The sequence below is a fragment of the Aquarana catesbeiana genome, linkage group LG02, assembly GCF_042186555.1.
Source record: "Aquarana catesbeiana isolate 2022-GZ linkage group LG02, ASM4218655v1, whole genome shotgun sequence".
NCBI lineage: Eukaryota > Metazoa > Chordata > Amphibia > Anura > Ranidae > Aquarana > Aquarana catesbeiana.
In genome coordinates, this window is record NC_133325.1 from 194417940 (window position 1) to 194539835 (window position 121896).

The window sequence follows — 121896 nt, forward strand, 5'->3', positions numbered from 1 at the left end:
TACAGGGTTGCATGACTGAGTCATTGTCATTGAAAGTGTGAGAGCACTGAAAGATGAAAATTGGTCTGGGCAGGTAGGGGTGAGCATGCCCTGTATTGAAGTGGTTTTAATTGAACCCTATGACAGAATTAAGAAAGAAAACAGCGTGGGGTCCCCCCCAACCCATACCTGGCCGTTTGGGTCTGGAATAGATTTAAACGCCAAAAATGTTTAAAAAATTTCCATGGGGTCCCCCCAAAATCAATACCAGACCCTTATCCGAGCATACAGCCTGGCAGGCCAGAAAATGTAGGGGATGAGTGAGTGTCCCCCCCTCCTGAACCATACCAGGCTGCTTGCCATCAAAATGGGGAGGATGCTTTTGTGGTGCCCTCCAAAGCACCTTGTCCCCAAGGGCCTCCTCCCGACAACCCTGGCCGGTGGTTTTGGGGTCTGCAGGTGGGGGGCTTAACGGAATCTGGAAGCCCCCCGCCAACAGACCGCGACAACCACAGCCCAGGGTTATCGGGAAGAGGCCCTTGTCCCCATCCACATGGGGACAAGGTGCACACCCCCCCATGTTGAGGGCATGTGGCCTGGTATGGTACAGGAGGGCAGGCGCTCATTTGTCCCCCCCATCCTGACCTCCAGGCTACATGCTCAGATAAGGGTCTGGTATGGATTTTGGGGGGATCCCAAGCCAATTTTTTTTTTTAATTTTGACGTGGAGTTCCTCTTAAAATCCTTATCAGAACCGAAGGGCTTGGTATGGCCTGGGAGGGATGCCACGCAGTTTTTTTAAATTTATTTTTCATCTAAATTGCCAGGAGTTGGAAAATACATTACAGCTACAAGCAAGTTTAAGTGACATTTTTTCCTTTAGAAATGTAATTATTGCTGCAGCATGTTCTATACGTCACATAGATGCGCCATTTTACAGGCAGACTAAGAGGACCCCCCCAGTCACAATATTTAAAGGAATATTTCCTTTTTATTGTTTCACTTTAAGCATTATTAAAATCACTGCTCCTGAAAAAACGATCATTTTAAAAACTTATTTTTGCATTGATACAAGTTCCCTAGGACAGTACTTGGGTCCACATACACTTTTTATGGCAATAACATGCATTTAAGCCTTTAAAATGAGGACTTTTGATTTTTCACGTTCGTGTCCCATAGACTTTAATAGGGTTTGCATGTTCGCTAGAACTTATTGCCTGTTCGAGGTGTTTTGGTGCGAACCGAACCGGGGGGTGTAACAAATCTATCAAAGACACCAATGATAAAGACATTTGTTCATATTGTCCTGCTAGCTTTGTCTGATGGTTGTCTATCTCAGATTTTGCTTTAGATAGAATCTTGCAGATTGGAAGTTTTTGGGCTTGAGATTGAAGGAGTTAGCACAGTTGTAATAGTGAGATAATGGCATAATCATCTAACTACATTTTCTTTTCTTTCTGTTCTCAGAGTTTAGTGCCTGATTCAGTGACCAACTAGCACAAAAACAAAATATACAGTATGTACATAATAATCTCCAATATGTTCCTGTTATAAGTGAAAGTAGCACCAGTGGTTGTGTCACAAGTCTTTCCATCATATCTAAGTTTTAGCTGAAGGAAACAAAAGCTCCATGTTTCTGGAATATAGTTAGGAAATAAATACATACTTGCCAACAGTCCCGATTTTCCTGGGACAATCCCGATAATTGGACCCTTGTCCATATGAAAACCCCGGGGAAATATGGCTTCCCCGCAGCAAGATCTCTTTCCGGCTAGCAGGTCTCTTTCCCCATGTGTTCAGTGGAGAGGAGAGGGGCCTCAGATCTGTGCAGCCAATCGGCTTCTCTCTTCAGTGTACAAGTAGACAATTCTCTTGTACTCTGAAGCCAGTTAGCTGCACGGATCGGAGGCCCCTCCCCTCTCCACCTGCATATGGAGCTGCCGCCAACCCTCCACCCAGTGGCCTGCTGCAGACGGGAGGCAGAGCCAAGGGACTCTACTGGGGACACCTGATGTAAGGAGGGACTCTGCTGGGGACACCTCATGTAAGGAGGGACTCTGCTGGGGACACCTGATGTAAGGAGGGACTCCAATAGGGACACCTCATGTAAGGAGGGACTCGACTGGGGACACCTGATGTAAGGAGGGACTCTAATGGGAACCCCTGATGTAAGGAGGGACTCTGCTGGGGACACCTGATGTAAGGAGGGACTTCACTGGGGGCACCTGATGTAAGGAGGGACTCTACTGGGGACACCTAATGTATGCAGGGAGTCTGCTGGGGGCACCTGATGTAAGGAGGGGCCCTGCTGGGGGCACCTGATGTAAGGAGGAACTCGGATGGGGACACCTCATCTAAGGAGGGACTCCGTTGGGGACACATCATGTAAGGAGGGACTCTGCTGGGGACACCTGATGTAAGGAGGGACTCCGCTGGGGGGCACCTGATGTAAGAAGGGACTCTGCTGGGGGTACCTGCTATAAGGAGGGACTCATCTGGGGACACCTGATGTAAGAGGGACTCCGCTGGGGCACCTGATGTAAGGAGGGATTCCACTGGGGGCACCTGATGTAAGGAGGGTCTCCACTGGGGGCACCTGATGTAAGGAGGGACCTCACTAGGGGCACCTGATGTAAGGAGGGACTCTGCTGGGAGCACCTGATGTAAGGAGGGACACCGCTGGGGGCACCTGATGTAAGGTGGGACTCCGCTGGGGACACCTGATGTAAGGTGGCACTCTGCTGGGGGCAACTGATGTAGGGTGGAACTCTGCTGGGGACACCTGATGTAAGGTGGGACTCTGCTGGGGACACCAGATGTAAGGATGGACTCTGCTGGGGAATATTAGGTACCTAGAGACAATAAACGACACCTGAACATGCAGGCACAATCTGGCCATTAAACCTCTTACATATGACACATCTTCATGCACATATACACATTTAAATCATCCGAATATGCAAGTGTCAGATTATGCTGGGGTGGGAGGGAACGGTAAGCAGCAAGGGGAAAGAAGCCCAATCAACTATCTCTTTCTGCAGTTGCAGCACCAGACAAATTTACTGACAATATTGTGTTGGCAAAGCAGTACAGTTACAATACAATTCATAACAAGTGGGTTGGGGGAGGGTGGCGGCTTTTGAGAGTTTACAATCTACTTGGACTCAACAGCAGCTAGGTTAACTATTAAGGTTGCATTTGTAGAGTTACAGATTAAGTTACGGAATAGGGTGACATTTAAGAGTTATGGTCATTTGCTGGCTGTCCTTTATATTATAGGTGAAATAATGCCAGGCAACATACCCCATGAACTTAGTGGACAGAAACTATACAATAGTTGTGTTGACAGCATGTATCCACTAAAATATTGCCCTCTGAAACTGACCTGTAGGGGGGAGCAAATCTGCCCAGATTCAGTTTGCAGAGGAGTCAGAAAATGCCATTTGAAATTCCAAGAACCCGAATTTAGCAGCAAATCAATCCTATTACAGTCATGGGGCAGATCTGGTTAGTAAATTCTGGCCATTTCTAGGTTAATAAGCAAGCTTTTTTCAAAGAAAGGCATTGGAAGCAGGACTCTGACATGGAGGACATGTAGCAATGCCTAAATATTTTATTTAAGTACCACACAGCAGGTAATGGTACTTTTCATTTGGCTTTGAGGGTGATATTGTGAAAACATAAGTCCTTTAAATTACAGGTTTGGGAGATGCCTTAAGGCTGCACGTTGTGTTATGGAACATTACGATTTCCAGGGATAGCCTCAGTGACAATGTACTCTAGCAGCCCATACTTGTTTGTAGAATTTTTTTTGTTCTTTCTTTCTTTCTTTTCTTTCTTTCTTTCTTTCTTTCTTTCTTTCTTTCTTTCTTTCTTTCTTTCTTTCTTTCTTTCTTTCTTTCTTTCTTTCTTTCTTTCTTTCTTTTTCTTTCTTTCTTTCTTTCTATTATTTGAGATGTTTTAGGTTTTTTTTTGCAAACAAAAGACAGTTCAAGAACAGAAACTGCAGCATACAGGGGCTTCTGAAGATGCCCTGCACGAGGGGTAAAATGCATTAGCCAGAGATTACCAGTAACGTCACATCCAGCCAGTGGAGCGCACACTGAGAAGGTGCTTCTGGTCTGGTGTTTTTGGCTTTTTACACATCTGTTTTTAGTGAGTGTAATTTATTCTTTGAGCATGATTTTTTTTTTTTTTAAATGGAATTACGCTATGTGGATCTCTCTTGCTGTCTTTCTTATATGTGATGAGCATACCAGTTTCTGAATCCTGCCATCAGACTGGAGGACCAGTGGCTGATTGAGAAAAACAGAGCCCAAGTCACAGATGTTTATAACCTAAGCACTTTTTGACTCTTACTGCTTTGCATAAGGGTCAACAACTGCTGGTGATTGGGGGAACATTGGAGGGGAGCACAGCCCTGGGATTCCTGTACCAACTATTTCATGTTAAGCATTAGCACTGGAACTGGAAGCATACAGCCAAATATGATCAAATAAAGCTCTCATTTTCTGCATTTGTAATGGAAGTGATGACCTAAAGATGATGCATTATAGAATAAGCAGCATATAATTCACCTGTGTCTTTTATTTTCAGTGTTCTTAGTTAATCTTTAAGCCTCTAGCACAGGCTTATAGTCTTTATTATACCCGTAGACAAAAATAATTTGGATTTAGTACAGACAAATGTTCACATTTTCACTTAGGGGTGTACTCACTTTTGTTGCCACCGGTTTAGACATTAATGGCTGCGTGTTGAGTTATTTTGAAGGGACAGCAGATTTACACCGTTATACACTGTTATACACTGTTATACAAGCTGTACACTAACTACTTTACAATGTAGCAAATTGTAATTTCTTCAGTGTTGTCACATGAAAAGATATAATAAAATATTTACAAAAATGTGAGGGGTATACTCACTTTTGTGAGATACTGTATGTTTCATTTTATGTGTATGCAGGGGTACTGATATGGAAATAACAACTTAAATGTTTATTTTTTCTGCTGTGTATATATTAGATTGATGGGAAGTACATAACTTTTCAGTACACTTAATTAATGCCTTGTTATTGAATTGCTTTACACCAGGGATCTGTTTTGTTCCACTATGTAAGAATGACAGATCAAATACTATACACGAATGCAATATGTGAAGCATAGAAAATCATTACATGGGCTCTCCTGCACATCTGGGAACCCAGTTAAAAATGAGTTTTCCTGAGTATTCCTGTACAAATGAATAGGTTTCCGTTGTTATTATACATATTGATTTTGTGAAAAGGGTAGATTGAAGATATGGCAAGATGTGTGCAGAGCTATATTTAAATGTTTCTGCTGTCAGTAGAATTGATATGTTTGTTTAAATCATCTCCTTCGGTAACATTCAGTGTACAAGCATGTTATATAATAAAGATATATATATATATATATATATATATATATATATATATATATATATACAGTATCTCACAAAAGTGAGTACACCCCTCACATTTTTGTAAATATTTTATTATATCTTTTCATTTGACAACACTGCAGAAATTACAATTTGCTACATTGTAAAGTAGTTAGTGTACAGCTTGTATAACAGTGTACATTTGCTGTCCCCTCAAAATAACTCAACACACAGCCATTAATGTCTAAACCGCTGGCAACAAAAGTGAGTACAGCCCAAAGTATAAATGTCCAAACTGCGCCAAACGGGCAATATTTTGTGTGGCTACAATAATTTTCCAGCACTGCCTTAACCCTCTTGGGCATGGAGTTCACCAGAGCTTCACAAGTTGCCACTGGAGTCCTCTTCCACTCCTCCATGATGACATCACAGAGCTGGTGGATGTTAGAGACCTTGCGCTCCTCCACCTTTCGTTTGAGGATGCCCCACAGATGCTCAATAGGGTTTAGGTCTGACAACATGCTTGGCCAGTCCATCAACTTTACCCTCAGCTTCTTTAGCAAGGCAGTGGTCGTCTTGGAGGTGTGTTTGGGGTCGTTATCATGTTGGAATACTTCCCTTCATGGTTCCCTCAAGGAACTGTAGCTCCCCAGTGATGGCAGCACTCATGCAGCCCCAGACCATGACACTCCCACCACCATGCTTGACTGGAGGCAAGACACACTTGTCTTTGTACTCCTCTCCTGGTTGCCGCCACACACGATTGACACCATCTGAACCAAATAAGTTTATCTTGGTCTCATCAGACTACAGGACATGGTTCCAGTAATCTATGTCCTTAGTCTGCTTGTCTTCAGCAAACTGTTTGCAGGCTTTCTTGTGCATCATCTTTAGAAGAGGCTTCCTTCTGGGACGACAGCCATGCAGACCAATTTGATGCAGTGTGTGGCGTATGGTCTTAGCACTGACAGGCTGACCCCCCACCCCTCAACCTCTGCAGCAATGCTGTCGGCACTCATACGACATGATATCATATGTATTTCTAATAAAGGTTTACCCCCATAGATATTTTAAAAATTGTATACACATATACTGTACATACAAATATGCCCAATAAATTATCAATAGATGACCACCCAAAGAAATATACATAAAACATCCTTACAATATATCCCTCGGGAAAACAAATATAGGACAAGCCATTTCCTATAAAAATAGATGCAAATCAAATTACGAGTTTAAGCCCCTAGGCTGTAATGCATCAAGGCAATTTATTCATTGTACTTCCAATTTTCTTAATTTTAATTCTCGATTTCCCCCTTGTCTATTTATAGTGACCGCATCAATTACCATATATCGAAGTTATTAAACAGTGTGTTCCATTTCAACAAAATGTCTCGCAAAGGGGCAGTTTTGTTAATTTAACCCTTATTAAATATTTTTGCCTAGCTAATCTCTCCTCTACCTTCTGTGTTGTCTCTCCTACATACAAAAGGCCACATGGACATTTTATTACATAGATAACATATGACAATTGGCACGTATAATATTCCTTAATTTCTATATTATAACCTCGATCTGGATGTGAGAAATATTTTCCTTTTATCATAGAGATGCAATGCATGCAACTCAAGCATGGATATGATCCATGATTGTGTGTTCCTAAAAAAGTTTGTTTGTTTTTTTTTGTTGAAATTGGTCCGATCTAACCAATCTGTTGTGTATGGTCCTACCCTTACGATATAAGGGAAAAGGGGAATTAGTAAACTTGTGTCAATGTTTTTTAATAATATTCTGTAATCAAAATAAATGTGAATGATATTGGGACACAAAAGATAGTCTTCTATCCATCCTAATCCTTTTTCTTTTATTGGCCATTTCAGTCCTCTCTCCTCTTATAACCTGCAATGGATAACCCCTCTGACTTAGTTTACTCTCCATTTCATCAAGGTGTTTCTCTCCGTTTGCTTGATCACTGACAATTCTATTAACCCTTACTAGTTGACTTTTCCAGGGGGGGTGGAAACTTTTATAATGTAGAAGTCTATTACGATCGGTAGATTTGTGTACAAATTGCTAAAGAGCCTACCGTTTTTTGTTTGAATGCATGTATCTAAAAAAGGCATTTTTTTCCTGACTCACAGTCATATTAAATGGCAGACCAGGTATCAAACAAATAATATAAGTGTGGGATAACAATAATTTATTTAGGTCACTCTCCCATATAGCAAATACATTGTCCAAAAATAGATACCAACACTTACAGTTTTCTTTAAATAAAACATTATTATATATGAAAGCTTTTTCAATCATATCAATGAGGCATTTGCATGTGGGGGGGGGGCACATTTGAACCCATTGCCATACCCCTGAGTTGCCAATAATGTGTATTATTAAAAAGGAAGACATTCTCCTCTAAAACTATTTCCAATAACTGTATAAGAAAAATAAACTGTTTTGTGTTATATAATCCTGACTCAGTCAGAAGTCGACGGCAGGCTTCAATTCCCAACTCATGTGGGATCAATGTATATAAACTTGAAATATCCCATGTCACCAGAAATTAATCTGTGGTTACAGTCAAATCATTAATTTTCATCAAAAAAAAAATATGAGTCCTGTATATAGGAACTCATTTGTGTAATTAATGCGTAATCCAAATATATAGCCAAAGGTGCTGTAACAGATTCAGTGCTGGAAACAATAGGGCGACCTGGAGGATCATTTACAGCAAAATATATATGACAGGTATGATAGGGAATTCTGCCATTAGATATGATTGTGTATCACTATCTATAATTTGATCATTCACTGCTTGTTTTACAATATTCTTATTTCTATTTTGGATGAGAAAAATTGGATTGGTATTGGGTCGGGCATAAGTTTGACCATCAGATTCCCATTGATTGATCCCATTGTTTTCTCATTGATTCCCTTTCATACTTAACCGTGTCTATTACAACAATAGACCCTCCCTTGTCAGCTGGATTGATATTTACAGTCAGGACCATAAATATTGGGACATCGACACAATTCTAATCTTTTTGGCTCTATACACCACCACAATGGATTTGAAATTAAACGGACAAGATGTGCTTTAACTGCAGACTTTCAGCTTTAATTTGAGGGTATTTACATCCAAATCAGGTGAATGGTGTAGGAATTACAACAGTTTGTATATGTGCCTTCCACTTTTTAAGAGACCAAAATTAATGGGACAGATTAACAATCATCCATCAAACTTTAACTTTTTAATACTTGGTTGCAAATCCTTTGCAGTCAATTACAGCCTGAAGTCGCATAGACATCACCAGATGGGTTTCAGACTGGGTTTCATCCCTGGTGATGCTCTGCCGGTCCTCTACTGCAACTGTCTTCAGTTCCTGCTTGTTCTTGGGGCATTTTCCCTTCAGTTTTGTCTTCAGCAAGTGAAATGCATGCTCAATCGGATTCAGGTCAGGTGACTGACTTGGCCATTGCATAACATTCCACTTATTTCCCTTAAAAAACTCTTTGGTTGCTTTCACAGTATGCTTCGGGTCATTGTCCATCTGCACAGTGAAGCGCCGTCCAATGAGTTCTGAAGCATTTTGCTGAATATGAGCAGATAATATTGCCCAAAACACTTCAGAATACATCCTGCTACTTTTGTCAGCAGTCACATCATCAATAAATACAAGAGAACCAGTTCAATTGGCAGCCATACATGTCACACCATGACACTACCACCACCATGCTTCACTGATGAGGTGGTATGCTTTGGATCATGAGCAGTTCCTTTCCTTCTCCATACTCTTCTCTTCCCATCACTCTGGTACAAGTTGATCTTGGTCTCATCTGTCCATAGGATGTTGTTCCAGAACCGTGAAGGCTTTTTTAGATGTTGTTTGGCAAACTCTAATCTGGCCTTCCTGTTTTTGAGGCTCGCCAATGGTTTACATCATGTGGTGAACCCTCTGTATTCACTCTGGTGAAGTCTTCTCTTGATTGTTGACTTTGACACACATACACTTACCTCCTGGTGAGTGTTCTTGATCTGGCCAACTGTTGTGAAGGGTGTTTTCTTCACCAGGGAAAGAATTCTTCGGTCATCCACCACAGTTGTTTTCCATGGTCTTCCGGGTCTTTTGGTGTTGCTGAGCTCACCGGTGCGTTCTTTCTTTTTAAGGATGTTCCAAACAGTTGATTTGGCCACACCTATTGTTTTTGCTATCTCTCTGATGGGTTTGTTTGATTTTTTCAGCCTAATGATGGCTTGCTTCACTGATAGTGACAGCTCTTTGGATCTCATATTGAGAGTTGACAGCAACAGATTCCAAATGCAAAGAGCACACTTGAAATTAACTCTGGACCTTTTATCTGCTCCTTTTAAATGGGATAATGAGGGAATAACACACACCTGGCCATGGAACAGCTGAGCAGCCGATTACTTTTGGTCCCTTAAAAAGTGGGAGGCACATATACAAACTGTTGTAATTCCTACACCGTTCACCTGATTTGGATGTAAATACCCTCAAATTAAAACTGAAAGTCTACAGTTAAAGCACATCTTGTTCGTTTCATTTCAAATCCATTGTGGTGGTGTATAGTGCCAAAAAGATTAGAACTGTGTCGATGTCCCAATATTTATGGACCTGACTGTATATCTTGCCTAGCTGACTAGGAGGCTAATGCTTGTTTTTCAGTAAGATTAAGATTGTTAGGTGTCTGGTCCACTATAGGTTGGTCATGCAAAACAGCATTTATTTCTTGGTCCATTTTTTTTTATATACAGCTCCACTGCTGAAACAGAAGTGGGAGGTGTAATTTTACTCTTATTTCTTAATTTTTAATTGATAAAGGTAAAGTATTAGAGCTACCCACATTAGGAAGCATAGAAAAAAAGGCTTTTAATCGAATTTGCCGGTAAAACCTATACATGTCCTGTTTTAACAAAAAGTCATTCATATGTTCCTTTGGGCAAAATCCCAAACCCTTGTTAAGTAGTTGCAATTCAACATCAGTAAGTGAAAAGGAAGAAATATTATATACCACGTTTTCTAATTGAATATTTGTTTGTTCATTCTTCATGTGGTCACTCTTCCTTCCGAAGCCTCTCCTATTGCGCTTGCCTCCCCTCCTCCTCCGGAGGAATTTGCAGAAGTTGCCTCCAAAAAAATTGGGATTAGATCCATGCACCAAAGAACCACCGAGGATGTAGATGATATATATATATATATATATATATATATATATATATATATATATATATATATACCCAAAGTATATATACAAATTTGCAATGTAAATGCACAAGTCTCTGCCTAATCATGCCTTTTAAAACTGTTGAATATGAAGAAAATGAGTCCCAAACATAATTATAAATTAATTGATTTGTTTGTAAAAATCAAAGGTGTTATTATAAGTATTTTTTTGGTTTAGTATGCTTTCTTAAAGGGGTTGTAAACCCTACTGGTTTTTCACCCTAATGCATTCTATGCATTAAGGTGAAAAACCTTCTGTGGTGCTGCAGCCCCCCAGTGCCCCCATTTTACTTACCTGAACCCAGTTTTCTTCTCCTCAGGGACGAGCACACCAGCTCTAGCTGGTGTCTCGTGTACTGATTGGATAGATTGATAGCAGCGCAGCCATTGGCTCCCGCGGCTATCAATTAAATCCAATAATGCGGGCATCAGGGGTGGGGCCAAGTCCTACTTTCTGTGTGAATGGACGCAGAAGCAGGACTCGGGAGCGCGCCCGTACAGGTGTCCACCGAAGGAGAGCGATTCTCCGACGCAGGCACTCGATACAGGGAGGAGCTACTAGTGCCGCTGAGGGACCCCAGAAGAGGAGGATTGGGGCCACTCTGTGCAAAACGAACTGCACAGTGGAGGTAAGAATGACATGTTTGTTTTTTGTTTTTTAAACGCGAGGGTTTAGTAACCATTAAGGGGCAGTTCACACCAAAACGTTGAAGTGAATGCACTGCCTTTGCAAGAGTGTGCAGATGCCAACGAATTGTTAATGGCACACCAGACACATCTCACAAACGCAGCACATTTACAGGCACCAGATTTCATTGTACCGCAGTACCATGCAGTTTGGTGCAGTGAGTTCTAAAAAAGTAGTGCTTGCACTACTTTTTTTCATGTTCCAGTGCAGTTACAGCCCATACAAATGAATAAGCTGCAGAACCGGGGCAAAAGGGAATGAGCAGGAAATACACAGGAACATGCGCGCTCCAGTGTGAACTGATCCTTAAACACATTTTTAATGAAAAATTACATTCTAATTATATAATCTGCCCATTTAGAGAAATAACCAAAACTGTAAAATCTTTGCCTGTAATATGTTCTGGTGTAATAAGCCTAGAGTAGCCCACAGATTTCTTGTTGCATGAAAACAAATGCTTAACTGGGATTAAATAAAATATTATTTATTTACAGTCTTATCAAGTAACTATACTGAATGTCCATTGTGACTACTTCAAGACCAGACACTTTCACCCTCTTCTAGTCCAGTCCAGGCCATATATATATATATATATATATATATATATGTATACAGTGGCCGGATGGGAGATGGCTAAAGAAAATAATAGCTAGGCAACCCTTAGAGAAGATAAGGGGAGGATGATGGTGGAGTGCTCTCTAACTATCACACATCTTTGGAGTCCTTTGCCATTAGTCTACTGGTTTGAAATTCCTTGCCAATTTGCAGTTGTTCTCCAGTTTCTATTACTTGTGCTAAGGGCTACGAGTCTAATACATATAAAATACATTGGTGTTAACCTAGTAAAGGATATGTACTATGATCATGTATCAAACCTTTGGTGCACAAATGTATGTTCAAAGGCTACAGCATATCTACACAAAATTTAAAGGGTGGTTTGCTGTGGAATGTAAGCCCCAGTGTCTAACTAAGCCCTGCTGTGTCTCAAATTAAAAGTTGATTTTTCTAACGTTTTGGATATAACTAATCCTTATTAACATTTTAATTATGCATATCAAACAGGAAAATTACCTGTGAATTCATAAAAAGCTTTGTTAAATCATTTGAAAATAAGTATGTCCAGATCTTTGTGAGCGTGCACATAAGTTCAAGCTCTAGAAGGGGTATAGAATTCCATATGTTGGTGCTTGGAATAGAGATTCTAATAATAAATGCCAGTACATATGCTGACTTCCTGCTAGGTGTATAGGTTTTTTACTACATATTTATTTTTGGATTATTATTTGTCAATATAACATTACTTCCTATTAATAATATATATGTATATATATATATATATATATATATATATATATATATATATATATATATATATATATATATAAAATATAGTATTTATTTATTATTTATTTTATGATGATTATTATTATTACCTAGCTTTTTTTTTGGCATGTTGTTTAGCTTGGTGAATGCCTAGTTCCTTGCTTAGCAGGTTAGTCACTTTATTGCGTTATAATTTCAATTCAGTTTGGGTACTTCAGCTATCATATCTGTACACCCCTATGAACAACAGCAGTATATAGTATAAGTATATTTTTGTCCCATTTAATGAAATTTAGGTTAACAGTACACAGCAAAAGTTATTTACAAACAAAATAAAGGCTTTTTTTCAATTTTGTCCTTTTTAAACCCCCTGGCGGTATTATTATGTCAGATATTTGATGCTGAAAGTGGTACATTGTTTTGCATGGAAATTTGGCGTTTTATATTGTAGGCCTGTAATTCTTAGGAATAACTCACTTAAATCTGTCAAGAGCCTAGTAGACATCCCGGGTATGAAAAAGTTTGAAACACAAAATCATAAATTATAATATAATTATCAAAAATAATAATATAATAATAATAAAATGTATTCAATAATGTAATCAACTCAAAAACACTGAAATGTGCTCAGTTGCAGAATTGTTGCTGTCGTCACTTTCAGTGTCTGATGACGAATTTCCCCACAAATCACTATCGCTCAATTCTGCAAGTGTTTTAATTTATTATCGCTGTTTTCTAGCTGGTCTAAAACCGATTTTGACGTAAAGGGACACTTTTTGGTTGCTATGGACATTCTCCAGTTTCCAGGCAGAAAGAACAGTATATATAATATAAAAGTGCATGCAGGGCACTGGACAAAGCACTGGGGACAAAAGAGAGGTGAAATAATTTGATACAGTAATGTAATCTGTAAGATTACAGTGTACTGTATGTATTGTTTTTTGCACTTTTTGAATTTCCCGCCGGGCTTCATCCCCTTGCGTCGCGCTGCTCGCAGGTAACGGAGACCGGCATACAGTAAATCGGGTGGAAGACACAATTGCCGCACACAGCGGGGGGGGACATCGCAGGATCCTGGGGTCAAGGTAAGTAACTTTCCCTGGATACTGCGATGCAGCACTAAGTGTGGCTCAAGGTTACCACTCTTGGTATGGAAAATTCACCCCGAGCCACACTCGGGAATACCGCTAAGAAGGTTAATGCAAATCTACAAATAAAAAAAATTAAAAATAGAAGAAGAGGAAGAAGGAGTATTCATTAGGGCTGATTAGGGTAAACTAGGGGCTTATAAGGAGTTAAATAGAAACACATTTTATTTGAACAAAACTTTTTTATCAGGCTGCTTTAACTGACATATGCTGATTCAAACTCATCCATTTGATCTGCAGATGAATGACATAGTAGATACAAAAATAAAAATGATATTTTGTAATTCTCTGTCTCACTCTGAATATTGTTTACATTTATTACAATCACTGTATTGCCAGCAAGTGCAAGGGGGGAACAATAGCGGGGCAGAAGGACAAGGCAGACTACACAATGCCATATGTACTTGGGGGCATGTGTTGTATGCTCAGTGTCCACAACTGGTTAAAGAAAAAATATGGTATGCACATTTTATGATGCACAGATACAGAAGGTGCAAAGTCAGTATTATTTTGATGTTCCATGCACACTGAAAACTAGGACTGCATCGAACACTTGCAACATCAATGTGCAATCCCAGGTTCTGGGATCTTGGCTGCTCTGCATGAAAACATTTACAAACACATGAAGGCCTGCCATCCAATAATAATGATTTATGCTTGATCTTTTTTTTTATTTTATAAATTATCCCCATTGTGTATTATTGTAATGCGTAGAGCCCTTTCACACTGAGGGGTTTTTCAAAAAGCACCTGAAAAGCTCAAAATTATTCCCATTAAAATTTATGAATGCCAAATATCAGTTACAATCTCCACACAATCCTCTCCTTTCTTTTATCAGAAATCCGGCCTTTTATCCGGCATGGATCTACCCAAATTCTTTTAAAGCTTGGACAACATCAGGCATTCAGACACTAAATGACTTCATAGCATCTAAATCATTCCTTTCATTCCCATCGCTTAGAGAAAAATATGATCTACCAAACTCTGAGATATTTAGATATCTCCAAATCAAAAATTTCTATACACCATTCCTAAAGGGGGATACACCATTATCCCAATTATCCATTTTTGAATCAATCTGTACAAAAGATCCATTTGCTAAAGGTACAATTTCATCACTTTATAATCAATTATATGGAGTAGCAAATCTTAATAGACCCTCTTACGTTCAGAGGTGGGAGGAGGACCTGGGACGAACTTTAGAAGACACGGACTGGTCTAATATATGGCTCACATCTAAGTCATCTTCACCCAACATCTTGGCACTGGAGACAAATTATAAAGTCCTAACTCGCTGGTACCTTGTACCCGCTAGAGTGGCAAAATATTCACCTAATACCTCAACTCTTTGTTTTCGAGGATGCCCAGAAATAGGCACATATTTACACATATGGTGGACGTGCCCAGTAATCCAAACCTTCTGGAAGGAAGTCTTCGTGATTGCATCTAAAATATTTAAAAAAATAATACAACCAGATCCATATTTAACTTTACTTAATCTAAAACCGGAATGGTTAACACTCTCTCAATTCAAACTTATGATCCAACTAATAACGGCTGCAAAACAAACAGTGGCCAAGGCATGGAAATCTCCTACATTGGTACTAGCAGAAACAATTCACAGAATGAATAATACAATGTCCCATGCTAAGATGGTAGCCATCGATCAAAATCAAATTCCAAAATTTGAAAAACTTTGGCATCCTTGGATAAAACAACAGTTCCTGTCAAATTTCAATGACTCTGTCCTGTTGCCATGGTAACAGATTAAATGACTTACAGAGACACCCATTCTAAGGCTTCAAAGAGAACTAAAAGGAATAATAAACTGACGAGCGGGACAACCTTGTGGACCATGCCTCTACCTTTCAACCCTTTTTCTTCTTTCTCTTTCCTTTTCTCCACCTTACGATTAAAGCTCATTATCAGAATTTATTTGACCTATATACACTCTACTTGTAAACAATATGTATAGTAGGTATAAATCATTTAAATACCTACAAAAGTAACTAAGGAAATGATATATATCTTTAATTTAGGTTTACGTGAACCCAATGTTTAATATTTGAAATTTCATGATATTTACCTATATAAACCCTACTGTAAAACAATGAGCTTACTTTATAGATCCTTGTAAACTTACTTTATGTATCTTTATGTATCTTTATAACATTGTATACTCAATAAACTTCTTTTGACAAGGAAAATTTATGAATGCTTTCACACTGGGGCGGTGCACGAACAGTGCGGTGAAAAAAATCTTGCATGCAGCATCTTTGGAGCATATTTGAAGAGCTGAAAAATGCGTTCAAAAACACCTCAAAAAACGCCACATAGTGTTTTTAAGGCAGTTTTTGAGTCATGTGTCCTTTAAAAACTGCACCCCAAATGCCTCAAAAGCACCTCAATTGTGCTACAAAAACACTGCAAAAGCACTCAGCGTTTTACTGGTAGTTTTGAAGCAAACCAGTGTGAAAGGGGCCTAAGATTCATAATTGACTGGCATAGAATACAAAGCCAGTGGATTGCAGGGATGGAAACTAAGCAGTAATTGATATTGGACAAGTTCACTTCACTCTGCAGGACCACATTACCTTTTTTCTTTTTGTTTAAAAGAACATTAATATTTTTTATTTTTAGAATATTTGCAGAAACATGGAGTTTAGCTATGTAGCCATTTTTAGTAAAGTCTATTGTATATGTCAGTAGACATGCCACAATAAGAGAAGGCTGCTGTTGCTGTGATTAGAGTCTGTTGAGAAAGCAATGTCATGCAGTGGGTTATTGTGGTGGTGGGGAAAAAATGTTGGTTAGCAGGTCATCATGATACATTTATACATTGCTGGACATTCACTTTTTTTTTTGGGGGGGGGGGGGGTAATATGGGGGACTATTGCACCTCTGTACTCCTTCAAGAAGATATCCTGAGACCCCACTTACTATAGTGGAAGCTGCAAATATCAATATGCAATATCTATAAGTTGCCTCCACAAACTCCCATGTCATTTTATGGGGACCAAATGTGGGGAAGGGGCCCTTGTCCTTCAACACTTGGACAGGATACTTTGCAAGCGGGGGAAGGCTTGACCACTATTAGTGATGTAGTGGTTGGGAGAGAGTTCTTACACATATAGAAGTGTTGGATACTAAAAATTTGCTCTGAACAAAAGCAAAACTAGAAGTATTGTTGGTACGTTTCTATACTGTGTCTGCTTTCTTTTAGTTAGTGATGTAATGTTTCATTAAACCCTGTAATGAAGACAAAATACCAGTTGAAGTAAGCTGTGGGTGAACCAAATTAAAAAAAAAATCCTCTGCTAAAATACTAGTAAGTACAATATTGCCTTCTTAAAGCCTAAGATGTCATTACTTCCATCACAAATCTGAAAAGCAATGGTTTTATTCCTCATTATGGAAAGTGGATAGAGTAATGTCAAAAACATTTCTTATGTCCATGTAGACATACTGTATATTGATTGATAGCACAGATACTGGCCAAATTATAGCGCCAATTATGCAGATTGCATACTTCTGGGATGAATAAATTCAGTTTTTTTTTATTTGCAAGTGATGGCAACACTGTACATTACAATATTTTAGTGCTGCACTTCACTACTGTCAAGGCATGGCTTATTTTCAAGCAATTTCTGTTCAGTTAAATGGAACAGCACCTGAATGTTATCCAGCTCACACAGAAAAATCATCTGCCTGTGAATCTTCTGATAACAGAAAACTCTTTCTGTCCTCTGCTTGCTTTTCTGATTCATTGTCTTTTATACACTAATTGATTTTGTCTATAGCTCTATATATAGAGTGCTTTGATATTGGAATTATCATTGGAAAGAAGAAGAATATGTATATAGGTTATTACACAGTACATTCAGCTTTTCCTATCTCTTATTTCCAACCTCTTTGTAGATATTCTTATCATAATGGTTCATATTTTACAATTTATAATGGTTCATATTTTACAGCCTGATTCATCTTTTGTTAATTCTTTTATTATCATATTAACAAAGAATGTTAAATAAGCACCGTACAACCAATTGCTTTGTTAAAAATATAGCTGTATCCGAAAGGACTTATTTAAATTCTATTTTTACCGTGACCCTGTCCTCATTTTTGATGGCACTGTTAATCCCAAAAGGGCAACTGTTTTTTTTTTTAACAATCAGGATTGCTTTAATAAAGGATTAATAATACAGTATATATGAGAAAACAGAAAACATAAAAACTGTTTGAAATGGTGTGACATAGAATAGTCAGTACAAGGAAAAATGTAGACATAATCCAAAGAATTATCCATCAACAGCCCAACAGGACATATACTGTATGTTTAACAAAATACTACATTCTCATAGGACCAATCTTAGTATCCATAACATGTATTAACTAATAACTTCCCAAGAAAATGGGCAACTGTTTAGTATGGATTTTATCTGAGATGTGCGTTTCAGGGAAACAAAAGATCCACATATGGATATGTGCCTGTGTGTTTAGTAATTTAAGAGTTTATAAAAAGCTAAGGTGATTATAAATTGTGTAGCTGTAGCCTGGCTGAGTAGTGACATCTCTTGCTATATTGTGCAAGTACATATAGTGTACTTGCACATTATGGCAGACTTACCTTTAAATTAGCCCTCCTGCAGCAATGACAGCTCCTCTGTCCTCATCATTGGCTACAGTGCACTGCCACCTTCTCGCCACCTCTTCTAGCCCAGCCTTTTCTTTCTTCATCCATTGGGTGGCCGCTGATGATGTGACTACCGCTCATGCACAATTATATTGCACACAGCTATATTTCAGGCATATTGCTGATGTCACGAGTGGGCCAGGACTGTACAATTGCTAGGAGAAAGGGGAAAGATTTTTGGCAAAGGGTCTACCTCCTACCTCCTCCTAGGAACCTAGTTTTTTCTTGTGAGAGTAAGGGGGGGTTAGTTCCGCTTTAAATAGCTTTACTTGTACTTTTCTAATTTTCCACATACTCCCTTTTTTAAATATGACATAAATAAACGAATGAACCCGTAGTTATATCCCTGCCACACAGTTATTTGATATTTCGAATTTCTTGCTTGTAGGACAGTCTGTATTTCTCAATCTATATTGCTCTAGTAGAGGCTGCCTTGTGTAAAGTATTATGAATGAAGCCTTAAACAAAGGGTCCAGTATGCAATAGTATTGTGCATTAGAATGGGCAAGTACCTGTACTATTTAGTTTAGATAAAGCATTTCAGACATAAATTTTCTTATATTGGTAGAGTGTAAGAAAAAAGAGTCAAATCTTTATACAGTAAGTTCCCTACATACGAATGTTCACATTGCGAACTTTCAAAGAAGTGAACATGTTTTTGTATGTCCAGTCATGTAAAGCTGGGTACACAAACTCTGAAAAAAAGCTGAATGAAAAAAAAAACTGATAGATCGCCGGACCAACACAAGCAATGTTGGTGCAGAAATCTCCTATGCTGTGTTATTGTGTTCTGGCAGGGGGACTCCCCCCACCAAAACACATTGATCAGTGTTCGCAGCCATTGTCTGCTAGCGCTGATTTTTGTTGGACTTACGAACAAGTTGGATGTACAAACGAGCTCCCAGAACAGAACTTGTTTGCAACTAAGGGACTTACTGTATACTTAGAAAGTAAATGCTAGCTGATATCACTAACAGATAGTAACATATAGCCCAATTTGCTGAGACCAGTCCACCAAATGGTAAACGACAGTGAGGCTCAACCTGTGACTGGATACATAATTATAATGCTTTATTGCAGAAACAGAATACAGACTTTTTCAAATCACAATGAACAAGTATGGCTTTATTATATTATTCATTTATGTGCATCCTGTGCTGACAACAAAGTGATCTTGGTGTTTCCCTCTACAGGGAAGGTAAAGTTCAATGTGTGTGACCCTTTTAGGTTGCAGCCTTCAGACACTTTACATTTATGGCAGATGAAACACAGTTGGAATACAATTTCTGAAAACAACAGCACTGCTCACTAGAGTCTCTTAGTTTTATATCATTTATATCATGCCTGTGCATATATTCAATGTGAATCCATAAGTGAAAAAGTCCATATAACTTATAAAGTGCAATAGTGCAAGATTTCTCCTTTAGCCACTTCAGCCCCGGAAGGATTTGCCCCCTTCCTGACCAGGCCATTTTTTGTGTTTCGGCACTGCATCAATTTAACTGACAATTGCGCGGTCGTGCGACGCTGTACCCAAACAAAATTTTTGCGTTTTAAACAAAAAAAAAAAAAAAAAACGACAATTTTGAAAAAACAATATATTTTGTCTTTTTTGCTATAATAAATATCCCCAAATTTAAAAAAAAAAAAAGAAATTTCCTAAGTTTAGGCCGATATGTATTCTTCTACATATTTTTGGTAAAAAAAAATCGCAATGAGCGTGCTTGGTTACGCAATCTTCATCCTCATTCAGGTCCCTGTGGTTGTTGGCAGCTGTTGGTGAAGTGCACGCCAGCTACCACATGCGGAGCGGAGCTTTCAGACTTTACGAGCAGTATAGCCTCAGTGGCGGGCGAGGGCACTTGCAAATGTAAGCAGCCATTTGGCTTTCTGTTTTTAATCGGTTTATTAATAAATGGGATTAAACTATTTTAGTCCTTCTTGTATCCTTCTATATATTGCCTGACGTTCTACTGGGGGAGAGGAAGAGGTTACCCACAAGGCATATCCATACCATGGTAGCAAGCCATTTCTTGCTAAAGGCTATTACTGACCTCTTTTTAATTAAAAAGGTCAACATCTTCTGGTAAGCGGACATCCACTTACAGAGCACTTTGGGTGTGTTACACAGCTGGTGAAGGTGGTTTATCCACACAGAGGAAGATTCACCTATATTCATTTGTATATTTTGCAACAGCGGAAGATTTACATATATTGATCTGCACAATCTTCAATTGCATATGGACTCTTTTTTATTCATTCATTTTTTATTGGAATTTTCATATTGTTTTTCACAAAGACATTTTTTTGCTATATATGCAGGGATTGGATGGTTGTCATTCTCTTGTAATATGCACTTTTGGTATCTAGTTTTATACTTATATTTATTCTTTTTGTATGGTACACTGATGTGTTCACACTAAGTTTGTTTGAGCAAAATTATCTAGATGCTATTCAGCTCACCGTTTATATAGATTTAGCACCCCCCATCACATATATATTCTTCCACTTGCACTAGAATTCCTATCTAGTTTGGGGGTTAGCAGCTTACATTTTTATTTAGTCACACCTATATAAAAAAATTTGTTGGCGCGAGGTTACACATATTTTTATCACTTGCGCAAAAGTTATACTGTAGCGTCTACAAAATAGGGGTTAGATTTATTTATGTCATTTTTATTATTATTATTTTTTACTAGTAATGGCGGCGATCTGCAATTTTTATTGGGACTGCGATATTGCGGCAGTCAGATCGGACACTTTTGACTCTATTTTGGGACCACTGACATTTATACAGCGATCAGAGCTAAAAATAGCCATTGATTACTGTATAAATCTCATTGGCAGGGAAGGAGTTAACACTAGGGGGCGATCAAGGGGTTAACTGTGCTCCCTGGCTGTGTTCTAACTCTGGGGGGGTGGGACTGACTAGGGGAGGAGAGAGATCGGTGTTCATACTTAGTACGAACACACGATCTCTCTCCCCTGACAGATCCGGGATTTGTTCGTTTACACACACGGATCCCGGTTCTCGCTCTGTCGCGAGCGATCATGGGTGCCCGGCGGTAATCGCGATTACCATCGGGCACGCGCATCGGCTCCGGGGACACACGCTGGGCGTGTGCACGCTCTTGCTGTCACGTCTTAAAGGAGCGACGTACAGCTACGGCGATTTGCCCAACCGAGCCAATCTGCCGCAATATAACTGCAGCAGCTGGGCGGCTTGTGGTTAAGAGTGCTGGATCCACAATGCTACTCACTAAAGTCTTTAAACTCTGTATCGCTCCTGTGCATATATTCAATATGAATCCATAAGTGAAAAAGTCCTTATAACTTATAAAGTGCAATTTCAAAGTGCAATAGTGCAAGAATTCTCCTTAACAAGTGCTGGAGACTCAGTGCTGTGCTCCCCTCCTGTGTCCCCACTCACTGACAGTTGCTGACTCCCAGAGCCAAAAAAGCATTTGGACATCATCCCAGAATGTCCTGGTGTGGATGGCCCCTCTCCTTCTTTCCTCTTCCACTCCTCCACTATATTGGCTGGACCAATGCAATGCATTCATGCCATGAAAATCCTAGAAGAGATCTCCATTGTGTGATACCGTTTTTTTTTTTCATAAAAAAATTAAAGCAAATTACACTTACAACAAGTATAGTTGTACAATGAGCATGTATACTAAACCGGGAACGTCACCTTAGTGTGCACTCCAATGGCCGGACGTCACTGCTTGACGCGCTTTGCCCCTCCCGTATAAAAAGAAAATGCGATCAAGTTTCATTAGTCGCAGAACTCCCAGTACACTATTCAGTACAATACAATTCAATACAGGAGGAATCAGAGGGCCCTGCTAGTTAGAGCTTACAATCTAGGAGGGAGGGTCAAGTTATACAAAAGGGTAATAGCTGTGGGGGATGAGCAATGGAGAAAATAGTGCAGTTGTTAGATGGAGGCAGGATAGGCTTCTCTGAAGAGGAAAGTTTTCAGGGATCGCCTAAAAGTGGATAAATTTGGAGACAGTCTGACAGATTGGGGTAGGGCATTCGAGAGGATGGGCGAGGCTCGAGAGAAGTCCTGGAGGCGGATATGGGAGGAGGTGATGAGGGAGCTAGAGAGCAGGAGGTCTTGGGAGGAACGGAGATGGCGATAAGGTTGGTATTTTGAGACTAGGTTAGTGATGTAGCTGGGGGCAGAGTTGTGGATGGCTTTGTAACTTATTGTTAGTATTTTGAATTTAATTCGTTGGGCGAGTGGTAGCCAATGGAGGGATTTGCAGAGAGGGGTAGCAGACACTGAGCGGTTTGTAAGGTGGATGAGTTTGGCAGCCGCATTCATGATGGACTGAAGGGGGGATAGTCTATTTAAAGGTAAGCCAATGAGGAGTGAGTTGCAGTAGACAAGGCAAGAGATAACCAGGGAGTGAATCAGGAGCTTTGTGGTTTCACTGGTTAGAAAGGGACGTAGTTTAGAGATGTTGCGGAGGTTGAGGTGGCAAGCTTTGGAAAGTGATTGGATGTGGGGCTGAAAGGAGAGTTCAGAATCCAGGATAACACCTAGCACCCTGACATGTGGGGACGGGTGGATGGTTTTGCCATTGCTCTTGACAGAGAAGTCAGGGGAAGAGGCACGTGGGGGAGGAAATATTATAAGCTCGGTTTTGGGCAAGTTGAGTTTGAGGAAGTGGTGTGACATCCACACAGATATGTCGGTTAGTAAATTAGTGATGCGTGAGGAGACTGATGGAGTGAGTTGAGGGGTGGAGAGATAGATTTGTGTGTCATCAGCATAGAAATGATATTGAAAGCCATGAGAGGCTATCAGCTGACCCAGGGAAGAGGTGTAGATTGAAAATAAAAGAGGTCCAAGAACAGAACCTTGGGGGACCCCGACAGAGAAGGGAAGAGGAGTGGAGGAAGTAGAACTGTAAGTGACACTGAAGGTGCGTTGGGATAGGTAGGATGAGAGCCACTGAAGAGCATAGTCATGGAGACCAAGGGAGTAAAGTTTTTTGAGGAGGAGGGGGTGGTCAACCGTGTCAAAGGCAGCTGAAAGATCCAGAATTAGGAGTATAGAATAGTGTCCGTTGCTTTTTGCAGTTAGTAGGTCATTTGTGAGTTTTAAAAGAGCAGTTTCTGTGGAGTGTTGAGGGCAAAATCCAGATTGAAGGGGATCAAGAAGGTTGTTTCTAATGAGGTGGTCACTCAGTTGGTTGTAAATCAGGCGTTCAAGGAGTTTAGAGGAAAAGGGGAGCAAGGAGATAGGGCGTAGGTTGTTAAGATTTGTAGGCTCCAAGGAAGGCTTTTTGAGTATTGGGGTGACCAGTGCATGTTTTAGAACATCGGGGAAGATGCCAGAGGTGAGGGAGAGATTGAAGATGTGGGTTAGAGAGTGTAGGATGGGGTCAGAGGGTGACCGTAGCATTTGAAAGGGAATAGGGTCCAGGGGACAGGTGGTTAGGTGGGTGATAGAAAGGAGTTTAGCAACCTCGTCTGTAGTAGCAGATTTGAATAGGGGGAGTGTCAGTTGTACCTGTTGACATGGGGTCTTAGCTGGGGGAGATACCTGTAGAATGGAGATTTCATCACGGATTGTATCAATCTTGTTTTTGAAGTGATTAGCGATTTCCTGGGCAGTGAGTAAGTCAGTGGGTGGAGGCGGTGGAGGAAAAGTAGAGAGTTGAAGGTAGAGAAGAGTTTACGGGGATTGGATGAGAAGGTGTTAATACGAGTTGTACAATAGGTTTGCTTGACAGTGTGGAGGAAAGAATAGTATTTTTGGAGGGCAGATTTGTATTGGTTGAAGTCTTTGAGAGACTTAGTCTTGTGCCACAGACGCTCAAGAGCGCGACTACATTTTTTGAGAATTTTAGTGTCATCTGTTTGCCAGGGTTGTAGGGGTCGAGGCCTGATTCTGCGTGTAGTGAGGGGAGCAAGCTTGTCCAGGGCGGAGGACAGAGATTTATTGTAAATGGACGTGGCTTGGTTGGGGCAGGACAGGGGAGAAATTTTGTCATAGAGGTGGTCAGTAGCAGAATAGAAGAGAGAGGAATTGAAGTTGCGAAAGTTTCTACGGGTGATGGTTGGGCGATTGGAGGGAAAATTGGTGGAAGACAGGGGGAGAGAGAAACTAATAAGGTGGTGGTCGGAGAGAGGAAAAGGATTGTTTGAGAAGTTGAATGGAGTGCATAGGTAGGAGAATACAAGGTCAAGGGTGTTGCCATCAGAGTGAGTAGAAGCCTGTACCCATTGCTTCAGGTAAAAATGAAGAGATTAGACTGAGAAGTTTAGAAGTAGCAGGAGTGTTTGTATTAGCAGGGATGTTGAAATCACCAAGAAGGATTGTGGGAATATCCGAAGAGAGAAAGTAGGGTAGCCAGGCAGAAAACTCATCAAGGGGGCCGGTAGATCACAGCAATTCTTAGGGAAGTAGGAGAGAATAGACGTATACAGTGGGCTTCGAATGATGAGAGGGAAAAAGAGGGAGGAGGGTGAATAACCTAGAAGGTGCTCTGGGGGGATAGGAGGAATCCCACTCCACCTCCCTTGCATCCATTAGGCCTAGGGGAGTGAGTCCAGTGAAGGCCACCCTGGGAGAGGGAAGCAGGAGAAGGGGTGTCATATTCGTGGAGCCAGGTTTCAGTGAGAGCAAGTAGATTAAAGGAATTAGTGACAAAAAAGGTCATGAACAGCAGTGAGTTTGTTGCAGACAGAGCGGGCGTTCCAGAGAGCGCAGGAGAGAGGGACGCTGGTGTTGGGAAGAAGAGAAATGGAGACTAAATTGTGTAGATTGCGACTACTGCCAGAGGGTGTTGTCACGTACCTGAAGAGAGACTGAATTGACGAGGTCGGCCTCTCTTGTATCTCCAGTCCAGGTCCCGCTGAGAGTGAAACAGGAGGAGCCAATGAACAGGAGGCACACAAGTGCCTGCAGGTGGAAGCCAGGAACCCTGTTGCAGGAAGTCGCAGCTGGTTGCAGGACTGTAGTCGCAGGGCACGAAGTCGCAGCTGGTTGCAGGACTGTAATCGCAGGGCAGGAAGTCGCAGCTGGTTGCAGGACTGTAATTGCAGACACTCGGGTAGTTGTGCTGGGCCAAGCGGGGCACCAGGGCCAGGTCACAGGAATAGCCGGGTTCGTCAACAGGCGGGCAGCAGGGCACCGGAGCGTCAGGCAAAGACGGGTCAGATGGGAAGCCGGGTTCGTCAACAGGCAGGCAGCAGGGTACCAGAACATCAGGCAGAGGCGGGTCAGATGGGAAGCCGGAATCAGGAACCAGAGATCAGGTGTAACAGAGTTCGGAGTCGGGTAAACAAGAGCCAAAGTCAGCAACGGGAATCAGGCAGAATAGCACAGGTTCAGAGTAGCAGGGACACAGCTGAAGACCAGTCAGCACTGATCAGTAGCTGGGGCCTCCTTTAAATAGGTCCACTGGTGCCAACTGGCGCTAGGGCGCGCTCCTGCGCGTGCAAGCCGCGCGTCGCGTGCGTGCATGCGCACAAGCGCGCACGGGCATCTGTGGGCCCCCGTGCGCATGCGCACCAGCGCGCGCCAGACGACATTTGATGGTTTCAGTTATGATTATTTATTATTTTATAGGGTAGAACTATATTCCCATAGTGCGGGTACAATATCTCAATTTACAGATGGAATACAGTTATGACATAAAGCAATGAGAGTCTCCTTAAATAATAAGGTAATTGCAAGTGGACAACCAACAGGAACCAAGGGGCAAGCCAAGTATTAACCATGGGCATTCAGAAAGCAATAGTTAGGAGGAAAGCCAAATCTTAGGCAAAGGAACTTAAGAAGCAGGAGCTTAGGTGTACAATAAAATGTAGGTGCAGGTTTAACCAAATCAGGAGAAATTTTATCATGTTTTGATTCAAATGAATATTTGTATGTAGCTCCATCAGATTTTTACAGAATATCACAAAATAGGAATCCAGGCAATTAATTCAGGAATTGATTGATTTTCTGAAAACTGGGCATATCTGTACTCATATATTCAGGAAAACCAAGAAAATCACTACTTGTAGATTCAGAAGATTTTCAAAGCTGATTTCTTCATCACTCTCCAGAAGAACAAGCAGGCTACTAAACAGAAACTTTTTCTCAGGCATCGTGCCCTTGCACATTGGCGGAAAGTATTCAGACCCCCTTAAACTTTTCACTCTATGTTATATTGCAGCCATTTGCTAAAATCATTTAAGTTCATTTTTTTTTCTCATTAATGTACACACAGCACCCCATATTGACAGAAAAACACAGAATTGTTGACATTTTTGCAGATTTATTAAAAAAGATAAACTGAAATATCAAATGGTCCTAAGTATTCATACTCTTTGCTCAGTATTTAGTAGAAGCACCCTTTTGATCTAATACAGCCATGAGTCTTTTTGGGAAACATGCAACAAGTTTTTCACACCTGGATTTGGGGATCCTCTGCAATTCCTCCTTGCAGATTCTCTCCAGTTCTGTCAGGTTGGATGGTAAACGTTGGCGGACAGCCATTTTTAGGTCTCTCCAGCGATGCTCAATTGGGTTTAAGTCAGGGCTCTGGCTGGGTCATTCAAGAACAGTCACGGAGTTGTTGTGAAGCCACTCCTAAGTTATTTTAGCTATGTGCTTAGGGTCATTGTCTTGTTGGAAGGTAAACCTTCAGCCCAGTCTGAGGTCCTGAGCACTCTGGAGAAGGTTTTCATCCAGTATATCCCTGTACTTGGCCGCATTCATCTTTCCCTCGATGCTGCCACCACCATGCTTCACTGTTGGGACTGTATTGGTCAGGTGATGAGCAGTGCCTGGTTTTCTCCACACATACCGCTTAGAATTAAGGCCAAAAAGTTCTATCTTGGTCTCAACAGACCAGAGAATCTTATTTCTCAAAATCTTGGAGTCCTTTAGGTGTTTTTTAGCAAACTCCATGCGGGCTTTCATGTATCTTGCACTGAGGAGAGGCTTCCGTTGGGCCACTCTGCCATAAAGCGCCGACTGGTGGAGGGCTGCAGTGATGGTTGACTTTCTACAACTTTCTCCCATCTCCCGACTGCATCTCTGGAGCTCAGCCACAGTGATCTTTGGGTTCTTCTTTACCTCTCTCACCAAGGGTCTTCTCCCCCGATAGCTCAGTTTGGCCGGACGGCCAGCTCTAGGAAGGGTTCTGGTCATCCCAAACGTCTTCCATTTAAGGATTATGGAGACCACTGTGGTCTTAGGAACCTAAAGTGCAGCAGAATTTTTTTTGTAACCTTGCCAGACCTGTCCCTTGCCACAATTCTGTCTCTGAGCTCTTCAGGCAGTTCCTTTGACCTCATGATTCTCATTTTCTCTGACATGCACTGTGAGCTGTAAGGTCTTATATAGACAAGTGTGTGGCTTTCCTAATCAAGTCCAATCATTATAATCAAACACAGCTGGACTCAAATGAAGGTGTAGAATCGTCTCAAGGATGATCAGAAGAAATGGACAGCACCTGAGTTAAATATATGAGTGTCACAGCAAAGGGTCCGAATACTTAGGACCGTGTGATATTTCAGTTTTTCTTTTTTAATAAATCTGCAAAAATGTCAACAATTCTGTGTTTTTCTGTCAATATGGGGTGATGTGTGTACATTAATGAGGAAAAAAAATGAACTTAAATGATTTTAGCAAATGGCTTCAATATAACAAAGAGTGAAAAATTTAAGGGGTTCTGAATACTTTCCGTCCCCACTGTATATACATACATTTTTGTAAATATTTTATTATATCTTTTCATGTGACAACACTGAAGAAATTACACTTTGCTATAATGTAAAGTAGTGAGTGTACCACTTGTATAACAGTGTAAATTTGCTGTCCCCTCAAAATAACTCAACACACAGCCATTAATGTCTAAACCACTGGCAACAAAAGTGAGTACACCCCTAAGTGAAAATGTTCAAATTGGGCCCAATAAGCCATTTTCCCTCCCCAATGTCATGTGACTCATTCGTGTTACAAGGTCTCAGGTGTGAATGGGGAGCAGGTGTGTTAAATTTGCTGTTATCGCTCTCACTCTCTCATACTGGTCTCTGGAAGTTCAACATGGCACCTCATGGCAAAGAACTCTCTGAGGGTCTGAAAAAAAGAATAGTTGCTCTACATAAAGATGGCCTAGGCTATTAGAAAATTGCCAAGACCCTGAAACTGAGCTGCAGCACAGTGGCCAAGACAATACAGCGGTTTAACAGGACAGGTTCCACTCAGAATAGGACTCACCATGGTCTCGCCATGATCGACCAAAAAAGTTGAGTGCACGTGCTCAGCGTCATATCCAGAGGTTGTCTTTGGGAAATATATGTATGAGTGATGCCAGTATTGCTTCAGAGGTTGAAGGGGTGAGGGGTCAGTCTATCAGAGCTCAGACCATACGCCGCACACTGCATCAAATTGGCCTGCATGGCTCCTGTCACAGAAGGAAGCCTCTTCTAAAGATGATGCACAAGAAAGCCCGCAAACAGTTTGCTGAAGACAAGCAGACTTGGATTACTGGAACCATGTCCTGTGGTCTGATAAGACCAAGATAAACTTATTTGGTTCAGATGGTGTCAAGCGTGTGTGGCGGCAACCAGGTGAGGAGTACAAAGACAAATGTGCTTTGCCTACAGTCAAGTATGGTGGTGGGAGTGTCATGGTCTGGGGTTGCATGAGTGCTGCTGGAACTGGGGAGCTACAGTTCATTGAGGAAACCATGAATGCCAACATGTACTGTGACATACTGAAGCAGAGCCTGATCCTGTCCCTTCGGAGACTGGACCGCGGGGCAGTATTCCAACATGATAACGACCCCAAAGATACCTCCAAGACGACCACTGGCGTGCTAAAGAAGCTGAGGGTAAAGGTGATGGACTGACCAAGCATGTCTCCAGACCTAAACCCTACTGAGCATGAAAAGATATAATAAAATAATTAAATAAAAATGTGTGGGATGTACTCACTTTTGTGAGATACTATATATATATATATATATATATATATATATATATATATATATATATATATATATATATATATTCCACAATATTTTGTACTCTGCTATTTTAGCTTTCATCTGTTAATACTTCTGACAATGTCATTGTGCATTAAAGTGGTTGTACACCCTGTACAACCACTTTTCCCTACAGGTAAGTCTATTTTAAGGCTTACCTGTAGGTGCTGGAAATATCTCCTAAACCTCCACGGTTTAGGAGATATTTACTAAAAAGACGAGCACCAAAGACTACGCACATTGTGCCGTTTCTAATAGGGGTCATGTCGTGACTGGCGGCTCCCGCGTGAATGCGCAGGAGTGACATCACGCTGATGGAGGCTCCCTGCTCGTGGGGACAACGGTGACATTGTGGGCTTCGGTGTCAGGTAAGTGGCACATATGCGATGCATAGTAGCCCATTATGCTTTACCTTTGCAGGGAAATAAAGAGGAAGTAAAACCCACCAGGGTTTATTTCCTCTTTAAATACTTGCATTGTAATATTTTTGTTTGTTATTAAAAGGTATCAATTTTGGAATATTTGGGAAAAGCCAGGCAGATCCATCTGATTAACCCATGCATGGCAAAGCAGGTGAACTTCAATGGCCACTTCCTCTGTGTATAATAGTTTCAATGGCTTCAATGGCCACTTGCTGTGTATAATAGTTTCTTATCTCTCCCTAGCCACTCAGTTTACTTATTCAAAGTAAAAAGAAATGGCCATTATTTCCAGCTGTGGGAAAAGCAATAAGGTCATCATATGGGTAGGTGAGGATTAGCCATGTGTAAGCTCTGACCATAGTGACATGGAGCTTACACAGGGCTTTTCATCTTCATCCCCATGGGTGAATAAAACAGCAGAAGGGAGAAGAGAAGGTAAGCACAAGTAGTGTGGGAGGGCAAGCATTTATGTAAACTTGTCAGTTTGTGCTACATGAGTAAGACACAAGTTCACCAAGGGCGGATTGACCATTCGGGCACTCGGGCACTGCCCAAAGGCCGGGAGTCAGTAGGGGGCCCCATTCCTAGTGGCCTAGTGGTGGAACAAGTTCTGGCACTTGGCTTTGCTAATTCACCTACCAGGGGCTCGCTACTCTGTGCACCCGTCCAGCATCTCCTCTGGGGATCAGCGCCGCATTCACCTGCTCTAGTGACTTGTGACAGGCAGGGAGAGCTACAGTCAGTGGCGTCTCCAGCTTTCATGTTTAGGGGGGGCACATGGGGGGCCAGGGACAAAAATAGGGGGGCAATATAAAATGCAAATATATAGATAGATAGATAGATAGATAGATAGATAGATAGATAGATAGATAGATAGATAGATAGATAGATAGATCTATATATATTTTATCTATCCTGGGCCCTTTACCCCTTTACTACAATCCCACAACGGCCCTTTCACATGTTCTGCAGTGAGCTCCCTTCCTACTGTATTGGGCCCCCCCAGTGTGGCAGAAAACAAGAGATATATGTCACCAGCATACCAAGAAAATATAAGGGTCCAAAGCAGTGGGAGAACTATCAGGGTTGCAAAGGTTGTCTTGCCACCCGGCCCTGGTGTTCTGTCACTGTGGGGTTTCCCAGCCTCCTCTTGCTGTCTTGCCCCTGCTATTGACAGCGCTGGTCTGGCATTTCTTGGAATTTACAGGCTCGTTCTCCTGTCCTAAGGATGGGAGAAATCAGTCTGTTTTTTCAGTAACTGAGAGTCCTGGTGGAGTCCTTCCTGCAACTCGCTCTTCTCCCTGCCAATGAGGATGCAGGTGAAGGAGCAGATCGGGCGGCCGTGGTTGTGTGAGCGCTTGCATTATGCAGTGTCAGCGAGCAGAGGGAGGGGGGAGGAATCACCTGCAGGAGCTGACTGGGGACGTTCTCCCTCTCAATAGAGACTGTGTTACCCCAGCGGTGGCCCGAGTAAGATGCGGCACATCCGATATGAATACAAACAAAAAGAAATTGCCTTTTTGTTAAAAAAAAAACAAAAAAAACATTTTTTTGGGGGGGGCACATGGTGGGGCCCAGCATAATGTTGGGGGGGTCAGGGCCCCCTCTGGCCCCCCCTAGGGTCGCCATTGGCTACAGTGTGCCGAGAGAGCCTAGGCTCCTCCACTATGACGTTACATCCACATCAGGAGGAGGGGCCTAGGAGGAGGGCCATCTGTCTGGAAAGAGTCACACTGATGTGAGGTCTGTATTGGGAGGTTTACTTTGAGTAGATTTACACTTGGGGGGATTTAATGGAGGGATTATATTGGGGAAATGACAGTGGGGGATGTATGCTGGAAGTATATTTAAACTGGGGCAAGTACACTGCAGAAGATTTACATGGGGGGTGTTATGGTTGGGGATTTACACTAAAGGGATTACACTGGGGGATTACACTGCGGGGGTACCCCGGGGGGGTTACACTGTGGGGAGCACACTGGGGGACTACACTGCGGGGAGTACACCGCAGGCAGTGCACTGGGGGATATACACTAGGGGGATTACACTGCAGGGAGTACACTGGAGGATTTAAACTAGAGAGATTACACTGCGGGGAGTACACTTGGGGATTACACTGCGGGGAGAACACTGGAGAGCTGTACACTGCAGAAAGTACACTGGGGGGGATTTCACTGCAGCGAGTACACTGAGGGGATTTGCAATTGTATTGCATTTTGTACTCTCCTGCTCCCTAAACTGTGTGTTACACTACTCTGACTCCTACACTGTTTTTGTTGAGTACTCTCAACCCCAACTGTGCATTACATACTCCTGACCTTGCACTCTGTGCATTGAACACCCCAGTCCCCTGCACTCTGACTTACAGGCTCCTGTACTACACATACTATATTGTACGTTGCATGCTTCTCACCAAAGTGTTCATTGCCTTAACAGCTGCTGGTTGCTAAGCAGTCCCTGGCTATTTTAATGAAGTTCTTCTTTAAGGTAGGCTCAAATAAGTGTTAGCTCTCTCATATGAAATGGAAGAGTCAATTTTTTTTTTACTGATTGTGCTGAGGTTTATATGTGTCTGTGGGACTCTTGCTTATGGCACAGAAATCAAAGCACATTATATAGGTACATGTAAGCCTGGGTTTTGTTTAACTAGGCCCCATAAGCCCCTCCTATCTGTTAACACAATTTGGCCACACCCACTGCTCGCTGCTGCACGTGTAGTGTGCTGCATTACTGCTCTTCTTGGGGCACTCAAAGGTGTCCCAGCTCTTTTACAATCCTTTTAGTGTATAGCACAAAACAAAATTGCAGTGCACCGCTAAGAAAAGGTGGCAACCCCAGCCCCATGATAGGCTCCTGATACCTTTATTGGGTCACCAGTTATAAGTCTCCTGCCAATGCATATTACTGAGTTCAGCACCTCTCCCGCATGGCCCTGCCACATTAATGCTGAGTCATAAAAATGGCTGCCGCACAGCAGCCTTCTTTAAACCTGGTGGCATCATGATCTCCTATTCCCCAGGGGCCCCATGAGTTGTCAGTCCACCCCTGAAGTTCACATCAAATACATGAATGAATACAGGGATCTGTCATGAGATTCACACAAAGGGCAACTTCAACCCTATGGTTTTGAATGGGCTACCAATGCACCCCAACACACAAGAAACCCGGAGCGCATTACATGACACTGGATTGCTGCTCCCTAGCCACTGCAGGTCTTAAACATGTCCAGATGTGTTACATACATACTATCCAAGCCACATGATCTAGTTTCCTATGCTGGCTCATATGTCCTGTAGTGACGTACAAGCTGGCAGGAAGAATCAGAGCATACATACCACTGAAGCTGGTATCTGAGACACACCAGAAAGGTTAAATACTTGCAGTAGTCAGAGAGCAGAAAACAGGCAGTTTAACCAAAAAAAATAAGTATACATGCTCTCGTTTACAGCATCAATTTTGTTTACAAGTAACCCTGTGGTGATGATAACCTTTTAGTTAAATGTTCCTTCTGAGTTGCATAGACACTTGGTATTTTCACTTTCAGAAACACTCTGCATGAAGGGAATGTGCACCTTCTGTTCTCACCTTAAAGTGGCTGTAAACCCTCTCATATACCCTGTGAAGTGAATAGCTGCAGGTGGTGCAAAGAGATGAAACACATTCTCCTACATAAGTGTAGCACTAACCCCCGAAGGAGCTGCTGATTTATATCGGGCTGTTACCGTCACCTCCTTACCCATAGTTTCACCAATACTAGAACTTAGAGTCCATGTTGAGCTTTGTATCTGACAATGTAGGCACCAGTCACTTTAGTATTTTTCAATGCTTTAATAGGAAATAACTGGAAAAAGTAGCAAGAAAGAGGTAGAAGAAGAATTGAAGGAAAGTTCAAATACCTTTTCTTTAGATCATTGAGGGATTGGAGACCTTAGAGACGATTAAACCTTCAGTCCAAAGATCTTTTGCGCACCCGGATAGGTCTCTCTCACTAACCTAGCAGCCGGAATGGCGCATGAACGAAAGTCTCTGCCACAGACTTTAAATGAGCAAATTTGCTGCACGATCCTCTGCCACAGGATGTAGTGTTAGATGAACAGTGACACAGTACCAGAACCTTTAAGCTGACCCAGCAGTACTTGTGTGGTAAATTAGATTAACATGCGTCCTCCAATTGAGTCACCAGGCCCCTCTCGAGATACCAGCCTTCCGCACGGTCCTCTCCAAAGACGGGTCTTTCCCTGGGTCTTCTCAATTGTCCGGCTTCTTCCCGCAGGACAGACAGCACAGGACCATCTCCGCAGCAGTAGGCCTCAGACAGGCTTCTGGGTCTACTTGCACGGCTGCAGCATCGCAGCCCTCCGGCCTGGAGGGCCACGAGGTAGAACTCTCCGTCACATACCTTTAGGCCAGGAGGACCAGCAGGTGAAAGACCCAGAAAAATGGCGTCTGTCCCTAAGTACCCTCTCCCAGAATGCACGGCAGCGGACCACCTCTGCCGAGTTGCCTCCGAGAAAGAAGAGCACTCAATATACCTCAGCTTGTTGCTTTTCCAACACTGACCTATGGTGACAACGACACCTACAGGTGACAGTATGGAACTGCATGCAAAACAGCCAATGCTGGAACAGAGGCTAATTTAGCCATAGATTAAATTTGAACTATGTACAGAACCAATGACCCACTAAATTTACATATAAGCGGTAGATTAAAAATCTACCAGCGCTACATAAGTTTTCCATGTTTATCTGCAGTCTTCTTCTGTGCTGACCTCCCTCCCCATCACAAGTGTATCTCATGTGTCAGGAAAACTTCTCAGAAGTGACTCATGCTGATAATAGAGGAACGAAGCGCCAGAGAGAAACGACACTTATGCCCCGTACACACGCTCGGATTTTCCGATGGAAAATGTCCGATCGGAGCGTGTTGTCGGAAATTCCGACCATGTGTGGGCTCCATCGGACATTTTCCATCGGATTTTCCGACACACAAAGTTGGAGAGCAGGAGATAAAATTTTCCGACAACAAAATCCGTTGTCGGAAATTCCGATCGTGTGTACACAAATCCGATGGACAAAGTGCCACGCATGCTCAGAATAAATAAAGAGATGAAAGCTATTGGCCACTGCCCCGTTTATAGTCCCGACGTACGTGTTTTACGGCACCGCTTTTAGAACGATCGGATTTTCCGACAACTTTGTGCAACCGTGTGTAGACAAAACAAGTTTGAGCCAACATCCGTCAGAAAAAATCCTAGGATTTTGTTGTCGGAATGTCCGAACAAAGTCCGACCGTGTGTACGCCCTATTAGAGCTTTGGAGATAGACAAGTAAGAACAACAGATATACAGTATCTCACAAAAGTGAGTACACCCCTCACATTTTTGTAAATATTTTATTATACCTTTTCATGTGACAACACTGAAGAAATGACACTTTGCTACAATGTATAGTAGTGAGTGTACAGCTTGTATAACAGTGTAAATTTGCTGTCCCCTCAAAATAGCTCAACACACAGCCATTAATGTCTAAACCGCTGGCAACAAAAGTGAGTACACCCCTACGTGTCCAAATTTGGCCCAAAGTGTCAATATTTTGTGTGGCCACCATTTTTTTACAGCACTGCCTTAACCCTCTTGGGCATGGAGTTCACCAGAGCTTCACAGGTTGCCACTGGAGTCCTCGTCCATTCCTCCATGACGACATCACAGAGCTGGTGGATGTTAGAGACCTTGCGCTCCTACATCTTCCATTTGAGGATGACCCACAGATGCTCAATGGGGTTTAGGTCTGAAGACATGCTTGGCCAGTCCATCACCTTTACCCTTAGCTTATTTAGCAAGGCAGTGGTCATCTTGGAGATGTTTTTGGAGTTGTTATCATGTTGGAATACTGCCCTGTGGCCCAGTCTCCAAAGTGAGGGGATCATGCTCTGCTTCAGTATTTCACTGTACATGTTGGCATTCATGGTTCCCTCAATTAACTGTAGCTCCCCAGTGTCGGGAGCACTCATGCAGCCCCAGACCATGACACTCCCACCACCATGCTTGACTGTAGGCAAGACACACTTGTCTTTGTACTCCTGACCTAGTTGCCGCCACACACGCTTGACACCAACTGAACCAAATAAGTTTATCTTAGTCTCATCAGACCATAGGACATGGTTCCAGTAATCCATGTCCTTAGTCTGCTTGTCTTCAGCAAACTGCGGGCTTGCTTATGCATCATCTTTAGAAGAGGCTTCCTTCTGGGATGACAGCCATGCAGACCAATTTGATGCAGTGTGTGGCGTATGGTCTGAGCACTGACAGGCTGACCCCCCCACCCCTTCAACCTCTACAGCAATGCTGGCAGCACTCATATGTCTATTTCCCAAAGACAGCCTCTTGACACTGAGCACGTGCACTCAACTTCTTTGGTTGACCATGGCGAGGCCTGTTCTGAGTGGAACCTGTCCTGTTAAACCGCTGTATGGTCTTGGCCACCGTGCTGCAGCTCAGTTTCAGGATCTTGGCAATCTTCTTATAGCCTAGGCCATCTTTATGTAGAGCAACAATTCTTTTTTTCAGATTCTCAGAGAGTTCTTTGCCATGAGGTGCCATGTTGAACTTCCAGTGACCAGTATGAGAGAGTGAGAGCGATAACACCAAATTTAACACACCTGCTCTCCAATCAGACCTAAGACCTTGTAACACTAATGAGTTACATGACACCAGTGAGGGAAAATCCCTATTTGGGCCCAATTTGGACATTTTCACTTAGAGGTCTACTCACTTTTGTTGCCAGCAGTTTAGACAATAATGGCTGTGTGTTGAGTTATTTTGAGGGGACAGCAAATTTACACTGTAATACACTCACTACTTTACATTGTAGCAAAGTGTAATTTCTTCAGTGTTGTCACATGAAAAGATATGATAAAATATTTACAAAACTGTGAGGGGTGTACTCACTTTTGTGAGATACTGTATGTGCTTTGTTCAGATTTCATGACTGAGGTTTACAACCACTTTAACTAGGAAGAAGAGGCACACTTGGCAACCCCTGGGGAGCATAGTCACCAGTGCCATACTCTCCTAAGATGAGAGGGAAAACTGAGAAGTAAACACACAAAAATGATTTTTTGAAGATTATCGTAAGAGATCAAAAGAGTGACCTCTCATGCTGGAGCCTCTGTTCAACTGCGTAACACTACCCAAGCTTGCTTGCTGAAACATATTTTATTTGAAGAAATTCACCAGTCAGAGCATGAAAGCAGTCAATTATGTGCACTTTTTAACAACCCACTTACATATACAGTACAAACTGCATTTTTTTTTCTTCAAATTCTTTATTCAACAAGAAAGTGTTCGACAAACCATATCCAAAAATGTGCTACAGTAATAACACAATACAGAAAATGATCAAGCAGAAAAGTCACGATACAGCATAACAAAAAAGATTGTGCATAAGGGGAATAATATACACTGATAAAATATATGGAACTAGGTGTGAGCGGCATTTTTACTTTAAATAGAAAGTGAGAAGAGATCAGGGATATTACGTGTATTACGTGCAAGTGGAAACAGAGAAGAAGCTAAGGAGAGGTGGGGGGGGGGAAATAAAAGAGGGGGAGGGGGCGCTATGCATTTTTCTTACTGTAACTGCATCAGTCAGATCCAAAATTTGCAAGCTAGTCTAGTTTTCAGGAACTCGCAAGGTTAAATAATACTGTGGCACCTTTTATTAAACCAGTAATAGCAGATGCAAGAACATTTGTTTTTTATTAAATCAAGTGATTAGTTCAAGTTTAATGTACATTTAAATGTTAATTTCTCCCTCCAGGCATTATTGTAGACTGTCTATCTGTTTAGAAGTTAATGAGTAAAGATCTGATACAGTGCATCCGGAAAGTATTCACAGCGCTTCACTTTTTTTTCCACAGTTTGTTATGTTACAGCCTTATTCCAAAATTTTCCTTAAAATTCTACAAACAATACCCCATAATGACAACCTGAAAGAAGTTGTTTGAAATCTTTGCAAATGTATTAAAAATAAAAAATGAAAAAAATGTACATAAGTATTCACAGCCTTTGCTCAATACTTTTTGGAAGCACCTTTGGCACCAATTACAGCCTCAAGTGTTTTTGAGTATGATGCTACACGTTACAATCATTCTTCTTTACAAGACCTCTCACACTCCATCAGGTTGGATGGGGAGTTGTCGGTGCACAGCCATTTTATATTACAATATAAAAAGGGAGAAAATACAGTTATAATACAATAAAATACAAGAGGATTAAGAGGGCCCTGCTCAGAAGAGCTCACAATCTAATAGGGTGGTACAAAAGGTTGTAACTGTGGGGAATGAGCTGATGGAAGTGTTAAAAGATTAGTTAAAGACGTTATAGGCTTTCCTGAAGAGATACGTTTTCAGGGACCGCCTGAAGGTAGCAAGAGTAGGGGATAGCCGGACAAGTGGAGGTAGCGAGTTCCAGAGGATGGGAGAGGCTCTGGAGAAATCCTGGAGACGAGCATGAGAGGAGGAGACGAGAGAGCTTGAGAGTAGGAGGTCTTGAGAACAGCGGAGAGGACGATTTGGGTGATATTTGGAGACAAGATTGGTGATGTAGCTCAGGGCAGAGTTGCGAATGGCTTTGTATGTTGTGGTTAGTATTTTGAATTTAATTCGCTGGGTGATTGGGAGCCAGTGTAGGAATTGGAGGACAGGGTTGGCAGACACTGAGCGGTTGGTAAGGTGGATAAGTCTGGCAGCAGCATTCATGATAGACTGAAGAGGGGATAGCCTATGGAGAGACAGGCCAATGAGAAGGGGGTTGCAATAGTCAAGGCGAGAGATAACAACGGAGTGAATAAGAGCTTGGTAGTTTCATTTGTTAAAAAGGGGCGAATTTTAGAGATGTTACGAAGGTGAATTCTACAAACTTTTGACAACAATTGGATTTGAGGCTGAAATGACAAGTCAGAGTCTAGGATTACACCGAGTACCGTGGCGTAGGGGAGAGACTGATGGTTGCATTGTTGATTTTGATGGAAAAGTTGTGGAGGGGGGCACGGGTGCGGGGGGAATATTAATATCTCAGTTTTAGAGAGATTTAGTTTAAGGAAGTGGTGCAACATCCATGCTGATATGTCAGTTAGTAAGTTAGTAATGCGAGAGGAGACTGAAGGAGTGAGGTAAGGAGTAGACAGATTGATTTGGTGTCATCAGCACATAAGTGGTATTGGAAGCCATGGGCGGTTATCAAGTGACCAAGGGAGGAGGTGTAGATAGAGAAGGGGTCCAAGAACAGAGCCTTGGGGGACCCCCACAGAAAGGGGCAATGGAGAGGAGGAGACAGAGTTGTAGGTGACACTGAAGGAGCGCTGTGATAAATAGGCAGAGAAACAGGATAGAGAAGAATCTCGGAGGCCAAGGGAATGTAGTTTATTGAGAAGGAGTGGGTGGTCAGCAGCATCAAAGGCCGCAGAGAGGTCACGTAGTAGGAGTATGGAGTACTGGCTGTTGGTTTTAGCAGTTAGTAAATTGTTAGTGAGTTTTAGTAAGGCAGTTTCTGTGGAGTGCTGTGAGCGAAAGCCAGACTGTAAAGGGTCAAGAAGGTTATTTTCACTGAGGTAGGAGCTAAGACGGTTGTAGACTAAGCATTCTAGAAGTTTAGAGGTGAATGGGAGCAATGAGATGGGTCTTAAGTTGTTCAGGTTGGTGGGGTCCAGTGAGGGCTTTTTAAGTATGGGAGTGATCTATGCATGTTTTAGAGGGGAGGGGAAGGTGCCACTAGAGAGGGAGAGATTGAAGATGTGAGTGAGGGAGCATAGGATAGAAGAAGAGGGTGACCATAGTAGTTGTGAGGGAACAGGATCCAGGGGACAATTGGTTAAGTAGGCATCTGATAAAAGTTTTCTAACCTCTTCAGTAGTAGCCAATTTAAAAGAGGAGAGTGTTGAATGTGCTGTTAGAAAAGTCTCCTCATGAATAGCATCAGTCTTGTCTTTGAAGTGATTGGCAATCTGTTGGGCAGTGAGTGAGTTAGTGGGTAGAGGGGGTGGGGGACGAAGCAGAGAGTTAAAGGTTGAGAAGAGCCGACGGGGACTGGATGACAATGAATTAAAAAGAGAGACAAAGTAGGCTTGTTTGGCAGCATGGAGGCATGAATTGTATTTTAGAAGGGCAGATTTATATAGGGTGAAGTCTTGCAGGCATTTGGTTTTACGCCACAGTCGTTCAAGAGCATGGCAATGTCTCTTGAGATTTCTAGTGTTGTCAGTTTGCCAGGGTTGTAACGGTCCGGGCCTGATTCTGCGTGTGGTTAAAGGAGCAAGTGCATCTAGTGATGATGAGAGTGAACTGTTGTAGACAGAGGTGGCCAGGTCAGGACAGGACAGGGGAGAGATTATGTCATATAGGTGGTCAGTAGCAGAATAGAGAAGAGAAGGGTTAAAGTGGCGAAGGTTTCTACAAGTAATTGTTCGCTGCTTGGAGGGAAGGGTAGTTGGAGGCAAGGATACAGTGAAAGTAATGAGGCTGTGATCAGTGAGAGGAAAGGGGGTGTTGGTGAGGTTGCCAGGGTTGCAGAGATGGGAGAATACAAGGTCAAGGGTATTACCATTGGAGCGAGTGGAAGTATGTGTCCATTGGGTTAGGTCAAAAGATGAGGTTAAGTCGAGAAGTTTAGCTGTAGTTGGGCTGTTAACATTAACAAGAATGTTGAAGTCACCAAGAATGATAGTGGGTATTTCAGAGGAGAGAAAGTAGGGTAGCCAGGCAGCAAAGTCATCAAGAAAGCGTGATACTGGCCCAGGAGGCCGATAAATTGCTGCAATCCTCAGCGAAATGGGAGAAAACAGACGAATACAGTGCATCTCGAAAGAAGAGAGGGATAGAGAGGAAGGGACAGGAAGGACTTGGAAGGTGCTTTGTGGGGATAGAAGGAAGCCAACTCCACCTCCTTTCTGTCTGTTGGGTCTGGGGGAGTGAGTCCAATTGAGACCACCATGGGAGAGGGCAGCAGGAGAAGCTGAGTCAAAATTTTGAAGCCAGGTTTCTGTTATGGCGAGTATGTTAAAGCCATGAGAGATGAAGAGGTCATGTACAGATGTTAGCTTGTTACAGATGGAGCGGGCGTTCCAAAGGGCACATGAGATTGGTGGGCTGCTTTGAGGAAGCAGGGGGATAGAAATTAAACTGAGTGGATTGTGGTGGTTGCCAGTGGGGAGGGATCTTTCCAGAGATGTTTAAGCGGGTTCAAGTCTGGGCTCTGGCTGGGCCACTCCAGGACATTGTGAAAAAAGAAGCCCAAAGGCTCACGCTGCGCTAGAAACAATTTAACTAAGGAAAAAGACTATATGTAAGTATAGTGGATAGACTAAGCTGCCAGCACCATAAAGTCTAATACAAAAACTTAAAATAGGTGAATATATACAAAATAAGTGCAGCGCTAATGGAATAACAACATTACAAAAATTTTCAAATATTTAAATGAAAAAGAAAACAAAAAAGAAAAAGAAAAACTAAAGCAAATGAAATGAAATGAAATGAAAATTTCAGTCCATGAATAAAAAGTGTTAAACAACATCCATCCGTGTGAAATATCAGTGGCAGATTGCAGAGATGGAAACCGTGAAAGATCCTTCAAAGAATGTTTCTCCGGCTCCACACCCAAGTGAGTAAGTAGCCTGCTTACCAGCTATCCAGGACCACTAAATCAGTAGTCTCACCCAGCACAGGGAAAACGGTCTCCCCAGGACCCTAATGGTGTCTGGAACCACAGCTAGTCCGATAACACTATTGTATCCAGCCTGCTTTGAAGCAGCTGGTAAGCAGGCTACTTACTCACTTGGGTGTGGAGCCGGATGCACATTCTTTGAAGGATCTTTCACGGTTTCCATCTCTGCAATCTGCCACTGATATTTCACACGGATGGATGTTGTTTAACACTTTTTATTCATGGACTGAAATTTTCACTGGGACTTTGCTTTAGTCTTTCTTTTTCATTTAAATATTTGAAACTTCTTGTAATGTTGTTATTCCATTAGCGCTGCACTTATTTTGTATATATTCACTCCAGGACATTCACAGAGTTGTCCCATAGCCATTCCTTTGTTATCTTGGCTGTGTGCTTAGGGTCGTTGTCCTGTTGGAAGATGAACTTTCTCCTCAGTCTGACGTCCAGAGCACTTTGGAGCAGGTTTTCATCAAGGATGTCTCTGTACATTGCTGCATTCTTCTTTCCTTCGATCCTGAATAATCTCCCAGTTCCTGCTGCTGAAAAACATCCCCACAGCATGATGCTGCCACCATCATACTTCATGGTATTGGCCAGGTGATAAGCAGTGCCTGGTTACCTCCAGACATGATGCTTGCCATTTACGTCAAGTTCGATCTTTGTTTCATCAGACCAGAGAATTTTCTTTCTCATGGTCTGAGAGTCCTTCAGGTGCCTTTTGGCAAACTCCAGGTGGGTTGTCATGTGCCTTTTACTAAGGAGTGGCTTCCATTTGGCCACTCTACAATACAGGCCTGATTGGTGGAGTGCTGCAGAGATTGTTGTTCTCCCTTGATCACTCAGTTTGGCCAGTGGCAAGCTCTAGGAAGAGTCCTGGTGGTCCCAAACTTCTTCCATTCATGGATGATGGAGGCCACTGTGCTCACTGGGACCTGCTGCAGAATGTTTTCTTAACCCTTTCCCAGATTTGTGCCTCAATACAATCTTATTTCGGAGGTCTACAGACAATTCCTTGGACTTCATGGCTTGGTTTGTGCTCAAAAATGCACTGTTAACTGTGGAACCTCATATAGACAGGTGTGTGCCTTTCCAAATCATGTCCAATTAACTGAATTTACCACAGGTGGACTCCAATCAAGTTGTAGAAACATCTCAAGGATGGTCAGTGGAAACAGGATGCATCTGAGCTCAATTTTGAGTGTCATGGCAAAGGCTATGAATACTTATGTACATTTTTTTTTTTTTTTAAACAATTTCCAAGGATTTCAAACAAACTTCTTTCTCGTTGTCTTTATGGGGCATTGTTTGTAGTATTTTGAGGAAAATAATGAATTTTAATCCATTTTGGAATCAGGCTGTAGCATATCAATATGTGGAAGCTATGTGAATTTATTTATTTATTTATTTATTTATTTATTTCAGGTTACTTATATAGCGCCGTCAATTTACGCAGCGCTTTATATATACATTGTACATTCACATCAGTCCCTACCCTCAAGGAGCTTACAATCTAAGGTCCCTAACTCACATTAATACATACTAGGGACAATTTAGACAGGATCCAATTAACCTACCAGCATGCTTTCCATATGCACTGTTCGTTGACTGAAAATGAGTGGGTCATCTAACAATTGGGATCTGCAACACAGAAAAAGCTGTTACCCTCTGTTTACCAACTGTGCAAATGTAGTGTCACAAAAAATTCCAAATCAAATAAAGTTATTATTGCTACTACTGTGTGTCTCTTATTCCATTACAAGATGTCCAAGACACAAAACTTCTGTGCAAACTTGCAGTACATATAACCACAACTAAATAAAGTGCTCTGTGCTATCAATAAAAGTTCAGAGTGCATTAAAAGTGTGATAAGTCCATTTAAAAAGGTGCTCCAATTAGAGTGCTTGCAGGGAAAAAACTGTGGGAGTATTGGAAGGGAGATATCCCTTCCCTTGATAGGGAAGGTTGGGAGGATTGCATGGAACAGGGCCATAAACTAATGATTTCCTCTAAAGATAAATTAATCCAGTTTTCAAATTCCTTCATTGAGTGTACTATACACCTTTACGGCTTCAAAGGATGTTACCTGAGCAAGACCCCCTATGTCCCGCAGTAAACTCCATCCGGGTTCTGGGACTGCCCGAGTGTTATGTCCTGGGGCAGTCCCCTAAACTAGTCCCCTTTTCTTCGTGCAGCTGCTCCAGAGCTTAGTAAATGAGCAAAAGCTCTGCTGACTTCCATCATCCAGTCATGTGCAAGCAAAAATGTTGTTTTTTTTTTTTATATTCCATGCATGTGATTGAGTACTTTTTGAAAAGTGAAGTTTTACCCCATAACAGGCATTGCCTGAACAAGGATCCTAGAGGCAGGATCACCAGGCGTTATTTTAATGAAATGCCAGGCTTATAAATACTGAAGACAATTTTGGAAATGACATAAACATGTTAAAGCTTATCTGAGATTTTAGTGATTAGATTTAGATCTACTTTAATGCCACTAACACCGCAAAAGATTATGTATGGAAGTCATGAGTGTCTTCAATATTCAAAACCACAGACAGAGTCATTTTAAACTAGTATGTGGCAGACATCCCTCCTTAGTATAAAAGTAGCTTATGTGGATTGCATTGATGAAAGTCATGTTACTATACTACAAGTGAGCTGATTGCTGAAGACAGATAAATAACTCATCAATCCACTGCCTGAGGGCAATACAAGATCGCTTACCCATTTCATTATATTTGATAAATGGATATATATTTAAATAATAATAATAAACTTCAATGCAATGTTGAACTTACCCATAGTATTTGATATGCAATGACATAGTATTTGCCACGTCATTACACTCCATGGGGTTATTTTTAGCTATTTTTTCCAGCTACTACACAAGCCATTCTTGCATTGTGCTGTGTAAATGATGAGAGGAGAGCACAGATTGCAAAAGGCTCGTAGCCCATTATTTCCAGTTTTCTGCATGCTGTTGCTACCTTGCAGTTTATGACATGGCTTGTAGTGGGAGGTCTGATAGACTGAACCAGGCACTCTGTAAGACATGACATTCCTGGTAAACTCACAGTGTAATCTCATTGCACACACAGACTGTTCTTTCTGTTTAAGAGAGCTGCTGCCAATTGAGTTTTAATTAAAACCAAAACTGCATATTTATTTTTTCTAGACTTTTGGATCCTCTGGAGCATTTCTCTACAATGTATAGTTGGAAAGCCAACAAGCTGAACAGATCAGTAAGGGGTAAACAAGCCCCCCATTGCAAGAACTGCTTTCAGTCTGAAAGGAACATGTGAAGCCCATAAATTGTGTTGGATGAAGCACACAGAGAATACTCAGAGGATAGAAAAACATAAAGAAACAATAGACTGACATGGAATTCTCATCCTGCAACTACTGTAAGTGAGTTTTTATCGTATGCTCCTTGTTCTTTTCTGTTTTTTGTTTTTTTTTGGAGCAATACTATTTAGTATTTATATGTTATGCTAACATATTGTTCTGACTTAATGTGACTCATTACAAATGTTTAAATGTTTAAAACTAAATCAATATGAAAAACACAATAGAGTTTTTCAAGTGAGTTAACGAGCTGATGAACAATATATTAACCTGCCAGGCTGTAATGACTTTTCTTATTGATCATGTGTCAGATATAGAGTTTCACATTAAGAAAATCATATTGGAATTGAAATGCTGTCACTGACGTAACATTTTCATTCTCTACTCATTTTTTACTGAAGGTGTTACTATGTCTCCTTTTATTCTTAGATACTTCCGGAGGTGCAAGACCAAAACAAAGGAAGAAGGATTACAGTTTGTGATGACTGGGACTGGCTGAAAAGTTCATGGTCACACCATATAACCTCAAATCAACTTTTTGAAAAATCTGGATTGAATTAAACTGCAATCTGATGACTGAGTTTAAAAGGAGTCGGAGAAAATTGTGTTAAACCCTCTGATCATGGGACGGAACCTATGGATCTTTTAGCACAATTCCCTAAGGAAGATGGACAGGGGGGTTCATCAGTAAAACTCAGGATCAGCTATTATGAATCACTCCTTTGTGGATTAAAATCAGACCAATGCTGGAGAAAAGATACCCCGTTCTGTTCTTTCAGATCATTTCTCCACAGAACTCGGGTTTAAGCATGGATATTCTTGACAAAGAGAAGTTTTTGAATGTCACCAAAAGCTCCCTGTTCCAATTGAACCATGAAAGGAAATTGTATAACAGTGATCTTGGAACAGGAGGAGCTAACATATCTGACAATTTCAACTGGACCCAGGGTTCGGAAAACTTGACAGAGGTTTCTCCAGAAAGAAGTTCCTTTTCTTTAGAAAGAAGCTGGCCAGCCCTGCTTACAGTCACAGTTATTGTGGTAACCATTGCTGGAAATATATTAGTGATCATGGCTGTCTCTCTGGAGAAGAAGCTTCAGAATGCCACTAATTATTTTCTCATGTCCCTTGCCATAGCTGATATGCTTATAGGCTTCCTTGTGATGCCAATCTCCATGTTAAACATACTCTATGGTAAGTAGTGGAACCCATTAAACTAATGAATGCAGCAGGTTCCCAGCTCTAAACACATTAGCTCTAAATACAATTTATTAGGAAGTTTAGGCGATAAAACAGTTAATTAGATTAAAACATGTTTTCCATTTAAAAGAAACTAAACAGGGAAGTAGATAGATAGATAGATAGATAGATAGATAGATAGATAGATAGATAGATAGATAGATAGATAGATAGATAGATTATTATAGAAAGTGATTAGCTTTTTCATTGCCTGGAAAAAAACAGAAAGTGCATGCTTCAGATGATATACGTGCGCCATGGCTGGCTTTATGTACAACCCAGATTAAACAGTACTAAATGTTCAATTGTAGTTATAAATTCTTAAAATAATGAATATATGGAGAAAAAATTTAACAATAATGCACTGTAAACATCATAGTATGTAGTTTTGAAAAAAAAAATGAACTACACATAACTGTGCAACAGTTTATGGCTTATTGTGTTATCCATTTATTGTATGAAACTCAGTACAGTATACAGTTAAAAGATGTACTTTTCTAATGCTTATATCTATCTATACTTTGATTATCTATCTATCTATCTATCTATCTATCTATCTATCTATCTATCTATCTATCTATCTATCTATCTATCTATCTATCTATCTATCTATCTATCTATCTATCTATCTATCTATATTTATGGGCACTTAGCCACTTAGTAGGCAGCTGTATATTCACAAATGCAATATTGCTATGTTGTTCAGTAATACCAGAGCGCCCCTTACTGGTGAATATTTATCTACTGCTACTATAAGAATAAGAAAGAAACTTCAGTGTAGCTAACAATGATCCTGACGATTATGAAATCCAAAGAATAAATAGAGTAAGCAGTTTAAATCAACTTTCTATCTAAATCTAAAATAGAAGAACCTTTCATCTTAAAGAAATGTTCTCAAAACTGGAAAAAAGTACATGTTGTTTTGTTATTTTAAGATTCGCAATATTGGACATCAGTTACTATAGATCAGTAAGGTATTTTTCTGTTTATCTGGTCTAACCCTTTTGTCACATCTGTCTCCTCCTCTTGCCATGAAGGTTACCTCTTCTCCATTTATTATGGAGTTCTTATTACAAAGTGTAAGGATAGTTAATACATTGATAATATCACACTATTATTCCTTAAAGGACCAATAAACCTCAGATTGTTTATACACCAGCACATCTAGATGTTCTGTCTGAGCTAAGCTCAGACTGCTGAGCTGCTGAGCCAAAACAATGTGACCAATGATTTAAACCCCCTCCCAAACCCCCAAGTCAAAACTTTTGATAATGGGAAGGCAACAGAAGCTGCCAAATCATAACTATAAGCATAATGATTTTGTATTTGAACATCTTAAATGGGATATTAATTGGCAAGGAGCTCTATTTTTTCTCCAGCTGTTATGAGCAGATTAGGTATAAAGTGCTTAAGACACCTTTTTTATAAATAAATATACTGTAGGCAGCAATCGTCTGTTTACCTGGCTATGCTGGCAATAATTTCAATAAATTTACAGTACATGTGTGGCCAATTTGGACTATGATTGTGCCGTTCCAAGCAGGGTTAGCCCCTTTGTATGCCCTATACAAACATTGCAGCATCCAGAACTAAAATTTAGATTTAGATATCTACTAAAGCTTTATGCCATCCAGGTGGAACATATGCTTGCACTACATACTTAAGGGACATACAGTATCTTACAAGAATGAGTACACCCCTCACATTTTTGTAAATATTTTATTATATCTTTTCATGTGACAACACTGAAGAAATGACACTTTGCTACAATGTAAAGTAGTGAGTGTACAGCTTGTATAACAGTGTAAATATGCTGTCCCCTCAAAATAACTCAATACACAGCATTAATGTCTAAACCGCTGGCAACAAAAGTGAGTACACCCCTAAATGAAAATGTCCAAATTGGTCCAAAGTGTCAATATTTTGTGTGGCCACCATTATTTTCCAGCACTACCTTAACCCTATTGGGCATGGATTTCACCAGAGTTTCACAAGTTGCCACTGGAGTCCTCTTCCACTCCTCCATGACGACATCATAGAGCTGGAGACCTTGCGCTCCTCCACCTTCCATTTGAGGAGGCCCCACAGATGCTCAATAGGGTTTATGTCTGGAGACATGCTTGGTCAGTCCATCACCTTTACCCTCAGCTTCTTTAGCAAGGCAGTGATTCGTCTTGGAGGTGTGTTTTGGTCATTATCATGTTGGAATACTGCTTGCGGCCCAGTCTTCGAACGGAGGGGATCATGCTCTGCTTCAGCATTTCACAGTACATGTTGGCATTCATGGTTCCCCCAATGAACTGTAGCTCCCCAGTGCCGACACTCCCACCTCCATGCTTGACTGTAGGCAAGACACACTTGTCTTTGTACTCCTCACCTGGTTACCACCACACACGCTTGACACCATCTGAACCAAATAAGTTTATCTTGGTCTAATCAGACCACAGGACATGGTTCCAGTAATCTATGTCCTTAGTCTGCTTTCTTGTGCATCATCTTTAGAAGAGGCTTCCTTCTGGGACGACAGCCATGCAGACCAATTTGATGCAGTGTGCGGCGTATGGTCTGGGCACTGACAGGCTGGCCACCCCCACCACTCCAACCTCTGCAGCAATGCTGGCAGCACTCATACGTCTATTTCCCAAAGACAACCTCTGGATATGACGCTGAGCACATACACTCAATTTCTTTAGTTGACCATGGCGAGGCCTGTTCTGAGTGGAACCTGTCCACACCTGAGAAATTGTAATCCTAATGATTGGGCCCAATTTGGACTTTTTTTAACTTAGAGGTGTACTCACTTTTGTTGCCAGAGGATTCAACATTAATGGCTGTGTGTTGCGTTACTTTGAGGGGACAACAAATTTACACTTTTATACAAGCTGTGCACTCACTACTTTACATTGTAGCAAGTGTCATTTCTTCAGTGGTGTCACATGAAAAGATATAATAAAATATTTACAAAAATGTGAAGGGTGTACTCACTTTTGCGAGAAACTGTATAGTAAACATACTTTAACATTTTAGGAAATTGTCAGAATGGTTAAGTTGGTTGAAACTCGCGATTGGCTTCAGCACACACTTTTATGACACTATTCACACTGATTTTATGATAAATAAAGGTAGTTATTTATATTGTAAGGAAAATATATTGGCAAACAATTTGCATTGCCATGATGTCTATACATTGTATTTGTACTAAAAATATAAATACAAAAAAATGACATTTTACGCTATTGGTTATAAATAAGCACAAATAAATATCAGCTTCCTTAGGCATTCCTTAGTGTCCTTAGTTCATTGGAGTTTTCTTAAAGTGTAACTTTAAACTAAAATATTTTAAAATAAAATATTTTGCTTTGTGGAGAAGATTAGAACCTTTGCCAAGTCTTCATTACTGTCTGTGTAAGCTGGATATACACTATACAACTTTTGTTGTTCAATTTCCTTTAGTTTCAACTATGTAGTGCAAGGGCCTGCCTGATTGCATACAAAATGAAAGTGTTTAGGTGTGACCTCAAATTATATGGTTTTGGTAAATCTAATGGAAAAATTCTAAAGAAAATTGTATAGTGCGTATCCAGCTTAAGATATCCCCTGCTTCCTCCTCCTGGCACAGTAGTCACCAAGGAAGGAATCAGGAACACATACTGTATAGCAATAGAAATCCTTTGTAGCAGAGTGGAGAAGGATTATATCCTGACGTTTTTAATGTTGACTCTGCCACCTTTGGTGAAATTTCCATCACAGAGGCAGTTGTCACCCAGAGAGAAAGTAAGTGCAATGCAAAAGAGGTTCAAACTGTTATATCTATTGCTGAAAGAAAAAAGTTTGCTCTGTTATACTTTAAACATTTTCCCAACTTTTCTCTAACTTTAGTGTTTACAATTAGAAAACCTTAAGGTAATGTGATCATATCATTTGTGACGTTACCTGTAAGAGGTCTTACTTTATATGCCCCATCCAGTTTTAAGTTTTTAGTTATTATGGAAGTTATAAAAAGGTGAACAATGATACTACTACCACTTCAGTTATGAACTTCCAATCAAGATAAAAAAAACAATTCATTTGAGATACTAGTATCTCACTGCTTACCATTTAGCTATAGCTTATTTGTTACTGCAAATTTAATAGTGATAGCAAATGTCTAACCGGTCTGTTGTTAAAAAGAACAGTAATTATCAGTTGTACTAATATTTTTGTGCTTGATTTAGTAAATTAGTTGCTTTAATTATGTTATTAATCTTATCAGAAAAAATATGAAGGAAACAGAGAAAAGAAGAAATATAAGCCACAGTCCAAACCGTTACATATTAGGACATGCTTACAAACCCTTGTTTTCTTTCTTCTTTCCTATGTAGGAAAAGAATATGTTAGGAAATTATTGTTTCAGCAACTGTAAAGTAAAAAATGTGCAGATTTCTTGTTTCATTTTACGAATGTCTAATAATTTTTTAGTGCCTAATGTTTTGATTTTATAGTGCTATACTTGTCTCTGTGATCATAGATACTATTACGGCCAAAATTTCATTCCCCTTACTACTGAAACATAAACTGTCAGAAGGTGTGAATTTTCCCAATCTTAAACATTACTACTATGCGGCCCTTCTAGACCAAACCAAAGCTTGAGTCGACCCACACTCAGATAAACTATGGCTCCAAATTGAAAGACACCTGGTAGCTAATAGACATTTACCATCCCTGTTACTTGCGCATCTGACAAATGTAAGATTAAATTATAAACCATTTCCCTCTATAGACGCCACATTACAGGCATGGAGTAAACTACACTCCATAGTACCCCAGGATACATTGGATAAACGCACTGACATGCCACTACAAATTTACGAGTATGTAATACCCAACATCAAAATCTGATCCTGGCTACACAAACAGATTATGACAGATTATGACATACAAAGAATTACTATCCAAGCAACCTAGTCCAGATTCATTCTCTCGTGTACAAATTACCCACTTTCACAAGTGCAACCTCAATATACACTATAAAGCACATACCAAAACTTGGACATACCTATTGTCTAACCGGGATGGTCCGAAAGGTCTATCGTGGTTCTACAACCTACTTCAATGTGAAGGAGTTTTTCGCAAGTCTTCCAATATGCTGAACTGGGAAAGGGAATTAGAATCCACGTACACACAGGGAGAGTGGCAAAGAGCGATTTAATCTCAATTGCGCTACTCTCACTGCGTAAACCACTGGGAATTGATGTTTAAAATAATGTATAGAACCTACCTAACGCCAGTTAGACTGGCCCTGATCTACCCAACATCCTCTCCCGCATGCTGGAGGGAATGCGGGGAGAAAGGAGGTATTTTGCACATATTGTGGAGGTGTAAAGGAGTGCGAAGCTTCTGGAAAGAAGTATTTTCTCTTATAATGAAAACCACAGGTATTATCATCCCCCAAACACCACAGATGGCTTTACTCAACATAGGCATTCACTCTACTCCCACACAGTTCAGACTCCTATATACATATATTTTTATTGCAGCAAAACTAACTATTTAGTCCAAATGGAAATCCACAAAAGCCCCCAACATTTCTGAGGTGATACAAAGAGTACAAACACAACACACCTACAAAAAACATTTCACTATGAAATCATACAATCTACCTAAATTTAACCTAGCATGGAACTCATGGGTAGCACTCTAACCGGTTGATGATTGAAATATCCCTGAAGGAAAAAATGCAACATCAAAATTCCGATCACTCATATAACATTATGGTACATGTTATTAAGGTTTCTTTTTACTTTTTATTCTCTATTTTTCTATTTCTGCTATGTTCACTAGCTTTATTGTTCAGCTATCTCACAGAATTAACAATATTTGAGCAGTATTATTGCTAATCTTATTAAGAGTCATGGGTACAAGCCCTAATAACATGGGAGCTGGCTTACTTCCCAGGGCACAGTTGGTTCCCAATGGGGGTGCTAGGGAAACTGGGGCAGCACCTTTCCCTGGAAGAAACCTAAGACTCAAAACCATTACTAGAACAGATAAAAGAATATATACACCATGATATATAACTGCTCAACCATGATAGTTTTCTACTAATAAGTGTTCTTCATTGTTTATTATATTTATGCTATGAAACATTTTTTGTTATATGTTAAACCAAATAAAAATGAAAAGATCATAGATACTATTAGCTTGGAAGGATAGGCCTCAGGTCGAAAACATAGTGAGGATCATGGTTAAAGATAAAAGGGATAAGATGGGGTAGTGGGTGGTGAGAGAGTAGCTCTCATGTGTACTTCTGCACTGCTAAGAGCACTAGAAAACATACAGTAGAATGCAATAACACAGCCTACATCTACAGTAGTGGATTGATACAACTTAACTGCTGCTACTACTATAAGAACAGATGGTGGTGCTGAAGTCAGATGTATGTTTTCAAAGGCCATCAATTCAATTTTTATTTTGAATATAATCTCATGTCAGTGTTTTTATGTGTGGATAGTATTTATTTTTTTACTATAAACAAATTGCATCTTATTCTTATTTCCTTACTATTATGGTGGCATGTAACTGTATGAGGAGCCAGAGGTGATGAGGGTTGCCTCTTGCACCATTCCCATCTGAGCAAACCTGAAAGCTAAAACAGGGATTTTCAAGGCTGATAGAACTGTACAAGTGCCTAAGAGCAGGAACTAGTCACTGGAACTTGTAAGATGTAGGATCAGATGTGCAGAAGTATAGCTGTTAATGCACCAAGGATTCACCAGGTGCAGGTAGAGTCAGGTCACGGACAAATTTTGATAACAGACAAGTAGCAAAGCACCAAATCCTAAGCAGTATCAAGGCTGGGAACAAGTAGAGGTCAACAATATGCAAGCAGCAAGGGTCTAGGCTAAAGTTGGTAAATGAGGTAATCAGGAACCATTGGCAGATACAGGAAATCCAAGAGCAGGTCAGACAGAGCAGAATCAGCAACAAACACAAGGTTAAGTGCCAGTTCACACAGGGGCGACTTGTCATGTACTATGGAACCGTTCTAATAGGAGCGACTCAAGCCGCTCAGTTGGAGAAAAAGGTTCCTATACTACTTTGGGATGACTTCAGGGCAACTTGCATTGACTTCTATACAGAAGTAATTTTGCAAGCCACCACTGAAGCCGTGTGCAGATCGCCTTGCATAGTCACGCTGTAAGTTGGGTTGCACCTGTGTGAACCGGCACTTAAGATCAGAGATCACAGGAATACAGCTGAAAGACCATTTAGCAATGAGCTAATGTATGTCTCAGGTTTAAATTGCCCACTTGGTGCCAATGAACAAAGTGGACATGAATGTACATTCACACATACACTGTGATGTGTGTGCGCACAGTTGTCTGCCTTGCTAGGTTTTTATTCATAAACGTATGCACATGTGTACAAGTCCAATGATTGGTGCACATTACACATGTTTTTTCCATCCTACACTTAAAACAGCCTGATGCACAGCCCATATACTATATGTTTTATATATATATATATATATATATATATATATATATATATATATATATATATATATATATTGTTGTCAAAAGTATTGGGACACCTGCCTTTACACGCACATGAACTTTAACCTCCCTGACATTATTCCCGAGTGTGGCTCAGGGTGGATTTTCAGCACCAAAAGCGGTAACACGAGCCACATTCGGGATTGCATCGCAGGATACAGGAACAGCAAACTTACCTTGTCCCCAGTAATGATGTGCAGGTGTGGGGTTAGTGGCGCTGCCTACTGGCTATCATATAAAGATAAATATAGTGGCAATGTGCATGCCAGTGGTGAATGCGTGTACGAGAGGGTTAATTACCCTAATAATGCAGGCTCTATGCATCCATCCCAATGTGCAAAAAAGGAAAAATAGAAAAAATTGTACAATACACAAATAAAAATAAATATTAAGTGAATCCCAATAAACCTCACATATATATATGTGTACATAAGAATAACATTGAAAAATAAGCCTCGTGGGGTCCATGTACCATCAAAAAACCTAATGTCCAAAAAATAAAAATAAAAAATATATATACATTATGTGAAAAAATATATATGTATAAAACCCAAAACCAGCAAAGTCCAGTGGCACATATGTGTAGTCATAAACTGTAATAAAAAATCAGCATAAAAATATAAAGTATATATAAGAAAAAATATATATAATATATTAGTGAAGCTCCAAATTGACCAGCAAAAATCAAAAAAGTCCAAAGTGCTCAAGTGACTCTTGTGTTCAGAGAATCTAGTGACTTCTGTGCTCTCCCTGATGGGTCCCTACTCACCAGCTCCCTGCACCCCTGCAGGGGTAATGGGCATGTATAGATAGCCTGGGATGGTTCCTGGTATCTCTCCTCGTAGTCCACATGTGGTATCTGTGGTCTGTAAGGCCTCAGCAGCTCACTCCACCCAGTAAGGGTATCCAAAGGAATCTTCCTGGTAACTTTTCCCAAAGTTGATTCGACAGCTGTTCATAGTTAGATCCTCAGAAAGAGATAGGGCTTCCATTGTGTAGTGTTTTTAAAAAGTATTTATTAAAAGTTGTAAGCAAAAACAAAAAGTGTCCCTGTACAGGGAGCCTATAAACACAATGAAACAGGCAATCTGTAAGGGCACTGGTTCACAGCTTGCGCTCCACCTGCGTTCCAGCCCCCTACTTCCGTACCGGAAATGATGTAGTAGCGTAGCCACACCTTACGCATTTCGTCATTGGACGTTATCAAAGGTGGTGCCACCATACTAGTTGTCACGTCTAATAAGGCGAGCGGACATGCGGGGCTCCTCCCCCTCCCATAAAAAATAACCAATAGCAGCAATTATTAACAGATGGAAAAAAGGTGTGTGAGAAACCTCTATGGAGAAGCATAATGCGCACGCACACACTGGCGCCATCGTCCCTCCAATCAAAAAGGACAAATTCTATAGAAAAAAACGCCCCTATGCATCTGCGCTCATCTTATATTAAGTATAACAGACAAAGTTACAAAAGGAGGTATGCAATCATGAATAACACATATAAAGCATGCATATACCCGGATAACATCCAAGGGTAAACATAAGAGCCTAGTGAACAAAAAAGGGGATCATAAACAGGTCCATTCTGGTCGTCCTAGGTACTACATACTACAGTTCATGAACAAACACAGATATTACAAAGTAAACCTTTGGAAAACAGTTTCATCAGGAAAACCCATTAAGGTCAGATTATATACCAGTACTTATAATTAAGTCGCACTACTTGTGTTAAAAAGGGGGGGGGGTCTTTGATCTAGAAACAGCCCCCTCCAATAAAACAAGAGATGTACATATAAAGTGGAATTAATAAAGGGATTGATATAAGCCTCAAATCTTAAGCACATGTTGATGTGCATAATAAAACAGGAAGTAATGAACACTGTGGGTCTGGGAGCCACAGAGATATTCTCATATGAATGCCTGGATAATAGCCCAGTATAGGAACCGAGTATCTCCATTATAAGGAGATTGTAATGTGTAGGTCCCCAGTGGTTACCTATGGTACTGCAACCCACATCTCCTAACCAAACCCATATACTACCTTGTAAACTTGGTATGAAGGTCATGGGTAGGGAGAGAAAACAAATATGGTCACAGGCATGATAGAACTGGGGTAGCTACCACTGGAAACCAATGGATTGACATTAGTGTCGATATGAAAATCTAAACCCATACTTGTATGTATAATATTAATCATAAATATCACACATATAGGCATGCATATGCCCGGATACACATCCAAGGGTGAACATAAGTGCAATAGTGGACAAAGAAGATCATGAACAGGTCCCATGTGGTCTTCCTAGGTACTACATACTGCAACTCGTGGACAAACCCAGATATTGCCCAGTAAACCTTTAAAAACAGTTCATCAGTAAAACCCATTCTAGTCAGATTTAGATACCAGTACTTATAATTGAGTCACAGCACTTGTATTAAAGGGGGGGTTATGGTCTGAAGTCAGCCCCCTCCAATCAAACAAGAGATGTACATAAAGAGGGGAGTTAATAAAACGGATTGAGATAAACCTCAAATCTTAGAAAAAATGTTGATGTACATAGTAGATCGGGGAGTGATGAGCGCTATGGGTCTGAGGACCACAAGGGGTATACTCATATGTATGCCTGGATATTAGCCCAGTATGAAAACTGAGTATCTTCATTTTTGGAGAGATTATAGTATGTAGGTCTCCAGTGGTTACCTATGGTACTGCAACCCACACCTCCTGACCAAACCCAGATACTACCTGGTTGGGCTGTTGAAAATAATCGTAGCATCGATGCATCACGATTCGACCATACACGATGCAGCACCGATGCTACAACTGGCATAATCGATTTTTGGATGACGTCATCCTCACGCCGCATTATGCCCGACCTTCGCGACTGAGCGGAGCCGAAAGCATCCGAAGAGCCGCGGGAGTAAGCCGGCTTTTCCCGCTTCCTGCCTCCCACTGACATCATCCCCTGCTGCCCTGCGTCGCTCCTCGACGCTGTGTGCACTTTGGCGGGGACATGGAGCGCCGGTGTTTGGAACTGCTGCGAGTGGCGGCCGGCTTGTGGAGCACGGAGCTCCAAGGGGGAGAGTGGAGCAATTTCTGGTGAATGATTTGAACACAGCAGAGTACACTCAGCACTGGAATTACTTTCAATACACAAAAGATTTCTTTCAATCAGATCACAAATTTATATATTTCAGGACTATATTTATTCACTAATTAATAACACTCTTTTGTATATCACCACAAAGCACTGCACACCATTTTTTGTTTTTTATTGCCCTATCTGCATGCTTACTGTGCAGAGGTGGGGAGGGGAGGGGAGAGCAGAGGACTGTGTGGATGCTGGTCGAGAAGGATGAGAATTGGTCCATGGTGACACTGGGCAGGGGAGCGCTATGGTAATGAAACAGTATGGTGACAGGTTAGTGGTGAGGAGGGCAGGGTATTGGTCAGCTTGGATAGGACAGTCTGGCACCTCCCTTACCACGTCCAGCAGGTCTGCAGTCTCTGACCATCTCTTGTATCATGTCTGCAGTCTCTGACCATCTCCTGTACTATGTCTGCAGTCTCTGATCATCTCCTGTACTATGTCTGCAGTCTCTGACCATCTCTTGTATCATGCCTGCAGTCTCTAATCATCTCCTGTATCATGTCTGCAGTCTCTGATCATCTCCTGTATCACGTCCACAGTCTCTGATCATCTCCTGTACTATGTCTGCAGTCTCTGACTATCTCCTGTATCATGTCTGCAGTCTCTGATCATCTCCTGTATCATGTCTGCAGTCTCTGACAATCTCCTGTATCATGTCTGCAGTCTCTTACCATCTTCTGTAGTCATTTGGGGGCAGTCTGGAGCTCCTCTTTAAGTTGTCTGCTCTGTTTACACTTTGCTACATGCAGGGAGTGTTGTGTTTTTTTTTTTAAGAACAGATAAAATTTAGAAAATGGAGTTCTTCTGACTGCTTGAATTTTTTGGATGAAAACCGTGCACAGTAATCCTGATGCATCGAGATGCATCGCGGAATCGAATCGAATCGTGGACCGAATAATCGTAATCGAATCGAATTGTGAGGCCAGTGAAGATGCACACCCCTACTACCTGGTAAAACTTAGGGTGAAGATGCCCCCTATTATAGAAGGTTAAGGGTTAACCTTCTATAATAGGGGAAATTTGTACCCCCCGATTTGCTCTCTTTCCCTACCTATGATCTTCACATATCTGGGTTTGTTCATGAGCTGTAGTATGCAGTACCTAGGACGACCAGACGGGACCTGTTTATGATCCCCTTTTTTGTTCACTACGCACTTATGTTTACCCTTGGATGTTATCCGGGTATATGCATGCTATATATGTGTTATTCATGATTGTATACCTCCTTTTGTAACTTTGTCTGTTATATTGAATATAAGATGAGCGCAGATGCATAGGGGTGGTTTCTTCTATAGAATTTGTACTTTTTGATTGGAGGGACGATGGCGCCAGTATGTGCGCGCGCATTATGCTTCCCCATAGAGGTTTCTCACACACCTTTTTTCCATCTGTTAATGATTGCTGCTATTGGTTATTTTTTATGGGAGGGGGAGGAGCCCCACATTTCCACTCGCCTTATTAGACATGACAACTTGTATGGTGGCACCGCCTTTGATAACGTCCAATGATGAAACGCGTAAGGTGTGGCTACGCTACCACGTCATTTCCGGTATGGAAGTAGGGGGGCTGGAACGCAGGTGGAGCGCAAGCTGTGAACCAGTGCCCTTACACATTGCCTGTTTCATTTTGTTTATAGGTTCCCTGTACAGGGACACTTTTTGTTTTTGTTTACAACTTTTAATAAATACTTTTTTAAAATACTACACAATGGAAGCCCTATCTCTTACTATGAGGATCTAACTATGAACAGCTGACGAATCAATTTTTGGAAACGTGACCAGGAAGACTCCCTTGGATACCCTTACTGGATGGAGTGAGCTGCTGAGGCCTTACAGACCACAGATACCTCATGGGGACTACGAGGACAGATGCCAGGAACCATCCCAGGCTATCTATACATGCCCATTACCCCTGCAGGGGTGCAGGGAGCTGGTGAGTAGGGACCCATCAGGGGGAGCAGAGAAGTCACTTGATTCTCTGAACACAAGAGTTACTTGAGCACTTTGGACGTTTTTGATTTTTGCTGGTCAATTTGGAGCTTCACTTATATATTATATATATTTTTTCTTATATATACTTTATATTTTTATGCTGATTTTTTATTACGGTTTATGACTACACATATGTGCCACTGGACTTTGCTGGTTTTGGGTTTTATACATATATATTTTTTCACATAATGTATATATATTTTTTATTTTTATTTTTTGAACATTAGATTTTTTGATGGTACATGGACCCCATGAGGCTTATTTTTCAATGTTATTCTTATGTACACATATATATGTGAGGTTTATTGGGATTCACTTAATATTTATTTTTATTTGTGTATTGTACAATTTTTTTATTTTTCCTTTTTTGCACATTGGGATGGATGCATAGAGCCTGCATTATTAGGGTAATTAACCCTCTCGTACACGCATTCACCACTGGCATGCACATTGCCACTATATTTATCCTTATATGATAGCCAGTAGGTAATATTGTTATAATATTATTGCTATCCTGAGCGCGGAGTTTCTCTCTATATTTTTACCTTGTCCCCAGGATCCTGTGAAGTCCTCCCCGCTCTGTGTGCGAGCCGTCCTCCGTTCGATTTATCAAAGCGCTGAGCTCCGTTCCCTGCGAGCGTTGCGACGCACAGGGACGGAGAACGGCGCCAAATTCAAAAAGTAAAAAACACAATACATATACAGTACACTGTAATCTTACAGATTACATTACTGTATCAATTTATTTCACATCCCTAGTGGTTTGTCCAGTGCCCTGCAGGCAGTTTTATATTATAAATACTGTTCTTTCTGCCTGGAAACTGGAGATTGTCCATAGCAACCAAAACCGTCCTTTTACATCAAAAGTGGTTTTAGACCAGCTAGAAAACAGCGATAGTAAATTAGAATCACTTGCAGAATTGAGTGATAGTGATTTGTGGGGAAATCCGTCACCAAACACTGAAAGTAATGACAGTGACAATTCTGCAACTGAGCAAATTTCAGTGTTTTTGATTTGATTACATTATTGAATAATTTTTATTATTATTATATTATTATTTGTTATAATTATTTATTATATTATAATTTATGATTTTGTTTTTCAAACTTTATCATACCCGGGATGTCTACTAGACCAGTGGTCATCAAACCTGTCCTCAGGGCCGACTAACAGGTCAGGTTTTATATATTACCTTGGGGAGAAGCAGACTAGAATACTGCAATCACTGAACAGCAACTGAGATCACTTGTGATGTATTTCAGTTATCTTGCAAACCTGGCCTGTTAGTGGGCCCTGAGGACAGGGTTGATGACCACTGTACTAGACTCTTGTTTGGACAAAAAATTTTCATTCAAAATAATTGTACCGCTTTCAGCATCAAAAATCTGAAATAATCATACCGCAAGGGAAGTTAATGGCATTCCAGTCTTATGCCCTGTACACACGGTCGGATTTTCCGACGGAAAATGTGTGATAGGACCTTGTTGTCGGAAATTCCGACCGTGTGTAGGCTCCATCACACATTTTCCATCGGATTTTCCGACACACAAAGTTTGAGAGCAGGATATAAAATTTTCCGACAACAATATCCGTTGTCGGAAATTCTGATCGTGTGTACACAAATCCGATGGACAAAGTGCCAAGCATGCTTAGAATAAATAAAGCGATGAAAGCTATTGGCCACTGCCCCGTTTATAGTCCCAACGTACGTGTTTTACGTCACCGCGTTTAGAACGATCGGATTTTCCGACAACTTTGTGTGACCGTGTGTATGCAAGACAAGTTTGAGCCAACATCCGTCGGAAAAAATCCTAGGATTTTGTTGTTGGAATGTCCGAACAAAGTCCGACCGTATGTACGAGGCATATGTCTGTAGGGTTCAATATTGAGTTGGCCCAATCTTTGCAGCTATAACAGCTTCAACTCTTCTGGGAAGGCACCACACAGTTTAGGATTGTGTCTATGGGAATGTTTGACCATTCTTCCAAAAGCGCATTTGTGAGGTCAGACACTGATACTGGATGAAAAGGCCTGGCTCGCAGTCTCCGCTCGAATTCATCTCAAAGGTGTTCTATCGGGTTGAGGTCAGGACTCTGTGCAAGCCAGTCAAGTTCCTCCACCCCAAACTTGCTCATCCATGTCTTTATGGACCTTGCTTTGTGCACTGGTCCAAATCATTTGGTGGAGGGGGGATTATGGTGTGGGGTTGTTTTTCAGGGGTTGGGCTTGGCCCCTTAGTTCCAGTGAAGGGAACTCTTAGGGTGTCAGCATACCAAGACATTTTGGACAATTTCATGCTCCCAACTGTGTGGGAACAGTTTGGAGATGGCCCCTTCCTGTTCCAACATGACTGTGCACCAGTGCACAAAGCAAGGTCCAGCCAGTCCTAATGGACATCACAGTCGGGTGGGTCTGGTCTCTTCTCTCTTCTGCAGTTACATACAGTAATTTTGCTTAAACATATCTCTTCATCCACCATGTGACTGAAAATGAAAGAAACAGCTTTAAATGAACACAAGACTGCATCAAATAGGTTTTTGTTAATAGATCATTATGCTATATGATTGTATGCATCTCCAAACGTAGCCCTTTTATCTTTTAAGGTTTTTATTTTTAGGTTTTAAAGATGCTTTGAAATAGAACACAGTACAATTACAACAGCTCCAGACAAACAGGTGGAGTAATAACATAGAAAACAGGCAAACAACCAAACATACTACACATTTACCCTGCAGGAGTCTCCCTCCCACCCTAAACTTGGCTAAATAGCCTACATGAACTCAAAGCAGCACTGTACATTCAGAGTTCTTACATAAATACTTAGTTGATATTGCCTTTATGGAATCGTTCCAGCCACAGTTGCTAAATCTTTGTAAATTTTGCACGACATGCCCCATCAATACAAAATAAACCTAAATCTAGGTAAAGAACCATTAATCTACTTAAAACAACTTGTTAACAGGAGGGTGAGTGTCCTTCCAATGGAATATAATTGGCTTGCAAGCATAAAAACAAACCAATCAAAACAATATCCTAGCAAAAGAGCTGTAAGTAAAGGCACTGATGTTGCCAAGAAGCATCACATCATATGCAAAAGGAGCAGTGAAGCCCAAGCTTCATGTAAGGAAGTAATAAACAGACTCTTAGTAGGTCTGGATCTATAAGTTATGAGTACTTAGTCTCACCTTTATAAATCAAGCTGGAGTGTAATATAATCTATTAATACATTTAAACTGCATTAATCTGCCCATGGTGCTTATAATGCCAGCAAACATTTTTTGTTGTACTTTGTCCCATGCATCATCTGCAAGAAATGATATGTATTGAGACCACATGTGCTGAACTTTGTTGGAGGGTTGAGGGCTGTCAGTTTGGAGCAGAGAATACAGGTTTTTGATCACCCACCATTGGGAGGGATCTTTTTAGCGAAGTATGTTGAATGGTCACTGACAGAGATTTAAATTGCCTGAAAACAGTGTGTCACAATAAAAGGTATTTATAGAGCACCTTATTGGAGATATAGTGTCTTTAAAGAACTAAAAAATTATGAATGATCCATTAAGAAGGAGAAGCAACAAATATTTAATACCCACCAGTAAGTGTCTGGATGTCCGTACACTTTTTGAAGTTTGGGACTAAACCACAAGGCATATGCAGTGAGGGACAATTTTGACCATAAAATATTAGTGCAACAGCTCTATGCCAGGTAAGGATAGAAGTTTCAGAAGGAAACATACACTGTATTGCGGTGGCTGTCATGCTATGTACCAAATTACAAAATTGTTTGAGTGACCTAAATATGGTTGCCACAGTAGCAACGGTAGTAATTGTCGCTGGAGGAAGTCAACCATTCCTCAACTTTTTGGGAATAAGAACTGGAGACACCTCACATATATATATAAAGATACATCAATTTTAAGAAGTTGATCCTACTTATTAAGTTCAATAGAAGAGTGGACCAGATTTGCAATTTGGCTTCCACAACAGTGACCGGTGGAAGGAAACTGAGGGCAATTATTTCTGAAATGTCATTATGAAAGAGTATACCAAGGTATCTAAAACTCTCCACTGTGGCAAGTTTACAATGCTGAAGAAAAGGGTAGAGACTGGGGGGGGTTCAATGAGAAGGGTGCTCAACTTCCCCCAGTGCACCCATAAACAAGACCCCAAGCCACAATTTTCTATTACATTTAACAGTATGCTGAAATAATATTTGGTAGGTTCCAAGCAAATATATTCACATTTATCTGGAGTTTTACCTGGTTTGGCCAGAAGAATAATTAGTGCTTCTATCATAGAGTGAGGTAATTGACCTCATTCAAAGACATCATTATAATTTGAAAGTAAATTTTTTTTCCAAGCTTTCAGCATGTGCTTTTTTATGACTCCAGCGGTAAGCCATTCCTCCTGGAGTCTTTTTGATCATAAAGCAGTGAATGGCATTCAATATTTCTTGTTTTGCCAATAGAATTCAAAAAAGTGCAATCCTTTGCTGTCATCTGGGGATAGGAATAGCATGTAAAAAGGCAGTAATATAGTCATCAGAGGCTAGTATAAATCTGGAAAGGAAGAGCTCTTTTAAATGTATGTTACACATTCTGAGGAATATAAAAAAATAAATAAAGTTTTTGCATAGTGACTAATTTAATCCATTTCAGAAAATACCAAATTAAATATGACTAGTCTCTATGGGCGATAACAACATACTTCTTTTCCTCTTTTCCATTTTCTTTTGTTTTTTTATGTTAATAAAAAATACCTTCTTTATTTTTTAACCAAGTCAAAATGTTAAGTAAGAATTGGTAAGACTGTGCCAAGAGTAAAGCCCTGTACACACAGGCAAAATATCGGGCGGTATCGGCCGGTTCAATAGAAATTGGCTGACAATCGGCCCATATGTACTGAAGTTGCTCCCACAGAAGCCAGCCAAACATCTGGCTTCTGTCGAAGGGCATGACCAAAAAAGGTTTGCCGATCAGCATTTGATCAGCACTCTTAGCCAATGGCTGAGAGCCCTGACTGGTGTGTTCTGGTGGGGGGCAGTTCCCCTGTAAGCACACAATAGCTCAGTGAGGGCAGATCAATGTACCAACATCGGTTAGTTAATACAGCGGCTCCTCCTAAGCTCTTCAGTTTTTTTTTCGTTCAGCCCGCTGAGTTGAAAAAAAAAAAAAGCTCTAGTGCATAGTGTGCTCTTCCTTTCCAGATTTATACTAGCCTCTGATGACTATATTACTGCCTTTTTACATACTATTCCTATCCCCAGATGACAGCAAAGGATTGCACTTTTTTGAATGGCAATAAGAAGAACACAAATATTGCACTTCAGTACAACAGAAATCATTATTAGTCTCAGTCTCAAAATGTAACATTGGCCTTACAGTTAGATTTTTGGGAAGATTATTTATGGGAGGAAAAGTGCAGAGCATATAGCTGGAAGAAAATTATACTATAAATAAATAGAAGAAACATAAACAAGGAATGCACTAATGTATCTACACTATATTACCAAAAGTATTGGGACGCCTGTCTTTACAGGCACATGAATTTTAATGGCATCTGAGTCTTAGTCGGTGCTGTTCAACATTGGGTTGGCCCACCCTTTGCAGCTATAACAGCTTCAACTCTTCTGGGAAGGCTGTCCACAAGGTTTAGGAGTGTGTCTATGAGAATGTTTGACCATTCTTCCAGAAGTGCATTTCTGAGGTCAGGCACTGATTTTGATGGATGAAGGTCTGGCTCGCAGTCTCCGCTCTAATTCACCCCAAAGGTGTTCTATCAAGTTCAGGTCAGGACTCTGTGCAGGCCAGTCATCTTCCTCCACCCCAAACTCGCTCATCCATGTCTTTATGAACACACTCCTAAACCTTGTGGACAGCCTTCCCAGAAGAGTTGAAGCTGTTATAGCTGCATAGGGTGGGCCAACTCAATATTGAACCCTATGGGTTAGGACTGGAATGCCATTAAAGTTCATATGCGTGTAAAGGTAGGCGTTACAATACTTTTGGTAATATAGTATATGTATGTATGCATCTATTTAAAATGGAAAATTAGTAAAAAGAAAAGAGCTTGGGCTGGAGGATGAACTTATAACAATTTAGCCTACTCATCATATCTTCTGAAACCAATTAATTTGTGATCAAACAGCAAAGGTGTCAGATAATTGTTACACTCATCCATATATACAGTAGGTTATTGGACAATATAACTTCTTTTATGGTGAGTACAATTAAGGAGCGTTGGGCAAGTTGCAAACAGCAGATCTGGAAGTTTCAGACTGGCCACACTTACAGTATCAGCTGTATAAGGAGTGCATTGTTTGCAATGAGTAAGCCAACCTATATGTAGACTTAAGCTGGCACAGATGGTTCGAATCTCGGCCGTTTCAGCAGGCTGATTGTACCAAAGTCTATCCATCGATAAACTTGGGTACAACTAGCAAGTCAGATTTCTAGCATGCAATTATTGCCAGCAGCTACTGCTAACAATAATCACTGTGTTCTCCCAGTGCCCCCCCCCCCCCCCCCCCCGCTGGGAAAACACAATAGTTCAGTGGGAGGGATTCCCCCATCAACACTGACTGTGGTTGCAGGAAAGCAAATCGCATCATCTATGGCCTGCCTTACATTGTGGGAAGGAATAGTAAAGCACAACCAATATATTGCAGTGCACAGCAGGGAGCAGAATCTCACCACACAAAAAACAAGGTCTGATCAAACTGATATTTTTTACATGTATAGCTAATAAAATTTAAAATCTATACAATCCCTTTTAAAATGTTTGTATAGAAATTGCACCCCATGCTTTCTCTATTGCCTGAATAATCAAGTTAAGTAGCATTGTATAAGGACATTTCATCTCTAGCTGATCTCTGATAAATTTTAGGAAGTGTAGCACCCATTACTTTATGTATAACATATTATAGAACTATCATTTTATAGAACTATAATATCCACCTTTTAATTCTTGTAAGCCTCAGGCAGAGTATTGAGTTCCTACATCATTCTTTTTCTTATGAATTAAGCATAAAATGAGCAGTGCAAATGATAACTGCATGAGAACATTCTAATAATGTAAATCTATTTCTTTTACTTCTCAGATTATGAATGGCCTTTACATAGAAAACTGTGTCCTATCTGGATTTATTTGGATGTACTGTTCTCCACTGCTTCTATCATGCACCTCTGCGCAATTTCTCTGGATCGGTACATTGCAATAAGAAACCCTATCCATCACAGCCGCTTCAACTCAAGAGCCAAGGCTTTTGCTAAAATAATTGCTGTATGGACGATATCTGTGGGTAAGTACCATCATATTTCAGGCATAGAAGCCTAATTATGAAGACAAACTGTGACAGAATAACAGCCACTAAACACATATTGGAGAGACATAGCAGAATGCTGTGTCTATAACTTTTTCTTTCAGCAACTTGTTTAATACGTTTGTTTTATTTTGCTGATAGGGAAAGTAAAGTCCTGTTCAGTTTGTAATGGGAGAACAATTACTCATTAGTAAGAGTGTCCTTTTAATCTTAGGGATAAACGTTACTGTATTGGACTTGTGTCTACACAAAAATATTCCCAAGAAAACAGATTTATGCTTTTGTTAAATAGTGCCTTGTTAAATCATCCCTAAACTTATATCTTTTGGGAACTCTTGGAAGGAACTTTCTGAATTTGTAATTGCTTTTGCTGGGTTTTTAGGATGAAACTATCCTCTTTTAAGTGACTAATTGAGTACCCAGTTGGACCAACTTGTTATAATTCTATGATGAAGTAACTGAGAAATTGGATGGTGGATGTCCATTAGTTTATGTTGATTTTGTGAAAGCATTTGATACTATACCTCATAAATATTTAATCTATAAAATTAGGTCTGTTGGAGTTGATGAAATTGTATGTACAAGGATAGGAAACATGAACGGGTCCAGAGAGTAGTCATAAATGACTCAATGGTCTAAATTTGTGAATTATGTGCCCCAGGGTTCTGTCTTGGGGCAAGTGTTGTTCAAATTGTTTATTATTGATATAGAGTTGGGAATTAAAAGCTCAAAATCTGTGCTGACTGATGATACTAAATTATGCACAGAAATACATCTGGCACAAGATGTAGCATCAATACAGGAAGACCTTGATAATATAGGGGGTCGTGCAGGTACATGGCAGATGAGGTTCAGTATGGGAAATGTAAAATGATGCCCTTGGGTACCAAATATTCACATGCAAAATGCACATTAAGAGGAATACCTGTGTTGGAAAAGGATCTGGTGGTGGCTGTAGATCACAGACTTAGCTTAGCATGCAATGTAAAGTGGAAGCTAACAAAGCTAGAAAAATACTCTAATTCAATAGAGAAATCAATAAATCTACACATTATAAAACACTGGTTTAGCATCATCTTCCAAATGTATCAAAAAGACTCTAATAACTGTGATAAACTGTTATGCCGCGTACACACGAGGGGACTTTTCGACCGGACTGGTCCAACGGACTGAATCCGGCGGACAATCCGACCGTGTGTGGGCTCCATCGGACCTGCAGCAGACTTTTTCGGTCGAAAATCTGATGGCCTTTAGATTTGGAACATGTTTCAAATTTGTCCGACGGACTCATCTGTATGCTAGTCCGACGGATGAAAACCAACGCTAGGGCAGCTATTGGCTACTGGCTATCAACTTCCTTATTTTAGTCCGGTCGTACGTCATCACGTACGAATCCGTCGGACTTTGGTGTGATCGTGTGTAGGCAAGTCCATTCGTTAGAAAGTTGGAAGTCCGCCCGTGTGTACAGGGCATTAGAGAAGTAAAAGTGTGGAACTCCCTCTCCCAGGAAGTGTTACTAGCTAAGAGTGTCGACAAATTCAAAAAATATTTACAATGTAGATTCCTTCCTCAGGTAGCAAAATATACAGGGCTATAAGAATAGTTAGAGGATAAAATCCACACACACATAAGTTGAACTGGATGGACCTGTGTATTTTTTATAAACACAAAAGAGAGGAGAAACAAAAAGCAAATCCTGCTAAACCAAAAAAACCCATAAAGGGTATCATAAAAATCTCGAATATAGAACACCTATTTAGGGTGCTGCTGCTGTAGCTAAAAGAACTAGACTAGCATATACATGAAACCAGGTAATCCTACCCGGATTCCGAAGGTGGCTACTTTTGCAACAGAAAATCTGAATCAAATTGGTTCCATAAAAATTATTTAAAGTTTATTAAATACACTTATACTTACAGAGGCCAAGCCTCCCAAATTTACCTAAGTGCAAAAATTGACAACAGTGCACACAACACTACACATAATTTTTTCCGGATTCCATCCATAGGAGGGATAGCCCGTACAAAAGTTGATGTATTGATTACATAGAAAATGTGTATTTCTGTGTCTGTCTGTGTATTTTTTAACCTTATAAATTATGTAACTAAACTATGTAACTATTCCCCATTTGATATAGTGTTTTACTAAACTGTCATATTGAGCCACAATGTGGAAAGCAGTGTAAGAAGTTGTGAAGAAATTCTGTTTTGTTGCCAAGTTCCTGAACAAGTAAAGTTTCTAAACTGCCAATCTGAACCTGACTGGACATTTGTGGGCTCTCTCTCTGCAGTGGGCTTTCTCTAGGAAAGGGGTAGTTAGCCTACCAGTGGGCCACCATTGCTGCTGTGTGGAGTATATGGGTTCCCCTTCTCCTGAAATGTGCCATAAGTCTTATGTCATGTTGTCTCAAGGGCCTCAGTTTTGCATTGAGACCCTGGGGACAGATGCCTGGAGCTACCAGCATGAAGGGAGACTTCTCAAGAATTAAGTTCTAGAGACAGCACTGACACTGTGAAGAAGTGAGCCCTGAGTTAGGATACTAAGTTTCTGACTTGCCATAACTGCCTTTCCAGGCAAATAACTATTTTTCTGAATATAGCTTATCCAATCTGCAGTTAGAGCATGATACAAGAACAAGAGAGGTGTTTGGTATCTTTGCAGGTCCCATCTGTACAGCAAGGGCTGGATTGTTGATGTTAGTTTTGTGTCCTCACTGAGGTAATTGAGTACTGAATAGTGTACTCCTGGCCTGGTCTTTTAACACCATGTGACAAATAAAAAACTACTGAAACCAGTGGCGGAACTACTGAAAAGGTTGGACTTGAGATGGGGCCCTGACATTTTACCACCATGGGGGTGGGGTGACAGCAGGAAGCAGCAAGAAGAGGGTTCGCTGCAGAACATATGAAAGAGTCCTGCTACGGGACCATAATAAAGGGCCCCCGGGGTCAGTTGGAGGGTCCCTGGGCTTGGAGGGAAGGGCCCCCGGCCAGGGGTAAGGGGGGCCCTTCATGGTTTCTTGCACCAGGGCCCTGAAGGTTCTAGTTAAGCCTCTGCCTTGAATGGTGTCATCTTAGCCTCTATTTAGATCTGCAGTTGAAATAGTGTTGCACACATGACCAACTATGGGCTTGAAAGATTGGTTGAGTGCTGACATAATCACACTGGCACCTGTACCAGTTATCGCTTAGACCCCTTTTACACTGAGGTGCTCAAAAACGAAAACGTTGAGCGTTTTTGCGGCGCTTTTGCGGCGTTAGAGGTGCACAAGGTCACATGTCTTATGGTAAAAAAAAAAAAGTGAGGTCACATGTCTAATGGTAAAAAAAAAAAAAATGGTTTAAAAAAAAAAACATTTTGCGGCACTTTTGAAGCACTTTTCGTGTGCTTTTCAGGCGCTATTGAAGTGCTTCCTATTCATTTCAAGTGAAGTGCTTCCTATTCATTTCAATGGAGAGGGGCATTTTGAGGCGCTTTTGTAAGCACTCCAAACATGCTCCAAAGATGCTGCTTGCAGGACTTTTTTCACCGCCCGCCAGCGCACCGCCCCAGTGTGAAAGCATCCATTGAAATGAATAGGAAGCAGTTTTCAGGAGCTTTTCAGGTGCTATTTTTAGCGCAAAAGTGTCTGAAAAGCACCTCAAAGGGATCTTCAAGGAATGCCAGAACATATGCTCATAAGCAGAATGTAAATAAAAACATTGCTGAAAACAACATTGGTGTTTTTAATTAAAGATTTATTAACCTTTTTTGAAAATGTTTACCTGTTTTGATAAACAGTTAAATAAAAGGGTTTGGTTCCACTTTAGGATCTGTAAATTATGTCTGCAGTTAGTATATTTGTTGGAATAGCCAGTACTTCTAGATGTTTGGTTTAGCACTGAAGCAATAGTGGAGGACCTTTGCAGCCTACATAGGTTAAATAGTTTATCGAAAATGCATTCAAGATATGAGATTACATGCACCATAACATCCATACATTAGATACAAATTAAGGGCAAGAATGGCCAAAAATGTAGGTCAATCCAAAAATTATACAATCTAGTCTGTAAATGTTCTCATATATCCAGGTCATCATGGTATAACTTGTAGTAGTTAGTCACAATTAACTGCACTTGTTCTGTAAAGCTGAAGACATTTTTAGCTTATCCAAGCCATGTCTTTAGCTCTAATGAGTGCCAAGAAGCATACAACAGCATTTATATCTATGCTGGTAGATACCCTAATCCATTCACCATGGAATATGTCAGGCAGATTTTGATTGACCAAAGAAAAGATGAGAGGTGTGAAAGTTGTGGAACCACACTAATCTACTTACCTAATCACATCTTTGATGTAAAAGTCTGTGTAGGTGCGAGTTCTTCTAGTTCCATGGCTGAACATATGAATAGTTGTCAAATCACTGAAGTAGAAATATTAAAATGACATTATATAGGTGCACTACAGAAGTATGTTAAAGGCCCTGAATGTTGTCCAGAGATGGTTGTTCCAGTTTTATGTAGATGGCCTCTTTCACACTACTTGCGAACCATTTGTCTTCTCTGCCCAAAAATGTGCACCTCACTATCCTAGAAAGAGTGCCTCTTTTCCCTATAGCGTTTTTCCCAATGTATAGGTTTTTGCAAAGTCACTTCACTTGTGTTTGGGTTTTGGGTCTTTGAAATATACAAGCTTCTGTCTCAGTGTATTGCTGAGCTGGAAAAATATAGGGAATGTGATGTTTGTTAAAGATTTACTAAGTTACTAAGTTTTTCTGACATACAAGCTAAATTTGGACTAATCAAGCAAAAACAAACAAAAAAAATGGCACTAACAATTTGCCTTTAAAACCAAGGTTTTAGTTGCACACATTTGCAAACTACATGTGGAAGCTGAAGTGCCTCATCAAGGCACCTCTGCAAGGTGCAGTTCTAACTCCTATATTTGAGAGTCTCGAAATTGGAGCATTTATAGCAATGGCTAAATTAAGGGCCTAGAGGAAGCCCTAAAGGCGCAAGGACACATTAGAAGCCCAGCAAGAGTACAATTGCAGCTGAAGGCATTCATTGTGTCTCCACACCAAATCCAGCAAGCAGGGTATACAAAAATGGTAACTGCCCCGATTTATAACTATCTTTTGAAGTAAGGTGCTCATGGATGGGCTTTGCACAGTACAAACCAACAGCAAATAAATAAAAATAACAATAAAATATCAAAATATTTATATTTTATATTATAATTACATTTGTGACGAAACGCATAGGGTGGAGCCAGAACACATGCCAACCATGCACGCGCAATTGATCATGGCCATCTTTGTATCTGGTGGATGGACGTTTTACTAGTTAGAAGTGCACTCATGTAAGTACATTTGTCCGAATAAATTTCATATTTCATCTCTGGTCTTCACTATGGAGCATATTTTTTCCTTTTTTTTGCGGTGTGATATGCAAATGGTCTTGAGACCCATATGTATGAACATTGGTGTTTCTGTGGAGTGACAGACTGATTTTGATGACATCTCATCCCATTCTGATGACAGTGTTACTGTGATAATCTCTCGGAGTGTTACAAGTGTTTTTGACCGTTATGCTAGTGATCCTATAGCTCTGGTAAGCCTCATCTGCTTTCACTGAGGTGGTGTGATGTGCCTTCTATATGGGATCAGGAGGCTTTCCCCTAATTAAACTGAATGTTTTTTTATCTTGCTCTATAAGCTCTTCCATTGACTTTTATTTATTTATTTTGTTTATATAGTCATTAAAATATTTATTTATTGCACATACTGTATAAATGTGAAATATATATATATATATATATATATATATATATATATATATATATATATAAAATATATATATATATATATATATATATATATATATATATATATATATATATAGTTTTTCTTGTTTTTTTTTATTTTTTGCAATTTAAATTTATTTATTGTATTATTTTTCACCATATACTGTAATATATATCTTTTTTTATATAGAGTGTTTGTATACTTTGTATCTGAATATAGTGTTAGCTGCTTATTTTGGTCTTATTTGGGCCCTAGCGCAAAATCCTTTTCTCCTTTAAAAAAAAGTTTTGATTGTAGATATACTTTTTTCTTTTAAATGAATGATTTTTTTTATTTTTTTTTAATGATGAATTGTGTGTTTTTGATACATTTTGAAAATAGAAGTGCCTTGTTATTTGAGCACAATTGCAGCTTACTGTATATGCAGGTTAATACAATGCTATCATTGATACAAATTCCTTTGCATCCTTGATACAGAAGATGATTCTACAACATCTGCAGAATATTTTCAATATTTTCAGAGCTTTCATCTCTATTTATAGCTGGGATGTGTGTGCCAGTTGCTGTTCCTTTCCATTTTATTAAGATGTTTACCTTGGCTGAATTAATTAAACACTAAAACTAATGATTCATAATATCTTCAATTCCCCAGTGATCAATAATTCTTTGAAAATGCTTATTTTGTCTTGTACATAACTAAATATTTTAGGTTTTAATGTTTCCATTGCCAATGAATTTGACAAGCAGACCGCAATGATAAAACACTGTGTTTATTACATAAATTATTGCAGAATTTTCTTCAATAGCATTAAAACTTGAAAGAGATACTATAATAAACAGTATAGTTTATATTACATAGATAGCTTTGAAATGTGCAAACATAATGGGGTAAGAAGTACATTTCATTATGCAATGTAAGATTACATTACATAAATATATTTATACATATAGTGATGAGTAAAGCCTTGTTCTGACAGCGTAATAGTAAATATTTAAATTTGGTTGTCGTTTGTAAAAAAAAAAAAAAAAAATAGTATACTAAGGTGTTGATTTACTAAAACTGAAATGTGCAAAATCTGGTGCAGCTCTGCATAGAAACCATGATTTACTAAAACTGAATTGTGCAAAATCTGGTGCAGCTCTGCATAGAAACCAATCAGCTTCGATTTTTTTTTTTGTCAAAGCTTAATTGAACAAGCTGAATTTAAAAGCTGAATGGCTACCATGTACAGCTGCGCCAGCTTTTGCACACTTCCGTTGTAGTAAATCAACCCCTAAGGGGCTGGAAAGTAAAGGGTAAACATAAAACTCTATTTATATATATTTATATCTGTACAGATTCTCATTCATCCAGGTCACAGTCAAGGCCAGTGCTTCCACTAGGCAAACTAGGCAGCTTCCTAGGGCACACTGCCACCGAGGGCGCAGCCACAGGCTGGCACTCTCTCTTTGGTAGTGTGAAACGTCATGAATGATTCTTGCGAGCTGAGGGAAGGAGTGGCAGTGGGGGAGGAAGAAGGGACAGAGGAAGATGCCGGTGTCTGGGAGGGGGGGGGGGGTTCCAGCTTTAAAAAGGCAAGGCACATGTCAGTGACAGATTATCAGGTGATTATCAGGTGAGGTGGGAGATCTAAGCATTAATCGGATCGCTTAGTGGACACCACACAGTAGTGTAGCAGCTGCCATTCCTTCCAGTCTTCCTCTCAGTCCATTACTGCAAGCTGGTTGAGGGCTGCTCAGAGACACTGGGGAGTTCGAGTCCAGCATTTTTTCCCATTCGGAGCTGCAGAGGAAGGTCTGTCTAATGCCACGTGTGTGAGGGTGACCCAGCCATCACATGTCCAATGTCAGTGATTACATAGTTACATAGTAGGTGAGGTTGAAAAAAAGACACGAGTCCATCAAGTCCAACCTATGTGTGATTATGTGTCAGTATTACATTGTATATCCCTGTATGTTGTGGTCGTTCAGGTGCTTATCTAATAGTTTTTTGAAACTATCGTTGCTCCCCGCTGAGACCACCGCCTGTGAAAGAGAATTCCACATCCTTGCCGCTCTTACAGTAAAGAACCCTCTACGTAGTTTAAGGTTAAACCTCTTTTCTTCTAGTTTTAATGAGTGACCACGTGTCTTATTAAACTCCCTATTGTGGGGTCACCAGTATGGTATTTGTAAATTGAATTACAATTTAACCACTTCAATACAGGGCATTTTCACCCCCTCCTCCACAGGCCAATTTTCAGTTTTCAACGCTGTCTCACTTTGAATGACAATTGCGCGATCATGCAACACTGTACCCAAATGAAATTTTTTTATCATTTTTTTCCCCACAAATAGAGCTTTCTTTGGGTGGTATTTGATCACCTCTGTGGTTTTATTTTTTGCGCTATAAACAAAAGAAGAGCGACAAGTTTGAAAAAAAAACGCAGTGGGGGTTATTTACGAAAGGCAAATCTACTTTGCACTGCAAGTGCACTTGGAAGTGCAGTCGCTCTAAATCTAAGGGGCAGATCTGAAATGAGAGGAAGCTCTGCTGATTTTATCATCCAATCAGGTGCAAGCTAAAATGCTGTTTTTTATTTTCCTTGCATGTCCCCCTCGGATCTACAGTGACGTTACTTCCAAGTGCACCTGCAGCGCAAAGTGGATTTTCCTTTAGTAAATAACCCCGAACATTTGTTACTTTTGGCTATAATAAATATCCCAATTTAAAAAACAAAAAAAAAATTTCCTCAGTTTAGGTCAATATGTATTCTTCTACATATTTTTGATAAAAAAAAATTGCATTAAGCGTATATTTATTATTTTGCGCAAAAATTATAGCGTCTACAAAATAGGGGATAGTTTTATGGCATTTTTATTTATTTATTTATTTATTTTTTACTAGTAATGGCAGCGATCTGCGATTTTTATCGTGACTGTGACATTGCAGCAGATCGGACACTTTTGACACCATTTTGGGATCATTGGCTATTATACAGCGATCAGTGCTATACAAATGCATTGATTACTGTATAAATGTCACTGGCAGGGAAAGGGGTTAACACTAGGGGGCGATCAAAGGGTTAACTGTGTGTCCTAGGGAGTGATTCTAACTGTAGAGGGCGGGGACTCACAAGGGGAGGAGACCGATTGGTGTTCCTCTGTACTGGGAACACATGATCGGTCTCTTCTCACCTGACAGGACGTGGATCTGTGTGTTTTATACACACAGATCCACGGTCCTGCTTGGTTAATGGGCAATTGCGGGTGCCCGGCGGGCATCGCGGCTGCCGGGCACACAGACGGAAGCCCAGGATGTTATATGATGCCCGCCCAAGATGGGAGATCCCTCCTGCGGACATCAAATGACTATATACGGGATGTGAAGTGGTTAATTACATCACGATCCCACAGCCTGCTCAAGTTCTAGTGCATACAGGCGTTGCTGATCTGTCAGTGTTGCTGGTAGTGGTGTCAGAATGATCAGTGAAAGGAACTGATGACATCCTCTGAGCAGTGGATCTATTACTATGCGATCGCTCAGTTTGGGTGTCCTCTGTGTGTGTGGGTTGCCTGCTGTCACGTTGTTTTATCTCCCCCCATTGCCTCGGGAATTCAAGCCTGGGATCTGTCAGAGTATGGATCCTCCACTCACTGCAACTGCCACCCTGCCAGCCATGGATGCAGTTTGTGACACTGATTAGCAGAGCTTGGGAGGGAGGCAGACTTTGCCAGGGGACATACCTAAGTCCCACACTGACAGCTGAATTAAAGTGCCCGCGTATATGGGCTGATAGTGTGATCACAGGGTTTGATTACTTGATACTGACTCCTGACAGTGACACCATTATTCTCATTTGCAAATTGTGCTGGATTATTTTGGTAACCTTTATATCATTGACCTAAATCAGGGGTATGGGTTGAATTATGTACCTGTGTGTTTTAGATAGTACTATCAGTACCTGGGACTTACAGATAGTACATTGTAAAGCTGGATCAGTATGGCTGTTAAAAATGACCTTTTGGAGCCCAAACAAAATACAGGCATACCCCACTTTTAAGTACACAATGGGGTTTAATTACTAAAGCTGGAAAGTGCAAAATCAGGCTCACTTCTGCAGAGAAACCAATGAGCTTCCAGGTTTTATTACCAAAGCTTAATTGAACAAGCTGGGGTTAGAAGCTTATTGGTTTCTATGCAGAAGTGAGCCTGATTTTGCACTTTCTAGCTTTAGTAAATAAACCCCATTGTGTACTTAAAAGTGGGGTATGCCTGTATTGGTACTGGTGGCATCTTATGGCACTTTTTTTTTGCAAATTAAAAGAAATTTAGCATTTTCATGTTGTTTTAATATTTTCTACTGTTTTTAAAATTGATATAGTTTTATTTATTTTTTTGAGGGGGAGCAGGTAGCTGGTCTTGCCCAGGGCAAAAAATAGTCTAGCACCAGCCCTAGTCATAGTATGGCTTTTAGTAGTTAGTTGCATTCAACTGAAGTTATTCTGTAATGTTGAAGATGCTTCAGCACTCATCCAAGTCTCTTCCTCAGTTCTAATGAGCATCAGTAATGTACCCTTGCGTTTATAACCACACAGGTAACTCACCTTAATCCAGTCACAATGGAATGTGTCAAGGTAGATGTTGATTATCCAATAACGTGACCGGAGGTGTGAAACCACCCAGTTCTTTTACAATATTTTAATTTAATAAAGACAAACTCACAAAACAGTGAACGGACGCCAATGCCAGTGGCTGAGAGTGGTTGGAGAATGACCACATATAAACCACAGACTAATATGCCTCTTATATGGTATAACCAGTAACAACAAAGAAAGACGAAAGGTAACCAGGTGAGGGTGCCTCGGTACTATTACTGTCTATTAGGGTAACAGTGAACAATGCAGCTCTCAATGGTAAAAGCCTAAAAAATACGCTAAGCAAACAGTATTTCAGAAATCATAAAGTAAAAAATACCACCCAGGACCTGTGATTAACTTATGTTTGTTTATAAAGATAAAGTCTGAGGGGGGGATTATGGAGTGGGCCAACTCAATATTGAACCCTACAGACTAAGACTGGGATGCTGTTAAAGTTCATGTATGTGTAAAGGCAGGCGTAATGAAATTCCACCAAGGCTGCCTCTGTGATCAGTGAAAGAAAGTCAACAACAACAATAATGACACTAGATTCACAGCTAGGAGTTTTTGTGTGTTTTGCAGTTTGCAGAAACGCACTAGAGTCCATTTAACATGGTTTTCTAAGGTACACATTCACATATGTGTTTTTCAGCTGGTGCGTTTTTGTAAAGGGTCATGGATTTTTTTTTTCCACAGCAGATTGCGTTTTGCGTGTAATAGACTTCAATGGTCCTGGACCAAAAGTGTTGCATTTTTTATGTCTTGACCGCTGACCGCCGCGTCCTTAACAACCGATGAGTCATCAACTGTCAGTGGGGTTCCCCGCTGACAGCTGAATGTAAAAAAAAAATTGCCGCAATAGAAAAATCGGGAAAAGAACGGAGTGGGGTCCCCCCCCGATCCATACCAGGCTCTTTGGATCTGGTGTGGATTTTGAGGGGGAACCCCATGCCAAAATGTAAAAAAAATGGTGTAGGGTCCCCCCCAAAATCCATATCAGACTCTTATCCAAGCATGCAGCCCAGCGGGTCACGAAAGGGAGGGGACAAGCGAGCACCGCCCACCCGAACCATACCAGGCCACATGCCCTCAAGATGGGAAGTGCAATGGCGGAGGGGGAGCTTTTCCCCCCTCCCCCAAAGCACCTTGCGGTTTTGGTGTGGGTCCATTGAAGTCCCTGACCCTTTCCAAAACATCCTGGCTGAAAAATGCATAAGATGTGAACTGGTACCATAAGAAACCATGTTAAATGGACTGTAATGCATTTCTGCTAACTGCAAATTGCACTAAAAAATGCAAAGGTGTGAGCCTAGTATAAAAGACAACTTCACTGCCAAGGCTAGGTTTGAAAAAGTCAAAACCTAATATAATGGAAAAAAAACAAAACAAGTCTGTTAGTCCCTGAGAACATGAGCTGGTAAACACTAATCAGAGCAGTGGCGGAATTATCAGGGTCGCACCAGTCGCATTTGCGACTGGGCCCTTGAGTTCTGCCACTGTGGGGGGGCCCGCCGCCGCCCAGGAGATAGTCATTCACGTGGAGTCCCGGAGTCCCGGTCCGCTCCGCCCATCCTCTCCTGCTGCTCCGCCCATCCTCCCCGCCCATCCTCTGCTCCCTCACTCGCGGGGACAGTCCCTGCCGGCTTCGCCCATCCTCTCCGCCCGCACAGTCCCCGCCCATCGTCTCTATCCCCGCCCGCTCCGCCCATCTTCTCCGGCTCCGCCCATCTTCTCTGGCTCAGCCTTCACTTACAGCCTCCGTCACACCTGCACTCACGGGCACAGGCCCCGCCCATCCTCTCTGCTCGCCCAAGCAAGACGGAGCAAGGAGGGGGAACCAAGTGATCGGCAAGTGAGTGGCACCCATCCCTCAATATCAACACTGCCACTGATCCCCCCACCACCACCACTGCTGCCACTGATCCCCCCCACACCACCACTACTGCCACTGATACCCCCTCTCCACACCACCACTACTGCCACTGATACCCCCCTCCACACCACCACTACTGCCACTGATACCCCTCCTCCACACCACCACTACTGCCCCTGATACGCCCCTCCACACCACCACCACTGCCACTGATACCCCCCCACACCACCACTACTGCCACTGATACCCCCCTCCACACCACCACTACTGCCACTGATACCCCCCACACCACCACTACTGCCACTGATACCCCCCCTCCACACCACCACTACTGCCACTAATACCCCCCCCCACACCACCACTACTGCCACTGATACCCCCCTCCACACCACCACTACTGCCACTAATACCCTCCTCCACACAACCACTACTGCCACTGATACCCCCCTCCACACCACCACTACTGCCACTGATCCCCCCCACACCACCACTACTGCCACTGATCCCCCCACACCACTGCTGCCACCGATCCCCCCCACACCACTGCTGCCACTGATCCCCCCACAGCCCATTCTTCTACGAGGCTGAGCTCACAGATCTCTATGTGACACCAGCACTATTTTATAACTTCAGGAGAGGATTTTCTTCACTTTCATTGTCTGTTTAGAAGCTAATGATTTATTTACCAAAATATTTAAAAGTTTTTAAAAATGCAATTTTTAGTATTGTGCACTAAAGACAAATTGCAAGTTGTATGATTTTAGCACGTGTGGGACTGGGGGCACTTCCCAATATTTTAAAGCAGTGAGAGTGATTCAAGCACTATCGGAAATAATCAAATGGCACAACTGTGAGAAATATGCACCCAACTCACTCAAAAATGTGTTCTTTTTTTATTGTTCCATATCAAAGGGGGGAACAATTCTTGTGGCTCATCTAGCATATTCAGTAATGATTTTATCTCAATAATACTTCTGAAAATTTGCCTATGGATAACTTAATGGTCATCCACTGAAAATCCACCCATTCTGACCCTGAAATATTTGGTTTAGTTGTGTAATGCCATGGTTTGTCTTCCTCATGTGGCATTATTCCCTTCAGAATTCTTCTATGAGCCCAGGGCAGCTTTAAAAGAGAAGTAAAGGAATTTTTTTCCACTATTCATATTTACCTACGTGGATGCACCATGGGTCCGATGCTGCATCTGTCCCCCGGTGCCTCTACACTGAGAACTGAGCGATCAAACATCGCCGATCACTCGGTTTTCAGAGCTCTGTGTGCAGAGGGCTGTAGACTGTCAGTCAGCGGCGCTCTGCTCTGATGACAATTGTGTTCAATTTATGGTATAAACCAAAAGGTGTATATAATTCACACATGCCACATAGGGCCAGGTGCATTCAGCTAGTAATGCTTAGTGCAGGTTCAGGAGACACAGGTTGATGAGGACTGGAGCCATCTGTCCCAGATTTTATTGTGTTTGCCTGGGCACCCTCTATTGATGTAGATTATCTTTTTGTATGTAAGGGTATTATTAATTTCAGCAATCCAGGCAGCCATTGTAGGAGCTGTAGCCTGGATCCAATTTCGGGCTATAGTCTTTCTAGCTATAAACAAGGTTTCATGTAGAAATCTGAGAGTGTGTTTGTCTATATCAATGTCAGGGAAGATTCCCAACAGGCATTGCTTAGGATCGAGGGACACCGGTGAGCCCATCTGATCATGAAGGAACTGGACAATCTGCGACCAGTATCCTCGAATACGAGTGCCAGAGGAGATGGCCAAAGGTGCCAACTGATATCAAGCATCTGGGGCACCTTGAGTTATGTGAAGGACAGAATTTTGGCTAAACGGTGTGGAGTTAAGTATGCCCTGTGTTTTATGTAGACTTGTTTAAGCCTGTCCGACATTTTGGAGGAGACCAGTGTGCAGGTCTCCAGATCCTTGCCCCAGTCCTCATCATCCAACTCCCCAGCATCTTCAACCCATTTGGTCTTAGCATTGTAGGCAAGTTTAGTGGCAGCTGGAGTAATGAGCATGTTATAAAAAAATGGATATCAGTTGACGTGGCTCATTGTTACAGATTATAGCAAGTGCATCCAGGGATGGTAGGTCGGAGTAGGAGCCCGTGAACTGGGTATATAGGGCATGGCGCACCTGGATATAACAAAAGAACATATGGTTGGGGAGGTTAAATTCTGCCTTTAATTGATCAAATGTTTTGAGTGTTCCATTTGTGAGAACGTGGGCCAACAGATAAAATCCCCTGGATATCCATATAGTAGGATCGGGTATCTGAAGGAGTTCTGGGAGAAGTCTGTTGTACCACAAGGGAGTATTAATGTGAAACCCATTTGTTCCCATCCTGGACATTGACAGATCCCATATCCACTTGTGCTGGAATATAAGGCCCGAGCGGCTTGGGAGCTCCAATGAGCCATGCAGACCATGCAGCAGGTCGCAGAATGGATGTGGAGCCCGGGATTCCAGCATGCCAAGGCAAGGTATCTACATTTGTCGGTCTTGTCAATATGATAAAAATATTAGAGCTGTGCCGCCAAATAATATGATCCAAAGTCCGGGACTGCCAGGCCCCCTAGGGAAGTTGGGATCTGGAAAACCTTCCAGGATAACTTATGTCTACTGGGCCCCCATACGAAAGACTGGAGCAAAGTGTCCATAATTTTGAAGTATCTAAGTGGAATATAGACCGGCGAGTGCCATAGTACATAAAGAGTTTTGGGCAATAATATCATTTTGACTAGTCCTACGCAGCCCATAACTTCCAGTGGCAAAAAACAGAAGAGGAAGGGTTCTCTTAACCACTTGAGCCCCGGACCATTATGCTGCCTAAGGACCAGAGGTCTTTTTCCAATTTGGCACTGCATCGCTTTAACTGCTAATTGCGCGGTCATGCAATGCTGTACCCAAACGAAATTTGCGTCCTTTTCTTCCCACAAATAGAGCTTTCTTTTGATGGTATTTGATCACCTCTGCAGTTTTTATTTTTTGCGCTATAAACGGAAAAAGACCGAAAATTTTGAAAAAAAATGATGTTTTCTACTTTTTGTTATAAAAAAAATCCAATAAACTAAATTTTAGTCATACATTTAGGCCAAAATTTATTCGGCCACATGTCTTTGGTAAAAAAAATGTCAATAAGCATATATTTATTGGTTTGCGCAAAAGTTATAGCGTCTACAAACTAGGGTACATTTTCTGTAATTTACACAGCTTTTAGTTTATGACTGCCTATGTCATTTCTTGAGGTGCTAAAATGGCAGGGCAGTACAAACCCCCCCCAAATGACCCCATTTTGGAAAGTAGACACCCCAAGGAAATTGCTGAGAGGCATGTTGAACCCATTGAATATTTTTTTTTTTTGTCCCAAGTGATTGAATAATGACAAAAAAAAAAAAAAAATATTTACAAAAAGTTGTCACTAAATGATATATTGCTCACACAGGCCATGGGCCTATGTGGAATTGCACCCCAAAATACATTCAGCTGCTTCTCCTGAGTATGGGGATACCACATGTGTGGGACTTTTTGGGAGCTTAGCCGCGTACGGGGCCCCGAAAACCAAGCACCGCCTTCAGGATTTCTAATGCCGCGTACACACGGTCGGACTTTCTATCCTACTTGGTCCGGCACACTTTCCGATGGACTTTGTCCGCCAGGTGCGCCGGACTTTAAAACGGACGGACTTGCCCACACACGACCGGACTTTCCGGCGGGCTAAGTCCGCCCGTCTTTCCGACGGACTTTCGCCGGAGTTACGGCGGACTTTCAGAATGAACGGACTTGCCCACACACGGACAAGTCCGTTCATTTTGAACGTGACTCAGGTGTGACGGGACTAGAAAAGGATGTCAATCTTGCCGCTTTTATCGGCGAGATTGACACCTTGCGAGCCCCGTCGCGGGGCATACCAGGCCCTTAGGTCTGGTATGGATTATAAAGGGAACCCCCTACGCCGAAAAAAACGGCGTGGGGTCCCCCCTAAAATCCATACCAGACCCCGATCCGAGCACGCAGCCTGGCCGGTCAGGAAAGGGGGTGGGGACGAGCGAGCGCCGCCCCCCCCTGAACCGTACCAGGCCGCATGCCCTCAACATGTGGGGTGGGTGCTTTGGGGGAGGGGGGCGCCCTGCGGGGCCCCCCACCCCAAAGCACCTTGTCCCCATGTTGATGAGGACAAGGGCCTCTTCCCGACAACCCTGGCCGTTGGTTGTCGGGGTCTGCGGGCGGGGGCTTATCGGAATCTGGGAGCCCCTTTAATAAGGGGGTCCCCAGATCCCGGCCCCCCACCCTATGTGAATGAGTATGGGGTACATGGTACCCCTACCCATTCACCTAGGGAAAAAGTGTAAGTAATAAAACACACTACACAGGTTTTTAAAATATTTTATTAAACAGCTCCGGGGGGGGATCTTCCTCCGGCTTCGGGGGTCCCTCCGCTTCATCTTCTCCCGGCGTCCGGTTGGTTCTTCTCCCGGTGTTCCAGTTCTTCGGCCGGCTCCTCTGCTGTCTTCAGGTAGCTCTCTTGCCAGCAGAGGTCCGGACTCCTGGGCTTCTGGGCTTCTGGGCTTCTGGGCTTCTTCTCTTCTCTTCTCTTCTCCAGATGTTGACACGACGCTCTCTCCGGCTGGACTGCTCTCCGAGGGCTGCGTTGTGACTTATATAGGCGGAGACCCCGCCCCCTTTTGATGTCACAGTCCCTGGGCATGCTGGGACTGTGACGTTTTAGGGGGCGTGGTCACTGGGTGATGTTGACCACGCCCCCTAAAACGTCACAGTCCCAGCATGCCCAGGGACTGTGACATCAAAAGGGGGCGGGGTCTCCGCCTATATAAGTCACAACGCAGCCCTCGGAGAGCAGTCCAGCCGGAGAGAGCGTCGTGTCAACATCTGGAGAAGAGAAGAGAAGAGAAGAGAAGAGAAGAAGCCCAGAAGCCCAGGAGTCCGGACCTCTGCTGGCAAGAGAGCTACCTGAAGACAGCAGAGGAGCCGGCCGAAGAACTGGAACACCGGGAGAAGAACCAACCGGACGCCGGGAGAAGATGAAGCGGAGGGACCCCCGAAGCCGGAGGAAGATCCCCCCCCCGGAGCTGTTTAATAAAATATTTTAAAAACCTGTGTAGTGTGTTTTATTACTTACACTTTTTCCCTAGGTGAATGGGTAGGGGTACCATGTATCCCATACTCATTCACATAGGGTGGGGGGCCGGGATCTGGGGGCCCCCTTATTAAAGGGGCTCCCAGATTCCGATAAGCCCCCGCCCGCAGACCCCGACAACCAACGGCCAGGGTTGTCGGGAAGAGGCCCTTGTCCTCATCAACATGGGGACAAGGTGCTTTGGGGTGGGGGGCCCCGCAGGGCGCCCCCCTCCCCCAAAGCACCTTGTCCCCATGTTGAGGGCATGCGGCCTGGTACGGTTCAGGAGGGGGGGGCGCTCGCTCGTCCCCACCCCCTTTCCTGACCGGCCAGGCTGCGTGCTCGGATCGGGGTCTGGTATGGATTTTAGGGGGGACCCCACGCCGTTTTTTCGGCGTAGGGGGTTCCCTTTATAATCCATACCAGACCTAAGGGCCTGGTATGCCCCGCGCTCGCCGCAATAGGAAAATGTGTTTTTCCTATTGCAGCGAGCGCGAGATGCAATACCCTGCCCTCGTGTCGTATCTGGTCCGTCGGACCAGCATACACACGAGCGGGCTTTCCGTCGGACCAGCACACACACGAGCGGACTTTCCGCCCGAAACTGAGTCTGGCGGAAAGATTTAAAACTTTCTTCAAATCTAGGTCCAGCGGGCTTTTGGGAAAAAGTCCGCCGGAAAAGTCCGCCGGCGCCTACACACGGGCGGATTGTCCGGCACACTCTGGTCCGCCGGACCAAGTATGCCGGAAAGTCCGACCGTGTGTACGCGGCATAAGGGTGTAAATTTTTGATTTCACTCTTCACTGCCTATCACAGTTTCAGAGGCCATGGAGTGCCCAGGTGGCACAAAACCCCCCCAAATGACCCCATTTTGGAAAGTAGACACCCCAAGCTATTTGCTGAGAGGCATGTTGAGTCCATGGAATATTTTATATTTTGACACAAGTTGCGGGAAAGTGACACTTTTTTTTTTTTTTGCACAAAGTTGTCACTAAATGATATATTGCTCACACAGGGCATGGGCATATGTGGAATTGCACCCCAAAATACATTTAGCTGCTTCTCCTGAGTATGGGGATACCACATGTGTGGGACTTTTTGGGAGCCTAGCTGCGTAAGGGGCCCCGAAAACCAAGCACCGCCTTCAGGATTTCCAAGGGTGAAAATTTTTGATTTCACTCTTCACTGCCTATCACAGTTTCGGAGGCCATGGAATGCCCAGGTGGCACAAAACCCCCCCAAATGACCCCATTTTGGAAAGTAGACACCCCAAGCTATTTGCTGAGAGGCATGTTGAGTCCATGGAATATTTTATATTTTGACACAAGTTGCGGGAAAGTGACACTTTTTTTTTTTTTTCTTTTTTTTTTGCACAAAGTTGTCACTAAATGATATATTGTTCACACAGGGCATGGGCATATGTGGAATTGCACCCCAAAATACATTTAGCTGCTTCTCCTGAGTATGGGGATACCACATGTGTGGGACTTTTTGGGAGCCTAGCCGCGTACGGGGCCCCGAAAACCAAGCACCGCCTTCAGGATTTCCAAGGGTGAAAATTTTTGATTTCACTCTTCACTGCCTATCACAGTTTCGGAGGCCATGGAATGCCCAGGTGGCACAAAACCCCCCCAAATGACCCCATTTTGGAAAGTAGACACCCCAAGCTATTTGCTGAGAGGCATGGTGAGTATTTTGCAGCTCTCATTTGTTTTTGAAAATGAAGAAAGACAAGAAAAAACTTTTTTTTTTTCTTTTCTCAATTTTCAAAACTTTGTGACAAAAAGTGAGGTCTGCAAAATACTCACTATACCACTCAGAAAATAGCTTGGGGTCTCTACTTTCCAAAATGGGGTCATTTGGGGGGGGTTTTGTGCCACCTGGGCTTTCCATGGCCTCCGAAACTGTGATAGGCAGTGAAGAGTGAAATCAAAAATTCACGCCCTTAGAAAGCCTGAAGGCGGTGCTTGGTTTTCGGGGTCCCGTACGCGGCTAGGCTCCCAAAAAGTCTCACACATGTGGTATCCCCGTACTCAGGAGAAGCAGCAGAATGTATTTTGGGGTGTAATTTCACATATTCCCATGGCATGTTTGAGCAATATATCATTTAGTGACAACTTTGTGCAAAAAAAAAAAAAAAAAAAAAATGTGTCTCTTTCCCGCAACTTGTGTCGCAATATAAAATATTCCATGGACTCGACATGCCTCTCAGCAAATAGCTTGGGGTGTCTACTTTCCAAAATGGGGTCATTTGGGGGGGTTTTGAACTGTCCTGGCATTTTATGCACAACATTTAGAAGCTTATGTCACACATCACCAACTCTTCTAACCACTTGAAGACAAAGCCCTTTCTGACACTCATTGTTTACATGAAAAAGTTATTTTTTTTTGCAAAAAAATTACTTTGAACCCCCAAACATTATATATTTTTTTAAAGCAAATGCCCTACAGATTAAAATGGTGGGTGTTTCATTTTTTTTTTCACACAGTATTTGCGCAGCGATTTTTCAAACGCATTTTTTGGGGAAAAAACACACTTTTTTAAATTTTAATGCACTAAAACACACTATATTGCCCAAATGTTTGATGAAATAAAAAAGATGATCTTAGGCCGAGTACATGGATACCAAACATGACATGCTTTAACCACTAGGTGTCCGCGCTATAGCCGAAAGACGGCTACAGCGCGGACTTCAATTGCCGGGAGGGCGTCCCTGGACGTCCTCCTGTTTACTTCCGCATTGCACGCTCCCGCGGGCGCGCATCGCAGAAGTTTTGTGCTGGCCGTGTCCCTCGGACACAGCCAGTCACAGATCACCGTAAACGGCCAATGACAGCGGCCGTTTACAGTGCGATCGGCGGTGCCAATGAGAGAGGATCTCATATGTAAACATATGAGATCATCTCTCATCGCCGGCTCTCCCTCCTCACACAGAGACAGCGTGTGAGGAGGGAGAGCGGAACCGCTGCGGCGGTGAGTGTAAAAGAAAAAAAAAAAAGGAAAAAAAGGTGTCCCGCTGTTAACGGTCCCTGCCATCTGCCCTGCCATCTGCCCTGCTATCTGCCCCTGCCATCTGCCCTGCCATCTGCCCCTGCCATCTGCCCTGCTATCTGCCCCTGCCATCTGCCCTGCCATCTGCCCTGCCATCTGCCCCTGCCATCTGCCCTGCCATCTGCCCTGCCATTTGCCCTGCCATCTGCCCTGCTATCTGCCCCTGCCATCTGCCCTGCTATCTGCCCCTGCCATCTGCCCTGCCATCTGCCCCTGCCATCTGCCCTGCTATCTGCCCCTGCCATCTGCCCTGCCATCTGCCCCTGCCATCTGCCCCTGCCATCTGCCCTGCTATCTGCCCCTGCCATCTGCCCTGCCATCTGCCCTGCCATCTGCCCCTGCCATCTGCCCCTGCCATCTGCCCTGCTATCTGCCCCTGCCATCTGCCCTGCTATCTGCCCCTGCCATCTGCCCTGCCATCTGCCCTGCCATCTGCCCCTGCTATCTGCCCCTGCCATCTGCCCTGCCATCTGCCCCTGCCATCTGCCCTGCTATCTGCCCCTGCCATCTGCCCCTGCCATCTGCCCTGCTATCTGCCCCTGCCATCTGCCCTGCCATCTGCCCCTGCCATCTGCCCCTGCCATCTGCCCTGCTATCTGCCCCTGCCATCTGCCCTGCTATCTGCCCTGCTATCTGCCCCTGCCATCTGCCCTGCCATCTGCCCTGCCATCTGCCCCTGCCATCTGCCCTGCCATCTGCCCCTGCCATCTGCCCTGCCATCTGCCCCTGCCATCTGCCCCTGCCATCTGCCCTGCTATCTGCCCCTGCCATCTGCCCTGCCATCTGCCCCTGCCATCTGCCCCTGCCATCTGCCCTACCATCTGCCCCTGCCATCTGTCCCTGCCATCTGCCCTGCCCTGCCATCTGCCCCTGCCATCTGCCCTGCCATCTGCCCCTGCCATCTGTCCCTGCCATCTGTCCCTGCCATCTGCCCTGCCCTGCCATCTGCCCCTGCCATCTGCCCTGCCATCTGTCCCCAGTGCCATCTGTCCCCACTGCCACGTATAAGTGCCATCTGTCATCAGTGCCACATAGTGCCATCTGTCATCAGTGCCATCTGTCATCAGTGCCACATAGTGCCATCTGTCATCAGTGCCATCTGTCATCAGTGCCATCTGTCAGTGTCACGTGCCATCTGTCATCAGTGTCACGTGTCATCAGTGTCACGTGTCATCAGTGCCACGTATCAGTGCCACCTGTCATCAGTGTCATCAGTGCCACGTATCAGTGCCATCTGTCATCAGTGTCATCAGTGCCATGTATTAGTGCCATCTGTCATCAGGGCCACGTATTAGTGCCATCTTTCATCAGTGCCACGTGTCATCAGTGCCACATATAAGTGCCATTTGTCATGAGCGCCACGTGTCATCAGTGCCACATATTAGTGCCATCTGTCAGTGCCACGTATTAGTGCCATCTGTCAGTGCCACGTATTAGTGCCATCTGTCATCAGTGCCATGTATTAGTGCCATCTGTCATTAGTGCCATCTGTCATCAGTGCCACATCAGTGTCAGTGCCAGGTATCAGTGCCATCTGTCATCAGTGCCACGTATCAGTGCCATTTGTCATCAGTGCCACGTCAGTGTCACATGTCATTGTCCTGGTTCTCCAGGGCCTTCAAAAGTGTAAGAGGTAGTCAACAAATTAGATGTGTAATTTATGCTCCTAGAACACCTGATGGTGCTCCCTGCATGTTGGGCCTCTCTATGTGGCCAGGCTGTGAAAAAGTCCCACACATGTGGTATCGTAATACTCAGGAGGAGTAGCAGAATGTATTTTGGGGCGTCATTTGTGGTATATACATGGCATGTGAGAGAAATAACCATTACAATGACAATTTTGTGGGGGTAAAAAAAAAAAAAAAAAAAAATCTTCATTTTGCAAAGAATTGTGGGAAAAAATGACAACATCAAAAACCTCAACATGCATCTTACTAAATACCTTGGATTGTCTACTTTCAAAAAAGGGGTCATTTGGGGGGTATTTGTACTTTCCTGACTTGTTCGGGTCGCAAGAAATGAGATAGGCCGTCAGTACATCAGGTGTGATCAATTTTTTATGATTTGCACCATAACTTGTAGACTCTCTAACTTTCACAAAGACCAAATAATATCCACTAATTTGGGTTATTTTTACCAAAGATATGTAGCAGTATAAATTGTGGCCAAAATTTATGAAGCAAAATTAATAATTTGCAAAATTTTATCACAGAAACTAAGAAAAATGCGTTTTTTTTCAAAATTTGCGGTCTTTTTTCATTTATAGCGCAAAAAATAAAAAACCCAGAGGTGATCAAATACCACCAAAAGAAAGCTCTATTTGTATGAAAAAAAGGACAAAAAATTCATTTGGGTACAGTATTACATGACTGAGTAATTGTCATTCAAAGTGTGAGAGCGTTGAAAGCTGAAAATTGGTCTGGTCACGAGGGGGGTTTAAGTGCCCAGTTGTCAAGTGGTTAAAATTGCGCACAAACGTGCAGTGGCAACAAAATCAATGCATTTTTAAAAGCCTTTAAAAGCCTTTACAGGTTACCACTTTAGATTTACAGAGGAGGTCTACTGCAAAAATGACTGCCCTCGATCTGACCTGCGCGGCGATACCTCACATGCATGGTGCAATTGCTGTTTACGTTTGACGACAGACCGCCGTTTGCGTTCGCCTTAGCGCGAGAGCAGGGGGCGACAGGGGTGCTTTTTTTTTTTTTTTTTTTTTTCTTTATTATTTTTTTGCTTTTTTATCTTATTTTTAAACTGTTCCTTTCATTTTTTTTTTTTTTTAATCATTTTTATTGTTATCTCGGGGAATGCAAATATCCCCTATGATAGCAATAGGTAGTGACAGGTACTCTTTTTTGAAAAAATTGGGGTCTATTAGACCCTAGATCTCTCCTCTGCCCTCAAAGCATCTGATGACACCAAGATCGGTGTGATAAAATGCTTCCCCAATTTCCCAATGGCGCTATTTACATCCGGCGAAATCTAAGTCATAAAATGATCGTAGCTTCCGGTTTCTTAGGCCATAGAGATGTTTGGAGCCACTCTGGTCTCTGATCAGCTCTATGGTCAGCTGGCTGAATCACCGGCTGCATTCTCAGGTTCCCTGTTGAGACAGGAGAGCCAGAGAAAAACACGGAAGACGGTGGGGGGGGGGCATTCCCTCCCACGGCTTGTAAAAGCAGTCTAGAGGCTAATTAGCCACTAGGATTGCTTTTACATGAAAGCCGCCGCTGGCTGAAAAGAATGATACCAAGATGATACCTAAACCTGCAGGCATCATTCTGGTATAACCATTCAAAGTCATGAATGGTGTACCTGAAGACAAAAAAATGGTTAACAATAAAGCACATTAAACGGTAAAGTATAAAAAATTGCATACCTGAAAAGCAAACATGATAAAACATAATAACAATAAAACATTGCAGAATAGAATACAGTAAAAAAGAGCAGAACAAGAGAGAGAGAATAGAGAGAGAGAGAACAATAAAACGACAACTATTTTTTTTATTTTATATATATTTTTTTTTTTTTACACTTTTTTTGTAACTGTAACTTTTATAACGGTAACCGGTTCCAGGTTCGGGTCTCTCAAAATGTGATGGCATCTTGGGAGACCCTGTGAAAGTGTGCCTAGTCTGTGCAGTGCTGTACCCTACGCTAATACTCAACTAGTGTATGGTAGCGTTCAAAACATTCACCAATGCAAAGACCAGGATTGTCAGGACAGGAGGGACAATAATAGCGGGTGTCACGCCTATATCCGCGCTTGCTGCAGACACGACATCTTTTTTGGGGGGGTTCGTTGGGTAGGGGTACTCGGGAGGACATAAAGAAAATGCCTCTCATGCAGCCGACTGCATTTGGTTGGGGATGTGAATGGGGGAAGTACGGGCGCTGCAGAAGCGGTGGGTTCCCAATTAGGATTGGCGAATGCAGCAGGAAGGGCACTATGGGCACGACGGGCCTGTGTTTGTCTTCTTGGTGGCAGCGGGACACTACTTGTGCTTGCCATCTCACCAGCTTGAACTGCACTTATAGGACTCTCCACGTCACCAAGTGTTACTGCAGTGCTGGTTTGACTACGACCGGGGTGTACTAGGCCGCTGGCGCTTTCCAGTTCAATAAAAAGCTACCAAAAAAACTGTTAGCGATCGCAGGGATCAGGCCTGACTCTGCGAACGCTGCAGTTATGCGTTAAGTGTTTTGTAAGTGACAGTGATCGATCGATACTGCACTTGGGTGGGCTGGGCTGGGCGGAGGGGCAAAATGCAGGTGCTAGCAGGTATCTGGGCTGATCCCGCTAACACTGCGTTTTTGGGAACCCTAAACTGCTGGGGACGCCAGTATAGATCTGATCGGATCAGATATTGATCCGTTCAGATACTATACCACTAAGGGAGGTGTACGGTGCGTGCGTGGGTGTTAGCGGTACTGGCGCTAATCTGACGCTGCTTGGGGCTGGTGCTTGCCAGTTCACCAAAATACTACCAAAAAAACTGTTAGCGATCGCGGGGATCAGGCCTGTCTCAGCGAACGCTGCAGTTATGCGTTTAGTGTTTTGTAAGTGTCAGTGATCGATCGATACTGCACTTGGGTGGGCCGGGCCGGGGCAGAGGGGCAAAACGCAGGTGCTAGCAGGTATCTGGGCTGATCCCGCTAACACTGTGTTTTTGGGAACCCTAAACTGCTGGGGACGCTAGTATAGATCTGATCGGATCAGATATTGATCCGTTCAGATACTATACCACTAAGGGAGGCGTATGCTGCGTGCGTGGGTGTTAGCGGTACTGGCGCTAATCTGACGCTGCCTGGGGCGACGCATATCACCGCCGGGCGATCAGGGGGCTAAATCTTTATTCGGTAATAAACGGCGGGTGCCCTGACACTATAAAAAATAAACAAACTAACCAGCGTCACCCGTAACAGTTATACGGTGATCAGTGGTGAAAGGGTTAACTAGGGGGCAATCAAGGGGTTAAAACATTTATTAGATAGTATATGGGGGTCCCTGTCGCTATAAAACGCTGACGGTGAACCTAAATATTTACCTCACTAACTAGCGTCACCAGCGACACTAATACAGCGATCAGAAAAATGATCGCTTAGTGACACTGGTGACAGGGGGTGATCAAGGGGTTAAAACTTTATTAGGGGGGGTTAGGGGGGTATCCTAGACCTACAGGGGGGTAATACTAACTGTCCCAACACTGTAATTGTCACAAACTGACACCAATGCAGTAATCAGAAAAAAAAAAAAAACTGCTGGTGTCAGTTTGTGACAGGGGGGGGGGTGATTGGGGGGGATCGGGGGGCGATCGGGGGGGGGGATCAGGGTGTTTTGTGTGCCTGGCATGTTCTACTGTGTGTGTGTGTTGTGCACTTACATACCTGTCTTCTCTCCTCGGGCCGGAACGGAAATTACCGAGCCGAGGAGAGATGACATAATTTCCTTTGCTGCTGTATAGCATACAGCAGCAAAGGAATGTTCTCATTGGCCGGCGGCGATCGCGAGGGGGGGGCCACGAACGGATGGCCTCCCCCTCATCTCCGATCGCCGTGGGAGAAAAGACGACCGCCTCGGGCACCGGGGGGGGTCCGATCGGACCCCCCACCCGCGGAAGGCAAATCACGTATATGTACGTGATTTTGCCTGTCCGTGCCACCTTGCCGACGTAAATCGGCGTGAGGCGGTCGTCAAGTGGTTAAAGAGGATCAGCAAAGAACACTAATGTTGATACAAAAACCAGCTTTATTGATTACTTAATAAAAAACCAAATTGAAATACAAAAACAAGAGTGAAAAATCAGCAATAGAGACTGACGGTTACCACAAACCAATTAAAATTGGACAACGTTGTCACAGGGAGTGATTTAAAAGCACGTCACCGGGAGCCGCGCGTAATTCGATCTGGCAATTCGACCTGACAATTCAATCTGGCCTATGCCTGCACAACTCAACAGCTGATGCTTGTCTCCTCGACTAACATCTCTTTATACCGAGGCATCCGCCCCACAGTGGCTTCACCAACAAGCAACGGTTCCTACCTTGGAATTCACTTGTACCATCACAGCGGCATCTATCCATATAGAGACTCAGGAATTAAGGACTTACTGCAAATCTGACGACGGAGTTACTGCGACTGGTGAGATCTTTCCATCTCATTCAGCGCCTTCAAAACGTATGTCAGTTTTCCCTGCACCTTTCTTATTTTGTCTCCATGGACATATATCTTGCAATTTGGGCTGTGTAACCTATACCCTCTCCTGCTGGAACCGGGAGATGGTTTGAGTTGCAACCTATCTAACAGCTGTTATGCATACAGTATTTGTGCAATATTTGGATAAGGCCAACTCTCCATGAGATCGATCCACTTGCATCAATAGCCAGATCGTCCATCCACCCACATCTCAGATATTTGTTTATGATCCGCCCCTACCATACTGGACTTTGCTTTTTTACTAAATTGCTGCTTACTATTGATACTCCAACAGGGCAGGACTATTTACATTTGCCATTATCTATTATACTTTAGCATATTAGAGGTGTGTATGATGTACATGAGTGGATGTGTAACCGCGGCTCCCCCATGTTTTTAAATCACTCCCTGTGACAACGTTGTCCAATTTTAATTGGTTTGTGGTAACCGTCAGTCTCTATTGCTGATTTTTCACTCTTGTTTTTGTATTTCAATTTGGTTTTTTATTAAGTAATCAATAAAGCTGGTTTTTGTATCAACATTAGTGTTCTTTGCTGACCCTCTTTAAGAGAACCCTTTCTCTTCTGTTTTTTGCTATTTGATACATAGGGCAACTGGAACTGCATGCAGACTTATGCCTGCATGATTGTTGGATACTTACCCGTTACCATAACTTATACAATTAATTAATTGGTTGATCCAGGCAACACCCATTTTTCTCTTGCATAACTTCCAGTGGCAATTTGGCCCACTTCTGTGTTTTGGCTTTAATCAGCGGGAGAAGAGGTTCCACATTTAGCGAGATATAGTGAGCTACATCCCTAGAAACCAGGACCCCCAGGTATTTAAAAGTGCTAACTCTCAGCAAGGGCATATTGGCCTGGTCTTCAGGTGGGGGAAACATATCCAAGGGGTGGATCTGAGACTCATCCCAGTTTATTTTAAGGCCTGAGAATCTACCGGGAATGATAAGCTTTACTGAATTATTTTCTTGTTTTGTACCTTGTGTTTTTTTCAATAAACATATTTTGGTTAAAAAAAAATGTTGGTCTGGTTGAAAAAAGATTCATCCAGTTTCACCTACAGAAAAAACACACACAAATCGAAAAGCTTCATATGGACAATCCTATTTTTGATCCAGAGAAAGGCAGAAAAAAAAACCCTAATAAAGGATGATCCAATGTGTTCCAGCAGGGCAGAAAAAATCCTTCCTGACTCCCCAAGAGGCAAGCAGATATTTCCTGAATCAACTTTACCTATAAATATTAGTATCCAGTTATATTATCTTCCTGTTAGGTAAGAATATATTCTTTTTTTAAAAACAATCTACTGATCTGGCCAGAACCAGCTCTTGAGGGAGTCTATACTATACTGTATTTTTACAGCTCTTACTGTGAAGAAGCCTTTTCATATTTGAAGGTTAAATCTATTTTCCTCCAAACATAAAGAATGCCCCCTTGCCCTCTGTGATGACCTTAAAGTGAATAACTCTATACCAAGTTCACTATATGGATCACATGTTGACCATATGAGCGGGTAAATGGAACAACAGGTAAAGGTACGATAGAATGATGAGCTTGCAGGGGACAGAGCCAGGGAGAGGGTACGTATTGCAGTATTGCATTCTTTTCTGAAGTAAGAGCCAAGAAAAAAGAAAAAACTGGAATTGGCATTTCACTATTTTTGGTGGTCTGACAAGGTCACTATTTAAATAAGCCACAGCAAAACATTTCTGATCTCACAATAAGCTATAAAACATGATCATGAATTATTCATGAAAAAAAAATAATATAAAGTTTTAAACCCTTTAATGCTCCATCAAAATTGCTTATATGTTTATCAAGGACAATACTTCAGCTTAAAATGTAAGTGCTTAGTGACAAGTGAGATTTATACTCCCTGGTGCTAACATTCATTGGTGGCTCAGTTTTTGAAGAAGCCGAAACAAAAATGTTGACATTCTAAGTAGGACTCACAAAGCACTAATGCTCTAAGGTGCAAAGGGATTTCACATTGCTACTTACACTAGATGACCTAAATCTTGTGCTTCCGTATCCCTCCTCCCCCGTGCTTCGTGACTCACGCCTTAGTGTGTTTTCGCATGAAAGAGAAAACTGATAAAGATAGCAAAGGAAAAAAAAATGACGATTTTGGAAAGATAACAAGACAGAGAAAGATCTTTTGAGGACTGTTATGCGATGCTGAGCTTAAAAGCAGCACGAAGGAACAAGAAAATATGAAAGTGTAATTCAGAACAAAAAGCCACCGCTGAAGCAGAATGTTAACATTGCTTGGGGAAAAAAAATATAACTTCTTAAAGTCTGAAGAGATGGAGCTTAAAGCTTAAAGAGGAGTTTTTTTGGTTTTTTAATAGGTTTTTTTACATACAGTGGGTATAAAAAAGAATCAGCCCCTTTAAAATAATTACATTATTGCTTTGCAGCCTGAAATAACGACAGACACAGTCTTTGTTTTATACAGCTGTATACATATAACATATAAGTAAAAGATATAAATGTCAGAAAATAATAAAATAAATTCAAAAACAGAATCACTGAGTTGAAAAAAGGATCACCCTCTTGCGTCAGTGTTTTGTTGAATCACCTTTTGCTTTAATTACAGCCTTTAGTCTGTTGGGATATGTCTATACTAACTTTGCACAGCTAGACTTTGCAATATTTGCCCACTCTTCTTTGCAGAACTGCTCAAGTTCAATTAAATATAATGGTGACCGTTTGTGGACTGCAGAGTTTCCACAGGTTTTCAATGGGGTTTAAGTCTGGGCTCTGACCAGGCCAAGCAATGGCATTCACCTTTTTCTCCTTCAACCACTGTGTGGTCATTTTTGCTGTCCTTTGGGCCATTGTCATGTTGGAAGGTAAACCTTCTTCTCATTGACAACTTTCTGGCAGAGGGCAGCAATTTTCCTCAAGAAGTATTTTGCTTCATCCATTTTTCCTTCTATATTGATAAGTGCTCCAGCCCCTGCTGCAGAGAAACACCTCCATAACAGGATATTACCACCTCCATGCTTTACTGTAGGAATGCTGTTTTTTGGATGGCGATCGATTGGTGTTGAGGACAAATAATGACATTTTAGTCTCATGTGACCATAATACCTTTTTCCGTGTATAGATGTGTGTGAACACCGCTCTAGGTCAGTCTCCCATCTCCACTTCCACTAACACACAGACCAGGTGCTGGTCCTGTCCATGAGCAAAAAAGAATTCCGGTTGGCCGCAAGTTCACTATTTGCCAAATTGCCAGTGAAAAAGTTAACAGACTTACAATTTAACACTGCCAAAAATTTGTGGCAAGTTATCCTCGCTATCTGGGTATCCAGTTTGGAGCAACGTCCTGATCCAGGGAGGGTCTGTGTTGTACCAAATAACTTCCACTTCTTGATAAAGCCTTTAAATTTTTTTTGTATCCATCTTATGACTTGTGCCGGTCCACAGCTCTATCCCGGAGATTGCCTTGCCACCCAAGAAGTGAGATTATTGTCGCAAAAACGTGTTGAGCTAAAAGATGTACCCATCATTATGTTTTGTTAAAAACTTGTGTAGCGCACTACCCCCGTAGGAGCTGCTAGGTAGTTCATTCCTTTTCACTGGTGTGGTTCCGTTACCCCCTTCCCCCCACAGATTGACACAACAGACAGTCCAGAACGATTAAACATTGAACTTTATTCTTCTCTGGCACTTATTGCAGTACTGTGATACAGAGTCACTCTGAATAACTCTTACAGATTCAGCATTAAGTGAAGTGAGTCCTGAGAATACATAGTCCAGATCATATAGAGCCACTCTGAATAACTCTTAACCTGCACTTGCTTCCAGTTACAATTTGCAGCTTACCTTCCTCCTGTTTGTTGCTACTTACAGTGCTTCCAAGTATGCCCAAAGAACGATACTCTGAATAAAGTCATTTGGGCTGACTGGTTGGATTTCTCCAGGGTGTTAATTCTCTAAGGCCCAACTCCCTGCACAGACTTATTTATTGACCCGCACTCCAATGCTCTTTGCGAGATATTGGTTCTCTAAGGCCGAACTCCCTTTGTACAGACTTCTCCATGACCCGCACATCAATGCTCTCTGCGAGGTATTGATTCTCTAAGGCCGAAGATCTGCACCTCCTCCTCCATGACCCGCACTTTAACACCCTTTAAGTCTCTTGAAAGCACTGTTTCCCTGGGTTTCCACTCACTTGTACTCCTGATCAATCGTCCATGCTTGCCATAGAGGGTCGATCACCCAGTTTTCCTCCTGTCAGTAATAGCAACTTCCTCCTGTTAGTAATAGCAACTTCCTGAGGGGAGAGCGTCTGAGCTGCACCAGCCCCTACATGCTGTCTTCTTCTTCTCCAAATCTAAAACAGAACCCCCTCGAAGCATGTGACCTTCACTTTTATAGTAGTCCCGCCTCTGCCCAAGAAAAAACAATGATTGGTTCAGAGGGGTCTGCAAAACTACCTGCCACTCTTCTCCTTCAGTCCACCCACTTTCCAGAACATGTCATGGAAAGTGATGGAAATCTTACAGGGCAGAGTGTAGGTGGTCACAGCTTCCTCTACTCTAACAAACCTCCCAACCACATTAATCAACCAGCTTACACCAACAGGGCAATTTTACCTAGCATTAATCCTAACTGCCTATTCTAGCACACACCTAAGTAGGTGGGCGCTACACTTGGAAGAGTGTAACTTGTAAATGTATCATTATATAAATATTATGTTGATTCTATGCCAATAAACGGTAATGTTTACAAATCAGCTTGCTGTTTTAAAATGTTCTTATTCATGTAAAGATTTTTATATATTGCTTAAAAATATTTTCATGCAAATGTACCTCATTTAAAGTCCCATGAATAATGTTTTTAGTTTTTTGTATACCCATAGTTGATTGTTTGCTTCAGTTGCACTACCAGAAACTGCTCCAGGAAAGCTCTGTTCATGCTGAGCTAATCAAAATGACCACAGTTGATCACAGTTGAAAGTCAAATGGCTTTGTATGAGTTTACAAGTCATTTTAGGAGGGGGTGATCCTTTTTCCAACTCAGTGATTCTGTTTTTGAATGTTTTTTATTTTTCTGACATGTTGGTGTTATATCTTTCACTTGGATGCGATAAGTTGCACTGAATAAATACAGCTGGATAAAACAAAAACCGGGCCTGTCTTCAGTTCAGAATGCAAAGCAACAAAATGTAATTATTTAAAAGAGGGTCGTTCTTTTCTATGCATGTAAATGTGATCAGTTAAATTAAATCAACAATATCAGAGTCTGTTAAAATTTTATAAAATGTGTTTATATGCAAAAGTAGTAACCATATAAACACATGGGGCATTCATATTGGTTTATTAACTAAGCAAGTTCTGATTCACACTAATCCTGTTATATCAGTAAATCAAAGCAAATTATCTAATGTATGTGGATATTACTTACATAGAGCTATTTACTCAGTAACAGCATACCATAGATAAAATGTACCACAAAGTAAGGCTAGATAAAGGGAATGTAATGGTACTAATGCATTGTTAATCAAAGTTGCAAAGGTGGCAAAGAATGCCTGGAAATATACAAATATGAGTGTTATTATTAGTATATAATATATAGTATTAGTTTAGCATCAAATATAAATTAACATACACAAATATAGCTAAAAATGTATAATACTTGCAAATTGTCAATCTGTGAATCTACTGGGTGGGCACAGGGCCATGCTTGGAAATATATAAACATACCATATTAGTATAGCATCAAATATAAATAACATACACAAATATAGCTAAATATGCAAACAGTCAATAATTAACAATTGTCTTTACACGTATCTGTTAAAACTGCTCCTAAAAAATGTGGATAAGGGAGGCTGTGGGGGGCCCAGGTGACAACAGACCTCTAACTCCAGGTCTGTCATTATTATGAGATCATATTTGAAAGCCCAATATATTAATTATGTCTTATGTATAAGCAATTCTATTCATTAAATGGTGTATATATACGTTTGTTTTACCACCACTACAAGAAGTATGAAGGCTCATATTTGTCAGCCCTATGTAACATAGCATCCTACCTCAACTCATTTTATGCATCATCGTCTCCTCTATGTATCAGCCACCTTAGCAAAAGGCCCCATGAAGATCTGTTCCTCCCACCTACACTAAACAATGCCCCATGCTGGGTGCAATCACATCATAACACGTCAGACATCATGATCTCACACCACATGTCCATAATGCATATCAGCACTACCAGACCATACAGTGCTGTATGTGCCAGGGAAACCACATAAGCTTTCAGCCTACACAGAAGGGGGATCACCTACCAGCACCAGACATGGCAGGTTAAGGGAGAACCCCATCTAAGAGAGCCTGGAAGAGAGGCAAGCTGAAAAACATTAAAGCAGTTTGAAAGGAACATCTAGCCAATCCTAATGATCCACTTATAGCCCTAGAATGGGAATAAGGTTCTGGCAAAACCGTAGACCCCCCTCCTCATAAAGTACCAGGCGTCTAACAGATCAGCCTGTGGCAATCCAGGATCCACAAGAACAGACAAGCTTGTACAATGTAGCAAGCTTTTAATAAATAAAAAAACAGTGGTATTTATTCATAACTGTGCAAAACATAAATCAGCAATTGTATAATCCAAAACATACATATTAAAACTGTCTCATAGAAATGGTTTACAGCTTATTACTTCATTCAAACCAAGTGGTTATGTGGCTTTCAATTTTTCAATTTTTTTTTTTTGTCATGTTACCCAGCACCTACCCTCCAAAGTGTCCGCAAGATTCTGCTGAGTTACCTGGGGGTAGCTAACTAAGGCCCAAACTTCAGTTAGGGGAGTCCTGACAGAACACGATCTCTTCCTTAAACTCCACTCTCAGAGGAAGCAGCCGTGCAAAGAAGCAGGGTCCACTTCCTGCCTTGCGACATTTTGTGGATCTTTTCTGTCAAAACACTCACCATGACTCCTAAAAAATTCCTATGATTGTTTACTGTCCAAAATGTTGCCAGGTCCTCCAAAAACGTGATAGGTAGTCAGGGAGTTAGATGCGTAATTTATGCCCTCTGAAAGACTGAAGGTGCTTCTTGGATTTTGGGACCCTTTAAGTGGCTATCCCCATACTCGGAAGGAATATTTATGTATTTGTTTCATGTATTTATATAGCACCAACAATTTATGCAGGATAGCAGAATGTATTTTGGGATGTAAATCCAAGGATGCCCATGCATGTGTGAAAAATACATTATTTAACGCAATAATTCATTCAATAAATTCACAAATTTGTGTAAAACAATGTTCATGTTCCTTCAGCATTTTTCAAAAACTCGTGTCAGAAATCTTCAAAAGACTCACTATGCTTTATAAAAATACACGTTTGCTTTCCAAAATGTGGCCATTTTGTCAGTGTTTCTACTGTACTGGAACTCCAAGGTTTTCAAAAAGTGATTGATAGTCAGGAAATTAGATACGTAATTTATACTCCTTGCAAGCCTGACCATGTGGTATCCTTATACTCGGAAGTAGTAGCAAAATGTGTTTTGGGGTGTAATTCTAAGTATGCCCATGCTGTGTGCTAAAAATATTTTATTCATTAATTACTTTGTATAAAAAAGACATTTTCATTTTCTTTCAGCATTTTCCAAAAACTACACACCTCACAGACATCTCTCTTCTTTTGGTGTCTTTGTCTGAAACCTGGATAGGAAGTGAAAAAGGAAAACCTCTCTCTTGTGGGCACATAGACAAGTGTCCTAAACTTTTAATATATACTGTATCTAAAACACACACACATACAGTATACATACACTCAACCGCCACATTATTAGGTACACCTGTTCAATTGCTCGGTAACACAAATTGATAATCAGCCAATCACATGGCAGCAACTCAATGCATTTAGGCATCTAGACGTGGTGAAGACAACTTGCTGAAGTTCAAATCGAGCATCAGAATGGGAAGAAAGGGGATTTTAAGTGACTTTGAATGTGGGATGGTTGTTGGTGCCAGACGGGTTGGTCTGAGTATTTAAAAAAATACTGATATACTGGGATTTTCATGCACAACCATCTCTAGGGTTTACAGAGAATGGTCCAAAAAAGAGAAAATATTCAGTGAGCAGTTGTGTGGACGGAAATGCCTTGTTGATGTCAGAGGTCAGAGGAGAATGGACAGACTGGTTCAAGATGATAGAGAAGCAACAGTAACTCAAATAACCACTCGTTATAACCAAGGTTTGCAGAATACCATCTCTGAACATACAACACATGAAACCTTGAAGCAGATGGACTACAGCAGCAGAAGATCACACAGAGTGACACTCCGATCAGCTAAGAACACGAAACTGAGGCTACAATTTGTACAGGTTCACCAAAATTGGACAATAGAAGATTGGAAAAATGTTGCCTGGTCTGAGTCTTGATTTTATCAGCCATCTTTAGATGGTAGCGTCAGAATTTGGCGTAAACAACGTGAAAGCATGGATCCATCCTGCCTTGTATCAAAGGTTCAGGCTGGTGGTGTAATGGTGTGGGGGGTATTTTCTTGGCACACCATGGGCCCCTTAGTACCAACTAAGCATTGTTTAAATGCCACAGCCAACCTGAGTATTGTTGCTGACCATGTCCATCCCTTTATGACTACAGTGTACCCATCTTCTGATGGCTACTTCCAGCAGGATAATGTACCACGTCACAAAGCTCAAATCATCTCAAACTGTTTTCTTGAACATGACAATGAGTTCACTGTACTCAAATGGCCTCCACAGTCACCAGATCTCAATCCAATAGAGCACCTTTGGGATGTGGTGGAATGGGACATTCGCATCATGGAATGTTTCCAACACCTTGTTGAATCTATGCCACAAAGAATTAAGGCAGTTCTGAAGGCAAAAGGGGGCCCAACCTGACACTAGCAAGGTGTGCCTAATAAAATGGCCGGTGAAGTGAGTGTATAACAGGGATATGCAATTAGTGGACCTCCAGCTGTTGCAGAACTACAAGTCCCATGAGGCATAGCAAGACTCTGACTGCCACAAGCATGACACCCAGAAGCAGAGGCATGATGGGACTTGTAGTTTTGCAACAGCTGGAGGTCCGCTAATTGCATATCCCTGGTGTATAAGTATACAGTTTATTGCCTTCAGGGATCTTTATTTTTACCTCAAGATGTGTAAATCACACTCTATATAATTAATTCTGCAATAATGTATCACAATTTTTATTTTCTCCCATTATTACTTTGGTCCCAAATGTCAGACCTCCCCCTAATCTCTTCTCTTATTCTTGTGTCCACATTAAAAAAAATGTCCACCTCCTAAGTAAAAGGACACAGGGACTTTTGCAATATTTGACTTGGCAACCACAGCAGCTGGGAAGGACCAGAACTTTAATAAAGTGAAGCGTCAGGCAGCCTTCAGTTTCTTGACTGGGGAGGGGTCGGTCTGAACACATCTTCTCCCTGGTCTCTCCCTCTTAAATTGAAGCCTAATAAAGCAGCTTATGTATAGTGTATTGACTGACCAATATTATTGGCCAATGTTTGTAAAATAATACACTTTCATTTTTATTTCATTATAAAACCTGCTTCTGAAATTAGATCACAATAAAACTATTTGCACACTATACATAATGTGTACAACATTTCTAGCTATTTTCTGTAAATATTTTATTTTAATTCAATACTGAATACACACTTTTTATTTGATTACTCTTCATTCACCTGCTCTGCAACTATGTTGTATGTGTTAATTATTATTTCCTGTTCTCTTTCATTGGGTTCCTTGAATGACACGTCCAACTCCTTTGAAACAACAGCGTGCACCTTTTCATTATGTTAGCAATATTCTCACTCCACATTGTCAGAAGAGCCCTGGGATGCAGTTGAATTAGAAAAACTCTCTTACATCAGAGAACCAGGGCTTTTTTTTTCTCGGAGAATAGGTGCAGGAACTCCCACCGTCTGAGTCACCCCTTGTCTCTGCTCCCTACCCACCTCTGACCATCGTCCCTTGACTCCACCCCCTACCCACCTACCAGTACTGCCCCTTTTAGAGAATACAGAACCAAGTATCATTTTGTGGTGCTAAATCATTTGTATGGAACATGTTAATGATAAAAAGAAAAGCAGTAAAATAGATCCCCTGCAACCAGCAACAATAAAATCCCACCAATAGATTCCCACACAACAATAGACTCCCCAGCAACAATGGACTCCACCCCAACAACAATAGATTCCCTGCAGCAACAGTGAACCACCCACAACAAAATATCCACCTAAGCAACATCAGACGCCCCCCCCCAGCAGCAACAACAGATCTCCCAGCAGCCAGCATCAATGGATCCTCCAGCAGCCAGTAAAAATAGACCTCTCCCTCAACAGTAGATCCCTTCCAGCAACATAAGACCCCCCCAGCAACAATAGATTCCTCATCAGCAACAATAGACCCTCACACAAAATCAGATCCCTACAAGTGACAATAGATCCCCCAGCAGCCAATATCAATAGACCCTCCAGCACACCCCACCCCCCATGCTATTACATACATTTAATGCTGGAGGTGATGGAACCATGTGCAGATAACTCCAAGAGAATGCCTTGTTGGCATCATCACCTCTGCAAAGCCACTGTCTAAGCTGGCAACCTTATCTTATAAGAAACTCATTGTTTAAAATCTTGCATAGGGACAAGGTAATGCTTAAAGTGATTGTAAAGACAGAATTTTTTTTCATCTTAATGATCTTAATGCATCGTATGCATTAAGATAAAAAAGCCTTCCAGGACTCCCTTCCTTATTGGCTGAGACAGCAGCACAGCGCCATTGGCTCCTGCTGCTGTCAATCAAAGTCAGTCAGCCAATGAGGAGAGAAAGGGGCGAGGGCAGGTCTCGCCTCCGTGTCTGAATGGACACAGGGAGCTGTGGCTCAGCTTGGGTGCCCCCATAGCAAGCTGCTTGCTGTGGGGGCACTTAACAGAAGAAAAAACAGAAAAAGATACTGTTTAAAACATATAAAAATAACATACTGCCTCTACATGTGGAAGAAATAGGTGGTGATTTGGTGCACACCACTGTTGCACACAAGTATGTGGTGACCTGCTGCCCCAAAAAGGGCAGCTTTATCTGCATCAGAAACAGGCCTCAAACCAAAGCCAACTTGTGCTAGGGCAGCCACACTATGCCCTTTGGTTTTCCCCCAGCAGCAATGCTTTCAATGCGGTGGATTCAGACACAGATTTACATAGTTACATAGTTACATAGTCGGTAAGGCTTAAAAAAGACAATAGTCCATCCAGTTCAACCTGTGTAGGTGCATGTATTGTACTACTGTACTGTCTATGCTGATTTCCCATATCCCTGTATGTTGTGTCCTTTAGGATGTATATCTAAGAGTCTTTTAAAGATATCCATACTCCCTGCATCCACCACCAATTGTGGGAGAGAGTTCCACATCCTAATTGCCTTAACAGTGAAGAACCTCCTACGCAGTTTAAGGTTAAACCTCTTATCCTCCAGTCTCATTGTGTGGCCCCGTGTCCTTTTATACTCCCTAGGACTGAATAGTTTATTTCCTTTGCTGGAAACCCCATTGAGATATTTGTAGATCGCTACCATGTCCCCTCTCAAGCATCTTTTCTCCAGAGAGAATAAATTTAGTGTTTGCATCCATTCCTCGTAATTAAGGTCCTCCAGTCCCTTTATAAGTTTTGTTGCCCTTCTTTGGACTCTCCCTAGCTCCAGCACATCCCTTACGGAGGACTGGTGACCAGAACTGAAGGGAAAACTCCAGATGAGGTCTGACCAGAGCTTTATAGACTGGCAGACGTATAGTTTTGTCCCTGGAGTATAACCCCTTTTTTATGCATGCTAATATTCTGCCTGTATTTGTAGCTGCAGCTTGGTACTGAATGCTGTTGCTCAATCTGTCATTAGATCACCTAGATCCTTCTCCATCCTTGATTCTCCCAGCTGTTCTCCACCTAGTGAATAATTTTCATTAATGTTTTTTGGCCCCAAGTGCATTACTTTAAATTTATCCACATTAAACCTCATTTGCCATTTGTCTGCCCCCTCTTTTATTACGTTCAGGTCTTTCTGCAAAATTTCTATGTCCTGATGCGAGTTTATTACTCTGCTTATCTTTGTGTCATCCACAAAGACTGAGACTGAACAAGTTATCCCATACTCTATATCATTTATAAATATGTTGAATAGAATTGGTCCCAAGACAGAACCTTGGGGTGCCTCACTTACTACTCCAGACCAGTCTGAGTACATGTTATTTACCACAACCCTTTGGACCCGTCCATTTTACCAGTTTTGTAAGCACAAACCGTATGGTCCAAGCCTGTGGACCTCAGCTTGTAAATTAAGCGTTTATGTGGGACTGTACCAGATGCTTTTGTAAAGTCCAGATACACCACATCCACAGGCCTCCCCATATCTAGATGGCTGCTCACTACCTCGTAGAATGTTAGCAGATTGGTCTGGCAGGAACTTCCTCTCATAAACCCATGCTGATTACCACTAATGATATTCTTCTCTTCAGTAAAGCTTTGGATATATTCCCTAATCATCCCCTCCAATAATTTACCCACTATTGATGTTAGGCTGACTGGCCTATAATTCCCAGGAATATGTCTCTGCCCTTTTTTGAATATTGGTACCACGTTGGCTTTTTCTCCAATCAGCTGGTACCAATCCGGTCAGTATGCTGTCCACAAAGATTAGGAACAATGGCCTGGCTATAACTTGACTGAGTTCTCTGAGGACTCGTGGGTGTAAGCCATCTGGTCCTGGTGATTTATTTGTGTTAAGTTTTTATGGAGTCTTTCGTTGACTCCAGCTTCTGTTAGCCATGTGGATATGTCACGTGTTGTGTCACTAACACTACAGTCGCTGTCGGTAAACCCTTATTTTTCCTGTGTAAAAACTATGGAGAAGAAGGCATTTAGTACAGTTGCCTTCTTTGTGTCATCTGTAATCATCCTCCCATCCTCATTTTTTAAGTGTGCAATGTGCTCCGATTTTGTCTTTTTACAGTTAATATATCTAAAGAAAATTTTTGGGTTATTTTTACTTTCTTCTGCTATGTGTCTCTTGTAATCTTTTTTAGCCTCCCTGATTGCGATTTTACATTTCTTATTGTATTCCTTGTAGTGCAGGAATGCTGGTGGTGACCCATTCCCTTTATATTTTTTAATTAATAAATGTAATGACAGATAAGGAAAATGAGCAGACAAAATAGGGGAGCTTTGGGACTTACCACTACACAAAACAAAAAAAAAACATAAATGGGGTGCTAGGCAAAGCTATCATAAAGATGTTGGGCATGGGGGTGATTTGATGAAATTTTTGTCTTCTACTTCCATAGTAGTGGAGCAGAGGTCTGTGAACGATTGGCCCTGGGCATAGGAGCTGCAAAAAATTTCCAGTGACTCTTCCTCATAGCTAATTGACAATGATTTGACAAGATTAGATTCTATAATAGGGGAATTGGCGCTGTTCAGCCGCGTATGCAATGGGTATTAATCATAAATATAAAGATAAATAAGAAGAAATGAATGAATATAATAAAAATCATATATAAGTGAGAATACCCCAAAACAATACACTATACTATAAAGTGCAAAGTGCAAAAAACATATATGTGACCTGACATACAGTGCCTTGCAAAAGTATTCACCCCCTTGGCATTTTTCATGTTTTGTTGCCTCACAACCTGGAATTAACATAGATTGTTTGATGATTTGCATCATTTAATTTACAGAACATGCCCACAACTTGGAAGATGTTTTTTTTTATTATTATTGTGAATCAAACAACAAATAGGACAAAATAACAGAAAAAGTCAATGTGCATAACTATTCACCCCCCTAAAGTCAATACTTTGTAGAGCCACCTTTTGCGGCTATCACAGCTCCAAGTCACTTTGGATAAGTCTCTGTGATCTTGCCACATCTTACCACTGGGATTTTTTCCCATTCCTCCTTGCAAAACTGCTCCAGCTCCTTCAAGTTGGATGGTTTGCGCTTGTGAACAGCAATCTTTAAGTCTGACCACAGATTTTCTATTGGATTGAGGTCTGGGCTTTGACTAGGCCATTCCAACGCATTTACATGTTTCCCCTTAAACCACTCAAGTGTTGCTTTAGCAGTGTGTTTGGGGTCATTGCCCTGCTAGAAGGTGAACCTCCGTCCTAGCCTCAAATCACACACAGAGTGGTACAGGTTTTGCTTAACAATATCCCTGTATTTAGCACCATCCATCTTTCCCTTAACTCTGACCAGTTTACCAGTCCCGACTGCTGAAAAACATCCCCACAGCATGATGATGCCACCACCATGTTTCATGGGATGGTTTTCTTTGGGTGATGTGATGTGTTGGGTTTGCACCAGACATAGCGTTTTCTTTAATGGCCAAAAAGTTCAATTTTAGTCTCATCAGACCAGGGCACCTTCCTCCATACATTTTGGGAGTCTCACACATGCCTTTTCCCAAACTCAAAACGTGCCATTTAGTTTTTTGCTGAAAGTAATGGCTTTCTTCTGGCCACTCTGCCATAAAGCCCAACTCTATGGAGCGTACGGCTTATTGTTGTCCTATGTGCAGATACTCCAGTCTCTGCTGTGAAACTCTGCAGCTCCTCCAGGGTTACCTTAGGTCTCTGTGCTGCCTCTCTGACTAATGCCCTCCTTGCCCGGTCCGTGAGTTTTGGTGTGCGGCCGTCTCTTGGCAGGTTTGCTGTTGTGCCATGTTCTTTCCATTTGGTTATGATAGAGTTGATGGTGCTCCTAGGGATCATCAAAGATTTGGATATTTTTTTATAATCTAACCCTGACTTGTACTTCTCAACAACATTGTCCCTTACTTGTTTGGAGAGATCCTTGGTCTTCATGGCAGTGTTTGGTTAGCAGTGCCTCTTGCTTAGGTGTTGCAGCCTCTGGGGCCTTTCAAAAAGGTGTGTATATGTAATGACAGATCATATGACACTTAGATTGCGCACAGGTGGACATCATTTCACTAATTATGTGACTTCTGAAGGTAATTGGTTGCACCAGAGCTTTTTATGGGCTTCATAACAAAGGGCTGAATACATACGCACATGCCAATTATCAGTTTTTTATTTCTGAAAAATAGTTTTATGTATATATTTTTCTAATTTTACTTCACCAATTTAGACAATTGTGTTCTGATCCATCACATATAATTCAGATTAAAAAAACATTGAACTAAAGGCTGTAATGTAACAAAATAGGTAAAAAGCTAAGGGGGGTGAATACTTTTGCAAGGCATTGTATATCAAATAAATGGTAATCCATAAAAAGTCTATAACAGTGATATAAAATACCAAGCAACATGTAACAAAAAATCATCTAAAACCACTCTAAATCATTTTGATAAAGTGTCCAACAGGTGGTATTGGTGTGCAAAGTGATAATAAAAAATCCAGTGTATAGTGTATCCAAGCTTGCTGCAGAGCTGAGAGGTCTGGTGTGAGATCTTATTGCTGGAATTCTCAGTAGAAACTCAAGTCAGTAGCTGAGTTTGTTTGAGGACATCGCTGCATTGGAGAAGGGAAGGACGGCAACCGGGCTGAGGATATCGCCAAGGAACATCATTGCTGGATCCTAACCTACATGCCTGTTACCCCTGCAGGGGTTGGGCACTCTGGTGAGTGAGGGCATGATTGGGGGTACAGTGGAAGACAAGGAGCGCTTACCACATCAAGAATTTTTTTTAATTTATTGGATTGATACGTCACAGTTTTTTCAGACTATATTGAGTCTTTTAGGACACTGGATTTTTTATTATCACTTTGCACACCAATACCACCTGTTGGACACTTTATCAAAATGATTTAGAGTGGTTTTAGATGATTTTTTGTTACATGTTGCTTGGTATTTTATATCACGGTTATAGACTTTTTATGGATTACCATTTATTTGATATATGTCAGGTCACATATATGTTTTTTGCACTTTGCACTTTATAGTATAGTGTATTGTTTTGGGGTATTCTCACTTATATATGATTTTTATTATATTCATTCAGTTCTTCTTATTTATCTTTATATTTATGATTAATACCCATTGCATACGCGGCTGAACAGCGCCAATTCCCCTATTATAGAATCTTGTCAGTTTTGAATCTCACCTAGGTGATATTCTGTGTCGGGGGGGCTGCAGTTCTTTTTCTCCTCCTAAGCGCGGAATAATTGATTTTTATTTTATTGATTTGACAAGATTAATGTAGGAAAAGGAGAAAAGGGGCACATAAGCAGCACTAGAAGGCAAGTGATAACACCACACCATTAACCACTTTTACTCCCTTCCTGACCAGGGCATTTTTTGCTCAGCACTGCACTACTTTAACTGGTAATTGCATGATCATGCAACGCTGTCCTCACACAAAATGTATGTCCTTTTTTCACACAAATAGAGCTTTCTTTTGGTAGTATTTGATCACCACTGGGTTTTTTATTTTTTGTGATATAAACAAAAAAGACAGAAAATTGTGAGGGGAAAAAAAATATATTTTCTACTTTCTGTTATAAAAAATATCCAATAAACTCAAATTTCATCATAAATTTAGGTCAAAATGAATTCTGCTACATGTTTCTTTGTTTAAAAAAAACCCCAATCAGTGTATATTAATTGACTTGTCTGAAAGTTATAGTGTCTACAAACTATGGTATATACCAGGGGTAGGCAACCCGCGGCACACAAAGCCTCTTTTGCCAGCACTCGACTCTTTCCCCATCTGCAGAGCAGCGCAAGGAAGTGTCAGTGAGACACTAATGCATTCCAATTTCAGAATGGGCCAGATGATGATGGGCTAGATGAGCATGGAGTTTAGTCATAGGTTTCCATTCCAATTGTCTGGCAAAGAATGCATTTGGGTCAGGGGCAATGTACTGCTCAGCATATAAATTGCTTTTATCCACAATCGATCGATATAGATCTTCCATGAATAGCAGCTCAAAAAAATCAAGGCAAATAGTTAAATTTGCTGTTTCCACCTGAATTTTGGGCTGGGCAGTGAATGGGGGAAGTATAGGTGCTGCTGAATCTGTGGGCTGCCAATCAGGACTTGCAAGCACATCAGGAAGGACACTATGGGCTCTACAGACCTGTGTTCTAATTTTTGATGGCTGCGGGATGCTACTTGTGCTAGCTGCCGCACCAGCTTGGACTGCACTTCTGGGACTCACCACGTCGCCATGAGATAATGCAGTGCTGGTATGTAAAAGGCCAGGATGTTCTAGCCTGCTGTAGATAGCCAGTTCACCAAAAGGTAGTGCGGCATTAGTACTGGCATTCTGCTGTATATGAGAATCATCATGCGATTGTAGCATATCAGCAACCCAGGCACGGGGTCAGGTACGCCGTACCCTAGCAGGGACCTCTTCTCCATCGTCTGAGCTAGCTGTCAGGGTGCCGTTGCTCTCTACAGGTTTGTATACTGAGCCTGATTCTGTCAGTGAGGACTCCCCTTCACTCATAGCTGACATACTCAGAATACTGAAGGCCTTTTCACTAGTGTACCTTTCGTTGGACATTTTGTCCACTAAATTTACAGATACCTAGTGCGACTCCTGGAAAAAAGAGCACCTGGCTGTTAGGAACTGTTTGAGCCGCGAAAAATAAAATGTACCTGCTAGTCCAAGCAGATATCAGGCCTGAACTTGCTAATGCTGCAGTTTTGTGTGGAATGTATCAGAAGTGACAGTGATTTGCTGACACTGCACATATTGGGTGGGCTGGGCGGAGGGGCTAAACACAGGTGCTGGCAGGTTCCCGCTAACGCTGCATTTTTGAGGACACTATACTATTGAGGACACTAGATAGTTCTAATCTGATCAAAGATACTGAACCGTTCAGACACTATACTAGGAATGGAGGTTTATAGTGTGTCTGTGTTAGTGTTGCTGGCAATCAAAGGGTTAAATGTGATCATAAATATGTGGCGGATAATCTGACGCTATCTGGGATTGATGCTTACTAACGCTAATGCTATCTGGCTTCACCCTTGACAATAATACAGTGATCAGTAGAAAAAATCTGTACACTGTACTAAAGACACTGGTGACAGGGCAATGTAAGGGTTATCTGGGGGACGATCAGGGGGTTACATGTGCTTAACTAAGTGATTGTATGACTGTGTACTGCTTTTACTCACTGTATGATGTGCTCTCTTCTCTCACTGGAACCGAAAAGGGCTCCACGAAAGAAGATCACATAATTTCCTGTGCCTGTGTTTTTAGTAAACACAGGCACATGCTGTTCTGTGATTCACCAGAACTGTTCAGCAAGCCCAGGCAAAAGATCATTGGCCTGGAACTGAAGATTGATCTGTGCTGTGTCTAATTCCAGCAGCACTGGGCTGGCGGGTGTGAGTGCCCGCCCCCTACCCGGGGGGGCACGGATCACGTATTTCGCCGTTGTACATCTAGGTGATGCGGTCAGCAAGCGGTTAAAGTGTAACCCCATCGTTGTTGAAGAAAAAAAAATCCCTGCTGGGAGATCTATGTTTATTATAAGGATTTGAATAAACTTTGTAGCAGAGTCCTACCTTTTTCTGTTGTGAATGGAAATGCTGTTTGTTCCACTATGTTCTTGAAAAACGGATTCCTAAATAGGTGGGTAGGTGTTGATTATAACCACCTGGCAAACTTTTAGTGTTTTGATGAGAAATGTTGCAGTGACAGCATCCCTTTAGAAATAATCAACCCTTATAGTATCTTACCGAAAAAGCAATTCCTATTGTAGAAGATTCCTAAAGTTTTACTTATGCCGTGTACACACGAGTGGAATTACTGACAGAAAAAGTCCGATGGGAGTTTTTCTTTGTATATTCCGATCGTGTGTATGCCCCATCAGACTTTTTACGGGAAAACCGCTCTCCTGTATGCTGTTCCGACGTACCAAAAATGACGCATGCTCTGAAGCAAGTACGAGATGGAAGCTATTGGCTATTGAACTTCCGTTTTCTAGTCCCGTCCTACGTGTTGTACGTCACCACGTTCTGGACGGTCAGAATTTGGTGTAACCGTATGTATGCAAGACAGCTTGAGCGGAATTCCGTCGGAACTCCATCGGAAAAACCTTCAGAGTTTATTCTGATGGGAAAACTGTTTGTGTGTACAGGGCATTAGTCTTAGTGCAGAGATCTGAAAAAAATAGTGAGTCAATCACACAAGCAGGACCAACAGTGCACAGAGCACCTCCAGGTGCACCTGCCATTTTTTGACAGTTTTAGAAAATTACATTGACTTTAGACTGAAATGGGAAGATAATTTTTAATAACATTAAATTACAAAATTTCTTGTGTTATATGCTACATTTGTTTGTTTTTTAGCAAAAAATGAATTCACCTTTAACCACCTCCCGCCCGCTGTATAGGCAAATGACGGCTGCAGGGGTGGTTCTACTGTTCTGGGTTGATGTCATATGATGTCGTTCCACTCTTGCCGACGTTGCGCACCCACGGGGCAATCGGTGGCACGCTGTGTCCCCGATCTCAGTAAAGAGTCGATTACGTGCCTCTTTACCCATGTGATCAGCTGTGTCCAATCAGGAAATGCCGGTTTATCAGCGTGTGAGGTGAGGAGAGTTGATCAGTGGCATTTCCTCACAGGATTATCAGTGCAGCCCCAATAGTGCCGGTCAGTAATTCCAGTCAGTGCCCATCAGTGATGCCAGTCAGTGTCTCGCAGTGTTGCCAAACAGTGCCAATTAGTGATGCCAATCAGTTCACCATCAGTGATGCCAATCAGTGCCCATCAGTGATGCCAATCAGTGCTGCCTTTTAGTGCCCATCAGTGCCGCCCATCAATGCCACCTATCAATGTCCAACCATGGCACTGATCAGTGCTCATCATTGCTGCACATCAGTGCCCTTCAGTGCAGTCTCATCAGTGCTGCCTCATCAGTGCCTATCAGTGCCGCTTCATCAGCATACATCAGTGAAGGAGTAAAATTACCTGTGCAAAATTTTATAACAAACTATGAAAACGTTTATTTTTTTTCTTTTAATTTTCAGTCTTTATTCATTTATTTAGCACAAAATAAAAAAAACCCAGTGGTGATTAAATAGCACCAAAAGAAATCTCTATTAGTGTTAAAAAAATATATATAAAACTGTTCTTTTGGTATAACGTTGCATGCCTGCGCAATTGTCATTCAAAGCGCTAAAAATTGGCCTGGGCAGAAAGGGGGTAAGTGCCCAGTATTGAAGTGGTTAAAATGGTTCTGAAGCGTTAAGGTTTTTTTTACCTAAATGCATTCTATGCTCTGCACCTGGGAGGATTAAAAAGGGGAAACAGCTTGTCGGCCCCTTCAGTAACTCATGTGCCATTCATCACTGGTTAGGTGGAAAAAACAGAATTTCTCCACACTGCTTATGGTTCCCTCTGGCAGATAATGCAGACTCACCCGAGGCACAGAGTCCATGTGGCATTTGGTCTTAACCAGAGCTCAAGATGGTAGAGATGACTGGGAACCCAAGTAGTCCTAATTTTCTTTGTAACTGTCACCTGGTTGCTTACCAGGGGTGCGATTGGAATGAAGGCTGGAAAAGTGGTCAGTCATGAGTTGAGGCAAGCTAGTAGTCAGCAAGTAGTCAGGTCTAGGCAGGTGGCAGATAACAGTGTAGTCAGGTTAATTCAGGTCAGCAACAAACAGGCTATAGCATGTTTAGCTCTCTGATAGCTGGTGATAGGGCACAGCACCAGCCACTTCAAATGCTGGTGCTTAAATACACTTCTGGTCAGAGGACATGATCAGAATCATTACTGGAAACTCTGTAAGTCCCGGAGGTAATGGAGGTCCTAGGAATCTTGGAATACCCTTCAGGATCCTGCAAGGAATAATGGCAGACCAGCAGGGATCCTGCAAGGAATCCCAGAAGACCCAGCAGTGATTCAGTAGGCACTGTAACAGCCTGTTGAACGAAGATTTGGGGAAGGGTAGACAGGCTACGGTTGGAGGATTATACACTTACATTTTGCTTCTGTCTGCCTTTCCCCTGGCCATATAATTCCCCATTTATAATAGACACTTTCTTAGAGCTTTTAGATCTGTTGTAGTTGTGGTTATCTCTTACTTTCTATTCGGGCTTATCATCATTGGATAAAAAAATCAGGTGCCACAGACAAAACGTTCTAAAAAAAAAAACCCTTTTCAAGTTATAATGATCCAATTGAGGTGCTGCTTCTGTATTTGGGCCAAGCAAAAATATAAACGTGAAAATAATCAATTGCACATAGAAAATATGCCATCATCACTGCCCCGTACTGTTCCATTACATCACATTCAGCTTAGAGTGGTTGTAAAAGCTAAAGGTTTTTTACCTTCATGCATTCTATATGCATGAAGGTAAAAAAACCTTCAGTGTACAGCTCTCCCCTCAGCCCCCCCCTCAATACTTACCTAAGCCGATCTTGATCCAGTGATGTGCATGAGACCTAAGGCTCTCCCTCCTGATTGGCTGAGATGTAGCAGCAGGAGCCATTGACTCCCTCTGTTTTCAATCACAGCCAGTGAGGCAGAAGCGGGGGCGGGACTGAGCCGTGCTCTCTGTATCTTATGGACGCAGAGAGCCAGCTTGGGATTGACCACAGCAATTCGCTTGCTATGGAGGCACTCGGCAAGGGTGAGGAGTCCAGAATGAGGAGGATTGGGGCTGCTCTGTGCAAAACCACTGCACAGAGCAGGTAAGTATGACATGTTTGCTTGTTTTTTAAAATACAAATGTTTCCTTTACAATCACTTTAAAGGCATCTCCCATGTATGTAACTGAAAGGATAGGGGTTTTGCTAATTTTACCTACAAAGTTGGATAAAAAATGAGGACAACAGTCCCCCATGCCCATTGTTTTATAATCCCTTGCCTTCAAAATGTCCAGAATTTAATTTCAAGATTTACGCCCCATGGACTTCAATGGGGCTTGGATTCAAGTTTGACATTTTAGGACTTTACAAAGAATTCAACAAATATCACACAAATTGAACCCAGGGCAATTCACCTATCCTGTACTCAGTATACATGACTTTTAGGAATGTACTTCATACTACAGTGATCTTGACATGAGACTTAAGATCACTTGGGCATTGCCACAATTATAACTAACAGGTGACTTGTACCTTGCTATCTTAACCAGTCACAATTGATAAATATAAGTTTCTTATCCAATTACAACTTAGGCTACATTCACATGTCCATAAAAAGGTATTTATAAGAGTGCATCTGCATCTGCATCTGCATTGTTTTTAATGGAGATATTCACACAAATGTATAAACATGCACTGCAATCAGATCTGTAACTTCCAAAACTCTGCATCTGGGGACATGCATATATACATACAGTATACAATGGTATATAAAAAAATAAAAAAAAGTCTAAAAGTTTAAAACAGATCGAAATGCAAGTGTCATTTAAACAGGCACTTTTGTTACATAAAAACATCAGTAAAAGTTTTACAGCCGGGTGAATGTACCCATAAAGAAGCATAGCTGTATGATGTATGCCTATTGTACACTACATGGCAAAAAAAACACTATAAGTGTACTTTTTGCTTGCTTTTATTGGTCAGCTATTGTGGACTTTAGAATCATTTGGTCTTCGTTACAAACAATGGTTAAATATTGTGAAACATTAATAGTTTTACTTTTGCAGCACTCTGATAGGAACATCATGTGAGAATTAGTTCTTCGGTTTGCTGCAGGGAAACCATTTCTTCTGTCCTCCCTCCCTCAGTAATCCTTCAAAGGGTCAAATGTAACAATAAATGTAACAATAATTATGGTAGCATCAGAGGGCTGAGCATGATGAACATTACGAAATTGGGCTCATGCACACCGACTGTTTGAGGCTGATATGTTGATATGTGTTTTAGTGTACAAATCCTAGTGTTGTGCATGTGCGTATGACATATTCTCCTAACACAGAACTCCCAGGGTATATTTTAATTTGTTCTTTAAATTGTTCTTTAAATTTTTTTTAAGTGTTTTCTTTTTTGGGAGGGGGCCGCAAACAACCACTACCCCCTCGGCGGCACCTCAATCCCCCCACTCCCTGCGCTCACTGTCTGCCGGTCGCTCCGGCACTTACCCCATCTAGGCAGCAGGCAGCAAGAATCTGCCATGGCAGTGACCAGCTTCCCATGCCTTCTGTTTGAAAATAGGTATGAGCTAGAGCTGGGACACCACCTGTGTTCAGCTGAACCTGAAAGTAAGCTGTCATTGCTGGGCCAATCACCTGCTAGCAGGGTATTTCCTGCCATGTAGCTGCACATACACAAAGAGATTGAGATACTAGTAACATCATTGACCTAATATGTCCACATTAGGTTAATATCATTGGCCCAACAATGACAGCTTTTTTTCTGGGTTTGGACATGCTTAGATTTAAATCATACCTAAGTTCATCACTTATTGGCAATAGCTTCATTATTAACCCTACAAATTCACAAAATGTAATAACAAGTTTTTTCCCTCCATAGACTTCAGTTAAGATTGCGCAGAAATTGGTTCATGATCCTAACTACCTACCGTGTAGGCAGCAAAATTTACATAATGCATTAACATTGGGTAATTATGTATTAACAAAATGTATCTGGTGTTAGGGAGGCCATAAATTATTGATTTGGGTGGAACAAAAAAAAAATGTACGTAGATTACCCCCATCCACACACTCGCTGTGGATGGGGGGGGGCCTTCCCGCTTTGCTATTTTATTCTGCTTGTAGGGTGCCTTCCCAGCTGGCAGAATACAAAAATCAGTGTTCCCGGCTATAGCTGGCGGCACTAATCATTCAGGAAAAAACAGACAGACGGATAGCCCAACTTGTGTACAAGCAACTAGCACATACATAAATCAAAATTTGTCCAGTCCCTGCGGAACCAGATGATTTTTGATCTATTTATAGACGGCTTTATGAAAAAGGAAGATAAAGGCATTGTCAGGAGGGATACTGTAATCTCTTTGATAGATAATTAAATGGTAAATGTACACTATACCTAGCATGTGTTTATTTACAATGAAAAATATATCTGTTGAAATATACAATATATCTTATGTTCACTAAAACATGAGCGTCCCAGGTTATATTGTCCTCAGCTTTTTTAAAATATGAGTCAGGGATCGTAGAAAATTGGCTCTACTAGCATACTGTACGTCATTAAAATTTTCCAAAGCTCCCACAATGTTTTAGGTAGCTTTGGAATTACAAAACTTTAAGGACAATAAAACAATGTATGGTCAGTTCAGAAGTCTTAATTTTTAATAAAAAGACCCTAATGTGAAAACTTCCATACAAAGGACCATATATCAAGTTATTTGCCATCCGCCAGATGGACAAGTATCTCCCAAAATGTCAGGAACTTGCTTTCAACCCCCTGCTGCTGAAACATATGACAAAAGGCTAAAAATAACTTGAAAAAAAATCTCTGTTATTTAACACTTCATTGATAAGATCCAACGTTTACTGTGTAAATAAATGTAGGTAAGATTAACCATTTTTTTTAAACGCTAAACTCCAGGCAAACAACTAAATACACACATGAAAAGCATATATAGGAGCGTTTTTGTCCATCCATTCCTGAAATTTACACAACCTTCTCACATAGTACAGTCAGGCGGCTGACATCACTTTCAGATAAGGTTAACAGTGGTGTCCTTTCTCCATCCCCAGCCTTCTGATTGGACACTAAAAGAGCAACATCTCACTAAAAAGGCTCTCTTCGCTTATCAGTCTGTTCCATGTCAACACATTTGCAGGCAGCACACGTGAGTGACTCCCAGTCTTGTCCCTCTCTCTCCCAGTCTGGAAGTGATGCTGTACATGGGATTACAGGCACTTTAACTGTAATTATGTATTAATAAATATCAAGCTGTATTATTTTATGACATCAATATCTACCTGGGGTTCAGATGTAACTCTTATAGAGGTTTCTGAAGGTTGTAGAATTAGCTGCTTGACTCAAATACTATGCAACAATACAAATAAGCATGTATCATATGCATATTTTTAGTCAAACATACTTCTTGAGTGGCAGAAGAGATGTACACTACCAATTACACTAAAAAGTGGAATACATATGACTGTTTTTTTCTTTATACTCATTTATTATTTGATTATATATGGAAGTAAACCCTCCTATCGCTTTCCGCCAAGGAAGCTGCCATCTTGGCCTCTGTTTAATCTACAACTGCCATAATGCTGCACATGTGATTAGTTATGACACTAGCCATTGGATGGTTTGACAGTTTGGTTGAGAGAACAACTAATGGGACAGTTACATTCCCAGAACGTGTAACTGTTTTTTGAAACTGTTAAATGGATGGGTTTACTTCCGCTTTAAGAGAGATGCTTAAAGAGAGATGCTCCCTCATACACAAAGTTGTATAAAGGAGAACATGCTTAAAAATAACCTAATCTCGGGCAATAATTTAAATTAGCCTTATCTGTGAAATCAATTTATGTGTAGATATCTTTCTGTTACAATATTAAAAGGGAAATGATAATAATGTGCATGTATTTCATTAAAATAAAATATACTAAAAAGATATATTTGTTGTTTGATGTAAATCCCCTATGTTCATTAACATGTTTCCTATTGTCTATTGAAGGTATATCCATGCCAGTGCCTGTGTTTGGACTGCAAGATGATAGCAAAGTGTTCAATGAAGAAAACTGTTCTTTGGCAGATGAGTACTTTATCCTCGTTGGATCCTTTGTTGCATTTTTCATTCCTCTAATCATAATGGTGGTCACATACTTTTTAACAATAAAATTGCTACAGAAGGAAGCAGACATTTATTTTAATAGCCTTGGGGCAAAAAGTAAGCTTGCATTTTTTAGCTTTCTCCCACAAACATCTATTTCTTCAGAAAAGCTATTCCAACGCTCCCTGCAAAAGGATCTTCTTCCATTTGGAAGGAAGACTATGCAGTCCATCAGCAACGAGCGGAAAGCCTCCAAGGTCCTGGGCATTGTATTTTTCCTCTTTGTGGTCATGTGGTGTCCATTTTTTATCACCAATGTGATGGCAGTTATCTGCAAAGACTCATGCAATGAGCACATTATAGGAGAACTGTTGAATGTCTTTGTGTGGATTGGATATCTATCTTCAGCAGTTAATCCACTGGTGTACACACTTTTCAACCAAACATACCGCTCTGCTTTTTCTCGTTACATCAAATGTCGGTACAGGGAGGAGAAAAAACCTTTACAATCAATTTTAGTGAATACCATCCCTGCACTGGCATACAACTCAAGTCAACTGCAACTTGAACAAATGAAGAATAACAAGAAAGAAAGAAAAACTAAAACAAATGAATACACATTGGTTAGTATAGGAGTACCCTCTTTGGACAAAACTAAATCTGAAGCAGGTTCAGAAAATGAAAATGTTAGTTGTTTGTAAGTGTGACATTATGCTAAAGTCAATTTTGCATTATGAATGGACCTGGGGCCAGAGCCTTATGAAATAAACTTGCACAAGGAAGAGATCTTAGGTAAATGTTATTTTCTAATGGAGACCAATGTAGGACTTTCTAAGAGGACAAAGTTGAAATCTTCTAGATACATATATTTATTATAAAACTAAGAGCAAACAAAAAGAAAATTATATTACATGACAAAAGATTTTATACGAGGCATGCCTCAGTTACCTTAATGTACCTCAAACAACTCGCTGCATCTGACTGTGATTGAGCACTTTAAAGGGTCTGTATTCTTTCAAGAGACAACTATATTTAAGATGTTTCCAGTAGCTACAGTGCCTATTGAGATGTAAAGTTTTAGATTCATTGGTAATAGTTCAGCAATGACCTACAAATTAAATAATTACACAATTAGGTAAATAAAGAAGCAGTGGATTGTTCAGATTCAGAATATATGTTACAGTATTTAATTTTTCAGAAAGAATATACCTCTTTTATTTTCCGTTTAGTGAAGTTTTTCTATGTTTGGAAAATAAGAAAATGTTTGCACAACTGTGATTAGTCTCCTTAGATGTGTGAGGTTTCTCCTATGGAGTGATGATTCTGTTATGTAGCAACCCAACATTGTTTTCCCCGATTGTATAGATTTTTGGATATGTTCTTGATGCAATTTTGTGAGCCAGACTGATTTTAGGGTAAACCTACTAAGGCAGCTGCTCTAAGACTAAAGCTGGAAGGTGTGTGTGCCTTTCGCAAAAGTCAGATTTTCACATCTTAAAATTGGTAGACATAATGGCTCCCTCATTTCATATTCTGCTTTGGTTACATTATTTGTTAAGCATGATAATCATGCAGGAACCAATATTCGGTGCTATTCAAGAAATTATATTTTGGGATTTTTAAGGTGCACATTTACAACAAAGTTATTTATTGAAAAATAGGAATTTATTAGAAAAATGTTAAAAACAAACATCCAAAAATAGGTATTGGACATTGCAGTACATTTGACAGTGCAAACTGATCTAATCTCTACATGTTTCGCCTTGGTTATTGGCTTCTTCAGGAGAATTTTTGATATTAGGCACAGTATACACTGGATATTCAAAAAGCTATTTGTATATTTATTAAGGCTCCGAGGTCATAGGGGTATAAAAAATCAGATCATCAGGTATAACCATAGAGGGGTATGTACCTTTAAATACACAACTGTTTATATGGCCCAGCCCCAAAACAGGATCCTTTGATATGTTCTAAGACTTCAACTTGATTGATAACTTCCAATCCCAAAATGGATGGATAGGTTAAAAAAGATGATAAGAGAGATGAGATGGATTGGTTTCTGAAATTTCATAAAGTCAAAAGATGACCCTTGAACCAGAAGTTCCATCTTAAGTCTCTCCCCTTCTATGCCAGACCACCGTCTCATCTCTCTTATCATCTTTTTTAACCTATCCATCCATTTCGGTATTGGAAGTTATCAATCAAGTTAAAGTCTTAAAACATATCAAAGGATCCTGTTTTTGGGCTGGACCATATAAACAGTTGTGTATTTAAAGATACATCCCCCTCTATGGTTATACCTGATGATCTGATTTTTTATACCCCATGACCTCGGAGCCGCAATAAACATACAAATAGCTTTTTGAATAAACAGTGTATACTGTGCCTGATATCAAAAATACTCCTGAAGAAGCCAATAACCAAGGCGAAACATGTAGAGATTAGATCAGTTTGCACTGTCAAATGTACTGTAATTTCCAATACCTATTTTTGGATGTTTGTTTTTAACATTTTTCTAATAAATTCCTATTTTTCTATAAGTAACTTTGTTGTAATTGTGCACCTTAAAAATCCCAAAATATAATTTCTTGAATCGTATATCTAATAATTAGGGAATGTGGTATAGAATCAATGTTAGATGATAAGTAAAATTTTCTTCTCCCAATATTCAGTACTGTATAAAAGTGTACCTAAAATTGCAGATTTCATATGCAAGAACAATGGCTCATTAAATGTAATCTTAGGTTAAGGCATGGCAATACATACGTTTATCATGCCCAATGGGGCAAACTTTAGTCCATCAAAACTGGTCCATACAGAGTGTTCTGAGTCCAGTGCAGTGACCTGACGTAAAAAAAGGAGCCATATCCACAATTTATTAGCACCTAGTGGATCAGTGACATCTAAATTAAATTTAAGGGATTTAGTTAAACTCCCACGAATTGGATTCATTTCATAAAATGGCTGTCTGTGTTATGTCTAGGCAGTGGGTACATTTTAATAATACCTTACACCTATTCATTGTATCCATTTAATCACAAACAAAATGCAAGTAATGGAACTCCATCTACCCTTTTTCACTCCTATGCTATGAAGTGATGAGCTTATGATATGACATGAGGCAGTATGTAAATGAAATTGTGATTTATAGAGGTGTCATCATTGCATATGAACCAGACAAATCAAAAAAGTGATTTGAAATATAGATCACACAATTTCCACAATACTGCCGAGGATGAGGAGAACTTATCAAAAAACAGGATATCTTGCTAGCCCAAGATATTAATTTA

At 41.5% G+C, this 121896-nt stretch overlaps 1 protein-coding gene across 1 annotated transcript; it reads left to right on the forward strand.

Moving 5' to 3' along the window:
• The first annotated feature begins 44515 nt into the window (after positions 1-44515).
• On the forward strand, positions 44516-120259 carry HTR2A (5-hydroxytryptamine receptor 2A). Its single transcript, XM_073614128.1, has 4 exons — positions 44516-45015; positions 45386-46150; positions 65973-66173; positions 118511-120259. Exons 2-4 carry the CDS (start codon positions 45700-45702, stop codon positions 119305-119307), a joined length of 1449 nt encoding a protein of 482 aa, XP_073470229.1. The 5' UTR covers positions 44516-45015; positions 45386-45699; the 3' UTR covers positions 119308-120259.
• The last annotated feature ends 1637 nt before the right edge of the window (positions 120260-121896 follow it).

What these genes read in the sequence shown, in the direction of transcription:
- HTR2A (XM_073614128.1), top strand. Translation starts at nt 45,700, where the DNA reads ATGCTGGAGAAAAGATACCCCGTTCTGTTCTTTCAGATCATTTCTCCA. An exon ending in CATGTTAAACATACTCTATG is followed by an intron (nt 46,151 to 65,972) that starts GTAAGTAGTGGA and finishes TTTACTTCTCAG; the next exon opens with ATTATGAATGGCCTTTACAT. An exon ending in TGTATGGACGATATCTGTGG is followed by an intron (nt 66,174 to 118,510) that starts GTAAGTACCATC and finishes TGTCTATTGAAG; the next exon opens with GTATATCCATGCCAGTGCCT.